Raw genomic sequence first — 117,947 nt, forward strand, 5'->3', positions numbered from 1 at the left:
GTATGGTAGGGAAAGAGGAAGGGGAGAGGAGGGTTAAGGGGAAGAGGAAGGGGGAGGAGGGTAAGGGGAAGAGGAAGGGAGAGGAGGGTGGGGAAGAGTGGTGAGAGGAGGGTAGGGGGAAGAGGAAGGTGAGAGGAGGGTAGGGGAAGAGGAAGGTGAGAGGATGTTAGGGGGAAGAGGAAGGTGACAAGAGGGTAGGGGAAGAGGAATGTGAGGGTAGGGTAGGGGGAAGAGGAAGGGGAGAGGAGAGGAGGGTAGAGGAAAGAGGAAGGGGAGAGGAAGAGGAAGGGGAGAGGAGGGTACGGTAGGGGAAAGAGGAAGGGGAGGGGAGGGTAGGGGGAGAGGAAGAGGGAGAGGAGAGGGAGGGTAACGGGAAAAGGAAGGGGAGAGGAGGGTAGGGTAGGGGAAAGAGGAAGGGAAGAAGAGGGGAAGGGGTAGAGGAAGGGGAGAAGAGGATGGGGGACGAGGAAGGTGAGAGGAGGGTAGGGAGAAGAGGAAGGTAAGAGGAGGTAGGGAGGGGAAAGAGGAAGGTGAGAGGAGGGTAGGGGAAAGAGGAAGGTAAGAGGAGGGTATGGGGAAGAGGAAGGTGAGAGGAGGGTAGGGAAAGAGGAAGGTGAGAGGGGGTAGGGGGAAGAGGAAGATAAGAGGAGGGTATGGGGAAGAGGAAGGAGAGGGTAGGGGAAGGGAAGAGGAAGGAAGAGAGGAGGTAGGGTAGGGGGAGAGGAAGGTAAGAGGAGGGTAGGGGGGAAGAGGAAGGGGAGAGGAGGGTAGGGGAAGAGGGATGTAGAGGAGGGTAGGGGAAGAGGAGGTGAGAGGATGGTAGGGGGAAGAGGAAGGTGAGGGTAAGGGAAGAGGAGAAGTGAGGGTAGGGTAGGGGAAGAGGAAGGGAGAAGAGGTAGAGGAAAGAGGAAGGGTAGAGGAAGGGGAGAGGAGGGGAAGGGGAAGAGGAAGGTAGGGGAAGAGGAAGGGGGAGGAGGGTAGGGAAGAGGAAGGGGAGAGGAGGGAAGGGGAGAGGAAGGGGAGAGGAAGGTAGGGGAAGATGAAGGGGAGAGGAGGATAAGGGGAAGAGGAAGGAGGGAGGGATGGTAGGGGGAAGAGGAAGGTGAGGGTAAGGGGAAGAGGAAGGTGAGGGTAGGGTAGGGGAAGAGGAAGGGGAGAAGAGGGTAGAGGAAAGAGGAAGGGTAGAGGAGGGGAGAGAGAGGGAAGGGAAGAGGAAGGTAGGGAAGAGGAAGGGGAGAGGAGGGTAGGGGAAGAGGAAGGGGAGAGGAGGGGAGGGGAAGAGGAAGGGGAGAGGAAGGTAGGGGAAGATGAAGGGGAGAGGAGGATAAGGGGAAGAGGAAGGGGAGAGGAGGGTACGGTAGGGGAAAGAGAAAGGGGAGGGAGAGGACGGTAAGGGGAGAGGATGGGGGACGAGGAAGGAGGGAGAGGGTAGGGGAAAGAGGAAGTGTGGAGGAGGTAGGGTGTGGGGAAGAGGAAGGGGAGAGGAGAGGAAGGAAGGGAGAAGAGGATGGGGGACGAGGAAGGGGAGAGGAGAGGAGGGTAGGGGAGAAGGGATGGGGGACGAGGAAGGGGAGAGGAGGGTAGGGGAAGAGGAAGGTGAGAGGACGGTAGAGGGAAGAGGAAGGTGAGAGGAGGGTAGGAGAAGAGGAAGGTGAGGGTAGGGAAGAGGAAGGGGAGAGGAGGGGAAGGGAGAGGAGGGTACGGTAGGGGAAAGAGGAAGGGGAGGGGAGGAGGAAGAGGAAGGGGAAGGAGTGGAGGGTAAGGGGAAGAGGAAGAGGAAGGGGAAGAGAAGGATAGAGGAGGGTAGCGGGAAGAGGAAGGGGAGAGGATGTAGGGGAAGAGGAAGGGGAGAGGAGAGGAGGGTAAGGGGAAGAGGAAGGGGAGAAGAGGATGGGAGACGAGGAAGGGGAGAGGAGGGTAGGGAAAGAGGAAGGTGAGAGGAGGGTAGGTTGTGGGAAGAGGAAGGGGAGAGGAGAGGAGGGAGAGGAAAGAGGAAGGGGAGAGGAAGGGAAGGGGAAGAGGAAGGGGAGAAGAGGATGGGGGACGAGGAAGGGGAGAGGGGGGTAGGGGAAGAGGAAGGGGAGAGAAAGGGGAGGAAGAGGAGGGTAGGGGAAAGAGGAGGTATGGTAGGGGAAAGAGGAAGGTGAGAGGAGGGTAGGGGGAAGAGGAAGGGGAGAGAAAGGGAGAGGAAGAGGAAGGGGAGAGGAGGGTATGGTAGGGGAGAAGAGGAAGGGGAGAGGAGGGTAAGGGGAAGAGGAAGGGGAGAGGAGGGTAAGGGGAAGAGGAAGGGAGAGGAGGGTAGGGGGAGAGGTAGGTGAGAGTAGGGTAGGGGGGAGAGGAAGGTGAGAGGAGGGTAGGGGGAAGAGGAAGGTGAGAGGTTAGGGGGAAGAGGAAGGTGAGAAGAGGGTAGGGGGAAGAGGAAGGTGAGGGTAGGGTAGGGGGAAGAGGAAGGGGAGAGGAGAGGGAGGGTAGAGGAAAGAGGAAGGGGAGGGAAGGGGAGAGGAGAGGAGGAAGGGGAGAGGAGGGTACGGTATGGGAAAGAGGAAGGGGAGGGGAGGGTAGGGGAAGAGGAAGGGGAGAGGAGAGAGGGTAACGGGAAAAGGAAGGTCGAGAGGAGGGTAGGGTAGGGGAAAGAGAAGGGAAGAAGAGGGGAAGGGTAGAGGAAGGGGAGAAGAGGATGGGGGCGAGGAAGGTGAGAGGAGGGTAAGGGAGAAGAGGAAGGTAAGAGGAGGTAGGGGAAAGAGGAAGGTGAGAGGAGGGTAGGGGAAAGAGGAAGGTAAGAGGAGGGTATGTGGGAAGGAGGAGGTGAGAGGAGGGTAGGGGAAAGAGAAGGTGAGGGAGGGTAGGGGGAAGAGGAAGATAAGAGGAGGGTATGGGGAAGAGGAAGGAGAGGGTAGGGGAAGGGGAAGAGGAAGGAAGAGGAGGGTAGGGTAGGGGGAAGAGGAAGGTTAGAGGAGGTTAGGGGAGAGGAAGGTGAGAGGATGGTAGGGGGAAGAGGAATGAGGGTAGGGAAGAGGAAGGTGAGGGTAGGGTAGGGGAAGAGGAAGGGGAGAGGAGGGTAGAGGAAGAGGAAGGTAGGGAAGGGAGAGGAGGGAAGGGGAAGAGGAGGTAGGGGAAGAGGAAGGGGAGAGGAGGGTAGGGGAAGAGGAAGGGGAGAGGAGGGGAAGGGGAAGAGGAAGGGGAGAGGAAGGTAGGGGAAGAAGAAGGGGAGAGGAGGATAAGGGAAGAGGAAGGGGAGAGGAGGTACGGTAGGAGGAAAGAGAAAGGGGAGGGGAAGGACAGTAAGGGGAAGAGGATGGGGGAGAGAAGGAGGGAGAGGGTAGGGGAAAGAGGAAGGTGGGAGGAGGGGTAGGGTGTGGGGAAGAGGAAGGGGAGAGGAGGGAAGGAAGGGGAGAAGAGGATGGGGGACGAGGAAGGGGAGAGGAGAGGAGGGTAGGGGAGAAGAGGATTGGGGATGAGGAAGGGGAGAGGAGGGTAGGGGAAGAGGAAGGTGAGAGGAGGATAGGGGGAAGAAGGTGAGAGGAGGGTAGGGAGAAGAGGAAGGTGAGGGTAGGGAAGAGGAAGGGGAGACGAGGGGAAGGGGAGAGGAGGTACGGTAGGGGAAAGAGGAAGGGGAGGGGAGGAGGAAGAGGAAGGGGAGAGGAGTGGAGGGTAAGGGGAGAGGAAGAGGAAGGGGAAGAGGAAGGATAGAGGAGGGTAGGGGAAGAGGAAGGGGAGAGGATGGTAGGGGGAAGAGGAAGGTGAGGGTAGGGGGAAGAGGAAGGTGGGGTAGGGTAGGGGGAAGAGGAGGGGAGAAGGAGGGAGGGTAGAGAAAGAGGAAGGGAGAGGAGGGAAGGGGAAGAGGAAGGGGGAGAGGAAGGTAGGGGAAGAGAAGGAGGGAGAGGAGGGGAAGGGAAGAGGAAGGGGAGAGGAAGGTAGGGGAGAGGAAGGGGAGAGAGGGGAGGGAAGAGGAAGGGGAGGGAGGGTAAGGTAGGGGAAAGAGGAAGGGGAGGGGAGGGTAGGAGAAAGAGGAAGGGGAGAGGAGAGGAGGGTAAGGGGAAGAGGTGGGGGAAGAGGAAGGGGGAGAGAGGAGGGTAGGAGAAAGAGGAAGTTGAGAGGAGGGCAGGGTATGGGAGAGGAAGGGGAGAGGGGGGGAGGAGGGGAGGAGGATGGGGGGGAGGGAGGTAGGGGAAGAGTAAGGGGAGAAGAGGATGGGGACGAGGAAGGGGAGAGGAGGGTAGGGGAAAGAAGAAGGTGAGAGGACGGTAGAGGGAAGAGGAAGGTGAGAGGAGGGTAGGGAGAAGAGGAAGCTGAGGGTAGGGTAGGGTAGGGGGAAGAGGAAGGGGAGAGGAAGGTAGTGGGAAGAGGAAGGGGAGAGGAGGGGAAGAGGAGAGGAGGGTACGGTAGGGGAAAGAGGAAGGGGAGGGGAGGAGGAAGAGGAAGGGGAGAGGATGTTAGGGGGAGAGGGAAGGTGAGAAGAGGGTAGGGGAAGAGGAAGGTGAGGGTAGGGTAGGGGGAAGAGGAAGGGGAGAGGAGAGGAGGGTAGAGGAAAGAGGAAGTGGAGAGGAAGGGGAGAGGAAGAGGAAGGGGAGAGGAGGGTACGGTAGGGGAAAGAGGAAGGGGAGGGGAGGGTAGGGGGAGGAGGGAGGGAAGGAGGGGAACGGGTAGAGGAAGGGGAGAGAGGATGGGGGACGAGGAAGGGGAGAGGAGGGTAGGGGAAAGAGGAAGTGAGAGGAGGTTAGGGGAAAGAGGAAGGTGAGAGGAGGGGTAGGGGGAAGAGGAAGGGGAGAGGAGGGGAAGGGGAAGAGGAAGGGAGAGGAGGTATGGTAGGGGAAAGAAGAAGGGGAGGGGAGGGTAGGGGGAAGAGGAAGGGGAGAGGAGAGGAGGGTAAGGGGAAGAGGAAGGGGAGAAGAGGATGGGGAACGAGGAGGAGGGAGAGGAGGGTAGGGGAAAGAGGAAGGTGAGAGGAGGGTAGGGTATGGGGAAGAGGAAGGGGAGGGGGGGTAGGGGGAAGAGGAAGGGGGAGGAGGGTAGAGGAAAGAGGAAGGGGAGAGGAAGGGAAGGGAAGAGGAAGGTGAGAGGAGGGTAGGGTAGTGGAAGAGGAAGGGGAGGAGAAAGGGAAGGGGAGAGGAAGGGAGAAGAGGATGGGGGACGAGGAAGGGGAGAGGAGGGAAGGGGAAAGAGGAAGGTGGAGAGGAGGGTAGGGAGAAGAGGAAGGTGAGGGTGGGTAGGGGAAGAGGAAGGGGAGAGAAAGGGGAGAGGAAGAGGAAGGGGAGAGGAGGGTATGGTAGGGGAAAGAGAAGGGGAGAGGAGGGTAAGGGAAGAGGAAGGGGAGAGGAGGGTAAGGGGACGAGGAAGGGGAGAGGAGGGTAGGGGGAAGAGGAAGGTGAGAGTAGGGTAGGGGGGGAGAGGAAGGTGAGAGAAGGGTAGGGGAAAGAGGAAGGTGAGAGGAGGGTAGAGGAAAGAGGAAGTGAGAGGAGGGTAGGGGGAAGAGGAAGGTGAGAGGAGGGGAAGGGGAAGAGAAGGGGAGAGGAGGGTACGGTAGGGGAAAGAAGAAGGGAGGGGGGGTAGGGGGAGGAAGGAAGGGGAGGAGGAGAGGAGGGTAAGGGGAAGAGGAAGGGAGAAGAGGATGGGGAACGAGGGAGGGGAGAGGAGGGTAGGGAAAGAGGAAGGTGAGAGGAGGGTAGGGTATGGGGAAGAGGAAGGGGGGGGAGGGTAGGGGGAAGAGGAAGGGGAGAGGAGGGTAGAGGGAAAGAGGAAGGGGAGAGGAAGGAGGAGGGGAAGAGGAAGATGAGAGGGGGTAGGGTTATGGGGAGGGAAGGGGAGAGGAAGGGAAGGTGGAAGAGGAAGGGGAGAAGAGGATGGGGGACGGGAAGGGGAGAGGAGGGTGGGAGAAAGGGGAAGGTGAGAGGGGGTAGGGAGAAGAGGAAGGTGAGGGTAGGGTAGGGGGAAGAGGGAAGGGGAGAGAAAGGGAGAGGAAGAGGAAGGGAGAGGAGGGTATGGTAGGGGAAAGAGGAAGGGAGAGGAGGGTAAGGGGAGAAGAAGAGGAAGGGGAGAAGAGGGTATGGGGAAGAGGAAGGGGAGAGGAGGGTAGGGGGAAGAGGAAGGTGGAGATAGGGTAGGGGGGAGAGGAAGGTGGAGGAGGGTAGGGGGTAGAGGAAGGTGAGAGGAGGTTGGGGGAAGAGGAAGGTGAGAGGAGGGTAGGGGGAAGAGGAAGGTGAGGGTAGGGTAGGGGGAAGAGGAAGGGGAGAGGAGAGGAGGGTAGAGGAAAGAGGAAGGGGAGAGGAAGGGGAGAGGAGAGGAGGGAGAGGAGGGTAGAGGAAAGAGGAAGGGGAGAGGACGGTAGGGGGAAGAGGAAGGGGAGAGGAGAGGAGGGGAGGGGGAAGAGGAAGGGGAGAGGAGAGTGGGTAGGGAAGAGGAAGGGAAGAAGAGGGAAGGGTAGAGGAAGGGGAGGAAGAGGATAGGGACGAGGAAGGGGGAGAGAAGAGGATGGGGGACGAGGAAGGGCGAGGAGGGTAGGGGAAAAGAGGAAGGTAAGAGGAGGGTAGGGGGAAGAGGAAAGTTAGAGGAGGGTAGGGGGAAGAGGAAGGTGAGAGGAGGGTAGGGGGAAGAGGAAGGTGAGGGTAGGGGGAAGAGGAAGGTGAGGGTAGGGGGAAGAGGAAGGGGAGAGGACGGTAGGGGTAAGAGGAAGGGGAGAGGAGAGGAGGGTAGAGGAAAGAGGAAGGGGAGAGGAAGGGGAGAGGAAGAGGAAGGAGAGAGGAGGTACGGTAGGGGAAAGAGGAAATGTCTACAACGTATTTCTGATGAATTTGATGTTATTTTAATGGACAAAAAATGTTTTCTTTCAAAAACAAGGAAATGTCTAAGTGACCCCAAACTTTTGAACGGTAGGGTATATTTTGACTTGGCTGACATTCCATTGACAGAATGTTGTTTAAGGTTGGTTTCAGGGGAGAATTTCGGGGGATTTGCTCTGTTATCTGTGTGTGTACATCACAGAGTCATGGAGTTACTGGGGCTATGTTCCAAATGGCACAATATTCCCTACATTGTGCACTATTTTTGACCAAAGCCCTATGGGCCCTTGTCACGGCCGTTGCTGGAAGAAGACCAAAGCGCAGCGTGGTGAGCGTACATATTCCTTAAGGTGATGACGGCGACAAAAACAATAAACAATACAAAACAACCGTGAAGCTTAAGGGCTATGTGCCACAAACAAAGTTAACTTCCCACAAAGAAAGGAGTGTAAAGGGCTACCTAAGTATGGTTCCCAATCAGAGACAACGATAGACAGCTGTCCCTGATTGAGAACCATACCCGGCCAAAACATAGAAATACAAAATCATAGAAAAACAAAACATAGAATGTTCACCCCAAATCACACCCTAACCAAACCAAATAGAGACATAAAAAGGCTCTCTAAGGTCAGGGCGTGACAGCCCTAGTCAAAAGTAGCACTACTTAGGGAATACAGTGCCATTTGGGATACAACATTGGAAACACCAGAGGCACCAGAGCTCTTTAACAAGTGTAATAGCTGAGTCTCACACAAGGCATGTTTATGAGATCATAACACAATCAGTCAGAGCTCTAGGTAGATTAAGCTGAAACCCCAAAATTACACAATTTCAACATTGAATATTTTGCAAGGTTTCAGTCTAAAATGGATTATGCACTGAAAGAAACTTGCTGTAATGAGTTAAAAAGTAGAGGAGAATCGCTCAACACATATCCAACTTCTTCTCATGAAATATTACCCATGTTCCTTGCAAAGGGAGGTATTTCAGTCTTAGAAACTCATTGGAAAGAACATGAAACATTTCCCTCCAACACAGAAACCCAGGCAGCCCGCGCACACAGGGTATTTCCACGTTTCCCTTCTTCTTTCAGGGTAATTAATTGTGTTCGGCATCAACATTCCCAACAAAGAACTCTTATCTTGCACCCTACATGTTTTCCCTCCATTGATTACCATGCGCTGTGGCCCCTACTGGCCCCTAGTAGTCTCAAGCTGATTAAGCTGGTAGTTCTGAGCTAGCCAACGAAGGCTAAAAGACAATGTAATCATTTGTAATCCCAGCTCAATTTCCTCCCTCATATAGAGTATGCTGCCTTACCCATACGTATGGGTGCATTGTACAGTATGGCGTAGACGATTAGTCTTGGAACTTGAAACTGAATATGATTACTTCTAGAGAGTTTTAAACTCTCTTAGAGCATTTCATTTCCCCATATTGAAATAATTAAGTCACAGCTTTAAGAGGGCCTCTCTCCTGTGAAAAAGTTAAGAAAATGAAGGACGGAAAGGAAGCAGAGGATTGTGGGACTGAACAAGATTAGCCCTTTTTTCTACCACCCCACCGCCCCTCTTCTCCCATCTCGTCATCCAAATCGATCGCCGCCCAGACACGGCTGAACCTGGGGAGGTTTTCTTAGCCAGGGGGGGAGGATAGGAGGGCTGTGTGGACACACTCTCACACACACGCACGCACACACACACACACACACACACACACACACACACACACACACACACACACACACACACACACACACACACACACACACACACACACACACACACACACACACACACACACACACACACTGCAAATTCCACTTTTAACAGGGGCCACCAGTTCCCAAAGCAGAGGCTACAGTCATATGGTCCCCTTCCATTGTTCCCCAGTTCCGCCCAGCAGTCATTCCCACTGTGGGAACTAGCTGTGCACACATGGGCAGACCAGCGGGCTGAACAGACGGGCGGTCAGGCTTTGCTCGGCCATGGAATGCTGCTAGTAGAGAAGCTAGCTTCCTCATCGCCACTGATTCCTATGCGGGAGGGAGGGGGGGGGGGGGGGGTCTTATGAAGTGCTTACGTTTAACGACACGTGAAAAGTCAAAGTGCCGTCCCTCACGGTGGTTTTGTGTGTTGACAGTTTGCAGAGGTGCGACTGTGACGCTCCCTGTCAGTAGACACCAATCAGAGGAGAGGGTGAAGAAAATGAAGACTTCATGGATGAGAGATGTGCCCATTGTGTTGGTTAGCTAAGAGCGGAACTTTTACCACGTGTGAGAAAATCAAGATGGACAATTAACAATGTCAACAAAGGGTTTTAAATTGGTAATGGCGGACACATCTACACACTGAGAGTTCCACATCTACATGCATTGACTTGTCGAAGTGGTAAATATGACGCTCAAACAACACAACAACACACTAAAAGAGTGGTTCACAGCAGGTTGTCTAAGTAATGAGTGGAAAGAGTAGCAGTCTACATTGTCAGAAGCAGGCAATTATTGCAAAACTAGACGACAAAGCCAGACGGAGCGAGAACATTGCTGGAGAGGACAGATTTGACTTTAAATACTTTAAACCGCTTTCGGCTTTAAATTGAGGTTGCTGCTCAGTTTAATCCATGTTGACATCTTTTTGTGTTGCTGTTCAGATATTCTGACAGGAAGTTGATCCGGTGCCACCTCTTTAAATGACACTGAGCTTAGAGGTCCGCCATTATAGGTCGGTGAGAATTTCCCAGCTCTCTATTCCTTCCAGCCTTCTAGACATTTAACCACAGAACTCTGCGACAGCGATGGGCACTACGATGGCCACCGCCATGGTTGACGTGGTGGATGTGATTGGCTATTTCAAAGAAAATAAACACACAGGCCCAAAACAGAAAGGAGATACCCAAAAAATTGAATAAAGACGCCTCCAGTTTATCAAAGTCCAAGAATGTTACCATGTTGCAATTTTCCATAAGGGATACGTCAAAATAAAAGGAAGTCACAAAAACACGATAAGTGCTAATGACTTCCTTTGAGTGACAACTCAAAACAGACTTCTGGTACCAAGCGACTTCTGGTCCTTTAGTATGCAGGAAGGTTACAGAGGGACAAATAGCGCAAATACTTTGACTTTGAGAGTCATACAGACAACCGTGAATCGGTAGGAACATACGCATGTATCTGACACCAACTTCTTCTAACTCTGAGGCTGTCCTAATATGGACACCATATTTATAGCACTTACTGATCAGGTATAAGAACAGTATAGCTGCGTGGTTGCCTGGTAACGTGCAATAACATACACAGCAGCAGTGATAACATTCAACAAAACTGATTGTGAAATAGTCTGGCATTGGATATGTTTGCGAATAGACTCCATATTGACAGCTATCCCAAAGGGGAAATCAACATGTGAAATACCATTTGCAAATAGACGCGGGTTTACTTTACATTACGTGCTACAAGTTATTGACACACACGAAAACGAGGCAAGATCCTATATCAGATTAACAATTAGTGGCCGAGTCAGTTTTGATTCCACTCCAGCTCATGGCAAAATCTTTTATGTACAATCGTTCAGCTTGTGGTAGTAATACAATTCAGGTTACCCGTGACCTGAGTCACTCCCAGCAATACCAGCGACCTCTGCAGTCATGGGCCATTCATAGCAGGCCTGAGGGTTTAGGACTCAAGGCGCAACGGTTCAGCCTACAGGGCTTGTGGAGAAAATCCCTTCATCCACCTCAGCATGGTTCAGCTGTTGGTAGATATGGCATATATATATACTCCTCATCCTAGTGTGGGGCATGTGGCATATCTACCAGCAGCTAAAGCACGCTGAGGTGTCAGTAGGTCATTGCCAACTGATTCAATGTCTGATGTCTATTATACAATAATGACTCAATTTCTACTTCAGAATGAACGTCACCCAACTCACCCAAGGTCTAGCAACCCAAGGGTTGCATGTTCGAATATCATCACGGACAACTTTAGCATTTGAGCTTATTAGCAACTTTGCAAATATTTACTACTTTGTAGCTACTTTGCAACTACATAGCATGTTAGCTAACCCTTCCCCCGACCCTAACCTTAACCCTTTAACTTAACCCTAACCTAACCCTAAACTTAAGCCTTTTAGCTAATTAGCTACTTTGCAACTACTTAACATGTTAGCTAGCTCTAACCTCAACCTTAACCCCTAACCCTAACTCCTAGCATAGCTAACGTTAGCATTAGCCACCTAGCTAACGTTAGCCACAACAAATCAGATGTTTAGCAAATCCTTATCCTTGGTGATCACGCACCAAAACAGCAACGTAAAACACAGTGAACATGAAAACACGACGCACATAAAAAGACGCCACCGTTGACATCCCATAAACCTTATAATATATCATCCTAAATTGATGTAGCTGGAACAAATTCTAACTAAGCGGCTTGCATAATACAATACAGTATAACAGTGTGTGTTTAACAAATCCATTAAAACTATTTGTGGTTCTCTAGCTAAGTGAAGAGGGGCCACTTACAAGACTGTAAAGGGGGTTGGAAATCCTTCAGTTTGGCTTACATTCCAAACTATTATAAGAGCCCTCAATGAATTTGAGGTTTAGCATGTAGAGAGACTGATCTCTCTCTCTCTCTCTCTCTCTCTCTCTCTCTCTCTCTCTCTCTCTCTCTCTCTCTCTCTCTCTCTGTCTCTCTCTCTCTCTCTCTAATTTCAATTCAAGTGGCTTTACTGGCATGGTAAACATATGTTTACATTGCCAAGGCAAGTGAAATTGATAAACAAAAGTGAAATAAACAATAAAAAGTGAACAGTAAATATTACACACCCAGGTTCTCACTCTGATGATGCTATACTCATGTTGGGCAGCGTTTCTGTAAATGATTTCGTTCTAAATTACCACACCGAACCCACACAAACCTGGTTAAATTAAGTATAAAGCATAAGACATATGGCAGTGCCCCGTGGCGTTGATTACATCAAATAACTCGTAAATCAAACCATATGAGAATATTGTAGTAAAGTAATCTATTATATACTTAATATGTCAGGCTTGAGATTATAAATCCCCACGTGCATGATGATATGGATTGTTATGGGTTAAATCAAATCTGTAAGTCATTAGTAGCGGCCACAGAATGCACCTTGCAAAAGTTTGTAATGATGGCAATACAGGGAAATTAATCTTATCCTTCGGGTTTGATAATTGGTAAAAGTGTTGACTCGTGGCGATATTATGCATAGTTCTGCTATATAAACATGTAGTAGTCAGTGTACAACCATTGAAATACAGCAGGGACATTTCACTCCGCATGTTGAGTCCATAAGGGATTCGTCTCCAACGTCTCCAAGAGAAGGTGCGCGTGTCCCAACTCATATTTCTAGTAGTAAATTGCAGCTATTCCGTGGAGAAACAGATTGAGCTGCTGGAAAGAAAAAACGCATGCAGGGGGAGGAGGAAAATCTAGTGACACCGTGAAATTGCATTGAACATGCCATTCTCTGCTCCGAGGACGTTCATGCTCCCCAACCTCTCATCTGCTCGCTGGGTGGATGCCGCGGCCGACAGAAGTTTGACGCAGAAAGCTCACACGTGAAAAGAGTTGCCTCCAGCAGCTTTCGTTTCACGGAGAAAATAACGGCCTTATTTTTGCCTGTCATCATCGCACCATCATTTTTATGACAGTGGTCTCACGAAAATTCGGATATCTGATGCGCTATTAATTTTCTTTGGAGGAAAAAGAACTTGACCAAAAGAGGTCAACAAATAAGGAGTACGTTTTTTTGCTCCGGATAAAGACTTCTAAAATGCACTTATTTGGAATATCTGTTCTCCTTGCCAATTCAGCGATTCTCTACGCAAATCTAGCCAGTGAAGCGAGTCATGAATTCAGTCATGATTATAATGATTATGATCAGGATCAAGGGGATGAACCGGTATGTATTTGGATACATGTTTTCTATTTAACGCATGCTATTTATATTACTTTACGCATTACTATTATGCATTGTGAATTATTCAATTGATATTCAAAAACATTTTAACATTATATTGGGGAATGTGGGATGGAGCAGAGGGTATACAAGTCATAATATTTGACTTTCCACAAATTTGGTGATGATGTAAGTTACTGAACTTTCACTACCGTACAGTATGTAGTGAATATAGACATCACTGAAGCAAGGGGCACATCAACAGGAGGTCAATTAATCTGAACTTTTAATGGGAAAATGGGAAAAAGGCTCGGGATACATGGCATTTTATTACAGGGATGATATTTATCTCACAGCTGGGGGGGGGGGGGGGCTATCATGGATGAGATGGAGCGAGAGAGCAGTGAGAATTCCTCACAATGAAAGGATGCAGAGGAGATTAGAGAAGAGCACTTTCAAATTAGCAGAAGAAAGGGGGGTGGAGGCAGGTGTCACTGTGTCAAAACCTGTGGGGGCTTCAGTGTGTGTGTGTGTGTGTGTGTGTGTGTGTGTGTGTGTGTGTGTGTGTGTGTGTGTGTGTGTGTGTGTGTGTGTGTGTGTGTGTGTGTGTGTGTGTGTGTGTGCCTTCGTCTGTGTGTGTGCCTCAGTGTGTGTTCCTCAGTGTGTGTGTGTGTGTGTGTTTGTTCCTCAGTAGCAGTAAGAGATAAGGAGACAGGGATAATCTTAAACACGTGGCTATTTGATCGTATAATATGACACTTAGTTGGTGGGATTAACACTGCTACTAGTTGACTTTTAGTGTCTCAAATAAGCCTGCAGCTGTAATGATGCACTGAAAACACAAGTTCTCATTCTTACACTCTCTTCCCCTTTCTCTCTCTCTCTCTGTGTGTGTGTGTGTGTGTGTGTGTGTGTGTGTGTGTGTGTGTGTGTGTGTGTGTGTGTGTGTGTGTGTGTGTGTGTGTGTGTGTAATCACAGTTATGTTAACCCCCTGGAGTCGTTATCAAATTAAAAGTAATTAAGACACATTTAAGCAGAATTCAAAGACTACATGTTCAACCATATACTGTATATATTTTTTCATCCAAGCGGGAGGTATTATGGTTACGTATTATGGTAACTATGGTTACGATACAGCGATGAATATTTGACCAATAACTGCACTGGAACCCTGACCATGTGTGATTTTATAGTAAGAAACACATCCTGTGCAGGTTCAGTGTGTTACTTCTTCAGTACTGTAACTACACTATAACACGCAAAATAAATTTCAATTATTAACCCACACTGCTCGCGTGCATCAACGAGCGTCTGTGTTGCCAAGGGCTAAAATAGAAGTCAGTTCTATTTGTGACGCAGATCGCGCTGCAATTCCTGCCTTTCCCATCTCCTCATTGGTTTATAGAAGCAGGTACCCACGTGCCATCTCCTCATCTATCACTCCAGTGTTAATTTGCTACATTGTAATTACTTCGCTACTATGGCCTATTGATTGGCAGGACTTGGCAGGACTTGCAGCGCGATCTGCGTCAGAAATAGAACTGACTTCTATTTTAGCCCTTGGCAACGCAGATGCTCGTTGGCGCGAGCAGTGTGGGGGCAATAATTGAATAACATGTATGTCTTCATTTATTTTGCCACGCTCGCCACGCGAGTGGTGTAGTCAGCCTGTAACTCACCTAGAACTAGAAGTCATCTGGCTGCATCACTCAGTGTTGGATTCACACACACACGTGTCGAAGTGAGACATCCACTTCGAAAGAGTACTAAGGATGAATGGCTGTTCTAATGAGGCTAGAGAGTAGAACGAGGCTGGGTTGAGAGGGTGAATGGGGGGTGAATGAGGGGTGAATGGGAGTAGGGGGTGCTGTTAGGGATAAAAGGGGCGGCTGTAATTTGTGGTCACCTTGAGGTTTGGATCTGACTTCAATCCAACCGTAGCGTAGAACTTTGTGCATGCCGGTGGGTCTGTCTCAATAGTCTGGTCTTGATAATTGGTCTGTAGCTATTTCATGTTGAAACATTGCTTGCTTTGTGACTGTTTGCTTTATTACACACACACACCTCTGTAAGGGGGGCTCTTGGTAGTGTAAGTACAGGAGGCCTGGGTGTTTGTGTTACAGTTGGTGAAGAATACAGGGTGAAAACCTCCTGAGGCGACGAAGCGCACAGACCTGGAGTGTTAGAGAGTGGCTGTGGGATAGGGTCCATTACCTACTGCTCCCTAAGACAATGGACCTGACCTGGACTTAGCACTTAGCCTAGCTTCACACTGTGTTGTTAAGGGGAATCCCTCTGGACATTGTAAGATAGGGCCCCTGTATAGAGACAACCCCTAGCTCCTAGACCAACCTTTACCCCCTAGGCTAGTGCACCCTGTATAGAGACAACCCCTAGCTCCTAGCCCAACCTTTACCCCCTAGCAGACAATTTTATCCACCATGCTCTACCAACTGAGCTACAAAGGACCACTAGCCAGTCCTCCCAGATATACTCAAGAGACTAGGTAGGGAGTGGGAGTTAAGGAGTGTTTCCTGTCTTCTCCATGACAGTCAGGGTAGTATGTGAAGAGACTAGGTAGGGAGTGGGAGTTAAGGAGTGTTTCCTGTCTTCTCCATGACAGTCAGGGTAGTATGTGAAGAGACTAGGTAGGGAGTGGGAGTTAAGGAGTGTTTCCTGTCTTCTCCATGACAGTCAGGGTAGTATGTGAAGAGACTAGGCAGGGAGTAGGGGTTAAAGGCTGTTTCCTGTCTTCTCCATGACAGTCAGGGTAGTATGTGAAGAGACTAGGTAGGGAGTAGGGGTTAAAGGCTGTTTCCTGTCTTCTCCATGACAGTCAGTGTAGTATGTGAAGAGACTAGGTAGGGAGTAGGGGTTAAAGGCTGTTTCCTGTCTTCTCCATGACAGTCAGGGTAGTATGTGAAGAGACTAGGTAGGGAGTAGGGGTTAAAAGCTGTTTCCTGTCTTCTCCATGACAGTCAGGGTAGTATGTGAAGAGACTAGGTAGGGAGTAGGGGTTAAAGGCTGTTTCCTGTCTTCTCCATGACAGTCAGGGTAGTATGTGAAGAGACTAGGTAGGGAGTAGGGGTTAAAGGCTGTTTCCTGTCTTCTCCATGACAGTCAGGGTAGTATGTGAAGAGACTAGGTAGGGAGTAGGGGTTAAAGGCTGTTTCCTGTCTTCTCCATGACAGTCAGGGTAGTATGTGAAGAGACTAGGTAGGGAGTAGGGGTTAAAGGCTGTTTCCTGTCTTCTCCATGACAGTCAGGGTACTATGTGAAGAGACTAGGTAGGGAGTAGGGGTTAATGGCTGTTTCCTGTCTTCTCCATGACAGTCAGGGTAGTATGTGAAGAGACTAGGTAGGGAGTGGGAGTTAAGGAGTGTTTCCTGTCTTCTCCATGACAGTCAGGGTAGTATGTGAAGAGACTAGGTAGGGAGTGGGAGTTAAGGAGTGTTTCCTGTCTTCTCCATGACAGTCAGGGTAGTATGTGAAGAGACTAGGCAGGGAGTAGGGGTTAAAGGCTGTTTCCTGTCTTCTCCATGACAGTCAGGGTAGTATGTGAAGAGACTAGGCAGGGAGTAGGGGTTAAAGGCTGTTTCCTGTCTTCTCCATGACAGCCAGTGTAGTATGTGAAGAGACTAGGTAGGGAGTAGGGGTTAATGGCTGTTTCCTGTCTTCTCCATGACAGTCAGGGTAGTATGTGAAGAGACTAGGTAGGGAGTAGGGGTTAAAGGCTGTTTCCTGTCTTCTCCATGACAGTCAGGGTAGTATGTGAAGAGACTAGGTAGGGAGTAGGGGTTAAAGGCTGTTTCCTGTCTTCTCCATGACAGTCAGGGTAGTATGTGAAGAGACTAGGTAGGGAGTAGGGGTTAATGGCTGTGTCCTGTCTTCTCCATGACAGTCAGGGTAGTATGTGAAGAGACTAGGTAGGGAGTAGGGGTTAAAGGCTGTTTCCTGTCTTCTCCATGACAGTCAGTGTAGTATGTGAAGAGACTAGGTAGGGAGTAGGGGTTAAAGGCTGTTTCCTGTCTTCTCCATGACAGTCAGGGTAGTATGTGAAGAGACTAGGTAGGGAGTAGGGGTTAAAGGCTGTTTCCTGTCTTCTCCATGACAGTCAGGGTAGTATGTGAAGAGACTAGGTAGGGAGTAGGGGTTAAAGGCTGTTTCCTGTCTTCTCCATGACAGTCAGGGTAGTATGTGAAGAGACTAGGTAGGGAGTAGGGGTTAAAGGCTGTTTCCTGTCTTCTCCATGACAGTCAGGGTAGTATGTGAAGAGACTAGGTAGGGAGTAGGGGTTAAAGGCTGTTTCCTGTCTTCTCCATGACAGTCAGGGTACTATGTGAAGAGACTAGGTAGGGAGTAGGGGTTAAAGGCTGTTTCCTGTCTACTCCATGACAGTCAGGGTAGTATGTGAAGAGACTAGGTAGGGAGTAGGGGTTAAAGGCTGTTTCCTGTCTACTCCATGACAGTCAGGGTAGTATGTGAAGAGACTAGGCAGGGAGTAGGGGTTAAAGGCTGTTTCCTGTCTTCTCCATGACAGTCAGGGTAGTATGTGAAGAGACTAGGTAGGGAGTAGGGGTTAATGGCTGTTTCCTGTCTACTCCATGACAGTCAGGGTAGTATGTGAAGAGACTAGGTAAGGAGTAGGGTTTAAATGGCTGTTTCATGTCTTCTCCATGACAGTCAGGGTAGTATGTGAAGAGACTAGGTAGGGAGTAGGGGTTAAAGGCTGTTTCCTGTCTTCTCCATGACAGTCAGTGTAGTATATGAAGAGACTAGGTAGGGAGTGGGAGTTAAGGAGTGTTTCCTGTCTTCTCCATGACAGTCAGGGTAGTATGTGAAGAGACTAGGTAGGGAGTAGGGGTTAAAGGCTGTTTCCTGTCTTCTCCATGACAGTCAGGGTACTATGTGAAGAGACTAGGCAGGGAGTAGGGTTTAAAGGCTGTTTCCTGTCTTCTCCATGACAGTCAGGGTACTATGTGAAGAGACTAGGCAGGGAGTAGGGGTTAAAGGCTGTTTCCTGTCTTCTCCATGACAGTCAGGGTACTATGTGAAGAGACTAGGCAGGGAGTAGGGTTTAAAGGCTGTTTCCTGTCTTCTCCATGACAGTCAGGGTACTATGTGAAGAGACTAGGTAGGGAGTAGGGTTTAAAGGCTGTTTCCTGTCTTCTCCATGACAGTCAGGGTACTATGTGAAGAGACTAGGCAGGGAGTAGGGTTTAAAGGCTGTTTCCTGTCTTCTCCATGACAGTCAGGGTACTATGTGAAGAGACTAGGCAGGGAGTAGGGTTTAAAGGCTGTTTCCTGTCTTCTCCATGACAGTCAGGGTACTATGTGAAGAGACTAGGCAGGGAGTAGGGTTTAAAGGCTGTTTCCTGTCTTCTCCATGACAGTCAGGGTACTATGTGAAGAGACTAGGCAGGGAGTAGGGGTTAAAGGCTGTTTCCTGTCTTCTCCATGACAGTCAGGGTACTATGTGAAGAGACTAGGTAGGGAGTAGGGGTTAAAGGCTGTTTCCTGTCTTCTCCATGACAGTCAGGGTACTATGTGAAGAGACTAGGCAGGGAGTAGGGGTTAAAGGCTGTTTCCTGTCTTCTCCATGACAGTCAGGGTACTATGTGAAGAGACTAGGTAGGGAGTAGGGGTTAAAGGCTGTTTCCTGTCTTCTCCATGACAGTCAGGGTAGTATGTGAAGAGACTAGGTAGGGAGTAGGGGTTAAAGGCTGTTTCCTGTCTTCTCCATGACAGTCAGTGTAGTATGTGAAGAGACTAGGTAGGGAGTAGGGTTTAAAGGCTGTTTCCTGTCTTCTCCATGACAGTCAGGGTAGTATGTGAAGAGACTAGGTAGGGAGTAGGGGTTAAAGGCTGTTTCCTGTCTTCTCCATGACAGTCAGGGTAGTATGTGAAGAGACTAGGCAGGGAGTAGGGGTTAAAGGCTGTTTCCTGTCTTCTCCATGACAGTCAGGGTACTATGTGAAGAGACTAGGCAGGGAGTAGGGTTTAAAGGCTGTTTCCTGTCTTCTCCATGACAGTCAGGGTACTATGTGAAGAGACTAGGCAGGGAGTAGGGGTTAAAGGCTGTTTCCTGTCTTCTCCATGACAGTCAGGGTAGTATGTGAAGAGACTAGGCAGGGAGTAGGGGTTAAAGGCTGTTTCCTGTCTTCTCCATGACAGTCAGGGTACTATGTAAAGAGACTAGGTAGGGAGTAGGGGTTAAAGGCTGTTTCCTGTCTTCTCCATGACAGTCAGTGTAGTGTGTGAAGTAATCCGTTGTTCTCGTAAGCCCAACAGTTAGAACCCAGGTGGAAGCGATGACCTCACAGCTGCTTTCCTCAGCTCGACTTTATCTCCAGGTCATCTCTGTTACACAACCCACCTGTCCCAACTCCTAGTCTTACGATGGTATATCACACCTCTTTTCAGCACTTTATCCGTTTTCACCAAGAAAGAACACCGAGACAGAGTATCAAACATGAGCTAGATGAGTTGTTGACATAAGGTTGTAGGGTTTGGATGTGTTATAGGCGAAGGGAGAGAGGGTCAAAGTTCAGCTGTCCTTCGAGTTAGGACACTGTTGCAATTACAGTCAGTATTACAAGAGTGCTGTCACGTTTATGGCCAACTAGCCATTTCAATGTGGTTATGAAATGTCTACAATGGCATGTATTTGAGTGCCTGCCAAAAAAAACTTGTCAGAGGTTCATTGGAGTATATGGGAGACTCAAGCACTGGATTACAATAAGAGGACAAAAATATTAACAATTATATACAAGGCATTTTTCTTTACATGATGTTGATGTTGTTTCAGACAATTGAGTTAATGCTTAGACGCCTTAATGTATACAAGCCTGTACCCACCCAGGAGTACAATGCTCTCACTCTCTACATCTCTCTCCCACACAAACATGTTATTCTCTCTCTCTCTCTCTCTCTCTCTCTCTCTCTCTCTCTCTCTCTCTCTCTCTCTTCTCTCTCTCTTTCTGCCTCATTTAGTCTGTGCTACTAAAGTGCTACTAATGACCCCCTCATAAACCCAGGCCGTGTAGTGAACCTTATGAACAACAAGCAGTCAAAGATCCTCAGTTGAATCCTCAGTGTGTCCATATGTCTGTGACAGTAGCACAGTGGGAAGCCTTTGACTACCAGTGCTGTCTGTCTGTCTGCTACTGAACCATCCAGCTCCCTCACACAGCAGCCAGCAGGTGGTAGCTCACAACAAAACTAGAGCTGACATACAGTAAGCTAGGATCAACATCACTGTCAGAAGTATGGCTGTGTGCTAACTCTGTCTGGTTAATGTAAAGCTGAGAACAGAGAGAAGAATGTATTCCCATGGTCCTTCAGGACAACTAATGGTGCCTCTCTGACACTCTCTTGCCCTCGCCTCACCAACTTCCTGGAAACAGTGCAGTCAAGAAGAGGCCAAATAAGTTCACGGTCCTCTGAAGAAGTTTTGGATGTTTTCAAAACACCTTTATCTGCAGTGGAGACCCTTTAGTTCAGCTCACGTGAGCTGGAAATGAACGGTAGCCGCAGTGCCAGGTGCTTAGGGTGTAATGTGACCAAACAACGCTTAAATCCTATTGTTAAGATGACGCAACCAGTATTTCATGATTTAATCAAGGCTGAACGCATTTTCTCGTGAGGTGCCAAAGCCCCCTAAAAATATTGTGCCTAATTGGTGCAAAAAAAACAGCAAATTGCTTTGTCTTTGCTGTTTGATGTTAGCACCAGCTAGCAGTGATGTTATGCAAGTCTCAACATCTGCCATGCTTTCATGGGGTTACTGACAAGGTCTGTCACTGCATACAGGTTTAATCCTATCAGTGCAAACAGTAATTCACTCATCTGCCTCTTTCCCCCACGTTTCCTGTACTGTGTTTGACAAAGAACAGAACATCCCATAATAATGGAGGAACTGAACTGTCAAGGACTGTTCCGTTCTTTTCACAACCTATTTGGATGAATGCTTTAACTAATAAACGCAAAATCTCTCAAAACACAAAAACAACAAACCCGGGCTAGAGAGTATCAGTATAAATATTGACCTTTTATCACCTGCTATGATACTGCACCGCGTGTCATTTAAAAGTTTCAGCATTTATTTGTCACGTGCACAGGAGACAGCAGGTGTAAAACAGTACAGTGAAATGTTTACTTGCAAGCTACTTCACAACAATTCAATATCAAGGTGAGAGAAGATAATGTTAAGTATATAATACAAGTAAGAATAAAAAGTAAGAAAACACATGAGAAATATGGAGAAAGTAACACAGCAATAGAAGCTATACTTGCCTAGTTAAATAAAGGTCAAATAAAATAAAATATAAAATATATATATACTGAGTGTACAAAACATTAAGAACACCTTCCTAATATTGAGTTGCATGGACTCTACAAGGTGTCGAAAGCGTTCCACAGGGATGCTGGCCCATGTTGACTCCAATGCTTCCCACAGTTGTGTCAAGTTGGCTGGATGTCCTTTGGGTGGTGGACCATTCTTGATTACACACGGGAAACAGATGAGAGTGAAAAACCCAGCAGCGTTGCAGTTCTTGACACAAACCGGTGCGCCTGGCACCTACTACTACACCCCGTTCAAAGGCACTTACATCTTTTGTCTTGCTCATTCACCCTCTGAATGGCACACATACACACTCCACGTCTCAATTGTCTCAATTGTCTATAATCTGTCTCCTCCCACTGATTGAAGTGGATTTAACAAGTGACATCAATAAGGGATTCACCTGGTCAGTCTATGTCATGGAAACAGCAGGTGTTCTTAATTTTCTATACACTCAGTGAATTGAGCCTGTAGCTTAAAAAGACAGATTTTGATGGGGATTTCTGTATTATGTTACTTAGATTGATGCAGGGGTGAGTCAATAGACTCTTTATTATTAATTAGACATGGCAAAATAGGAAATTAATCATAGTAAATTAAGCAAACACAGATTTTTACAATAATCACATATATTTATCACTAGCTTAACCATTTAGAGATTTTAAAAAATGCTCCTAAGCACAATTGAACCAGGCGCTGTAGACTGGAGCGTCCGTAGGGTCAGTGCAGCAGGCTGAACGCTTGACGGTCCTAGTATACGTACCGATCCTCGACGTCATTTACAAAATAGCCTCCAACACTCTACTCAACAAATTGGATGCAGTCTATCACAGTGCCATCCGTTTTGTCACCAAAGCCCCATATACTACCCACCACTGCGACCTGTACGCTCTCGTTGGCAGGCCCTCGCACTGGCTCCAGGTCATCTACAAGTCTTTGCTAGGTAAAGCCCCGCCTTATCTCAGTTCACTGGTCACCATAGCAGCACCCACCTGCAGAACGCGCTCCAGCAGGTATATTTCACTGGTCACCCCCAAAGCCAATTCCTTGTTTGGCCGCCTTTCCTTCCAGTTCTCTGCTGCCAATGACTGGAACGAACTGCAAAAATCGCTGAAGCTGGAGACTCTTATCTCCTTCACTAACGTCAAGCACCAGCTGTCAGAGCAGCTCACAGATCATTGCACCTGTACATAGTCCGTCTGTAAATAGCCCATCCAACTACCTCATCCCCATACTGTATTTATTTATTTATTTTGCTCCTTTGCACCCCAGTATCTCTACTTGCACATTCATCTTCTGCACATCTATCACTCCAGTGTTTAATTGCTATATCGTAATTACCTCGCCACTATGGCCTATTTTATTGCCTTACCTCCCTTATCTTACCTCATTTGCACACACTATATATATACTTTTTTTCTACTGTATTATTGATTGTATGTTTGTTTATTCTATGTGTAACTCTGTGTTGTTGTATGTGTCGAACTGCTTTGCTTTATCTTGGCCAGGTCGCAGTTGTAAATGAGAACTTGTTCTCAACTAGCCTACCTGGTTAAATAAAGGTGAAATAACATTAAAAAAATTACTTCACATCTTCAGACTGAAGAGTAAAGAGTTGGATTAGACTCACAAAGGATATACAAAACTCTCAACTCCCATTTTCTGCAGTGGGGAGATTGAATGAGGGTCAAGGAGGTTAGAATGCATCATGAATAGGCTCAGTTCAGGGTACTTGTTGGTAGCAGACATTGTGAAAAGCGGTGCTCCTGACCTCTTCAGGTGTTAACATTTAACCTGTTTCTCATTGTTATGCTGATCCTGGCTCTCCACAACAGGTCTTTTCTGTCTAGGAAAATGAAAGCAGATTAAATGGAAAGTGAAAGGTGCCCAGTTTGTTTTTCTGTGGTGATTAGATAATCAGATCCAACTCTCTGTAGTCAGAAATGTGTACTAGACACTGTCATGGTCCTTGAATTTAAGCAATTTTGCTATGATAACATCTTAGTGTTTCAGAATATCTTCAGGGACTAGATATTACATATTATGCAGCACTTCAAAGCTGGACAAATGGGACCAATTTCATATGGGAGACGAATTCTAACAGAATCACAACAGCTAAGATGATAGACCACGCTAGTTTGCAGAGACCACGTTAGTCTACAGAGACCCACCTAGTCTACAGAGACCACACTAGCCTACAGAGACCATGCTAGTCTACAGCGACCATGCTAGTCTACAGCAGAGACCGTGCTAGTCTACAGAGACCGCGCAAGTCTACAGAGACCGCGCAAGTCTACAGAGACTGCGATAGTCTACAGAGACCGCGCTAGTCTACAGAGACTGCGATAGTCTACAGAGACCACAATAGTCTACAGACACCACACTAGTCTACAGAGACCACGCTAGTCTACAGAGACCACAATAGTCTACAGAGACCACAATAGTCTACAGAGACCACTCTAGTCTACAGAGACCACAATAGTCTACAGAGACCACGCTAGTCTACAGAGACCATGCTAGTCTACAGAGACCACTATAGTCTACAGAGACCACTCTAGTCTACAGAGTCCACAATAGTCTACAGAGACCACTCTAGTCTACAGAGTCCACAATAGTCTACAGAGACCACAATAGTCTACAGAGTCCACAATAGTCTACAGAGACCACAATAGTCTACAGAGTCCACAATAGTCTACAGAGACCACTCTAGTCTACAGAGACCACTCTCGTCTACAGAGACCACAATAGTCTACAGAGTCCACAATAGTCTACAGAGACCACTCTAGTCTACAGAGTCCACAATAGTCTACAGAGACCACAATAGTCTACAGAGTCCACAATAGTCTACAGAGACCACGCTAGTCTACAGAGACCACAATAGTCTACATAGACCACTCTAGTCTACAGAGACCACTCTAGTCTACAGAGACCACTCTAGTCTACAGAGACCACAATAGTCTACAGAGACCACAATAGTCTACAGAGACCACTCTAGTCTACAGAGACCGCGCAAGTCAACAGAGACCGCGATAGTCTACAGAGACCACGCTAGTCTACAGAGACCACACTAGTCTACAGAGACCACAATGGTCTACAGAGACCGCGCAAGTCAACAGAGACCACGCTAGTCTACAGAGACCACGCTAGTCTACAGAGACTACAATAGTCTACAGAGACCACAATAGTCTACAGAGACCACAATAGTCTACAGAGACCACGCTAGTCTACAGAGACCACGCTAGTCTACAGAGACCACTCTAGTCTATAGAGACCACTCTAGTCTTCCACAGACCCTGCTAGTCTACAGAGACCACGCTAGTCTACAGAGACTACTCTAGTCTACAGAGACCACTCTAGTCTACAGAGTCCACAATAGTCTACAGAGTCCACTCTAGTCTACAGAGACCACGCTAGTCTACAGAGACCACAATAGTCTACAGAGACCACTCTAGTCTACAGAGTCCACAATAGTCTACAGAGACTACGCTAGTCTACAGAGACCACAATAGTCTACAGAGACCACGCTAGTCTACAGAGACCACTCTAGTCTACAGAGACCACAATAGTCTACATAGACCACAATAGTCTACAGAGACCGCGCTAGTCTACAGAGACTGCGATAGTCTACAGAGACCACAATAGTCTACAGACACCACACTAGTCTACAGAGACCACGCTAGTCTACAGAGACCACAATAGTCTACAGAGACCACAATAGTCTACAGAGACCACTCTAGTCTACAGAGACCACAATAGTCTACAGAGACCACGCTAGTCTACAGAGACCATGCTAGTCTACAGAGACCACTATAGTCTACAGAGACCACTCTAGTCTACAGAGTCCACAATAGTCTACAGAGACCACTCTAGTCTACAGAGTCCACAATAGTCTACAGAGACCACAATAGTCTACAGAGTCCACAATAGTCTACAGAGACCACAATAGTCTACAGAGTCCACAATAGTCTACAGAGACCACTCTAGTCTACAGAGACCACTCTCGTCTACAGAGACCACAATAGTCTACAGAGTCCACAATAGTCTACAGAGACCACTCTAGTCTACAGAGTCCACAATAGTCTACAGAGACCACAATAGTCTACAGAGTCCACAATAGTCTACAGAGACCACGCTAGTCTACAGAGACCACAATAGTCTACATAGACCACTCTAGTCTACAGAGACCACTCTAGTCTACAGAGACCACTCTAGTCTACAGAGACCACAATAGTCTACAGAGACCACAATAGTCTACAGAGACCACTCTAGTCTACAGAGACCGCGCAAGTCAACAGAGACCGCGATAGTCTACAGAGACCACGCTAGTCTACAGAGACCACACTAGTCTACAGAGACCACAATGGTCTACAGAGACCGCGCAAGTCAACAGAGACCACGCTAGTCTACAGAGACCACGCTAGTCTACAGAGACTACAATAGTCTACAGAGACCACAATAGTCTACAGAGACCACAATAGTCTACAGAGACCACGCTAGTCTACAGAGACCACGCTAGTCTACAGAGACCACTCTAGTCTATAGAGACCACTCTAGTCTTCCACAGACCCTGCTAGTCTACAGAGACCACGCTAGTCTACAGAGACTACTCTAGTCTACAGAGACCACTCTAGTCTACAGAGTCCACAATAGTCTACAGAGTCCACTCTAGTCTACAGAGACCACGCTAGTCTACAGAGACCACAATAGTCTACAGAGACCACTCTAGTCTACAGAGTCCACAATAGTCTACAGAGACTACGCTAGTCTACAGAGACCACAATAGTCTACAGAGACCACGCTAGTCTACAGAGACCACTCTAGTCTACAGAGACCACAATAGTCTACATAGACCACAATAGTCTACAGAGACCACGCTAGTCTACAGAGACCACGCTAGTCTACAGAGACCACAATAGTCTACAAAGACCACAATAGTCTACAGAGACCACTCTAGTCTACAGAGTCCACAATAGTCTACAGAGACCACTCTAGTCTACAGAGACCACTCTAGTCTACAGAGACCACTATAGTCTACAGAGACCACGCTAGTCTACAGAGACCACAATAGTCTACAGAGACCACTCTAGTCTACAGAGACCACGCTAGTCTACAGAGTCCACAATAGTCTACAGAGAACACAATAGTCTACAGAGACCACTCTAGTCTACAGAGTCCACAATAGTCTACAGAGACCACTCTAGTCTACAGAGACCACTCTAGTCTACAGAGACCACTATAGTCTACAGAGACCACTCTAGTCTACAGAGACCACGCTAGTCTACAGAGACCACAATAGTCTACAGAGACCACTCTAGTCTACAGAGACCACGCTAGTCTACAGAGTCCACAATAGTCTACAGAGAACACAATAGTCTACAGAGACCACGCTAGTCTACAGAGTCCACAATAGTCTACAGAGACCACAATAGTCTACAGAGACCACAATAGTCTACAGAGAACACAATAGTCTACAGAGACCACGCTAGTCTACAGAGACCACGCTAGTCTACAGAGACCACAATAGTCTACAGAGACCACAATAGTCTACAGAGACCACGCTAGTCTACAGAGACTACAATGGTCCTGAACGACATCAATAGCATGTGACAAGCTGCCTGTCATAACTGCACCAGTGTTCTGTCTGTCTCTTTTCTTCTCTTCCCTGTTCATCCTGTTCGCTTCACATATGGAAGTACATCTAATCCCCTACATGTGTTTTACCACTTCTAAAACAGTAGCGTAGAGGAGCATCCATCAGCTGAAGTTGAATTAGAAAAGAGAGAGCCTAGAGAGGGAAGAAGAATGAGATGTGGAGGAGAGGGACTTTAACCTCCCGGCCGCTCCTCCTTAACTCTTGGCCTCTCTGCGTTGACTTTGTGCACGCGCCTTTAAATGCAGCCCCACAGAACCGAGGTGATTGGCAGTTTTTTATTCATACCGCCAACATAAGGACTTGCCATTTGGAAGTGCACAAAGGTGGTAGAGGTGCAGAGAGAGTAAAAATCTCCCATTCATTCTTAGCCTGGTTTCCTTTAAGCTCTGCCGGTTTAAAGAAAGGAGTCATTTCAAATGTCCTGGACCTCAGACAGAGGCACGGAGCAGTCAGAGGGAAAAGCTTTACTGGTCGACTGGAGAAGACCCAGGGTCATATTAGATAGTATTTCTTGATTGTGGCAAAACTACTTTCGTAATGGAATTCAACCAATAATTCCTCTGTCTACTGCCTTATAACCTAAGCCTGTCATGGTACATGCTACATACAAAGTCCTCCATAGTGATAGTTTTAGTGGGTACGCCGATTTGATTGACTTTCGTTACAAGTTTCACAATTGACTGTTCTGTTGGACTAATCTCTATTGTTCTGTTTGTCATACCGCTCAGAAAGCAAAGGGTCCTCACAAGCTTCCCTGTTTGTCATGGGTACATGTTTTGGTGCCCCAGTAACTCTGAATGCACTGACACCATGACTAAACCAGAGGGCTATCTAGGTGGTCTCCTCATCAGGAGTAGCAGAGTGTGCATGTAGACTGTGTGGACACTTGTTTGGAGACAACGGGTTAGCTTAGCGGTCTTTGATTAATTGAGAACTCACTGAGGCAAGACGTTTGTTTAGAAGAGGAGTGTGAGCTGCATGACTGGTCTGAAGACGGGCCACAGTGACACACACACACACACACACAGACACACACAGACACAGACACACACACACACACACACACACACACACACACACACACACACACACACACACACACACACACACACAGCTCTGCGCTCCTAAGTCAGCTGACACCACGACTGCCAGCGTGCAACCGCAGCACTCCAGCGCTAAAACAACAAGTCGTGACGTAACGCCCTCGTGGCCAAACCCGCAGAAAGCGATGAGCTCTGGCTCCCTCTGTACTGTATCGGTTTAGCACTTCCAACTGCTCCGTGAAAACAATTGCAATTAGAGATTTGTGAGGGCAGTTCAAATGTTCACACACTTCTCTCTTGACAATACATGAAATTCTAGTTATTCAAGTGTTTCTCAAGGATTTGCACATGCAGGACCTGCCCTGTCAAGAGAAACCAACAGATTAACTCTCAGGCTCCAACCAAGACAATTAGCATAGGACAGCATGTAAGATACACGTTTTCTCATGTCCTATGCATTGAGGTTTTCCCTCATCCTTCAACCTGCTGCAGTATTTGTAGGTTGCCATTATGTTGGAAAGAATCAGCATGCATTGTTAGACCAGTGGAGGGGTCATGGCTTGAAGGGATCCAGTGTTTGTCAAATGTACATCAAAAGTTGTTTTATGTGCATGTTAGCTAACCCAGTGGAGGCTAGCTAACCCAGTGGAGGCTAGCTAACCCAGTGGAGGCTAGCTAACCCAGTGGAGGCTAGCTAACCCAGTGGAGGCTGGAGGCTGATGTGTGGGGATGAGAAGTCAGCCAGGCAGAACACCCTGGAAGGGGAGCTCAGAAGGTGGGCTATGCTACATCAGGCTCTAGTTCCCGGTGGTCCTATAGAGCCAGATAAATAGGCTGAGATGATTGCTTTATTGCACCACAGAAACCCGATAGCAAGCATCCATTCACAGATAAACATGTCTAATCCCACTAAAAACACATCCCACATGTCCTCCAAGCTGTCAGATATCTGCGAAACGAATCTGCAAATTCAAAGTGGAAGGGTGACAAAATGGAAGCCAGTTGAGGATTACAAGATCAGTGTTCGAAATCCCTTTTCCTCCAAGTTCTTCTGCAAAGCTGATTGTATCTGGGCAATTATTCAATAAAAAGTTTATTGGGGTTTTGAAAGCTAATCCTGTACTATGTACATTAACACGGATTATGATATTTTATTTGCTCAGACTTTGCACAGTGCCAGTTTTACATCTAATGGCTATAGCAGCTCTAGCGCTAAGAAGGGAAAAGCCATTCTCCCAAGGAAGAAGGCAAGTGGGGGAGAGAGTGTGGAAGAAGGAGGGTGGAATGATGCTGGCCTTTGGATGAGCTGTAGCGTGATGTACATCTCAATCACACCAGGGCTGCGTCCCAAATGGCACCCTGTCACCTATATAGTGATGATAGGGTGCCCATAAGGCTCTGGTCAAAAGTAGTGCAATAAAAAGGGAGTAGGTGACATTTGAGACGCAGCCCAGGAAATGGTTAGTGATGAATAGCATTATTCAAATGAAACCTGCGATTCTGAACCTTTGGGTTCTGGTCTGCTGAGCGGTCCCTACATGATGATTTGTATCTTCATTTCGGGTCCATATCAGTAGAATAGGACAGATATCCCTGATATTGGCTTACCCTGCACACCAGATGGATGGAGGATTGGCGGTCCATGTGCCCTCTCTTCCCTTACACCTCCTTCCTATCTATATTGTGGTGGGAGTCAGCTCAGCCATCCAGAGCTGGTGTTTGTGCTGTGTAGCTAGGTCAGTGGAGTCTGGTGTGTCCTGTCTTACTGTAGCTAGGTCAGTGAAGTCGGGTGTTTGTCCTGTCTTACTGTAGCTAGGTCAGTGGAGTCGGGTGTTTGTCCTGTCTTACTGTAGCTAGGTCAGTGGAGTCTGGTGTGTGTCCTGTCTTACTGTAGCTAGGTCAGTGAAGTCGGGTGTTTGTCCTGTCTTACTGTAGCTAGGTCAGTGGAGTCGGGTGTTTGTCCTGTCTTACTGTAGCTAGGTCAGTGAAGTCGGGTGTTTGTCCTGTCTTACTGTAGCTAGGTCAGTGGAGTCGGGTGTTTGTCCTGTCTTACTGTAGCTAGGTCAGTGGAGTCGGGTGTCTGTCCTGTCTTACTGTAGCTAGGTCAGTGGAGTCGGGTGTTTGTCCTGTCTTACTGTAGCTAGGTCAGTGGAGTCGGGTGTTTGTCCTGTCTTACTGTAGCTAGGTCAGTGGAGTCGGGTGTTTGTCCTGTCTTACTGTAGCTAGGTCAGTGAAGTCGGGTGTTTGTCCTGTCTTACTGTAGCTAGGTCAGTGGAGTCGGGTGTTTGTCCTGTCTTACTGTAGCTAGGTCAGTGAAGTCGGGTGTTTGTCCTGTCTTACTGTAGCTAGGTCAGTGGAGTCGGGTGTTTGTCCTGTCTTACTGTAGCTAGGTCAGTGGAGTCGGGTGTTTGTCCTGTCTTACTGTAGCTAGGTCAGTGGAGTCGGGTGTTTGTCCTGTCTTACTGTAGCTAGGTCAGTGAAGTCGGGTGTTTGTCCTGTCTTACTGTAGCTAGGTCAGTGGAGTCAGGTGTTTGTCCTGTCTTACTGTAGCTAGGTCAGTGGAGTCGGGTGTTTGTCCTGTCTTACTGTAGCTAGGTCAGTGGAGTCGGGTGTTTGTCCTGTCTTACTGTAGCTAGGTCAGTGGAGTCGGGTGTTTGTCCTGTCTTACTGTAGCTAGGTCAGTGGAGTCGGGTGTCTGTCCTGTCTTACTGTAGCTAGGTCAGTGGAGTCTGGTGTTTGTCCTGTCTTACTGTAGCTAGGTCAGTGGAGTCGGGTGTCTGTCCTGTCTTACTGTAGCTAGGTCAGTGGAGTCGGGTGTTTGTCCTGTCTTACTGTAGCTAGGTCAGTGGAGTCGGGTGTTTGTCCTGTCTTACTGTAGCTAGGTCAGTGGAGTCGGGTGTCTGTCCTGTCTTACTGTAGCTAGGTCAGTGGAGTCGGGTGTTTGTCCTGTCTTACTGTAGCTAGGTCAGTGGAGTCGGGTGTTTGTCCTGTCTTACTGTAGCTAGGTCAGTGGAGTCGGGTGTTTGTCCTGTCTTACTGTAGCTAGGTCAGTGGAGTCGGGTGTCTGTCCTGTCTTACTGTAACTAGGTCAGTGGAGTCGGGTGTCTGTCCTGTCTTACTGTAGCTAGGTCAGTGGAGTCGGGTGTTTGTCCTGTCTTACTGTAGCTAGGTCAGTGGAGTCGGGTGTTTGTCCTGTCTTACTGTAACTAGGTCAGTGGAGTCAGGTGTCTGTCCTGTCTTACTGTAACTAGGTCAGTGGAGTCGGGTGTCTGTCCTGTCTTACTGTAGCTAGGTCGGTGGAGTCGGGTGTCTGTCCTGTCTTACTGTAGCTAGGTCAGTGGAGTCGGGTGTTTGTCCTGTCTTACTGTAGCTAGGTCAGTGGAGTCGGGTGTTTGTCCTGTCTTACTGTAACTAGGTCAGTGGAGTCAGGTGTCTGTCCTGTCTTACTGTAACTAGGTCAGTGGAGTCGGGTGTCTGTCCTGTCTTACTGTAGCTAGGTCGGTGGAGTCGGGTGTTTGTCCTGTCTTACTGTAGCTAGGTCAGTGGAGTCGGGTGTTTGTCCTGTCTTACTGTAGCTAGGTCAGTGGAGTCGGGTGTTTGTCCTGTCTTACTGTAGCTAGGTCAGTGGAGTCGGGTGTTTGTCCTGTCTTACCGTAGCTAGGTCAGTGGAGTCGGGTGTTTGTCCTGTCTTACTGTAGCTAGGTCAGTGGAGTCTGGTGTTTGTCCTGTCTTACCGTAACTAGGTCAGTGGAGTCGGGTGTTTGTCCTGTCTTACTGTAGCTAGGTCAGTGGAGTCTGGTGTGTGTCCTGTCTTACTGTAGCTAGGTCAGTGGAGTCGGGTGTTTGTCCTGTCTTACTGTAGCTAGGTCAGTGGAGTCGGGTGTTTGTCCTGTCTTACTGTAGCTAGGTCAGTGGAGTCGGGTGTTTGTCCTGTCTTACTGTAGCTAGGTCAGTGGAGTCGGGTGTCTGTCCTGTCTTACTGTAGCTAGGTCAGTGGAGTCGGGTGTTTGTCCTGTCTTACTGTAGCTAGGTCAGTGGAGTCGGGTGTTTGTCCTGTCTTACTGTAGCTAGGTCAGTGGAGTCTGGAGAGTACTGCACTTACTGAAGCTAGGTCAGTAAAGTCTGGCTTTTGTCCTGTCTTACTGTAGCTATGTCAGTGGAGTCTGGTGTTTGTAGCTAGGTCAGCTCCCCCAGTGCAGTGCTCTCTAAACCTGCCCTGTCTTACTGTAGCTAGGTCAGCTCCCCCAGTGCAGTGCTCTCTAAACCTGTCCTGTCTTACTGTAGCTAGGTCAGCTCCCCCAGTGCAGTGCTCTCTAAACCTGTCCTGTCTTACTGTAGCTAGGTCATCTCCCCCAGTGCAGTGCTCTCTAAACCTGCCCTGTCTTACTGTAGCTAGGTCAGCTCCCCCAGTGCAGTGCTCTCTAAACCTGTCCTGTCTTACTGTAGCTAGGTCAGCTCCCCCAGTGCAGTGCTCTCTAAACCTTTCCTGTCTTACTGTAGCTAGGTCAGCTCCCCCAGTGCAGTGCTCTCTAAACCTGTCCTGTCTTACTGTAGCTAGGTCAGCTCCCCCAGTGCAGTGCTCTCTAAACCTGTCCTGTCTTACTGTAGCTAGGTCAGCTCCCCCAGTGCAGTGCTCTCTAAACCTTTCCTGTCTTACTGTAGCTAGGTCAGCTCCCCCAGTGCAGTGCTCTCTAAACCTGTCCTGTCTTACTGTAGCTAGGTCAGCTCCCCCAGTGCAGTGCTCTCTAAACCTTTCCTGTCTTACTGTAGCTAGGTCAGCTCCCCCAGTGCAGTGCTCTCTAAACCTGTCCTGTCTTACTGTAGCTAGGTCAGCTCCCCCAGTGCAGTACTCTCTGAACCTGTCCTGTCTTACTGTAGCTAGGTCAGCTCCCCCAGTGCAGTGCTCTCTAAACCTGTCCTGTCTTACTGTAGCTAGGTCAGCTCCCCCAGTGCAGTGCTCTCTAAACCTGTCCTGTCTTACTGTAGCTAGGTCAGCTCCCCCAGTGCAGTGCTCTCTAAACCTGTCCTGTCTTACTGTAGCTAGGTCAGCTCCCCCAGTGCAGTGCTCTCTAAACCTGTCCTGTCTTACTGTAGCTAGGTCATCTCCCCCAGTGCAGTGCTCTCTAAACCTGTCCTGTCTTACTGTAGCTAGGTCAGCTCCCCCAGTGCAGTGCTCTCTAAACCTGTCCTGTCTTACTGTAGCTAGGTCAGCTCCCCCAGTGCAGTGCTCTCTAAACCTGTCCTGTCTTACTGTAGCTAGGTCAGCTCCCCCAGTGCAGTGCTCTCTAAACCTGTCCTGTCTTACTCTAGCTGCGTCCGGAGTTGTATAAATGTAGATATATGAATATGGTTCTGGCAAGGTCTGTTTCCCCAGTACAGTGTTCTCTAAGCCTGTCCTGTCCTACACTAGCTAGGCCTGTTCTAGATCCATTACTTCCTGTTCTCTGTCTCTAAGCCTGTACTGTCCTACACTAGCTAGGCCTGTTCTAGTTCCATTACTTCCTGTTCTCTGTCTCTAAGCCTGTACTGTCCTACACTAGCTAGGTCTGTTCTAGGTCCATTACCCTCTGTTCTCTGTCTCTAAGCCTGTCCTGTCCTACACTAGCTAGGCCTGTTCTAGTTCCATTACTTCCTGTTCTCTGTCTCTAAGCCTGTCCTGTCCTACACTAGCTAGGCCTGTTCTAGTTCCATTACTTCCTGTTCTCTGTCTCTAAGCCTGTCCTGTCCTACACTAGCTAGGTCTGTTCTAGGTCCATTACCCTCTGTTCTCTGTCTCTAAACCTGTCCTGTCCTACACTAGCTAGGCCTGTTCTAGTTCCATTACTTCCTGTTCTCTGTCTCTAAGCCTGTCCTGTCCTACACTAGCTAGGCCTGTTCTGGTTCCATTACTTCCTGTTCTCTGTCTCTAAGCTTGTCCTGTCCTACACTAGCTAGGCCTGTTCTGGTTCCATTACTTCCTGTTCTCTGTCTCTAAGCCTGTCCTGTCCTACACTAGCTAGGCCTGTTCTAGGTCCAATACTTCCTGTTCTCTGTCTCTAAGCCTGTCCTGTCCTACACTAGCTAGGTCTGTTCTAGGTCCAATACTTCCTGTTCTCTGTCTCTAAGCCTGTACTGTCCTACACTAGCTAGGCCTGTTCTAGTTCCATTACTTCCTGTTCTCTGTCTCTAAGCCTGTCCTGTCCTACACTAGCTAGGCCTGTTCTAGTTCCATTACTTCCTGTTCTCTGTCTCTAAGCCTGTCCTGTCCTACCCTAGCTAGGCCTGTTTTAGTTCCATTACCCTCTGTTCTCTGTCTCTAAGCCTGTCCTGTCCTACACTAGCTAGGCCTGTTCTGGTTCCATTACTTCCTGTTCTCTGTCTCTAAGCCTGTCCTGTCCTACACTAGCTAGGCCTGTTCTAGTTCCATTACTTCCTGTTCTCTGTCTCTAAGCCTGTCCTGTCCTACACTAGCTAGGCCTGTTCTGGTTCCATTACTTCCTGTTCTCTGTCTCTAAGCCTGTCCTGTCCTACACTAGCTAGGCCTGTTCTAGTTCCATTACTTCCTGTTCTCTGTCTCTAAGCCTGTCCTGTCCTACACTAGCTAGGCCTGTTCTAGTTCCATTACTTCCTGTTCTCTGTCTCTAAGCCTGTCCTGTCCTACACTAGCTAGGCCTGTTCTAGTTCCATTACTTCCTGTTCTCTGTCTCTAAGCCTGTCCTGTCCTACACTAGCTAGGCCTGTTCTAGTTCCATTACTTCCTGTTCTCTGTCTCTAAGCCTGTCCTGTCCTACACTAGCTAGGCCTGTTCTGGTTCCATTACTTCCTGTTCTCTGTCTCTAAGCCTGTCCTGTCCTACACTAGCTAGGCCTGTTCTAGTTCCATTACTTCCTGTTCTCTGTCTCTAAGCCTGTCCTGTCCTACACTAGCTAGGCCTGTTCTAGTTCCATTACTTCCTGTTCTCTGTCTCTAAGCCTGGTCCTGAGGGTCTAATAAATATGGATGAAAGTAATGGCTGCAACAGATGCTACACGTGTAATTCCTGTGTTTGTGCATGTAGCTGGTAGTGGGATCAGGCTATGGAGAAAATCCTGCTTTAGCAGCCTTCTGTTCCACCTTGCCTTTGGCTACATGCCATTCCATAAACTCTTATCCCCATTTAGCGGTTATGGTTCCTCCTCATGTACAGAGCGTGGATGATATGCAGACATCAGAGATATTATGGTTCGTCATGGATCTGTTTTGGTTTGAATATTTAGTGGTTTCACATCTGTGGCTATTCCATAATGTCGTCAGATCAAACTTCAGATGACTGAATGTTGGATCTGACTTGACCCAAAGAGGATATGCCTTGGTTTTAAAGGATCTGTTTAGTGAGTTCTGTCCTGATGTACAACAGCGAATACAATTCTATGTTTGGTTTCAAATAAAAAATAATTTGATTTGGGAAGTGGAAGACTATTCAGTTTTAAATTGTTGGATGGAGTTAAGTTAGGGACAGGAATAGTTTGAGGTTTTCCTGTCATTCCGTTGACATCAAATACATAATTTGTTGAGTAACTATCAGACCTATTACCTATTGGCCACTGTTACAGCGTTTTTCCAAGCCGTGATGCTTGTTTGTTCTTAAGGGAACCATTTTCAATCGGTTATTTTGTTTTCAATATGACTCATCTCATTAGATTATGCTGTTTGGACATATTAGGAAATCTTTAATTCACTATTTATGCAATATCGATGAGTCACTGTCTGACTTTGGCAGGATTTTTGATTATGACATCACTTTTGGGAATGGAAAAATCTCGTCAGGCGGTTTGCTCACTAAATGTCACTCTAATGCAGAACATGACAAGGCTCCGTCTTTAGGCAGTGTAAAACAGATACAAACGGACCATACAGTATCATATACTCCCCATGGCAATACATGCATGGTAATATATTTGAAGAGGTAGATTCTAGTTGAATCCTGGCAACACGGATTAAATCCCTGGCCCTGCAGGAGAACGGAAGAGAGGAATTCCAGGCTCAGATTGGGAAGATCGTTTTGGGCTGCTGGATCCTAGAGCATCCGGGATGCCGGTGAACCAGAGGACGAGGGGGAGGGAGGGGGGGGAGGGAGGGAGGGAGGACGGGGGCTTGCCCGGTACCCATAAACCTGCTCTGCTCTGCTTAGTCAGAGGAAGCACGGACACTGCTGCTTCACCGTCCAGCCCAGGCTCGGGCTGTGGTTTATACCTGTCATCATAGGAAATACCTGGAGCCATACTGTACAGTATAGGATGTAGCAGCCTTCCAGTAACTCAGTACTAAGGCCATCACTTCGGCCACAGGTTTCTCCTGTTCGTTACAGAAAGTAACTCCCACACATATGATTCCATCTTGACATTGTGTATTGTCCGTTTTCCCTGACAAGGGGAATCTCACAGCCCTGGTTGTAATCTATACAACCAGGGACTGGAGTTTTTCCTGGTCAGATCACATGGTCAGGGAAACCTCCTGGCCCTAGCCACTCCCTCCTAATGGTGTCAAGTGAACAATTGAAAGTCAGCTCAGTTTACAATACTATTTTAAGGCAAGGGTGAGCATGTTTGCTTGGTAATTGGAACCACACACGCCGATGATTAAACCACACTGGCATGTTATTACTGTCATAGTGGTCAGGCAGATTTCCTGTGCCTACTTGTAGTGTGGCAATAATGTTCCATTACCAACACTCAGTCATACATTCACCTTCCTGTGCCTGTGGCAGTGCATTCCACTAACAGCAGAGATTCGTCCAAAATGGCACCCTATTCCCTATACAGTGCACTACTTCCGTGCACTATGAAGGGAATACTGTGTCATTTTGGATGAAGACCAGGACTGACAAAAAATGAACTTTGGCTGAGGTTTTATGTGTTACATTTTGAACATTCTTTTATCCGGACTGTATGTCTGTCCGCGCGGTCATTCATATCCTGTGACTTCAAATCTTTCACCGCATGAACCCTTGTCAAAAGTAGTCAATGTAAGTGTCATCAGTGGGATTGCTTGGCAGAGTTCTAAACTGCATGGAACAAATGAAAGGGGTGTGTTTTGTGGTGGACGTGATTCATTTGAAGCTTTTTACTGCAGTGGGCTAAATCGGGGTCACACAGAGTGTTTCTTGGTAGTCTTAAACAAATCTACTTTGAAACAAAGTATACACCTCACACACATGGTTATGGGCTTAAAAAAAAGAAGACACCTGTACCATGTCAGATATAGAGTTGAAATGTACAACATTTGTAGTTTGCATCCCAATATTACATTACATTGCATCCCAATATCATTTGACTGCAGGAAAGGACCTATCGAATGTTCTGCCTTTCTACTGTACTATACTGTCAAGTGTCTACTGCCTGCTGGATGCATTCCACTGTGTGTTTTTCCTTACTGTGTGTTTCCATATTGGTCTTCTGTACTCTGTGCTCCCAAGTCAATAGTAAAACAACAACAGGTTCTATTTCTAGTTAAACGGAATGTTTAGTCGGAGATACGTTTGTTCACTGTTTTGCCTTTGTCTCTTAAAATGGATTTAAGACGTCAGACATTTCTTTTCCCTAGTGAACGAACGTGAGGGTGGACCAAGGTGCGAATAAGCTTACACACACACACACACACACACACACACACACACACACACACACACACACACACACACACACACACACACACACACACACACACACACACACACACACACACACACACACACACACACACACACACACACACACACACACACACACACACAGTCTCTAGTGTTTCTGGTAAGAAACCACGTTACGTTGTTATCTATAGAACCATTGTAAACTAACACATGAAAGGAGTCTAATACAATAGTCTTGTTCAGGGTTTCTCTGGTGTTTGACTTTCCTGAATAAATAAAGGGCAAAATGCCCGCTTACTACAAGGAATTGAATTCTACCTCTTCACCTGATACTTTGACGAGGAAGCAGTGCTCGGGAGAGAGATGTTGCATGTCTAGAGGACCAGAGTTGAATACCACCGCTGTACAGGCAGTACGCTGTAGATTCCAATATAGAAATGACTCTAAGGTTCCTCTGTAACCTGACAGAAAGGTCAAGCGCTTTCTCTTTGTTTCTGGATGATGTCAACCAGAGTGGAGCTGAGGTCGTATTGTCAATGAACTATTGGCGATACGGGAGTAAAAGATGGACCTGCTGTTCCATCCCGTTGTTTGCTTTGCCTTGTTTATTAAGTCATGACATCTGATGTCAAAGCAAAGGCTTGAACCTGATTCCTTGGAGGGTATCGGAGTCCAACAAGCATTCCCTGAATTGAATAATACAATCAGTATGTTTCCAATCTGTCAATTGTCTGCGAACTGCAAAGCACGTCCCCTTTCAGTTCAATCCTCTTATCATTTGGGTGAAATGTTTGCAAACAGCTCATGGCTCATCTTTGAAGACAAGATGAACTAGACAAATCAAGATATTATTAAATAACCTTCTCTGGAAACAACTCAACTCGGGAAAACATAATGGTTCATGTCTTTGTTGAATTTGCCAATCCTGTCAACATGTTTTAAAACACTAAACATCCCACAAGCTTTAAGGCAAACATATGATTCATGTTCTCCAAGACAAGCAGTTAAGAGATGTGTTCTCTGTAAATTAGAGTCAAGAACCTTACATACCAGTCTGTAAACATGGTGGTCAGCACAGAATAAGATGTCATGTCTATTGAATAATCCCAGCCCGGTCTTGGATAATAAACTATTATGAATTACCCAGATAGAGTCTGTCCGAAAAAAGAAAAAAAAAACATTTATTGGCCATTTTTTTCTTACTTTCGCTTTTTGACACCTTGAAGGGAGACGAATGTGAGGGAGGGAGGTTTTCTCTTTCTTTCTCTCTCTTTTTTGGTTATCATCGGGGTCATGACTCATGAGGGCATGTTTTCTGGAATGTTCCAGACAACAGTATCACTTTTCATCGGCGACTCCTGTACACTGTCAGGCAGTGCTCATGTTTTCACACTTCGCAAACTCGTATCCCCCAAGGAGTGGCGGTGTGTAGGGAGGGAAGCAGCCTGTCAATGTCTGGTCGGTGAGGGACGACCGGGTGCTGAAAGTGTACTAGACGATTCGGATACGGATGTCTTCCAGGGGTTGGTTGTACTGTTGAAGGAGAACAGGTCATTAGCTATAGTAGCTACCCTCACACCAAGTGTTCTGTTTTATTCACGTCTCCCTACCCGTTCAGACAATATTGGTCTGCCTCTCCACTGTGTAGACACCCTGAAGGTGTAAAGGTTACGTGTTGGTGTATTTTAATTATGTCTTAGCCCATACGTTAAAGGCTTTTTATCTTTCACTCCGCACTTATTTGTAGTTATAATTCTATATATACATATATATATATATATATTTTCTCATTTCAATACTGGTCTGTGGTTGAAGGTTGAAGGTGGCGCAATATAAATGGATTCTCAGCATTGAATGAGAATTATGTTTTGGAATAAATAGCAAAACTAACACAACTCATATCACCTGATTCCACTGATTCTTTTAATATTGTTGGCTGTCAGGACAGGAAATGCTTTACCAATGCAATTGAAATGGTTTCGACCAATGAAAAGGCTCAATATGGCTAAACAAGCATTTATTACACTTACTAGGGGGTTAGTGACATGTCTATGTCCGTGAGTCAAAACCATCACCATGAGATTCCTTTCTAAACACTCTTCCTCCTCCTAACAAATAACAATACGATCTAAGTCAATTAATCAGATCATGGTATTGTCTCCGACTGAGTTGACTCTGGTAACACACTTCCTCGTGAACTCTGTCTGTATCATTCACCACACTACTGTGGGAGGTCTCCTCAAACCAAATACCTTCATGTCTTCTCCCCAGTTCTTAATGTGTGATAACGGTACCAGTACATCAGTCCTTATATGGTCTCTCTGTTCTTTCCATCCAGGAGCCGTCGGAGCCAGACCTTGAGCAGCAGCTGCGCTCCGTGGCCAGTGTTGACGAACTGATGAGGATAGTGTACCCTAACTACTACAGCGTGCTCAGTTGCCGGTCAAAGCGGGGCGCACGCTTCACCCTGAGAGGGGAACACACAGCCACGGAAACGCGGTCGAGCGACGAACTGCCGGCGTTCGCTTCCTTCAACCCTGACACACTGAAAAGTAAGTGTCTGTTTTCAGGAGATGCTTTTTCTGTCACTGTTGGCCTGTCTAGATTTGTTGGGTGTTGACCAACTGACCCTGTAGGATAGTAGCATTTGACTATAACAAACAATTAGATCAGTGCTTAGTTTAGCAAACAAATTGATATCACCTAAAAAAGAAAATACATTTGATTGCCCAGTTTTCTTGACTGACGTCAATACAGGAAGTGCAATACAATACATGTTTTGTCGAATGATGATGTAATTTTAATGCTCTGGTCTTCCTGTCTGATTCTCTCAACGTGCATCCAACAGGTATTGTGTCAGAGTGGAAAAAGACCCAGTGCATGCCACGAGAAGTTTGTTTAGATGTGGGGAAAGAGTTTGGGGCGGCTACAAACACCTTCTATAAACCACCCTGCGTGTCTGTCTACAGATGTGGGGGCTGCTGCAACAGCGAGGCGCTGCAGTGTATGAACATCAGCACCTCCTACATCAGCAAGACGGTGAGTTACACACAACCTGGGGGACCGCAAAGGGGGGGGGGGCTGTGGTGTGTGTGTGCATGTGTGTGTGTGTGCATGTGTGTGTGTGTGTGTGTGTGTGTGTGTGTGTGTGTGTGCGTGCGTGCGTGCGTGCGTGCGTGCGTGCGTGCGTGCGTGCGTGCGTGCGTGTGCGTGTGTGTGTGTGTGTGTGCGTGCATGTGTGTGTGTGCGCGAGTGTGTGTTGGCTATGTTGTAGTGGGGTTCTTAATTAAACAGCGGCGGTACTCAACTGCAGTCCTCACAGGCCGCAGTATCTTGATTGACCACAGATCACTTACAGATCATAATTTTACTAGTTGAACGGCAAGACCTGACAACCGTTAGACACACAGGCCCCTGAGGACTGGAGTTGGGTTAAAGCCTTGCTTCATATGATTTAGAAATGGTTTAGTTGATTTGCATGAAAATGCCAAAACAATGCATTTTTTTACAGAGTGTGATCTGTGGAAATCCAAATGACGTATTGGATGTACTCTGATGTGCTTATAGCTTCTTTAAAGCCTACGCATAGTTTTTCTCTACTAGACTGATGTGAGTGAGGGGTTCATTCTCAGTGTCCCACCTTGATTCAGGGGGTAAACGGCAGGCAGGGGGTCTTATGCGAGGTTGTGTGCGTGTTGGAGTTATTAGCGGCTAGGCCTCTTTTAATTGTCCACTTATTTTGGGTGGGCTGACCCCAGCCGGGCTATTCTGAGTCTGTGTGATTTAAAGCATGACACGCTCACAGTCAGGGGTTTTAGTCTGAGTCCTCCTGGTCAAGGCCTTAGCATTGCAACTGTTGTTAGACTGCTAATGTTTCTATGGAGACCTACCACAGCCTCTGTAAGTGTAACTCAATGACCTACTTGACTTAATCCTGGTCACCCCTGGGAACCTAAGAGTTTTTCCTATAATCTTTACTGCCCTAACACATTTTTTTGGACCATCAAGAAATTAGATTCTCTATTTTAGGGGATCAGAAAAAAGACCTAATAGTTGTGCAATTGTTTTCGTGCAATTCAACAGTGCAATGTTTTTCATGACCAGTGAACTAGACTCATAGGGCTCTGAGATGTGATATGCTGTGGGGGAGGGAGGGGCGTCTGTGTGGTACAGTAAATGTGTTTGCGTCAGAGAATAAGCATGCATCAACATTCAAGGAGACACTGGGGGAGCATAGATGTTAGATTAGGACTCGTCTGTACAATTCAGTTGAGCGCTGGCGTGCCCTGATCTATGCAGATAAAACATATGTTCTCCATCCAAAGGGGTCAGATTTAAGTGAAGGGTTCTATAGTTCTATATAGCTCTCATTAGCAAGACGCAGGGCACCAAGAATGAAATTGAAACCTGCAGTTCAATAACACAGCTAAGTAATATAGCCTACATGTGTTTGGTAACGTAACTACTCGTTAAACATTGGCGGTTGGATACAAACCAAGCGTGATTGGATTCAGATTGAAAATTGAAGCATGCATTTTCCATGCTATTTTGTCATTGATTTCAAGCCCAACTACAGCTCCCATGACTCTTTGATTGGCTTACTTGAGACTCATAGCTAAACCACTGACTCATGGTACTACTGGGTATCCTCAGAGAAAGACTAGCTTGTTGTGTCTACTCCCCCTGACATCACCCACAACCTTTGGATTACTTGTCAGTCTGTAGCCAGGCAGGCTGGTCTGTGGCCAGGCAGGTTGGTCTGTGGCCAGGCAGATTGGTCTGTAGCCAGGCAGGTTGGTCTGTAGCCAGGCAGGCTGGTCTGTGGCCAGGCAGGTTGGTCTGTGGCCAGGCAGATTGGTCTGTAGCCAGGCAGGTTGGTCTGTGGCCAGGCAGGTTGGTCTGTGGCCAGGCAGGTTGGTCTGTGGCCAGGCAGGTTGGTCTGTAGCCAGGCAGGTTGGTCTGTGGCCAGGCAGGTTGGTCTGTAGCCAGGCAGGTTGGTCTGTGGCCAGGCAGGTTGGTCTGTGGCCAGGCAGATTGGTCTGTGGCCAGGCAGGTTGGTCTGTAGGCCTACTGTTTGGTTTCCACTACAGAACTAATGGCCAATCAAAAGTCTCTCCAGTTACCTCTTATCTGGCTTTATGCCCACCTGATCCCAGACAATGTGCAGGCTCAGTGGATTGTAAATGAGTCAACGAACTCATGTGTTTGACAGGGCCGGCAGTCAGACAGATTGACTCGCTGAATAGTTAGGATGAACTTAATTAATAAACAGTTTACCTAACTTTTACTTTACGTGACCTGCAGTATCATGGCGCCGACAGAGTTGGTCGCCTCGCTTCAGGTCCTTAGGAAACTATGCAGTAATTCGGGTTTTTTCTGTATTATTTCTTACATTGTTAGCCCAGAAAATCTCAAGCGTTATTACATACAGCCGGGAAGAACTATTGGATATAAAAGTGATGTTAACTTAGCAACATTACGACCAGGAATATGTCTTTCCCAAAGCGGATCCTTTGTTCGGACCTCCACCCTGGACGTGGGATCATATCCCAGAGGCCGACACAAACAACACGGTCGCTGCAGGAGAGGCAGACGGAGTGGCCTACTGGTCAGACTTAGAAGGCGAGCACACCATACACCGCTTCCGAGCATATTACTCGCCAATGTCCAATCTCTGGACAACAAGGTGGACGAAATTAGGGCACGAGTTGCCTTCCAGAAAGACATCAGAGATTGTAACATTCTCTGTTTCACGGAAACATGGCTCACTCGGGATATGTTGTCAGAGTTGGTACAGCTGTCCGGTTTCTTCACGCATCACGCCGACAGAAACAAACAACTCTCTGGTAAGAAGAAGGGTGGGGGTGTATGCCTTATGATGAATGACTCATGTTGCGATCATAACAACATACAGGAACTTAAGTCATTTTGTTCACTTGACCTAGAATTCCTTACAATCTAATGCCAGCCTCATTATCTACCAAGAGAATTATCTTCGATTATAGTCACAGCCGTGTATATCCCCCCAGGCAGATACCCCGACGGCCCTGAAAGAACTTCACTGGACTCTATGTAAACTGGAAACCATACATCCTGAGGCTGCATTTATTGTAGCTGGGGATTTTAACAAAGCTAATATGAGAACAAGGCTTCCTAAATTCTATCAGCATATTAAATGTGCGACACAGGCTGGTAGCATTCTCGACCATTGCTAATCTAACTTCCGCGATGCATACAGAGCCCCCCCGCCCTCCCTTCGGTAACTCTGACCATGACTCCATTTTGTTGATCCCAGCCTACAGACAGAAACTAAAACAGGAAACGCCCGTGCTCAGGTCTATCCAATTATTGTCTGACATATCGGATTCCATGCTTCAATATTGCTTCGATCATGTGGACTGGGGATATGTTCCGGGTAGCCTTAGACAATAAAATTGATGTATACGCTGACTCAGTGAGCGAGTTAATTAGCAAATGCATCGGTGATGTTGTACCCACTTTGACTATTAAAACCTTCCCTAACCAGCAACCGTGGATTGATGGCAGCATTCGCGCAAAACTGAAAGGGTGAACTATCCAATTTAATCATGGCAAGGCGACTGGAAACATGACAGAATACAAACAGTGTAGCTATTCCCTCTGCAAGGCAATCAAACAAGCAAAGCGTCAGTATAGAGACAAAGTAGAGTCGCAATTCAACGTCTCAGACACTAGACGTATGTGGCAGGGTCTACAGTCAATCACGGATTACAAAAGAAAACCAGCCTTGTCGCGGACATCGACGTCTTGCTCCCAGACAAATTAAACAACTTCTTTGCTAGCTTTGAGGACAATACAGTGCCACTGACACAGCCTGCTACCAAAGCCTGTGGGCTCTCCTTCACCGTGGCCAACGTGAGTAAAACATTTAAATGTGTTAACCCTCGCAAGCTGCCGGCCCAGACGGTATCCCTAGCCGCGTCCTCAGAGCACGCGCAGACCAGCTGGCTGGTGTGTTTACGGACATATTCAATCAATCCCTATCCCAGTCTGCTGTGACCACATGCTTCAAGATGGCCACCATTGTTCCTGTTCCCAAGAAAGCTAAGGTAACTGAACTAAATTACTATCATACTATCATACTAGCATACACTTCTGTCATCATGAAGTGCTTTGAGAGACGAGTCAAGGATCATATCACCTCCACCCTACCTGATACCCTAGATCCACTCCAATTTGCTTACCGCCTCAATGGGTCCACAGACGACTCAATCGCCATCACACTGCACACTGCCCTATTCCATCTGGACAAGAGGAATACCTATGTAAGAATGCTGTTCATTGACTACATCTCAGCATTTCAAATCAAATCAAATGTATTTATTTATCCCTTCGTACATCAGCTGGATTTTAACACCATAGTACCCTCCAAACTCGTCATTAAGCTCGAGACCCTGGGTCTCGACCCCGCCCTGTGCAACTGGGTCCTGGACTTTCTGACGGGCCACCCCCAGGTGGTGAGGGTAGGAAACAACATCTCCAGCCTGCTGATCCTCAACCAAGGAGCCCCACAAGGGTGCATTCTCAGCCCTCTCCTGTAATCCCTGTTCACCCATGACTGCGTGGCCATGCACTCCTCCAACTCAATCATCAAGTTTGCAGACGACACTACAGTGGTAGGCTTAATTACCAACATTGGCGAGACGGCCTACAGGGAGGAGGTGAGGGCCCTCAGAGTGTGGTGTCAGGAAAATAACCTCTAACTCAACGTCAACAAAACAAAGGAGATGATCGTGGACTTCAGGAAAGAGCAAAGGAAGCACTCCCCCATCCACATCGACGGGACAGTAGTGGAGAAGGTGGAAAGTTTCAAGTTCCTCGGCGTACACATCACAGACAAATTGAAATGGTCCACCCACACAACAGCGAAAACACAACACAAACTTTTACAGATGCACAATCGAGAGCATCCTGTCGGGGTGTATCACCACCTGGTACAGGAACTGCTCCGCCCACAACCGCAGGGCTCTCCAGAGGGTGGTGCGGTTTGCACAATGCTTCACCGGGGGCAAACTACCTGCCCTCCAGGACACCTACAGCACCCGATGTCACAGGAAGGCAAAAAAGATCATCAAGGATAACAACCACCCGAGCCACTGCCTGTTCACCCCGTTATCATCCAGAAGGTGAGGTCAGTACAGGTGCATCAAAGTTGGGACCGAGAGACTGAAAAACAGCTTCTATCTCAAGGCCATCAGACTGTTAAACAGCCATCACTAACATAGAGTGGCTGCTGCCAACATACATACTCAAATCTCTTGCCACTTAAATAAATGTAATAAATGGATTTAATAAAGGTATCACTAGTCACTTTAAACAACACCATTTTAATAATGTCTACATATCCTACATTACTAATCTCATATGTATATACTGTATTCTATACCATCTACTGCATCTTGCCTATGCCGCACGGCCATCACTCATCCATATATTTATATGTACAGTTGAAGTTGGAAGTTTACATTTACATCATTTTTCAACCACTCCACAAATTTCTTGTCAACAAACTATAGTTTTGGCAAGTAGGTAAGTAATTTTTCCAACAATTGTTTACAGACAGATTATTTCACTTATAATTCACTGTCTCACAATTCCAGTGGATCAGAAGTTTACATACACTAAGTTGACTGTGCCTTTAAACAGCTTGGAAAATTCCAGAAAATGATGTCATGGCTTTAGAAGCTCAATTGAAGGTGTACCTGTGGATGTAATTCAAGGCCTACCTTCAAACTCTGTGCCTCTTTGGTTCATCCTTGGACGCAATTTCCAAACGCATGAAGGTACCATGTTCATCTGTACAAACAATAGTACGCAAATATAAACACCATGGGACCACACAGCCGTCATACCGCTCAGGAAGGAGATGCGTTCTGTAGAGATGAACGTACTTTGGTGCGAAAAGTGCAAATCAATCCCAGAACAACAGCAATGGACCTTGTGAAGATGCTGGAGGAAACAGGTACAGAGGTATCTATATCCACAGTAAAACGAGTTCTATATTGACATAACCTGAAAGGCCGCTCAGCAAGGAAGAACCACTGCTCCAAAACTGCCATAAAAAAGCCAGACTATGGTTTGCAACTGCACATGGGGACAAAGATCATACTTTTTGCAGAAATGTCCTCTGGTCTGATGAAACAAAAATAGAACTGTTTAGCCATAATGACCATCGTTATGTTTGGAGGAAAAGCTTGCAAGCCGAAGAACACAATCCCAACCGTGAAGCAAGGGGGTGGCAGCATCATGCTGTGGGGGTGCTTGCTGCAGGAGGGACTGGTGCACTTCACAAAATAGATGACATCATGAGGAGGAAAATGATGTGGATATATTGAAGCAACATTTTAAGACATCATTCAGGAAGTTAAAGCTTGGTCGCAAATGGGTCTTCCAAATGGACAATGACCCCAAGCATACTTCCAAAGTTGTGGCAAAATGGCTTAAGGACAACAAAGTCAAGGTATTGTAGTGGCCATCACAAAGCCTGACCTTAATCTTATAGAAAATGTGTGGGCAGAACTGAAAGCATGTGCGAGCAAGGAGGCCTACAAACCTGAGTCAGTTACACCAGCTCTGTCAGGAGGAATGGGCCAAAATTCACCCAACTTATTGTGGGAAGCTTGTGGAAGGCTACCCGAAACATTTGACCGAAGTGAAACAATTTAAAGGCAATGCTACCAAATACTAATTGAGTGTATGTAAACTTCTGACCCACAGGGAATGTGATGAAAGAAATAAAAGCTGAAATAAATCATTCTCTCTACTATTATTCTGACATACATTTCACATTCTTAAAATAAAGTGGTGATCCTGTCTGACCTAAGACAGGGAATTTTTACGAGGATTAATTGTCTAGAATTGTGAAAAACTGAGTTTAAATGTATTTGGCTAAGGTGTGTGTAAACTTCCGACTTCAACTGTGCATATTCTTATTCATCCCTTTCCATATTTGTGTGTAAGTTAGTCATTGTAAAATGTGTTAGATTACTTGTTAGATATTATTGCACGGTCAGTACTAGAAGCACAAGCATTTCGCTACACTCGCATTAACATCTGCTAACCATGTGTATGTGACCAATAACATTTTATTTGAGCATCGCTACTTGATTTTACGGATCTTTTAAGCATTTCTTTCCTCTGCCCTCAATGAACTATTCTGTAGGTACAGTGGGAGTGTTCTTTAAGACAGCTCTTTGGTAGTGCTCACTTCCTTTCCCCAGATGCGAGTAGAGTCCATTGTCAGGTACAGTACATCAAGATGCCTTAAGGAATCTCTCTCATGTACGTTGCCAGCCTAACGAGGGGTTAGTGTGTTGTCTTTAGAGCGGTGGGGGGATGTGTGATGCAGTGTAAGTGCGTAAGCGCGGCTGTAAGGAGCCGGGTGTGGATGGGAAGGGGCGGGTAGGGGAAGGTAGGGAAGTACCCCTCCCTTTCACCGGGGAGGACGTTCTGAGGCGACGTTAGGGCATAGGGGTCAGATCATCCCGCTATTACAGTATTTTTGGTATTCCCGGATATTCCCCTCACTTATAAACCATTCCCAATCTCATCAATGTATTGGGATAAGGGTTGCAGTATTTATTGCGGGGGCATTTGTCAGGTTTTACCGGTTTCTTAAAAGGAAGCTGGAAAGGCCTCCGCCAAAGCCCATGCCAAGGTGCTGAGACTAATCAGACTGGGCTACCTTGGTAACATGTTTGCCAGGAGGAGGACCGGGTTGATTGCTTAGGTCAGTTTTAATCATCCTAAAGGACTATAGTCCTCATTGAGTGGTCTGTTATTTTTTTGAGTGAATGTGGACTGACCTGTTTCATTGAAGGGAAGAAAAGTCTGGATTCAAGTCACAGAGACTTTTGTTTGCTATTCATGCTTTGGGGGCCAATGGCCATTCACAGACTCACTCTCAATCACTGCTTGAGTCTACTCCATTCCTCCCTATGCGGCCTTAGAACAGAGTAACCACAATGAATAGTTTTTAATTGATCAAGGCGTGATACAGAAAGCTCCTGCCAACACTAATAACAACAAGCTCCCTTGCCTCATTCCCTCTTTCATGGCTGCTATCCCGTCCACTTCAATGTTGTCTGTAGTTGTGGTTAGAGAGTTTATACACAGTGTGGTTGTGTGTCAGTGGTCTGTGAATTTAGAGTTGCACAACATGCCCCATTCTTAGCCCCACTTATCTGGCTGTTTTTAGATTTAATCTTCAACCCTCAAATGGTCCTGACTAGAATGCTGCAAAGAAACTGTTGCAAAAGGTTGATCATCATTTTGGTTGCGCCGTGACATCAACTAGACAAATACAGGTCCTACAAAGTACTATTATCTCTGTCAGTTGCTTGATAATAGTTTTTTTTCTCTCATAACTGTCTGAAAACCACTATTCATTGTAGGTTTCACCATTATGTTGACTAAAGAAAACTGTCTAAAAGTCCTACTATCTGTTACTTGACTAATTTTCTCTCTCTGTTTCTTCTAGCTGTTTGAAATCACAGTTTCCAGCAGAACAATTAACAACCTAGTGACTATCAGCTTTGCCAACCACACCGTGTGCAATTGTCTGTCCAAACTGGACGCCTACAGACAAGTACACTCCATCATACGACGATCTCTACCAGAGTAAGTCTTCCTTTTCTTAATCCAGTCCTCTAATTTAGCTATGTTGATCTGCTGTAGGAGTTAGGGGTAGTAGTACTAGTTAACTTTGCTATGTTGATCTGCTTAGAGGTAGTAGTACTAGTTAACTTAGCTATGTTGATCTGCTTAGGGGTAGTAGTAATAGTTAAGTTAACTATGTTGATCTGCTCCTACCCCTGTAGGAGTTAGGGGTAGTAGTAATAGTTATTAAGTTAACTATGTTGATCTGCTCCTACCCCTGTAGGAGTTAGGGGTAGTAGTAATAGTTAAGTTAGCTATGTTGATCTGCTCCTACCCCTGTAGGAGTTAGGGGTAGTAGTAATAGTTAAGTTAACTAAGTTGATCTGCTCCTACCCCTGTAGGAGTTAGGGGTAGTAGTACTAGTTAAGTTAGCTATGTTGATCTGCTCCTACCCCTGTAGGAGTTAGGGGTAGTAGTAATAGTTAAGTTAACTATGTTGATCTGCTCCTACCCCTGTAGGAGTTAGGGGTAGTAGTAATAGTTATTAAGTTAACTATGTTGATCTGCTCCTACCCCTGTAGGAGTTAGGGGTAGTAGTAATAGTTAAGTTAACTATGTTGATCTGCTCCTACCCCTGTAGGAGTTAGGGGTAGTAGTAATAGTTAAGTTAACTATGTTGATCTGCTCCTACCCCTGTAGGAGTTAGGGGTAGTAGTAATAGTTAAGTTAACTATGTTGATCTGCTCCTACTCCTGTAGGAGTTAGGGGTAGTAGTAATAGTTAAGTTAACTATGTTGATCTGCTCCTACTCCTGTAGGAGTTAGGGGTAGTAGTAATAGTTAACCTAGCTATGTTGATCTGCTCCTACCCCTGTAGGAGTTAGGGGTAGTAGTAATAGTTATTAAGTTAACTATGTTGATCTGCTCCTACCCCTGTAGGAGTTAGGGGTAGTAGTAATAGTTATTAAGTTAACTATGTTGATCTGCTCCTACCCCTGTAGGAGTTAGGGGTAGTAGTAATAGTTAAGTTAGCTATGTTGATCTGCTCCTACCCCTGTAGGAGTTAGGGGTAGTAGTAATAGTTAAGTTAACTATGTTGATCTGCTCCTACCCCTGTAGGAGTTAGGGGTAGTAGTAATAGTTAAGTTAACTAAGTTGATCTGCTCCTACCCCTGTAGGAGTTAGGGGTAGTAGTAATAGTTAAGTTAGCTATGTTGATCTGCTCCTACCCCTGTAGGAGTTAGGGGTAGTAGTAATAGTTATTAAGTTAACTATGTTGATCTGCTCCTACCCCTGTAGGAGTTAGGGGGTAGTAGTAATAGTTAAGTTAGCTATGTTGATCTGCTCCTACCCCTGTAGGAGTTAGGGGTAGTAGTAATAGTTATTAAGTTAACTATGTTGATCTGCTCCTACCCCTGTAGGAGTTAGGGGGTAGTAGTAATAGTTAAGTTAGCTATGTTGATCTGCTCCTACCCCTGTAGGAGTTAGGGGGTAGTAGTAATAGTTAAGTTAACTATGTTGATCTGCTCCTACCCCTGTAGGAGTTAGGGGTAGTAGTAATAGTTAAGTTAGCTATGTTGATCTGCTCCTACCCCTGTAGGAGTTAGGGGTAGTAGTAATAGTTATTAAGTTAACTATGTTGATCTGCTCCTACCCCTGTAGGAGTTAGGGGTAGTAGTACTAGTTAAGTTAACTATGTTGATCTGCTCCTACCCCTGTAGGAGTTAGGGGTAGTAGTAATAGTTATTAAGTTAACTATGTTGACCTGCTCCTACCCCTGTAGGAGTTAGGGGTAGTAGTAATAGTTAAGTTAACTATGTTGATCTGCTCCTACCCCTGTAGGAGTTAGGGGTAGTAGTAATAGTTATTAAGTTAACTATGTTGATCTGCTCCTACCCCTGTAGGAGTTAGGGGGTAGTAGTAATAGTTAAGTTAACTATGTTGATCTGCTCCTACCCCTGTAGGAGTTAGGGGTAGTAGTAATAGTTATTAAGTTAACTATGTTGATCTGCTCCTACCCCTGTAGGAGTTAGGGGTAGTAGTAATAGTTAAGTTAACTATGTTGATCTGCTCCTACCCCTGTAGGAGTTAGGGGTAGTAGTAATAGTTAAGTTAACTATGTTGATCTGCTCCTACCCCTGTAGGAGTTAGGGGTAGTAGTAATAGTTATTAAGTTAACTATGTTGATCTGCTCCTACCCCTGTAGGAGTTAGGGGGTAGTAGTAATAGTTAAGTTAGCTATGTTGATCTGCTCCTACCCCTGTAGGAGTTAGGGGTAGTAGTAATAGTTATTAAGTTAACTATGTTGATCTGCTCCTACCCCTGTAGGAGTTAGGGGTAGTAGTAATAGTTAAGTTAACTATGTTGATCTGCTCCTACCCCTGTAGGAGTTAGGGGTAGTAGTAATAGTTAACCTAGCTATGTTGATCTGCTCCTACCCCTGTAGGAGTTAGGGGTAGTAGTAATAGTTAAGTTAGCTATGTTGATCTGCTCCTACCCCTGTAGGAGTTAGGGGTAGTAGTACTAGTTAACTTAGCTATGTTGATCTGCTTAGGGGTAGTAGTAATAGTAGGAGTAGTTCTGTAAAGTATCTTCTCTGCATTATATAGGCCTCTTCTAGTGCCTTTTTCTGGATTCTTAATCCAGTCTATGCCTTGTGTTTTCAGATCCAATACGTTGGATCCGTTGAATGAACTGCTAAAAGCATTCTAACAGATATCTGTCACAGGGACTTTTCCAAATGCCCAGAAAGTGAGAAGGAAGCATTGTCCACCACAGGACAGGAAATACACTTCAAGAACAGTTTGCAAGATGTTGCGGATGTATTTAAGCCTGCAAAGAGCTCGTTCTCGCACCAAGAAACTTAGGATAGCGTCTCTGCTGTCAGCATGCTAACCAAAAGTCCCCAGTTCCAACAAACTCGCTCAGTTTTTCCAGTCAGTTCCTGGATTCTGGTTCTCTTTATTGGGAGTATATGTGGCGAAAGGGTTGTGTGTGTTTTGGATACAGTGGGAGGTTGCCTTGTGTTGTACAGCATCAGTATTTTCCCTTGAACGGATATAGAGGTTCATATTGGCCAATTTAGTGTGGACACCTATTGTTCCTGTGCTGTGAAGGCTTCCTGTCAGTGTGTTGATAGAAGAGGTGCTACTACAGGAAATCCCAGCAGTGAACCTTGATTAACTTTCCATCTAGGCAGGGCGGTGCACTGTGGAGCATTATGGACTGAGTCCATAGTCACTACGTGGAGTGAGGACAGTTAAATGGATGGTGTTTCTGTCACCAGACCTGAAATCACTTTTACATAATTAGAGTTAGTGTCATTTCCTCCATCATACACACACCTGTGCAGCACCCACTTGGGTGATGTAAAGATCAGATGTTGCTACTCCTGCAGTAAACGTCCAGAAGCATAACTTAACATGCCTCAACTTATGAAAACTGCAGTATATCGTGAGCAAGAGGTTACATGGGAGATGTATCTACAGACAGCTCCTCGTTCTGTCTGTCTGCTGTGTTTACGTCAGAGGAGCAGAGGAGTGTAGACTTGGTCCCGGACCCGAACACCTAGCCCGGCCCCCATTCTCATTCACCCACATGTACTGTACATTAAGTCGTGTTTACATACAGTAGTTTTCTGGGAGCGGTAGGAGAGTTAGCTGGGGTGTTAACTGTTTAGCTTAATCAGAACAAGTCGGGGGACAATATTGTTTCCAGAGCCTCCACCAGACTTAGAGCAGTCGTTCTTCTACAGTAGGGTACATGTATCTAGAGGTTTTCCACCAAGCAGTAGCAATAGCAGTAGTAGTAGTAGTAGTAGTAGTAGTAGTAGCATTAGTAGCAGTAGTAGCAGTAGTAGTAGTAGTAGTAGTAGTAGTAGCAGTAGTAGTAGCAGTAGTAGTAGCAGTAGTAGCAATAGCAGTAGCAGCAGTAGCAATAGTAGTAGCACTAGTAGTAGCAGTAGCAGTAGTAGAAGCAGTAGCAGTAGTAGAAGCAGTAGCAGTAACAGTAGCAGTAGTACTAGTAGTATCCGTAGTAATAGCAGTAGCAGTAGTAGAAGCAGTAGTAGTAGCAGTAGTACTAGCAGTAGCAGTAGCACTAGTAGTATCAGTAGTAATAGCAGTAGCAGTAGTAGTAGTAGTAGCAGTAGTATCAGTAGTAATAGCAGTAGCAGTAGTAGTATCACTAGTAATAGCAGTAGCAGTAGTAGTAGTAGTAGTAGTAGCAGTAGCACTAGTAGTAGTAGTAGAATTAGTAATAGCAGTAGCAGTAGTAGTAGTAGTAGCAGTAGCACTAGTAGTAGAAGTAGTAATAGCAGTAGCAGTAGCACTAGTAGTAGAGGTAGCACTAGTAGTAGCAGTAGTAATAGCAGTAGTAGTAGTAGTAGCAGTAGTAATAGCAGTAGTAGTAGTAGTAGCAGTAGCAGTAGTAGAAGCAGTAGTAGAACCAGTAGCAGTATTAGTAGCAGTAGCAGTAGCCCTAGCAGTAGCACTAGTAGTAGCAGTAGCGCTAGTAGAATCAGTAGTAATAGCAGTAGCAGTAGTAGTAGTAGTAGTAGAAGCAGTAGCAGTAGTAGTAGCAGTAGTACTAGTAGTAGTAGCAGTAGCACTAACAGTAGCAGTAACAGTGGTGATATATGGAGCAGCAGGGTGGGGACGGCATGTCAACACCCCAGGGAGAGGAGAGCAAGACCAGGGCTGCACAAGGCAAGCAAACAGGATTAAGAGCAACACTCCATAAACACTTAGAATTTACTATAGACAATGAGCTCATAGCTAAAAACTCGGGCCCTATGTATAACTCTGGAGCCTAGGTATAATCAACAAGGGCCCAGAGTTTGACCTGTTTCAGTTGACGTGTTCAGGAAAAAGTCCTCGCCCCAAAATTGAATGGCTCATTTCAAACCGAAATAAGAAACGCTACGCCAACCGACTGGCCTTGTCATGTCATGTACTGTCAATTCATAGTCTCTAATGTGACACAATGTTTAGATCAATAGTAAGTCTCTGTAAGTCTCATACATGCTCTTAGTATACTAACAAGGGATCTTGCTCTCTATTTCTGCTCAGCATTGCGCTGTTTCAGCGCAACTAGTGTAAATGTTTATTGCCCTTGTGTCAACCCCACAGACTGAAGGATTAGCCCGTTCTTGACACGCGCCGGCATGCCGAGAAATGACTAATGCCCAAGGTGAAAATCTCTCCTCTAGCAATGCAATGGCAATTGGAACACCATTGATCTGTAAGCCCTAATGTTCTCCATGTCCTAAAGCTGTGGTGTTGTTGTGACCGACCAGGGAGGACAGTATTGCCAAGAGAGAGCTGCAGATCGATCCCAGATGGGAGGCCTGCTACAGTCAAATCCAGGGCTGCGTTCCAAATGGTACCCTATTCATTTTATAGTGCTCTACTTTTGACCAGGGCCCATAGGGAACAGGGCGCAATTGGGGATGGAGACCAGAGGTCCAGGTCATGACTACCTGGCTGAAAGATCTATGGCAGGATATGAGCCTGCTATAAGGCTGTTTTGCACTAGCTGTATCATAGGGGCCAATCAATAGGATAGGTTGAAGCACGATGAATTACAATGTAGGTGACTGAGTGTTTTTGGTACGGAAAAGTTTATTCATGGTATAATGCTTGAGTTCAGTAGTAAAGTTTAACAATGTGTGATTAATGGATACAATCTTACCTGACGTGACTAATTGAAATGCCTGGTCCTCTTTATGTCGTTGCTGTAAATGAGAATGTGTTCTCAGTCAATTTACCTGGTAAAATAAGGATTAAGTAAAATTAAATAAATATGTTAGAGGCTGAGAGTCCATGTTCAGGATGTTTATGATGCTATGACTTATCTGGGTGTGACATCATCACATATCAAATGATGGAATAAAGGTCTTAATTCAGAGGGAATGAAGTTGACAAATGATCAGCGTTCATCCCCTAAGACCCTGAGTTGGTCCTGGAGTTGTCAGAACTATCCTTCCAGAGAGAGTCAGCAGACCAGTTTATTTATTATGGGATATTTTACAACAGTATTTTTCTACCTGCTCCTCTGTCAGAGTGATTTTCAATGTCAGGAAAACGCATCATCCCTCGGCGAGTGAGCTGCTCTCGCTCTCATACATCGCCAGGCTTCGCTCAGCTCCTCGCGTAAGAAAAAGCAGATGTGTTCCTATGGCGAGCAGAACTTAGTTCTGCTAGCATGCATCCCAAATTGCACCCTTTTCCTTTATAGTGCACTACTTTTGACCAGGGCACATTTGGCTCTAATCAAAAGTAGTGCACTATATAGAGAATATGGTGCCATTTGGGACGCATCCCTTGTGTTTTTCTTCTTTGCCTTGACACTAAGGGGTGTCTCTTTCCACCATTCTTTTCTGCCTGTAGCTCCAGTGGGGGTATGGTTACATAGCAGCAACAGTTTATGTTCTGATTGCGGATACAGATGCATTAAAGCTGAATACAACATCTAAAAGTGACCTAATGGAGACTAGTCTAGACCAATCCATCCCCAGAATTATTCCGGATTGCAGAAATAGGACCAAATTAAGCTGTGAGGGCTAATAATAATTGATTAGTTTGGGCTGTGGATTCAGCTAGCTGCTAAAGACTGAAACAGACCCGTGGGTCCAGTAGTAGAGCTTTGATCTTTCTCTGGTCTGTTTCTCTGCGGTTCTTTTCCATGGACCTTTACTCTTAACTGTTGTGAATGCTCAGGACACACAGACCATTGCAAGCACAGGTCTCTCAACATGTGTAAGGATCTCACCTATAATGAGGAGATGCTACGGAATGGTAGTCTAATACATGTTGGCCGGTTCAGCCGTCATATAAATAGACACGTATCAAAACCTACGGAGAATGCTGTTGTCTGAATGGCAACATCTCGTGATCATATAGTAGTCTGGAGGCTGCCAGAGTTGACACAATGTGGTCTAACGTTACTTATCAAGACCCAGGGCTAAGAAGTGCCAAAGAAGGAGCTCTCTGCCCTCACACATACTGGACATAATAAACCATTAGAGAGATGAGCTACTCTTCAGAGTGAAGAGAAATGCTTTCAACTTGAGAGTGTAATTCCTCAAATGTCAAATATTAGAGTGTGTTGTCCTTATCTGTTCTCGGGCAGCTACCGCGGTGAGGTGAAAAGACTGGTAATAATTACAAAATTGGCTAAGAGTTTCACGCGCGCTTGCTTTTTCTATGGGATGGAGGTTCTGTGAGTTACTCACAGGCGTAATGAAAATAAAATCTCTCTCTGGGATACCACAGGACAAACAGTTAGCCGTTACCCGAGCGAGAGGAGCGAGGAGGAGCTCAAAGGGCATCCCATCCGTTATCTAAGATGACGTTTATCCTGGCGTGTGGCTGTAAGTCAGTCGGGGGAAAAAACCCTCAGTGCCAGTAAAACGCTTGATGTCAAGAGACGCAACACAGATGTGCTGCTAAAGCTTTGTTTCTCCAATTTTAAAGTATATACATATATTTGCTTGAGCTTGTAGAGTATGTGTGGGTAAAATGTTGAGTGAGGCTAGTCTTTCTACTCTGAGAGATGACGTTTTTTTTTGCAACAGATACGTATCTAGTTTTACAGATGAACATTTAATGGGGGACCTATACAAGAAGAGGACGTTTGGCATATGGAATGCTGACGTGCGTACTCTGTAGACCTGTGCCATAAATTGGAGCAGGAAAGGACATTACAGCAGGTACCGCCAAGACTGCAGAGCTATAATATATAACATTATGTACAGTAATGCTCTATATCACCAGATCAATTTAACATTAGAAAAGCTACTAAATCAGGTGGATAGCCCGCTAACACATAGTCTACCTTCTATTGTATGCACACAGTTATTATTCATTTCAATCCATCACATTCCAGAGGAGACCTTGTACGTACCAATCCATTCCTCATAGGAAATATAGACAGTAGTTGATTTCCTATATGAATCAAAACAACACATGCCAGAGGTCTGCACATACCACATACAAATCCCCTCCTGAGATGAATTGTAGACAGTAGTTGTACTATATTAATCAAATCCCATGCAGCAAAGATTCCCGGCTGAAGTGGAACTAACATGTTCCTGGGATTACCCCAGCCTATGTACAGTAATATCAAGGGGGTGACACCTTGGCTGTCTAAACGGACACGTCTGTTGTGTGTTATGAAAGGTGCACGGTGCACGTGTTGTTAATCAGATTACGTGTCTTCCTACGAAGCCACAAACATGCCAGGAGGGTGATTTTCGTTACTTTTTTCAGCCCTTTGGAATGTGTTGTCTGTTTAAGCCACTGCATGTATGGTAATTGAAAGCACATTGACCATCCCTCAGACGTGTAGAGCGGCCACTGAGCCGTTTCATGGCAACTTTTATTTCAAATAAATAGTCGAAAGGGTATGTTTTTGTTTTACATAGATAATCAACACAAAATGTTAATTAAGCCAACATCTGTTTGCATTGTTGCATTTGAAACGAATGCTTTGTGAATTCAAAACAGTAGATTTTTTCTGAAGTGCTCTAACCACTAACTGTAATTTGTTATCAGGTCGACTAAGCTCACTCTTCACTTTCAATCAGGGGCACAACTTTCACTGGGGACGGGGGACGGGGGGGGGACATGTTCTGAAATTGCATTTTTGTCCCCCACAGTTTTCTCATTGGAATGTGATACAAAACGAGGCAACATTGTGCTTTAGGACCATGTGGATGCCTCCGAGCGGTCGGGTAGGCTGTTTGGAGTGTTTGTCTGACTGGATACATTTTTTTAATGAATTATGTCCCCCCCCCCCACTTCTTAAACGAAAGTAGCACCCCTGCTTTCAAGCATACGGATGCTTACTGTGATTAGCACACCAATTGTGGAATGTCTCGGATATGTTTTCGGAGGCTCAGAGGTTCTGACCTCAAAGAGGCCTGACTAATTTTGTTGTTGACGGGACTTCCATAATAAAAGCGCCTGCCCATCCCCCTTACTCACCCCGACGCCCTCCGATGACAGAATGTTGTACCAGGGTCATATATCAGACAGGACCACCATTTGAAGACAGGATGATCTTAGACCTGGGGAGAAGAAGGCAGAGGAAAGGGAAGAGGTGAGAGGGCACGGATGTGAGATGGGGGAGGGGAAGGAGGCTTCATGCCTCCCTACCTGAGTCACAGGCCTCCCTGAACGTCTGTGTCTGATAAACCCCTGACCGTGCCACTCGTCTCACTCGTCTCACCCCTCTCACCCCATCACCCCCCGACAAAGGGGGCTCAATCAATCGCAGAGAGGGGGTAACCTTAGCTGTTACATCCGTCCACTTTCTCAGTGGGGCTCGGTGCAAAGATGAGGGGGTACTCCTCGAGGCATGGATTGGAGTCGTGGAGAGGGGCATGGGTCCTCCTGTCCCTTATAGTGGACAGTCAGCTTGAGGCTGAACCCCTGCACCCCTGCCTGCTGGGGCTGATATTGGGGTGATATATTAGAGATCATGTCTGATATTGAGGTGATACATTAGAGATCAGGTCTGATGTTGGGGTGATACATTAGAGATCAGGTCTGATATTGGGGTGATATATTAGAGATCAGGTCTGATATTGAGGTGATATATTAGAGATCAGGTCTGATATTGGGGTGATATATTAGAGATCAGGTCTGATATTGAGGTGATATATTAGAGATCAGGTCTGATATTGGGGTGATATATTAGAGATCAGGTCTGATATTGGGGTGATGTATTAGAGATCAGGTCTGATATTGGGGTGATATATTAGAGATCAGGTCTGATATTGGGGTGATATATTAGAGATCAGGTCTGATATTAGGGTGATATATTAGAGATCAGGTCTGATATTGGGGTGATATATTAGAGATCAGGTCTGATATTGGGGTGATATATTAGAGATCAGGTCTGATATTGGGGTGATATATTAGAGATCAGGTCTGATGTTGGGGTGATACATTAGAGATCAGGTCTGATATTGGGGTGATATATTAGAGATCAGGTCTGATATTGGGGTGATATATTAGAGATCAGGTCTGATGTTGGGGTGATACATTAGAGATCAGGTCTGATATTGGGGTGATATATTAGAGATCAGGTCTGATATTGGGGTGATATATTAGAGATCAGGTCTGATATTGGGGTGATGTATTAGAGATCAGGTCTGCTATTGGGGTGATATATTAGAGATCAGGTCTGATATTGGTGTGACACATTAGAGATCAGGTCTGATATTGGGGTGATATATTAGAGATCAGGTCTGATATTGGGGTGATGTATTAGAGATCAGGTTTGATATTGGGGTGATATATTAGAGATCAGGTCTGATATTGGTGTGACACATTAGAGATCAGGTCTGATATTGGGGTGATATATTAGAGATCAGGTCTGATGTTGGGGTGATATATTAGAGATCAGGTCTGATATTGGGGTGATATATTAGAGATCAGGTCTGATATTGGTGTGACACATTAGAGATCAGGTCTGCTATTGGGGTGATATATTAGAGATCAGGTCTGATTTTGGGGTGATATATTAGAGATCAGGTCTGATGTTGGGGTGATATATTAGAGATCAGGTCTGATATTGGGGTGATGTATTAGAGATCAGGTCTGATATTGGGGTGATGTATTAGAGATCAGGTCTGATATTGGGGTGATATATTAGAGATCAGGTCTGATATTGGTGTGACACATTAGAGATCAGGTCTGATATTGGGGTGATATATTAGAGATCAGGTCTGATGTTGGGGTGATATATTAGAGATCAGGTCTGATATTGGGGTGATATATTAGAGATCAGATCTGATATTGGTGTGACACATTAGAGATCAGGTCTGCTATTGGGGTGATATATTAGAGATCAGGTCTGATATTGGGGTGATATATTAGAGATCAGGTCTGATGTTGGGGTGATATATTAGAGATCAGGTCTGATATTGGGGTGATGTATTAGAGATCAGGTCTGATATTGGGGTGATATATTAGAGATCAGGTCTGATGTTGGGGTGATATATTAGAGATCAGGTCTGATATTGGGGTGATGTATTAGAGATCAGGTCTGATATTGAGGTGATAAATTAGAGATCAGGTCTGATATTGGGGTGATATATTAGAGATCAGGTCTGATATTGGGGTGATATATTAGAGATCAGGTCTGATATTGGGGTGATACAGTATATTAGAGATTAGGTCTGATATTGGGGTGATATATTAAGGATCAGGTCTGATATTGGGGTGATACAGTATATTAGAGATCAGGTCTGATTTTGGGTGATATATTAGAGATCAGATCTGATATCGGGGTGATTATTAGAGATCAGGTCTGATATTGGGGTGATAAATTAGAGATCAGGTCTGATATTGGGGTGATATATTAGAGATCAGGTCTGATATTGGGGTGATATATTAGAGATCAGGTCTGATATTGGGGTGATATTGGGGGTGGTCGTTCGTGGAGCTGCCTGCCATGACTGGACCATTTAAATCATCCTGCCAGAGCAGACGGGGAGACAGAGTGGGAAACGGATGTAGAGACTGAGGGGGAGACGGAGGTTGAGTTGGAGGGGGAGAGTCATAAATCCCTACCAGAGAGGGTAAGACCTGCTTTTTCACTACCATGAGGAAACAAACGGTCTACGTTTTCAAGAAAAACATTTTTAAGCTCCCCTGTCAACCTGTTAGTTTGTCTCTCGCAGAGCTCGTGTATGGTTGGCATTTCCTCATTACTGAACCAGAGGCCCGTTTTTTGACAGTGGGTTTGCCCTTTTCAACTGCACTGACCAGCTGAATGCACTGTAACACTTTAGTAATACAGTTGTAGTGCATGTCGACTGAAGCCTTAGATCTGCATGCACTCACAGTACGGTGGCTAGTTACGCAAGTGTGCGTTGAACACAGCCTTATCAAACTGTTTAGGAATGTTCCATGCCGGGGGTAGTAGAGTTTGTTAGCATTTTTGCACCTAAACACATGAAGCTTCGAGTGTGAGTTCCAGGAGCTACAGCGGAAGCCTTAGCTCTTGCACAGCACCTACCCTCGTGTGTAGCACAACGGAAAGTCAACGCGGTATTTCATTTCGTACACCTGTTTTCTTTACCATAAACTTCCCACCTGCCCCATTCCTATTCTCCCCCCTCTTGAAAGGAATACAACAACGGACCTCCATAGAGGCGCTAAGTGCTATTTGTTGGCCCTCTCTTCAGAGGCAGTATGGAGCTAGTGTCGTTCTCTTTTCAGTGCATTTTCCTTAGTGGTGATAAACTCAGTCTGGCAGGAACTACTGACTAGAGTATACAGGTTATGTAATATCTCTGGTTCTGCTGAAATGCAGTTTATTGTCTTGGGAGGTAGGGTTGCTTTGTTCAGGGGGTTCATTGAAAGAAGAAACTGCAGTGTGATTACAAAGAACCTGATAAATTGGACTATACTGAAATATTTTACTGAGTTACAATTCCTATAAGGAAATCAGTCAATTAGAAATAAATGCATTAGGCCATAATCTATGGATTTCACATGACTGGGCAGGCCATGGATGGGCCTGGGAGGGCATAGGCCCACCCACTGGGGAGCCAGGCCCATCCATGGCCGCACCCCTGTCTAGTCATGTGAAATCCATAGATTATGGCCTAATGCATTTATTTCTAATTGACTGATTTCCTTATAGGAATTGTAATTCAGTAAAATATTTCAGTATAATCCAATTGATCAGGTTCTTTGTAAACACACTGCAGCCAATCAGAATTAGTTTTTCCCCACAAAAGGGCTGTAAAACAGACAGAAATACTCCTCAGTATGTTCAGTGTAAATACCAATTCACTTCAATACATTTTAATTGGATGTATTGCCATTTTATTTTTGTGTCAAAGCTCTTGCAGTTCTACTGCTGTTACATTCACGTGGATCAGATGTTGCTTAACAACAGTCCTTCTCCATATGACGTTTATATAGAGTTGACGTGTTTCAAATGCACTCCACTACATCTTTGATATTACACACATCTCACTCCACAACTCCACCCTGCTGAGAGCTATATCCCTTTTCCTCCACAGCAGTTAAAGCAGCCAGAATCAAGTTTAGCTTGGAATGCGACCGTGCTTCCGCTGGCCAGCGGTTGCACTGTAGCACGGGCCGTGCATTCGTCTCAGAGCAAAAAGACAGATGGATGCAGCTGACACTGGCTCTGATAAAGTCAGTGTGGGTCAGTTGGCAGTACGTGATCTCAACTGGATTCTCAGCAGTGGTCTAGCCTAATGTGTATGAGTATGAGAAAAAGCAAAGCACTGGGCTCCGAAATGGATGATATCAGAAATGTCAAAATCTAAATAGACCCATATTGGTCTGGCAAGTGTCAGATGTGCGTGTCCAAGATGGTCAGTCATTTGTCTAATGTGTTTTGTCAATGGACAGCCAATGGAAAGTGTGTGAGTAGGATATTATGGTGGAGGACAGAGATGATGATGATCAGAGAGAGAGAGAGAGAGAGAGAGAGAGAGAGAGAGAGAGAGAGAGAGAGAGAGAGAGAGAGAGAGAGAGAGAGAGAGAGAGAGAGAGAGAGAGAGAGAGAGAGAGAGAGAGAGAGAGAGAGAGAGAGAGAGAGAGAGAGAGCGCCGAGTGTCTCCGGTTTTTATCCTTTTCACTTTCATCCCCCTAAATGATCATCCCCGTTGACACATCCAGTGGCGATAGAAGTGCCACGTTCTGAAGTATTACTTCTGTCTGGGAACTATGCAGTGATTCATAATCAAAGTGTTCTATACTAGGACGTGTAATGTGGAACGGAAAGGAAGCGCATGAGGTGAATACTAAGCTAAAGTGAAGGGTCTTACCAATGCTAACCAATGTTTACTAGACTACAAAATATATCCTTCTTACTTCTTTTCCATTGCTGTCCATTGATGTCTTCCCAAGAGTCCTCTCTCTTTGATGGTTGTTTGTCTAAACTCAGCCAATCAGCATCCCTCTTATCTATAAGGGGACAGAAATGTTTCATGTCATCAGAGCCAATTGGCTTATTCGCTCTCACTCTGCGATTAGATGTGCTGCTAACCCAACTTTGATGTGCTGGGTGGGAGTTGTCAAAATAACCCTTAAAATAGCCAGTCCAGCCCTGTCACATTTCATCCAACAACCAAAACAACATCAAATGCTACACAGCTTAGTGGTTAATGAATGTCAATGAAGTGAGGAATTTCCTCTCCAGCTACTGCCACCCAAATGGCGTTCCTTATATAGTGCACTACTTTTGACCAGGACCCATATGGCTCTGGTCAGCAGCCTCTGTCTGTCGGTTTCCTCCTCTTCTAATGCTAATAACTGTTTTCCCCTTACAGATGCCTGGTAGCCAATAAAACCTGCCCAAAGAACCACAGCTGGAGCAACCGCTTGTGCAGATGTATGGCGGTGCAACGCGACACCCCTCCCTCGCCCCAGACACAACACTCGGGTGAGTAGGCCCTAGTACTGATGCTGATTCTGCACCTGTTGCACAACTTATTAGACTGAATTACCGCTTATTAGACTGAATTAGCTACCGCTTATTAGACTGAATTACCGCTTATTAGACTGAATTAGCTACCGCTTATTAGACTGAATGACCACTTATTAGATTGAATTAACACTTATTAGACTGAATTACAGCTTATTAGACTGAATTGCCGCTTATTACACTGAAAGAGCTACCGCTTATTAGACTGAATTACAGCTTATTAGACTGAATTGCCGCTTATTACACTGAATGAGCTACCGCTTATTAGACTGAATTACAGCTTATTAGACTGAATTACATCGTATTACACTGAATTACTGCTTATTAGACTGAATTACCACTTATTAGACTGAATTACCACTTATTAGACTGAATTACCGCTTATTAGACTGAATTTCCGCTGATTAGACTGAATTGCCACTTATTAGACTGATTTACAGTTTATTAGACTGAATTACAGTTTGTTAGACTGAATTACCGCTTATTAGTCTTAATTAACGCTGATTAGTCTTAATTACCACTTAATGTGGTGAATTATGTTTCTCTTTGAGTTCAATATTAGTAAGACAGGCTTATGCTGTTCTGAGGGTGTCCTAGTTGTGGTATGGATTGAAATGTGGAGTCAAGAGAATGTGTTGAGCACGATTAACGGTATTTTAATGGCCTCTTACAAGACTGTGACATAGTGAAGCAACAGACACAGAGAAGGACAATGTGCTCTTGGTTTTTTACAACAGCCCTCAAAATCCTCACAGAAACACAGACCAGCACTTGAGTCTCTTCAACAGCTCACCAACAAGAGAACAACTCATTCCACTCCACGCGAGAACGCACCCGTGATCCCCATACACTATTTACAACCCGAGTCCACTTTTTTTCTAAGACAGATGTTGAAATCTCCCAGGGCATGTCTCGGTGAGTTGTCACTATGAAAACACAACATGGCAGTTGTTTTTCAGCAGATGTGTCTATGCAGTAGAGAGAACTCTGAGTGAACAAACGAGAGACAGAAGAATTCAGAAAGAATCCCAGAGCTCTGGATTCCATGGCTTCGTCCCAAATGGCACCCTATTCCCTTTATAGTGCACTACTTTTGACCAGGACCTATAGGGGACTATGTAGGGAATAGGGTGCCCTTTGGGACGAAGCCCATGGCTCACGCCACTCTACCCCAGCCACACAATGTTTATGAAGCACTGAAAGCAGGAAGCCAATCAAACAACTCTGTTGTCGCATGAAAGTTAATCTCTCTTAACAGACTTGGCTTCAAAGTTTACTCACTCATATTAAAAAGCATCTGGGTGAATTGAGGACATCGAGCCATCAACATTTAGTTTAATGGGGATCACCCCTTTTCATCAGCTGATATTGACTTCATGATCGAAGCATAGCTTTCTCATGCAGTTACCAGATTGAAGAAGATGTTGGTTATCTGTAGGTTTATTGTCCAGTCATACGATGACATTTACTGGCTGATGGTTCATTGAATTTCTCATTGATTATCATTCAACCCCATTGCCATGTTCTACCATTTGATGGAACCCAAAGAAACATTTAGCTAGGCCTATATCCTCCACATTACAGATGAATACATCAACGAGAGGACTTGATAGCAATAGCCATGCGAGAGCGGCAGAGCTGATTTGGGTTTCCTCTTCACACTAACCAGCTTCGACAGGCCCAATCAGAGGTAGATCTAGAAGCTTGGAGATGCGTGCTCTACTCTGCTCACAGGGACAGTGTATCCCAAATGGCCACCCTATTCCCTAGATGGTGCACTACTTTTGACCAGAGCCCTATGGGCCCTGTTGAAAATAAGCACACTAAAGGGAATGTAGGGTGCCATTTGGGATGCAACCATGGAATAGAATGTCTCTGCTATGCAGTCCCAGGCTCCCCAGGTTAGTATGAAACACCAACTGAAGTCTTCAGAGGAGCAGACACCAAAACCCTAGAGCTGGACAGTTATTGCGCCTGTGTAATATACAGTTGGGGTCATTACTCCTATAGGGCATTAGGACTTTGATTTAGGGAGACGGATACGTCATTGTGCCGTGGTTAATGTCCGTCCGTCTTTAACCATCATCTAGAGTGCGGTATCATTCACAAAGGGAGGTGAGGTAGCTAGACCTGGGATTTGTTTTTCATTGGTTTCGACTGCATCAGGGTTGTCACTAATGACTAATAGAGGGCTCTTTCTCCTATTTCTCTGCGATCACATCCTCTTGCATAAAGTGAGAGAGAGAGAGAGAGAGAGAGAGAGAGAGAGACATTAGCGCGAGAGTGAGGGAGAGAGTGAGCGTGTGTGTAGAGGTAATTAACGTTTAAAAAAATGTCTCTCTCTCTTCAGATAAGCAGAACATTGGCTTATAATGATCTCTACACAAGACAGAGGAGCTGGAGATCCGTGAGAGACCTTTCTAGCTCCATTAACTACAGTACACTACCTCCCTGATGATGACCAAAATCACAGAGACACCGTCGACACCGTTAATTATGGCCGACGTCATCGGGCACAGTGTCAATCTTCTGTATAAAACTGTAAAAAACAAAAAAGTTGACTTGGATGCCACTGAAAATGCGTGATTTCTTTCAGATTGCGAAGTTGTTGGACAGTTCCAAATCAAGCCAAACTTGATTTATGATTTACTGTAAATTCAACTCAATAATTGACAACTGACATTGATTCATGATAAACCACAGTGCAACATTATGCATATTCAAGCATACCCCATCAGGGATACTTGACCAATTATCGGTTGTGTTATTGAATAGCATCAATCACTAAAGACTCATGAATTATGAATTGATAGTTTGTTCAAAGTGGAAATTTATTTTCTCTTTGTCTGAAACACCACAACAGCCCCGTATACAAGCAAACAGTCCATTAATGTGTTAGGGTTAGAAAACCTCACTGTGGTAAACATCACCACGCGTTGCCATCGCAATCTGGGTCTGTTAATCAGCAAACACATAAACACAGTAACGACAGGAATTTAGTTCCTGACTGCAGCCAAATCTCTCTCTCTCTCTCTCGAAGATATCCCATTCGTTTATTTGCCTGTGTTGTAAAGAAAACATCTGTTCGCTCCACTGGGGGGGAAATATATTGTGAGGAATTTAGGGCAGGAATCTATTCAATCTATCTCCAATAGTTTGCTGCTGTGATGTCAAACAACAACTCTAGCTAACTTTCAAGTCTGTAGGATATTGGTTTGTTCTTCTTATGTACAGATATAGGATCTTCATTTGATCAGTTTCTCACAGCAGGAAAAGAATCCTGCAGCAATAGCAAATATAGAGGTTGATACATTTTTCAGCTCTGTCCACCAGAGCTTTTGCCAGAGAATTTAATGCTAATTTCTCTACCATTATCCACCTCCAATGTCGTTTTAGAGAATTTGGCAGTACGTTCAACCGGCCTCACAACCGCAGACCACGTGTATGGTATCGTGTGGGCGAGCGGTTTGCTCAACCTTGTGAACAGAATGCCCCATGGTGGCGGTGGGGTTATGGTATGGACAGGCATAAGCTACGGACAATGAACACAATTGCATTTTATCAATGGCAATTTGAATGCACAGAGATACCGTGATGAGATTCTGTCATGCCATTCATCCATTGCCATCACCTCATGTTTCAGCATGATCTGTACACAATTCCTGGAAGCTGTGTCCCAGTTCTTCCATGGCCTGCCTACTCACCAGACACATTGAGCATGTTTGGGATACTGTGGATTGACGTGTACGACAGCGTGTTCCAGTTCCCGCCAATATCCAGCAACTTCTCACAGCCATGGAAGAGGAATGGGACAACATTCCACAGGCCACAATCAACAGCCTGATCAAGTCTATGCGAAGGAGATATGTCTCGCTGTATGAGGCAAATGGTGGTCACACCAGATACTGACTGGTTTTCTGATCCACACCCATACCTTTTTTTTTAAAGTTCTGTGACCAACAGATGCATATCTGTATTCCCAGTCATGTGAAATCCATAGATTAGGACCTAATGAATTTATTTCAATTGACTAATTTCCTATGAACAGTAACTCAGTAAAATCTTTGAAATGGTTGCATGTTGCGTTTATATTTTTGTTCAGTATAATTCAAATCTAATCTCCTCCCCTGTATCTCTCTAGACTCGTTTGAAGCAGATGTCTGCGGGTCAGATAAGGAGTTGGACGAGGAGACGTGCCAGTGTGTTTGCAGACGACAGCTTCGGGCCTCGGGCGCATGCGGACCCCAACGCTACCTGGATAAGAACACGTGCCAGTGTGTGTGTAAGACGCTCCCATCGTCCTGTGGGCCGCACCAGCTTTTCAATAAAGACACGTGCCAGTGCTCCTGCGCCAGGACGTGCCCCAAGCACCAGCCGCTCAACCGCACCAAGTGTGCCTGCGAGTGCAACGAGTCACCCAACAGGTGCTTCCTGAAAGGCAAAAGGTTCCACCAGGCCACCTGCAGGTAAATACAGCTTGATGATGATGATGATGAAGGATGAGAAGGATTGTTGAAAAGGAGGAGGAGGACGACATGGAGAAAGGTAAAGAATGGAGGATAGGGATAAGTCTGATGATGACATTCCAAATTGCTATCGTGACGACCTTTTCAGATCTTTTCAAACGCATATTTCCATAGCAGACCATATACATTAGCATAGTCATTGGTAATTCAAGTAGCCAGTCAAGACGAAGGACTGAAAGGGGGGATGAAAATCTCCCTCCATTGATCAATGTGGAAAGAAGAGACTAAGTTACTTAGAGGAGAGTGTGGTTTGGAGCGTTCCTGACTTATTTATAGTATTCCAGTTCCAGTTGAACCCAGTACTCTACTGGAGACGAGACCAGGGCATAGGGCTCTTGGTCAAAGTAGTGCACTAAATTGGGAATAGGGTGCCATTTGGGACGCAGCCTAGGTATAAGTCCTGTTAGATCCACGCCGCTAAGCCCCAAGGCTGTACCACAGCTGTGTTTGCCAAACCCTAAAATGGCATGGCCTGTGTAAGACGAACCCTCTCCAGCTGGTGTCTATTAGAACCATGCTAAATGTACTTGATTCAGGACATCCAGCGTCCAGACTCTGGGTAACGGAGAGAATGTATGCGGCCGCACATCCAGAGCTGTAATGTGTTCTATCATTGAGAACTCCAACAAAGCTAGAATGACGGGCTCAAATAGAACGTGAAGAGTTATTATGTCAGCGAACCAATAGAATATATGAATTATATTAACTGATGACTACAATTGAGGACTCAAAAACATGTCTATTTGCACACAGAGAAACTCATATGACCTGCTATACTATATACACTACATGGCCAAATGTATGTGGATACCCCTTAAAATTTCTGGATTCGGCTATTTCAGCTACACCCGTTGCTGACAGGTGTATAAAAATGAGCACACAGCTATGCAATCTCCAAAGACAAACATTGGCAGTAGAATGGGAAGTACTTAAGAGCTTAGTGACTTTCAACGTGGCACCGTCAAAGGATGCCACCTTTCCAACAAGTCAGTTCCTCAAATTTCTGCCCCGGTCAACAGTAAGTGCTGTTATTGTGAAGTGGAAACATCTAGAAGCAAAGTGGTAGGCCACATAAGCTCACAGAACAGGACCGCCAAGTGGTGAAGCGCGTACCGAGTATAAATCGTCTGTCCCTGGTTGCAACCCTCACTACCGAGTTCCAAACTGCCTCTGGAAGCAGTGTCAGAACAACTGTTCACCGGGAGCTTCATGAAATGTGCTTCCATGGCCGAGCAGCCACACACAAGCCTAAGATCACCATGCGCAGTGGTGTTAACCTCGCCGCCATTGGACTCTCTGGAGTGATGAATCACACTTCACCATCTGGCAGTTCAACGGATGAATCTGGGTTTGGCGGATGCCAGGAAATGCAACCTGCATGAATTGATAGTGCCAACTGTAAAGTTTGGTGGAGGTCTGTGGCTGTTTTTCATAGTTCGGGCTAGGCCTCTTAGTTCCAGTGAAGGGAAATCTTAACGCTACAACATACAATGACTTTCTAGATGATTCTGTGCTTCCAACTTTATGGCAACAGTTTGGGGAAGGCACTTTCCTGTTTCAGCATGACAATGCCCCCGTGCAGATAGCGAGGTCCGTACAGAAATGGTTTGTCGAGATCGGTGTGGAATAACTTGACTGGCCTGCACATAGCCCTGACCTCAACCCCATCGAAGACCTTTTGGATTAATTGGAAAGCCGACTGCAAATCAGGCCTAACCAGGCCCAACATCAGTACCCGACCTCACTAATGCTCTTGTGGCTGAACGGAAGCAAGTCCACACAACAATGTTCCAACATCTAGTAGAAAGCCTTACCAGAAGAGTGGGGGCTGTTATAGCAGCAAAGGGAGGACCAACTCCATATTAATGCCCATGACTTTGGAATGACATGTTCGACGAGCAAGTGTCCACATACTTTTGTCCATTTAGTGTATAAATGTCTGTGACATGACATTGCATGACTGTTAGTCATACATGTTCATTTTCCAGATGCCCTCACACACAAATTAGACATAAATCATTTTCATTTCAAAGCTGACAGCCCCTTTATTTTTTAGAAGTCTGCAAGGAGAGAAGTCCTGTGAATACCAATCCGCCCAGAGTTGTAAATGAACTTGCAGTCTTGCACTTCACACTGCGATAAAAACACTGAAATAAGGGCTGCCCATTTACCAGTGATCTCACTCTTCAGGTGATGTTGCCAGTTCTGCTCCTGTGGTCTTAAACCAGTGCCAGGATGATAAACTATACCCAGTTAATCAATATGAGCCCTCTTTAAGGGCTTGGTGTTCATTGGTCATAGTACAACATATTTCACTTGCAAATAAAAGGTTTCACTGCCTTACTGCTGTCAGTTAACTGCTAGTTCCCCCTGCCTGAAGGAACAACCTACAACCCAGTACGGTGACCCCTTGTAGCCCCACGTTAATATGATTTATGACTATCCATCTGCAGTAAGGATCCAATGTCGGGAACACGGCCGATAGAATAGAATCAGCTTTCGTTTCTTCCTGTTTTTATTTGATACCAAACTTACTAGAAAAGGTTAATATCCTGAAGAAGCCTGATGGACTTCCTTATATCGATGCCATAAAATTGACATATACTGAGTAAGAGGTTGTACCTCGTAGGACAAATATTAAAAGAAAGAGTATACCAGAATGGACTAATAAACCTGTGGTTATATATATGGTTTAAACTCCTGCACATTACATGATTTAAAGGGAAATTTACAAAAAATGCTACTTCCTATTCATCACCTTCAGCCCAACCCAACATCAACATCTGTGAAAATGGCACGTTTCTGTGTTTTGTAGTAAAAAATAGAGAGGAAAATAAGTGTTCCCGATGACATCATCGGTGTGCATCGTCATTTTAACCAACTATGAGCATTGCCTACTATTTGCCTACTATTTGTCTACTAATGTCACGACTTCCACCGAAGTCGGTTCCTCTCCTTGTTCGGGCGGCGTTCGGCGGTCGGCGTCACTGGTCTTCTAGCCATCGTCGATCCACTTTTCATTTTCCATTTGTTTTGTCTTGTTTTCCTACACACCTGGTTATCATTTCCCTCATTAAGTGTTGTGTATTTAACCCTCTGTTCCCCCCATGTCTTTGTGTGGTATTGGTTGTTGTAAGTGCTTGTGCACATGGTTACTGGTGCGCGTCGGGTTTTGTACCCAAGTTGGTTATTTCTTGATGCCGTTGATTTTGTAATTAAACTGCTCCGGCTATTACCGAGTTCTGCTCTCCTGCGTCTGACTTCCCTGCCACCAGTTACGCACCCCTTACAACTAATTAGTTGAGGATGTCATTGGAAACACATCTTCCTCAATTTTTTTTACTACAAAACATAGAAACGCGCCATTTTCCCACATGTTGATGTTGGGGTGGTGCTGGAGATGATGAATATCAAGTTAAACATGTTTGAAATGTACCTTCAACATGAATCGTCTTTGTCTTCCCCTAGTTGCCACAGACCACCGTGTGACGTACGGAGGAATCGACGCTGTGCATCAGGTTTTTACTTCAGTGAGGAGGTCTGCCGTTGCGTACCAACATACTGGAGAGGACAGGATTAACTTTGAGTTCACATTAGGCAGCTGACCTTCTACCCGGTTATAATGATTAGAATCTATTATGCTAGCCGCAGTCGTGTGGAGAAGTACCTAGACCGGACCTAGATCGAGAAATGGTTGAAAGGACACATAGTTTGTGGGCTACTTTGGAATTATAAAGTGACACTTGGGAAATATTATGGACATATTGATATGAACCCCAAATATCATGAGAGGATCTAATGAAAAGACTGAAGGATGGGGAGCAATTGAAGGCGAAGCCTTATTTTTGTTGTTGTGTATTTGTCTGTTATTCGTACGTCAGATATTGATTATATAATTTATTGACACTAAATGTTTGCAACCTCTTTGTTTATTGCAATTTCAATCTTTCCGAGAAAATACACTGTGATCGATACGTTTGCATCATGTGATGCCACTTTAAAATAAAAGTTGAATATTGTTAACGTATTTCTAATCTAGTTTATCATATTGAATTGTAGTTACTGATTGTAAATAACTAATGTACACACTTATCTTACAATTATGATCTTATGGCAGGCTATATTTACACAACAAAAATGTCATTTCAATTTCCATATGAATTAACACAAAATAGCATGTCATTTCTGAACTGCCATCCACAGCATACACATTTATGTTAGATACTTGAAAATATACTATATATCACTTTTATCTTTGGTCAACCACTTCACCAGCAATACTAACATTGGACTCTCAGTTCTAGGATCAGGGCCATAAGTTTTTCCAGGTTTGGCCCATTTTATGACATGATGAGGATATCCTATGAATGTAAGTCACAGGAAGGAAATCTCCAAGGAAGGGATACCGTGAACTAATGCATGAATCCTGCCTTGTCAATGAATGAATATTACTACTATGGAGAACCCTAATCAGCAAAATGGATAAGGATATCCAATCTACAGTACAGCAGTATGCAGACCATTATGAGAATGCTCCTAATTCTCTGACCAAAACTCATTGGACAAGTGAATGGATGTTTCAAAGTCTACCATGAATGACCCATCGGGATAAATGGTTACACAGATGTTTCTAAGGTGCTCACTCCGTATGGGTTTAAACAAGAGCAGGTTGAGTTGTTGTTATAGTGTTGAAGTATGTCATGGTCATTTTCTACGTCGACTGTATTTGTATTGTTCCTATGTCTTTCTACTGGAAAATAAATCACCAATTTCGCAAGACACACAGATATTCTGAGTCAGTGATTGGACTGATGTAACTGACTGTTGAAAGATTATGTGGAAGCAAATAGTTCCTTTTTACTTGTCCTGTCTTTTGTCTTGTGTGCAGAGAAACTAGAAATGGATGCAGCAAAGCGTTTGGGCGGAAGGGCAATGAAAGAAGGCATGATAGATGGACTGTGGGTTTTGGCTTATTTCAACTGGAGAGTTGGAACGCTTTAATCTTGACATGGATATGCAAGCTAGCCACCGGGTTGGTACGTGAAAGACCACAGATGGCACTTAATAAGTGCATTTATGAGCTTTAGAACTGGCCTGGGTCCACCTGATATTCACACACACTTTTCGTCTGAGCACTGTAAATATAATAAATCATTTGCTGCTCTTGTCCCACGCCACTGCATCAGTGTTAGTGTGGTGTGTGTGTGTGTGTGTGTGTGTGTGTGTGTGTGTGTGTGTGTGTGTGTGTGTGTGTGTGTGTGTGTGTGTGTGTGTGTGTGTGTGTGTGTGTGTGTGTGTGTGTGTGTGTGTGTGTGTGTGTGTGCGCACGCCTGCCATATTCCTGGACAGGACATTCCCGTTTTGGGCCTGCCTCAACTACTAGAGGGACCGCTCATTACGTTATAAAGTATTTCAAAGTGCATAGCCCCCCAATAATGCCGTAAATTCATAGTTCCATTGAGAGGGGAGGGGTGAGAGGTATAAAGGGGGTTAAACAGAGCTCCACCTCTTTCTTATTTACACACCAGGTGGGCCTGGTCCTCCTGAACCCCCAACCCTCACCCCTTAACCATTGTTCACTTCACCAGTGTAATGCATCTGGAACACATTACCTCCACCTATTCACAATCTGTTACACTTCATCCAGACTCTTTATCTTTATCCAGACTCTTTATCTTCCATCCAGACTCTTTATCTTCCACACAGACTCTTTATCTTTATCCAGACTCTTTATCTTTATCCAGACTCTTTATCTTTATCCAGACTCTTTATCTTCCACACAGACTCTTTATCTTTATCCAGACTCTTTATCTTTATCCAGACTCTTTATCTTTATCCAGACTCTTTATCTTTATCCAGACTCTTTATCTTTATCCAGACTCTTTATCTTTATCCAGACTCTTTATCTTCCACACATACTCTTTATCTTTATCCAGACTCTTTATCTTCCACACAGACTCTTTATCTTTATCCAGACTCTTTATCTTTATCCAGACTCTTTATCTTCCACACAGACTCTTTATCTTTATCCAGACTCTTTATCTTCCACCCAGACTCTTTATCTTTATCCAGACTCTTTATCTTCCACCCGGACTCTTTATTTTCCACCCAGACTCTTTATTTTCCACCCAGACTCTTTATCTTTATCCAGACTCTTTATCTTCCACACAGACTCTTTATCTTCCATCCAGACTCTTTATCTTTATCCAGACTCTTTATCTTTATCCAGACTCTTTATCTTCCACCCAGACTCTTTATCTTCCATCCAGACTCGTTATCTTTATCCAGACCTTCTATCTTTATCCAGACTCTTTATCTTCCACCCGGACTCTTTATTTTCCACCCAGACTCTTTATTTTCCACCCAGACTCTTTATCTTCCACACAGACTCTTTATTTTCCATCCAGACTCTTTATCTTTATCCAGACTCTTTATCTTTATCCAGACTCTTTATCTTCCATCCAGACTCTTTATCTTAATCCAGACTCTTTATCTTCCATCCAGACTCTTTATCTTCCACCCAGACTCTTTATCTTCCAACCAGACTCTTTATCTTTATCCAGACTCTTTATCTTCCACCCAGACTCTTTATCTTCCACCCAGACTCTTTATCTTCCATCCAGACTCTTTATCTTCCACACATACTCTTTATCTTTATCCAGACTCTTTATCTTCCACACAGACTCTTTATCTTTATCCAGACTCTTTATCTTTATCCAGACTCTTTATCTTTATCCAGACTCTTTATCTTCCACACAGACTCTTTATCTTTATCCAGACTCTTTATCTTCCACCCAGACTCTTTATCTTTATCCAGACTCTTTATCTTCCACCCGGACTCTTTATTTTCCACCCAGACTCTTTATTTTCCACCCAGACTCTTTATCTTTATCCAGACTCTTTATCTTCCACACAGACTCGTTATCTTCCATCCAGACTCTTTATCTTTATCCAGACTCTTTATCTTTATCCAGACTCTTTATCTTCCACCCAGACTCTTTATCTTCCATCCAGACTCGTTATCTTTATCCAGACCTTCTATCTTTATCCAGACTCTTTATCTTCCACCCGGACTCTTTATTTTCCACCCAGACTCTTTATTTTCCACCCAGACTCTTTATCTTCCATCCAGACTCTTTATCTTTATCCAGACTCTTTATCTTTATCCAGACTCTTTATCTTCCATCCAGACTCTTTATCTTCCATCCAGACTCTTTATCTTAATCCAGACTCTTTATCTTCCATCCAGACTCTTTATCTTCCACCCAGACTCTTTATCTTCCAACCAGACTCTTTATCTTTATCCAGACTCTTTATCTTCCACCCAGACTCTTTATCTTCCAACCAGACTCTTTATCTTCCAACCAGACTCTTTATCTTCCACCCAGACTCTTTATCTTCCATCCAGACTCTTTATCTTTATCCAGACTCTTTATCTTCCAACCAGACTCTTTATCTTCCACCCAGACTCTTTATCTTTATCCAGACTCTTTATCTTCCATCCAGACTCTTTATCTTCCAACCAAACTCTTTATCTTTATCCAGACTCTTTATCTTCCACCCAGACTCTTTATCTTCCACCCAGACTCTTTATCTTCCAACCAGACTCTTTATCTTCCACCCAGACTCTTTATCGTCCATCCAGACACTTTATCTTCCACCCAGACTCTTTATCTTTATCCAGACCTTCTATCTTTATCCAGACTCTTTATCTTTATCCAGACTCTTTATCTTTATCCAGACTCTTTATCTTTATCCAGACTCTTTATCTTTAGCCAGACTCTTTATCTTCCACCCAGACTCTTTATCTTCCAACCAGACTCTTTATCTTTATCCAGACTCTTTATCTTCCACCCAGACTCTTTATCTTCCACCCAGACTCTTTATCTTCCAACCAGACTCTTTATCTTCCACCCAGACTCTTTATCTTCCATCCAGACTCTTTATCTTCCACCCAGACTCTTTATCTTTATCCAGACCTTCTATCTTTATCCAGACTCTTTATCTTTATCCAGACTCTTTATCTTTATCCAGACTCTTTATCTTTATCCAGACTCTTTATCTTTATCCAGACTCTTTATCTTCCACACAGACTCTTTATCTTTATCCAGACTCTTTATCTTTATCCAGACTCTTTATCTTTATCCAGACTCTTTATCTTTATCCAGACTCTTTATCTTCATCCAGACCCTTTATCTTTATCCAGACTCTTTATCTTTATCCAGACTCTTTATCTTTATCCAGACTCTTTATCTTTATCCAGACCTTCTATCTTTATCCAGACTCTGTATCTTTATCCAGACTCTTTATCTTTATCCAGACTCTTTATCTTTATCCAGACCTTCTATCTTTATCCAGACTCTTTATCTTTATCCAGACTCTTTATCTTTATCCAGACTCTTTATCTTCCACCCAGACTCTTTATCTTCCAACCAGACTCTTTATCTTTATCCAGACTCTTTATCTTCCACCCAGACTCTTTATCTTCCACCCAGACTCTTTATCTTCCAACCAGACTCTTTATCTTCCACCCAGACTCTTTATCTTCCATCCATACTCTTTATCTTCCATCCAGACTCTTTATCTTCCAACCAGACTCGTTATCTTCCACCCAGACTCTTTATCTTTATCCAGACTCTTTATCTTCCACCCAGACTCTTTATCTTCCAACCAGACTCTTTATCTTTATCCAGACTCTTTATCTTCCACCCAGACTCTTTATCTTCCACCCAGACTCTTTATCTTCCAACCAGACTCTTTATCTTCCACCCAGACTCGTTATCTTCCATCCAGACTCTTTATCTTCCACCCAGACTCTTTATCTTTATCCAGACCTTCTATCTTTATCCAGACTCTTTATCTTTATCCAGACTCTTTATCTTTATCCAGACTCTTTATCTTCCACACAGACTCTTTATCTTTATCCAGACTCGTTATCTTTATCCAGACTCTTTATCTTTATCCAGACTCTTTATCTTTATCCAGACTCTTTATCTTCATCCAGACTCTTTATCTTTATCCAGACTCTTTATCTTCCACCCAGACTCTTTATCTTTATCCAGACTCTTTATCTTTATCCAGACCTTCTATCTTTATCCAGACTCTTTATCTTCATCCAGACTCTTTATCTTTATCCAGACTCTTTATCTTTATCCAGACTCTTTATCTTTATCCAGACTCTTTATCTTTATCCAGACCTTCTATCTTTATCGAGACTCTTTATCTTTATCCAGACTCTTTATCTTCCATCCAGACTCTTTATCTTTATCCAGACTCTTTATCTTTATCCAGACTCTTTATCTTTATCCAGACTCTTTATCTTTATCCAGACTCTTTATCTTCATCCAGACTCTTTATCTTTATCCAGACTCTTTATCTTCCACCCAGACTCTTTATCTTTATCCAGACTCTTTATCTTTATCCAGACTCTTTATCTTCCATCCAGACTCTTTATCTTCCACCCAGACTCTTTATCTTTATCCAGACTCTTTATCTTCATCCAGACTCTTTATCTTTATCCAGACTCTTTATCTTCCACCCAGACTCTTTATCTTCCACCCAGACTCTTTATCTTCCACCCAGACTCTTTATCTTCCACCCAGACTCTTTATCTTTATCCAGACTCTTTATCTTCCATCCAGACTCTTTCTCTTCCACACAGACTCTTTATCTTAATCCATACTCTTTATCTTTATCCAGACTCTTTATCTTTATCCAGACCTTCTATCTTTATCCAGACTCTTTATCATTATCCAGACTCTTTATCTTCATCCAGACTCGTTATCTTTATCCAGACTCTTTATCTTCCACCCAGACTCTTTATCTTTATCCAGACTCTTTATCTTTATCCAGACCTTCTATCTTTATCCAGACTCTTTATCTTAATCCAGACTCTTTATCTTAATCCAGACTCTTTATCTTCCACCCAGACTCTTTATCTTCCACCCAGACTCTTTATCTTCCACCCAGACTCTTTATTTTCCACCCAGACTCTTTATCTTTATCCAGACTCTTTATCTTCCATCCAGACTCTTTCTCTTCCACACAGACTCTTTATCTTAATCCAGACTCTTTATCTTTATCCAGACTCTTTATCTTTATCCAGACCTTCTATCTTTATCCAGACTCTTTATCATTATCCAGACTCTTTATCTTCATCCAGACTCTTTATCTTTATCCAGACTCTTTATCTTCCACCCAGACTCTTTATCTTTATCCAGACTCTTTATCTTTATCCAGACCTTCTATCTTTATCCAGACTCTTTATCTTAATCCAGACTCTTTATCTTAATCCAGACTCTGTATTTTCCACCCAGGCTCTTTATCTTTATCCAGACTCTTTATCTTCCACCCAGACTCCTTATCATTATCCAGACTCTTTATCTTCATCCAGACTCTTTATCTTTATCCAGACTCTTTATCTTCCACCCAGACTCTGTATCTTTATCCAGACTCTTTATCTACCACCAAGACGCTTCATCTTAATCCATACTCTTTATCTTTATCCGGACTTGTTATCTTAATCCAGACGCTGGTTGAGAGAATGCCAAGAATGTGCAAAGCTGTGATCAAGGCAAAGGGTGGCTACTTTGAAGAAGATAACATCTAAAATATATTTTGATTTGTTTAACACTTTTTTGTTTACTATATGATTCCATATGTGTTATTTCATAGTTTTGATGTCTTCACTATTATTCTACATTGTAGAAAATTGTCAAAATAAAGAAAAACCCTGGAATGAGGTGTGTCCAAACTTTTGACTACTACTGTAAATATGTCTGTTCAAAGTATATCTATATGTTCAAAGTTGGTTCCTTCCTTTCCAGAAACAGGGCTTTACAATGACATGGTAGAACACACTCTGTCTCTGAATACTGTCCAAATGGTTTTCCCATTGGTTCACCTCAGAAGGAGTCGGACAGAACATGTGTGGCTGTGGACCGTGAAGCAGACAGAAAACCAGAAACAGCCATCGCATCAACAGAGGAAAGAAAGAAAGCTGAAAGAGAAAAAACATTGTCTCACTGATTTAACCCTTCTTTGACTTTTGCGGTCAACGATTAAAGTTTACGTTCCACTGTATTAAAGTCGCCACGGGAACAGGATCAGGCCTTTGTTTGGTATTGGTGTGTTCCGCCGAGCGGGAAACAAAAACACTTTGCAGGATGGAACAGACAGCCGTCTAAACCAACCAGGGTCTTGTTTCGTCGGTTTGTTCTACAGTTCCAGACATTGAACACGGTTTGTTTAGGTAGAAAAATTACTAAAACTGTGGTAAAAAAAAAATAGATATTTATTTTTTATTTTTATAATTGTATATTAAAAAATGTGATTACATTCAGAACAAAACATCTTGGGGTAGTCTAAAAAACTAAGAACATTTATACAAGCATGTGAAATGTGACACCGTCTACATCGAGGTCTCTCTCTTGGGTGGTCTGTGTGAAGTGCAGTGCTCATGGCCTAAAATCATTATGAAACCGTTCCAGTCTCATTGTCAGGCTGTGTAGTAGTTCTAACACACCTGAGTGACCTGGCTACATCTGGGCTGAGTTATGTGTTCTGTGTCTGTCTGCTGTTAGCGTCAGGGCCAGGTCTCCTGTGGTGAACAAGGCCTGCGTTAGTCATGTTATTTATTGTTGCTCTATTTAGCCCCTCTCACTAATCCAGTGTAATGTATGGTACATGGCTGTCAGGTGTGGGGCACTGTGGTGTACTACTATATATAAACTGTGTGGTTCCAGCCCTGAATGCTGATTGGCTGACAGCCATAGTATATCAGACCGTACACAACAGGTATGACAAAACATACATTTTTTACTGCTCTAATTACGTTAGTAACCAGTTTAAAATAGCAATAAGACACCTCGGGGTTCGTGATATATGGCCAATATACCGTGGCTAAGGGCTGTTCTTTCGCACGACGCAACACAGAGTACCTGGACACAGCCCTTAGCCTTGTTATATTGGCCATATACCACAAACCCCTGAGGTGCCTTATTGCTATTATAAACTGGTTACCAACATAATTAGAGCAGTAAAAATACATGTTTCGTCATACCCGTGGTAATCGGGTCTGATATACCACGGCTGTAAGCCAATCAGCATTCAGGGCTCAAACCACCCAGTTTTTCATAATATATACTGTCTTTCAGGTGTGGTGTAATACTACACACATGTCTGTCAAGTTGCCAGTATGTTATATAGCAATAGAACCTTGTAGAAGGTTTTAACTAGAGGGGCTACTGGAATAATGGTTCCAGAGGAACTGCTGAGCTTTAGGCAAGGTCTGGTCTACCTTATGGGTCTTCCACCTTGTACTTCTTCTGTTCCCCTAAACTTCTATCAATCGCCGGCAGATCTTCCACCTGACTAAGGTTTCAGGCTGTAATGTTAGCCCGCCAATAGTTTCAGGCTGTAATGTTAGCCCGCCAATAGTTTCAGGCTGTAATGTTAGCCTGCCAATAGTTTCAGGCTGTAATGTTAGCCTGCCAATAGTTTCAGGCTGTAATGTTAGCCCGCCAATCGTTTCAGGCTGTAATGTTAGCCTGCCAATAGTTTCAGGCTGTAATGTTAGCCCGCCAATCATTTCAGGCTGTAATGTTAGCCTGCCAATAGTTTCAGGCTGTAATGTTAGCCCGCCAATAGTTTCAGGCTGTAATGTTAGCCTGCCAATAGTTTCAGGCTGTAATGTTAGCCCGCCAATAGTTTCAGGCTGTAATGTTAGCCCGCCAAAAGTTTCAGGCTGTAATGTTAGCCTGCCAATAGTTTCAGGCTGTAATGTTAGCCTGCCAATAGTTTCAGGCTGTAATGTTAGCCTGCCAATAGTTTCAGGCTGTAATGTTAGCCCACCAATAGTTTCAGGCTGTAATGTTAGCCTGCCAATAGTTTCAGGCTGTAATGTTAGACCACCAATAGTTTCAGGCTGTAATGTTAGCCCGCCAATAGTTTCAGGCTGTAATGTTAGCCCGCCAATAGTTTCAGGCTGTAATGTTAGCCCACCAATAGTTTCAGGCTGTAATGTTAGCCCACCAATAGTTTCAGGCTGTAATGTTAGCCCACCAATAGTTTCAGGCTGTAATGTTAGCCCACCAATAGTTTCAGGCTGTAATGTTAGCCTGCCAATAGTTTCAGGCTACATCGTTAGCCAGCAAATAGTTCAACCAAAAAGCCTTTTGGTCGTAAGGGGATATGTTCCTCAAAATTCATTTTAATTCGACAATCAACTAGAAATGATCCTAAAAATGATTATTCATCTTTGTAACGCACTGATAACTAACCTCTGGTGCATTACTGAGGCCAAATGGAACACTGTCAAAGCTGTACGGCCCGTAGCCAGTAACATACTGTACGAGAGTTGATGTCCACACATATACCCATTTACTTCTCAAGTAACATTCTCAGATTACCGTAAAACAAACTGGATTATGGTTATGGAGTTATTATGGCGTCTAAGGGGTCTGTTGTCTGTACTGTTTGCCTTTAAAACAGCTGTTGAGTTTAAGCTTATTTTCACAGCTGATTAGGGTAAACACCTCCGGCTCAGCCCACCAGAGAGGTCTGGTTATCACCTAAATCCAAACTCTGTGGTCTATCCTTATATTGTGTGTGTGCACACGCACACATGCACACACACACACACACACACACACACACACACACACACACACACACACACACACACACACACACACACACACACACACACACACACACACACACACACACACACACACACACACACACACACACACACACACACACACATTGGCTGCATTCCAGTTCCAACAACAATCCTGCCATTTGGTATCGTCCACTACAATGCGCTGATGTGAATGCGCTGATGTGAACGTGTATCCCAGTGACATATACTTGGAATCAGATAAAGATTGAGTGACAGGTATGGGAAACAGACTCTGTGTCTTTCTGTCTTCTCAGAACCTATAAATCATGTCAGTGTTTGGCTGTTATGTGACGTGTCGGAAAATACCATTGTTCTCTATCTGTGCATACCAAACGGCACCCTATTTCCTATATAGTGCACTACTTTTGACCAGGGCGCATAGAGCTTTAGTGCACTACCTAGGGAATAGAATTCCCTTTGGGACGCATCCTCTGTCTCTCCGTAGGTTTATGGATCTGGCTGTGTAGTTCTGCTATTGTTTTATGGTTCACGTTCTTCCTTTAGAAAATGAGTGACATAAACGACTCATAAGGTTGCTCTAATGTTGATCTCTCTTAAGCTGATAGCTGTCGAAATTTGGATCAAAATGGGACTTTTGTGTTATTATTGTATGAAACGGTACATTTCATGTGGAACTGGGCCGTTCACAATTCGTCAGCAATATCCACAGGGGTCTTATAGAAAGAGTTTGGAATTCAAATGAATCGCACGTTATGAGGAACAATGCCCGGCCCTCACTTCTCCTCTTTCTCTCCTCTGTTGAATAGTCCTGGGCCTGTATTCTAATAGCGTAGGAGTGCTGATTTAGGATCAGGTCCCCGCTTTCCATATAATCTTATTTATTATGATCTAAAAGGCTAAACTGATCCTAGATCAGGCCAAAGCTTCCTCCACTCTCCAGCGGTCTGACTACTCCTGCCTCTGGACCTCACCCTCTTCCTGCCTTAGTACTCTGACCACAGTCCTTTTCTTCTACACCCACTCAACAATCAACAAGAGAAATGTACCAGTCTATACTAGCTACAATCGCCTACCAAGAGGTTCCCAGGCAAAAGAACCCTATGACCGCATTACATTCTACTGTAGAACTAAAACCACCATCATACTTTCTCACACACACCTCATAACAAAAACAATATATTTTCCCATCCCCTGCCTTTTTACAATCCCATATATCTGACAGAGTCATGAAATAACTTGGATTGGAATCAATTGAAAGAAAGATAGATGTTGAACACTAACGGGTACAAGTCACATCAAATGAAGAGAGAACCTTGTGGGAGAGTTCCAACGCCCTGAGAGTCAGAGTACCTTGAGCCCTATCAGAGGGTGTGTGTGTGTGTGTGTGTGTGTGTGTGTGTGTGTGTGTGTGTGTGTGTTGAGGCCAGCCAGGGTGAGCATAAGGTTTTCCTAATGGTTGGTGTTTATTTAGGCTGTGGGAAAGGGAAACCATTAAGTAGTAATGAAAAATGGATCTAAAGGCAAGAAAGGGAGGATGTGGAAATTGCCAAGTGGGAGACTGGGTGTGTTTTTCTCTCTGCAATGAAAACATTCATACGTCCACCTGTACAGAAAATAAGTCAATAATTGCAATACACTCCCTCCCACCAGCACACATTCTCTGATTACTGGACCTCAGAAAGCCTACTGATCGGGGTCCATTCCTACAGGGTGTGCCTGGTGATGTTGTATGTGTCGTGTGCAGAATTCTCAAGGTGCTTGACATATTCTTTATCTTCACGTCAACACGGCTTGGTTGTTAACATCTCAAAGAGGCACAGTTTTCTTTGGTAACTCGGTCATGTTGTGATTATGACATTTAAAACCTGCAGTAAATTATGACCCACAGTTTCACTGTAAAAAGACAGCATCCTAACAGAAACTGCACAAATCGCCCTGACAATTTAGACCCTTGACCAACACTTGGTGCTCTGTTTTTTGCTCCATATATCTGTTATGTTCGTCGTTGGAAGGAGTAGACCAAGGTGCAGCGTGGTAGGTGTACATCTTTCTTTTATTGATGACACCGGAAAAAACAAACAAATACAAAACGAAACGAACAGTTCTGTAGGGCTGGAAAGCAACCGTACAAAAACAAGATCCCACAAACTAAGTTGGAAAAAAGGCTGCCTAAGTATGATCTCAATCAGAGACAACGATAGACAGCTGCCTCTGATTGGGTATCATACCCGGCCAACAAAGAAATAGAAAACATAGATTGCCCACCCTAGTCACACCTTGACCTAACCAAATAGAGAATTAAAAGGATCTCTACAGTCAGGGCGTGACAATATCTCTAAAATCCGCTGTCTAAAATGTAATAATTATTGTTAATTTAGTGTTATTATAGACCAATGACAGTGACTGATGTCAGATGTGGGTCCCTCAGAAACAGTTGAATAGGTAGAGAGTCTAGACAGAGAAACCAAATCAGAGATGGCTAGTGAAACCGACAGAGGGGTATTCAAGGACTTTGATTTGGGACACTGTTACGGTGACTGGTTGACTGAGTAATGGATTAGGCATGCTAGTCTCTCTAAAACCCACGGGGATGTGTTGTAATGCTGAGAAGGAAAGGTCCAGCATGTGAGGAATGGACAGAGAGAGATGCTTGGTGGTCCACACCAAGCATGAGCCAATAATCGGGTTACAGAGCAAACAAAAACACTAGTCACTTCAAGACGAAGAGGGGCAGCACCAAATTCAACCCCACCACACGGTACACAGAACACTGTTGAAACAAGTAAAAGAAAAGTAAACTGAAGATTAATCTAATTTTGTGTAACAGAAGTTATTTTGCTCTGTCTTGACATATTTTTCCCAACTGTTGGATTGTTTGATTTGGTTGCAATTGGTTGTTTCATCTTATACATTTTTCCTTTACAAACTTGGAGCATTCATGATAACGATATAATATATTTGGACATTTTTCAAATTAGTCTTTCTTTATCTTCTTAGAATACCCTTCACTTAAATACATCACATCTTGCTATGCTGTGTAAACTGAAAAACAGACATTTTTCATTGGAAATCATAAGTGGAATCAAAAAGTTGTCTTGTCATTGCTTAGCAATTAGTAGCGGGGTAAAGGATGAGTATTGAAACGCATCATTACTGATCCAATATTCACTGTGTGCACTGTTACGTTTCCACTACAGAAACAATACAATACATCTGTTTAGTATTTTCCACCATGGATAGCTTTTTAAACGAGACGTCCGGTGAGAGGCGGCAGAATCCCGGTTGCACACAAGTAAACCGTTTTCTCAGAGTTTCTGTCCATTTAAATGATGTGGTGATGTTGCTTATCATTGTAAATGGCTCCATGAGACAACTGAGGAAAACCACTGATTGTTTAGACTAACTAGAAGAGAATAGAGACAGAGACGTTATTCTGTTCCAACCTTATTACTCAGACAGTTTCTCACAGGCACTAAAGTCACTGGAGTCCAATTTCGGTATACTGTAAGTAACACAAGTTAAGCAAACAAAGTTGGAACTGAACATGTTTTTATTTTCACTTACAATTCTCATTCGTGTCAGTGTAAAACAATTGTAGTTATGAATTTAATCAACCAATGTTTTCATAGGGGAGAAAAACAGCACAGAGCACTTAAAACGGATTACTAGAAAGTGTATTTGTGGCACGGCTAGACAATCACAGCAAACATTCCGTTTTCTTCCCAAACATACATCTTTCATCAAATCCCTAAATCTTCTGTCCACTCAGCTATGATTCAGTCTTACTTCCTCTCAAGGTGTAAAGCCATCTGACCATATTCTCAAGTGGTCCATAGATCACGCAGACGGAGTCATACCCAATAGACTCCGCTGTGTTTATGGGTGGTTTGTAGCTCTATGTTCTCATAGGCTACGAGACTGGTTTGTAGCTCTATGTTCTCATAGGCCACACACTGGTGATGCTAACTGAGATGACCTTCTCAGCAATGGATCCCTGACTCCTGACCTCTAGGTCAACTCCAGCAGTGTGCCTGCCTGACTACAGTGAGGATCTAGTGAGGATCCAGCTTTTTACAATACTACGAGACTGGAAAAAAACTCTGATATAGCAACAATTCATCCAAAGAATGGGCACCAATTAGAATACATGAATCCTAATCCTATCCATAAAGTAAGCCTACACAGTAGTAGGTTCTATTGTATAGTTCTTCCATTATATCAGTAACGTCACTCACTAAAGCAAGAGGGTATGAACATGAGTTTAGAGATTGAGGCTTAGCTCCGAGTATCAGTTGCACCTGATTTTAACAGTAATTGACACCCACAGTCCCAGATAAACGTGTCCTCCAATCATTTTATTTCAACCACATGCATACAAAATTCACTGGCACCCCTTTTAGGATGAAAAAGAAAAGTGATCCAAAAAGTGAATATTTTCTCTCTGTTTTCCCCTCGTTCCATAACTCAAGCGCTTGTAGACGTTGGGGTGCATCGTAGTCCTCTCTAGCTGAGTTATGACCCAGCGTTTCCACATCAATCTGAGAGCTTCCATCTGTCCACAACACTCCTTTTCTGGCCCACTCTGCACCCCATAAATTATTATCTTTTTTACACTTGGAAAGAAATTCAAACAGAATCAATGGCATGCGCCCCATTTACTAGTAAGCCCTATTTAAGCCATAAACACGGAACGCTACTTAGAAAGGAAAGGCTTTTGTGTCTCTGCCTAAAGATTGCTTTTCTCACGTTTTGGAATTGTCACAGACACTTTTTGGTATGCAGTTTTTGAAAAGGGAAAAATGCTTTAACTTGCTTTTTTAAACAAACATGAGTTTTACTATGTCTCCCCTTCTAAAGTTCATGGTAAGCTTAAGCAATAGTGATTTTAGGTTCTTATAAGAGGTTTATGAGCACCCTATTAAGTTACAGGCAGGATGTATAAATGTATTTTTGTTGGGAATTGTGGAGAGTTCCACTATGTTGAAGACTGATTCGCTACAGAGTGTAAAATCTAATTCTCACACTCCTTCTGCAAACGATGAAAGCCTGAGTAGGCCTCAGTGTCCCAATATCGCCACAGGGAGACACAAGCGCATTTATATTCATCACGACCACAAACCTCAACACCAAAAAAAATACTGCTGGGCTGTGTGAGAATTTGAACTTCCAGCTCAAGAGAGGAAGACAGGAAGCTTGCACAAGCTTGGCACAGCTAACTGGCTCCAACTATCAAACTGAGTTACCTTTGACGACTTTGTGTATGCCACAGGCTAGGTCGGATTTCCATTCCTAGTCTAAATCCTAACACACACCTTAGTCTAAGCTTCCATACAGATGTAGGACCTTAATTTGCTACAGCAGGGAAATTATCCTGCAGCAACAGGAAATGTGAATTATTTATGTGGAGAAATATTCATGGACATTTTTTGGTAGGGGTTGATACATTTTTTGTAAAAGCCTATTTAAACCTCAAATACACTACACGTTTTACATTTCCTGCATTGCAGGAAAGTTCTCCTGCAAAAGGGTGATCTAATTAAGATCTTACATCTGTACTTCCTAACTTCATATTTTTCTCCCTTTGCTCCTTTCCACACTGCAGAAGAGGGCCATCCATTCTAATCAACGGGAACACACCGCCCACCGACAAGAAGCTTTGTCAGCGTTTTGGAGGAAATTGTGACAGGTTTGTTCTACAAATCATCCATGTTCCTTTATGTTTCACATGTCTCTCTCTCTCCAGCCAATAGACAGTTGTCATACTTTCTCTATGGGACATCATTTCTATAGCACCGTTTAGAACTTCCTCAGAAGACATCAAAATGTGATCGTTTGTATGAGCCAGGAGCTCTTCCTGACTACATGACTTGACCAGGAAAGACATGTTAACAAGGGGTTGTCACTAGTAACCACAGCCACTAAGTAAAAATTGGCTATAACCTTAATTTAAGGTTTTGGTTAGGCATAAGGTTAGCGGTGTGGTTAAGGTTAGGGTTAAGGTTAAGGTTTAAAATCTGATTTTAAGAAGAGAAATAGGTAACGACCTTAACTAGGGCCTGAGTTTTCCCTGGTGAGGTCACATGGTCACAATACTCCTGAATCCTGAGCCCATTAGGGTTGTGGCATTGAGAACAGAGACACAAATACGAAGCCCATGAGACAATTTGTTTATGGTGTGCCAGGTGGTCTACAGTGCATTGCAAAAGTATTACCCCCTTGGAATTTTTCCTATTTTGTTGTACTTGTAATTTAAATAGATTTTTATTTGGATTTCATGTAATGGACATACACAAAATAGTCTAAATTGGTGAAGTGAAATGAAAAAAATACTCAAAAAAATGTTTACGGAAAAGTGGTGTGTGCATATGTATTCACCCCCTTTGCTATGAAGCCCCTGAATAAGATCTGGTGCAATCAATTACCTTCAGAAGTCACATAATTAGTTAAATAAAGTTCACCTGTGTGCAATCTAAGTGTCACATGATCTATCACATGATCTCAGTATATATACACATGTTCTGAAAGGCCCCAGAGTCTGCAACACCACTAAGCAAGGGGCACCACCAAGCAAGTGGCACCATGAAGACCAAGGAGCTCTCCCCAGGCAAGGAGGGCATTAATCAGAGAGGCAACAAAGAGACCAAAGATAACCCTGAAGGAGCCGCAAAGCTCCACAGCGGAGATTGGAGTATCTGTCCATAGGACCACTTTAAGCCATACACTCCATAGAGCTGGGCTTTACAGAAGAGTGGCCAGAAAAAAATAAGCAAACATGTTTGGTGTTCGCCAAAAGGCATGTGGGAAAATCCCCAAACATGTGGAAGAAGGTACTCTGGTCAGATGAAACTAAAATTGCGCTTTTTGGCCATCAAGGAAAACGCTATGTCTGGTGCAAACTCAACACCTCTCATCACCTCGAGAACAACATTCCCACAGCATGATGCTGCCACCACCATGCTCCACTGTGGGGATTCTTTTCATCGGCAGGGACTAGGAAACTGGTCAGAATTGAAGGAATGATGGAATGGCGCTAAATACAGGGAAATTCTTGAGGGAAACCTGTTTCAGTCTTCCAGAGATTTGAGACTGGGACGGAGGTTCACCTTCCAGCAGGACAATGACCCTAAGCATAATGCTAAAGCAACACTCAAGTGGTTTAAGAGGAAACATTTAAATGTCTTGGAATGGCCTAGTCAAAGCCCAGACCTCAATCCAATTGAGAATCTGTGGTATGACTTTGATGTACACCAGCGGAACTCATCCAACTTGAAGGAGCTGGAGCAGTTTTGCCTTGAAGAATGGACAAAAATCCCAGTGGCTAGATGTGCCAAGCTTATAGAGACATACTCCAAGAGACTTGCAGCTGTAATTGCTGCAAAAGGTGGCTCTACAAAGTATTGACTTGGGGGGGATGAATAGTTATGCACGCTCAAGTTTTCATTTTTTTGGTCTTATTTCTTGTTTGTTTTTCGCAATAAAAAATATTTTGCATCTTCAAAGTGGTAGGCATGTTGTGTAAATCAAATGACACAAACCCCCCAAAAATCCACCTTAATTCCAGGTTGTAAGGCAACAAAATAGGAAAAATGCCAAGGGGGTGAATACTTTCGCAAGCCACTGTAAGTCTCTAAGTCCTCTTAGTTACCAATTAAGCCTGCAGTTTGTTTTTCAGTGCTATTCAATCTTTTGGCGCATCATTGAATTTCAAACGAGAATGGGCAGTACAGCATCTAATCTTACAGTCCATAATTGAAAAACCAACATTCTTAGTTTCGTTGTTTGACAGTAGACCTTTGCCACAGAAGAGCTGCAAAATTAGGCTGCATCGACAAAAATAATATATTTGATGACTTGTATAATTGGCTGAAAATTAAGTTTGGCCAATCCAGATGTTTTGCTTTTAATTTCAATTCTCAACTTCTATATTTTGCAAGAACCTTGTAGGTTACACAGAGGTCCTGAAGAAAAATACACCCGTCTCAAATTAAAATTATAATATATAAAAAAGGAGCAAAACTTTTCAAATGTGAGATAACCACCATTACAACTAACCAACCCACATCCTAACACCAATGAACACATCTAACTTCACAGGATGTCTTTGGAACATAGTTTGTTGTCTGGGTTGTCCCCTTGGATACGGTTTGACAATAACAAACGCCTTAGCCACCCGAAAAAGGTTCTTAAAAGGATGATCAATATCCTCTGCCAAGGGAAGGAAACCATGTCAATTGCCTTGGTCTGGCTGATTGTCAGATTAGCGTTTGTGGCACAGTCGAAGGGTTCACACCGTATATTACATAATTGTGCCCATTATTTACTATGATGCGCTCTTCCTGCTATTGAAATTATGGAAGACTTATGACCTCTGTGAAGGGGTGGAGGTGTAGGGGTGTGGGGGGTGTAGATTCCCATTATAGGAACGGGGTGTGTCCTTGACTCAGTGGACAACAATGGAGAGGGTGGGTGTAAGGGTGGAGGGGTATAAATTCACAGCCCTCACAAAGCCTTTGCATTCAGAAGCCAGTAGTTGCCCTGTATGTGGCTGTTTAGTGTGTTATACAAGCACATGTTGACTAGTTTTTATGTTATTTCAGTTAGTTGTAGCTCCAAAAAGTACTGAGTGACATCTGGTAGACTGAGGAACACAAACTCAAACCTGTCAATTCAAAACTAGAACTATTGGCCACCTATCCAAAACAAACTGCGGTTTGTTACCCGTGTCCACAGCAGAAATGCCAAGAAAATAATCAAAAGCTGAATGAGATATAATACAAAGTAAATATGGTTGTGTTTGAGAAACATTGTTTTATATCAAAAACACTTAAAGATAGAGGTTTCAGTTATGTTCACGTCATAATCTGATAATTTGTGTAAATATCACAGTCATAATGGTACAAATTCATTTAATACTGGATATTTATAGTGCTTTTAGAAGCCCTTAAGAGGAAGAGATTAAAACTGGACAAGAGAACCCTCCCAAATGGAACCCTTTTTCCCTACATAGTTCCCTACGTTTGACCAGAAGCCCTTTGAGACCTGTTCAAACGTAGTGCATTATACAGGGAATAGGGTGCAATTTGGAATGTAGCCCAGGTTTGTGAATGTAGCTGAAGTCTGGCACGAAAGACTGTTCTTTTGGCACCGTCTGTCCAATGGACTGGCGGTGAGGAAAACACAATCCATGAAAAAACGATGTAGTATGAGCTTGAAATGGAAAACCATGTATTTCAATTTTTCTAAATTAAATTCTGATTTAATAATGATTTTAAAACGTTCCTCTGTGCCATTGTTAATAAACATCACACAGGTTCCAGACAGAGGCCTCGTGCAGGTAGTCTACTAACTAAGGAAAAGGGTCAGCAATATAAGCCTTGCTAATACAAAGATGGCATGTGGGTCTACTGCTCTCTACTCAACCTATCTCCATCAGGACTTTACAATGTGAGCACCAGCCCATCATACCACTTTATACATCGGGCCTAATTTCCTGTAGACCCTTGTGGCGGTTTAATAACACGCAAGGGGTCTACTTCACTTTACTGAGTACAGTTGGCTGTAAAACTCAAGCCAAGGAGTCCCTCCTTACATCACTACCCCGACTATGGTGGGTGTCTTCAGGTGAGTGGAAGGGGAAACACTCTCAGTGCTGCCTGCCTTTGATGCTGGCTGGCTGGCTGGCTGATTGACTGACTGACTGAATTTGACACTGGCTAGCTAGTTGACAGACTGACTGGCTGGTTGACTGACTGATTGACTGACTGACTGATTGAATGACTGACTGACAGGCTGGCTGATTGAATGACTGACTGACAGGCTGGCTGGTTGACTGACTGACTGGCTGGCAGACTGGTTGACTGGCTGGTTGACTGGCTGGCTGGCTGGCTGGCTGGTTGACTGATTGACTGGCTGAAAGACTGGCTGGCTGGTTGATTGACAGACTGGCTAAAGAACTGACTGCCTGACTGACTGACTGGCTGAATGGCTGACAGACTGACTGACTTGCTGGAAATGAACTTGGTCCATTGTTGTACTAGATTATTAACATATCCATGTAACAGAACAGAATCACTGCCAGGACAAAAATGAATCCCAATGCCTACATCTGGGTCGCTGGGTTCCTGGTCTACTTCACTTTACTGAGTAAAGTTGGCTGTAAAACTCAAGCCAAGGAGTCCCTCCTTACATCACTACCCTGACTATGGTGGGTGTCTTCAGGTGAGTGGAAGGGGAAACACTCTCAGTGCTGCCTGCCTTTGATGCTGGCTGGCTGGTTGACTGACTGACTGACTGACTGACTGACTGACTGACTGACTGACTGACTGACTGACTGACTGACTGACTGACTGACTGACTGACTGACTGGCTGGCTGAATGGCTGGCTGGCTGGTTGAATGAATGACTGACTGAGTGGCTGGCTGGTTGACTGACTGACTGGCTGACTGACTGACTGACTGGCTGGCTGGCTGGTTGAATGAATGACTGACTGACTGACTGACTGACTGGCTGGCTGGTTGACTGACTGGCTGGTTGACTGGCTGGCTGGTTGACTGGCTGACTGGCTGGCTGGCTGGCTGGCTGGTTGACTGGCTGGCTGGCTGGTTGACTGACTGACTGGTTGACTGGCTGGCTGGTTGACTGGCTGGCTGGCTGGCTGGTTGACTGGCTGGCTGGCTGGTTGACTGACTGGCTGGTTGACTGGCTGGCTGGTTGACTGGCTGGCTGGTTGACTGACTGGCTGGTTGACTGGCTGGCTGGTTGACTGGCTGGCTGGCTGGCTGGCTGGTTGACTGGCTGGCTGGCTGGTTGACTGGCTGGCTGGCTGGCTGGTTGACTGGCTGGCTGGTTGACTGGCTGGCTGGTTGACTGGCTGACTGACTGGCTGGTTGACTGGCTGGCTGGCTGGCTGGTTGACTGGCTGGCTGGTTGACTGGCTGGCTGGTTGACTGGCTGGCTGGCTGGCTGGTTGACTGGCTGGCTGGCTGGCTGGTTGACTGGCTGGCTGGTTGACTGGCTGGCTGGTTGACTGGCTGGCTGGTTGACTGACTGGCTGGTTGACTGGCTGGCTGGTTGACTGGCTGGCTGGCTGGCTGGCTGGTTGACTGGCTGGCTGGCTGGTTGACTGACTGGCTGGTTGACTGGCTGGCTGGCTGGCTGGTTGACTGACTGGCTGGTTGACTGGCTGGCTGGCTGGCTGGTTGACTGGCTGGCTGGTTGACTGGCTGGCTGGTTGACTGGCTGGCTGGCTGGCTGGTTGACTGGCTGGCTGGCTGGCTGGTTGACTGGCTGGCTGGTTGACTGACTGGCTGGTTGACTGGCTGGCTGGTTGACTGGCTGGCTGGCTGGCTGGCTGGTTGACTGGCTGGCTGGCTGGTTGACTGACTGACTTTCTGGAAATGAACTCGGCCCATTGTTGTGCTAGATTATTAACATCTCCATGTAACAGAACACAAACACGGGGCGGCTGCCAGGACGGAAATGAATCCCAACGCCTATAACTGGGTCGCTGGGTTCCTGATACCACACAACAGAGATCAACTGATATGGAAAAACACTGGTAACAAAACAAGGAGTGGAGGAGAGAGAAGTAGACATACATGACAGACAGTATGTGGACTGGGGAGAACGTGTGCACTTACATGTGTTTGATTTGAGGTGAACAAATGGAAAGCTCATTCAATCACTCATATTGAAGAGATAATACAACTCACATTGTGTGGATAGGCCTACATGTATGGCTTTAATGTTAACGTGTGGTGCAGTATGAAATGTGTGGCTACGCAAGGAATGCAGAAAACTAATTTGAAAATGCCATGTAACAAATGGTTTTCCTCTGGTATTCCTACTCTAAGTGCTTTGATGTCCACAGACATTTAGGTCTATGTCAGTGGAGGCTGCTGAGGGAAGGACGGCTCAGAATAATGGGTGGAACAGAGCAAATGGAATGGCATTAAACTCATGGAAACCATGTGTTTGATGTATTTGCTACCGTTCCACCTATTCTGCATCAGCCATTACCACGAGCCCGTCCTCCCCAATTAAGGAGCCACCAATCTCCTGTGGTCTACGTCAACCACCTATGCCTCCATTGAGTCCACGGAACAGACCTACGTGCTACATTTCGGCGACAGGGAAGACAGAATGAGGAAATACCTGAAAGAGTGAAAAAAAATAGATGAATTCTAGAAATGACTCTGGAATGACGTCATCCAACGAAGAGTCACACATGACACAATGACACAATGAGTGACATTGGGGTTATTTTCAGGAGAATGCACAGGGACTGGTGGTCAGAGCAAAACAACAGCAACAACTCCTGTGTGTAACGGTAGTCTAGCTCTTCCTCCTCCTCAGTCGAGGAGAGGCGAGAAGGATCGGAGGACCAATGTACAGCGTGGTAAGTTTCCATGATTTAATAACAAGAAAACTAGACAAAATACAAAACAACAAACGTACTAACCGTCACAGTCCCGTGTGGCACAAACACTGACACAAATGTGAGACAGGGAAGACAGAATGAGGAAATACCTGAAAGAGTGAAAAAAAATAGATGAATTCTAGAAATGACTCTGGAATGACGTCATCCAACGAAGAGTCACACATGACACAATGACACAATGAGTGACATTGGGGTTATTTTCAGGAGAATGCACAGGGACTGGTGGTCAGAGCAAAACAACAGCAACAACTCCTGTGTGTAACGGCAGTCTAGCTCTTCCTCTGCCCACCCAGCTCACGTCCTGATCAACACTAAAACAAGCACAACACATAAGAACTCTGGTCAGGACGTTACAGTACCCCCCTCCTGAGGTGCGGACTCCGAACGCACCCCTAAAACTCAAGAGGAGGGTCTGGGTGGGCATCTGTCCGCGGTGGCGGCTCCGGCGCAGGACGAGGACACCACTCCACTATTGTCTTTGTCCCCCTCCTTAGCGTCCTTTGAGTGGCAACCCTCGCCCGCGACCTTGACCTAGGAATCCTCACCAAGGTCCCCACATGATTTAGGAGACAGCTCAGGACAGAGAGGTAGCTCAGGACAGAGAGGTAGCTCAGGACAGAGAGGTAGCTCAGGACAGAGAGGTAGCTCAGGACAGAGAGGTAGCTCAGGACAGAGAGGTAGCTCAGGACAGAGAGGCAGCTCAGGACAGAGGGGCAACTCCGGACCGAAGGGCAGCTCCGGACAGAGGGGCAGCTCCGGACTGAGGGGCAGCTCCGGACTGAGGGGCGGCTCATGACTGGAGGGCGGCTCATGACTGGAGGGCGGCTCATGACTGGAGGGCGGCTCATGACTGGAAGGTGGCTCATGACTGGAAGGCGGCTCATGACTGGAAGGCGGCTCATGACTGGAGGGCGGCTCATGACAGGAGGGCGGCTCATGACTGGAGGGCAGCTCATGACTGGCTGGCGGCTCTGGCGGCTCCTGACTGGCTGGCGGCTCTGGCGGCTCCGGGCAGACGAGCAGTGCAGGCGGCGTTGAGCAGACGAGCAGTGCAGGCGGCGTTGGGCAGACGGCCGACTCTGACCTGCTGAGGCGCACAGTAGGCCTGGTGCGTGGTGCCGGAACTGGAGGTACTGGGCTGGAGACACGCACCACAGGGAGAGTGCGTGGAGGAGGAACAGGGCTCTGGAGACGCACTGGAAGCCTGGTGCGTGGTGTAGGCACTGATGGTACTGGGCTGGGGCGGGAAGGTGGCGCCGGATATACCGAACCGTGCAGGCGTACTGGCTCCCTTGAGCACCGAGCCTGCCCAACCTTACCTGGTTGAATGCTCCCCGTAGCCCGACCAGTGCGGGGAGGTGGAATAACCCGCACTGGGCTGTGTTGGCGAACCGGGGACACCATACGTAAGGCTGGTGCCATGTACACCGGCCCGAGGAGACGTACTGGAGGCCAGATATGTTGAGCCGGCTTCATGGCACTTGGCTCAATGCTCAATCTAGCCCGGCCAGTGCGGGGAGGTGGAATAACCCGCACCGGGCTATGCACACGTACAGGAGACACCGTGCGCTCTTCCGCATAACACGGTGTCTGCCCGTACTCCCGCTCTCCACGGTAAGCATGGGAAGTGGGCGCAGGTTTCCTACCTGCCTTCGCCACACTACCCTTTAGCCCCCCCCAATAAATTTTTGGGATTTCTTCTCGGGTTTCCGTGCTAGCCGCGTACCTTCATAACGCCGGTTCCTCTCTCCGGTTGCCTCTGCTCTCCTAGCTGCCTCCAGCTGTTCCCATGGGAGGCGATCCTTTCCAGCCAGGATCTCCTCCCATGTGTAGCAACCCTTGCCGTCCAAAACGTCTTCCCATGTCCATTCCTCCTTTCTCTGCTCCTGCTGCCGCTGCTGTCGCTGCCCGTAGCCACGCTGCTTGGTCCGAGTTTGTTGGGTGGTTCTGTAACGGCAGTCTAGCTCTTCCTCCTCCTCAGACGAGGAGAGGCGAGAAGGATCGGAGGACCAATGTACAGCGTGGTAAGTTTCCATGATTTAATAACAAGAAAACTAGACAAAATACAAAACAACAAACGTACTAACCGTCACAGTCCCGTGTGGCACAAACACTGACACAGAAAACAACCACCCACAATCCCCAACACAAAACAAGCCACCTATATATGATTCTCAATCAGGGACAACGATTGACAGCTGCCTCTGATTGAGAACCATATTAGGCTGAACACAGAAACAGACAAACTAGACACACAACATAGAATGCCCACCCAGCTCACGTCCTGACCAACACTAAAACAAGCACAACACATAAGAACTCTGGTCAGGACGTTACACTGTGGCTTTGTGTTCCAGCAGTTATTACTTCAATACTAGGGGATTTACAGTAGGTACAATAGCATGGGCCTCACAGCCTATTTGGCTATTTATCGCCAGGGTTATTCTTTGTGTTTGGACTTTGGGGATCGGATCATACAATGCTGTAGCATTCTAGAGGTACTGGTCAATGCCAACCATTGACAAAATATGTCTTGGCTTTGTGCTTGGAATGCCTACTGTGCCACTCTGGACTCTGAGTGGCATTGGATCAGGACAAGAACAATGGAGCATTATGACTAACACACACAGACCTAACATCAACAACATGATAGTCTGTGATATCTGGGCTCCTGAGTGGCGCAGCGGTCTGAGGCACTGCATCTCAGTGCAAGAGGGGTGACTGCAGTCCCTGGTTCAAATCCAGACTGCATCACATCTGGCCATGATTGGGAGTCCAATAGACAATTGGCTCTGTGTTGAAAATGCCTAACCACTTGTATAATCTTTTTGCATACACTTCAAACAGACATACATACCCCACTAGACACGCCACTATGGGTTTCTTCACGTTACCCAAACCAAAAACAGACAATGCGTTGCATGTCATTGTGGAATGCTCTGCCACCAGAGGTTACTCAGACAAAAAGCAAGTAAAACATTTTTGGGGATAAAAAACATCTCGTATCACTGTGCCTCTCCTCTTTCCAAATATCTAATTTTACTGTGTTTTATATAGGAATATGAATATGTATATATAAATAGTATTTTTGTTGTCTCTTGGAGTAAAAATGTGTTTATTTGGAATTGAATGTAATATCTTATGTTGTTCTAGTCTATTATTGTTCTGTACATTATCATGTATTTGTACATTTTAGGAGGACCCCAGGAAGAGTAGCTGCTGCATGTACAATAGCTAATGGGGATCCTAATGAACTAAACTAAACTAAAATCTCTTGGTTTCTATATTAATACACACATTACAATGTTCCTCTCTCACTGTAACTCATTCTGTTAGATACACGGGCCGGGGTGACAGCATTCTTACCAGGATCCAGGGCGAGCTCTGTCTTGCCTCGGTAGTCAGCCAACCCAAGCAGATCATTAATGTTGAGGCTAATGACACAAACTAACAATGGAAAGACATGAAAAATGCACACTATTGGAAAAAAAATTGCAAACAACCGCGGGAAGGCTACTTAATCCACTTCTCCACTATGATTACCTGTGAGCAATCACTTGCTTATCACTCTCAGTACCTGGCCCAGTTGCTGCTGCCTTCCAGGGTTGTGATGCATGTAGTGGAAGTGTAGAGTGGACGACTACCTATGCCCTAAACAACTTCCATAACAATACTATGTTTCTACGGGTTGGGGCAGATAAGTCAGGGTTGCGGTCAATTCCATTTCAGTTCCAGTCAATTCAGAAAGTAAACCAAATTCCAATTCTAAATGTTCATCTTTGAATTGCATAAAAGAGAATTGGACGTATGCTTCCGTATGCTTCCTGAATTGACTGGAATTGAAATGGGATTTACCCCAACCCTGACAGGAGTAATACTCCACTGAGGAGGGTGAGTCTATGAGGGCTGTGCCTCCCAGGCACTGGGAGAAGAGCCAGAATGGCATCATAACTAGGGCCAAAGATACAGAGGGTGCCACAGAGGAGCAGCGCTTGCCACGGGTGATTGAGGGGGTAGCTAGGAGAATCTGTCTGCCTCGGAATTACCCCCTGCATTCTTCAAACCTGACTGAAAAGTAAGGCATCACATGATATCAGGTATGACAAAGGGGAATTACAGTAAGATTTTTTCCCCCAGTATGATCAGCATTTTCCACGTAAAGTTTTTTTTTAAGGGGATTTAATTTCCAATGAACATCTGAATGCTTTCACAAGCATATTTTATATAACAGGAGAGCAAATTCAATTCGATTCTGGTCATGTGGCGGTTACAATGGGTATAAATTCACTTTGCTTGTTGGCTCATTAGCTCACTGCACACTAAGGGAATTATAGTCTCCTGTTAGTCACTGGCACACCAAACCATCGTCCCACCTGAGTCATTTTGAACTCCCACACATGGCTCCGAAGGCCTATTTCCTTTCCAAATCTTGAATATTCCGATGTAGCAGCTCTTTTAACCTTCCCCTACCTCGACTCTGCATAATCGCATTGGGCTATCGTGCAGCGACTGGGAGTCGCGCCTCACACAAAGCATTAGCGACACTACACTTGAAAGGTACAATAATGGCAGCAGGCAGGCTGAACATTGACCTCCCATGTCTCCTGTGCATTGTGATATGGATACCATGAAGGTGCCATGTAATTGTGAACATCTGCCTAATGACCTAGTGGGGTTCTCTCTCCCTCTCTCTCTCCCTTTCTCTCTTTCCCTCTCTCTCTCCCTTTCTCTCTCTCTCTCTCTCTCTTTCCCTCTCTCTCTCCCTTTCTCTCTCTCTCTCTTTGAGACTGGAGAGGCTTGAGGCTTGGGAATAAGACGAATGTTGTTTTTCTTCCTGGAAGTTTGCAAGGGGGAGGGGGAATTTATCGTGAGGCTCTGCTGTCAAAACTTTCCAGAAACTTAGACTAAAACACAAACTCGCCCGTAATCAATCTCTTTGTCATTTTCAATTTCTCAAAAAAGTCTGTTCAAACAATGTCTCTCTAACCCTTATTCGACCTGTCACATTAAGATTCGACAGTGTTGTTAACGTGTGGATCCAGGGCAAGAGTCTAGAAGACTATACATGCATTCCCTGTTCTTCTTTCATACAACTATGCATGACTGAGCTCTACTATTTGGCTATGCCCTGTCAGCAACATCACAGTCCTATGATCCAAGCTCTCTTTGTAATTTTGGAATAGGACAACCCTGAACTGTCTGCCTATTTTCTTTGTTTACTGATGTGTAACCAGAAGGGTGTCCCACTACTGCTGAAACATGCATATTTTGGATAAAACATGGATGATTTGGATGTATTGCGACCCCTGGCCTTCTCTGGCCTTCTCTACTTGGTGGGGTGTGACTGTGACTTCAAGGGTATCCTTCAGCTCCAGGGTATCTCTCAGCCCTTAGCTTACACACACACACGACACACTATCACACACACTCTTGACACAGTCACACACTCCTGACACACACATGTATATTTGAGTCATTTAGCAGATGCTCTTATCCAGAGTGACTTACAGTTAGTGGATTCATCTTAAGATAACTAGGTGAGACAACCACATGTCACAGTCAAAGTAAATTTTTCCTCAATAAAGAAGTTATCAGCAAAGTCAGTGCTGGTAGAAAATGTAATTTTTTGGGGGGGGGGGATAAAGGCGTCCACATAATTGATTCAGTTTGCTTCGAGCAGAACTCGGCTAGGGACGAAGTGAACGTCTGTGCTCGCATACGCCCTTAAAATACCGTTGCTTGGAAAACGAGAAAATTTTGGCAAAATTACGGTTTGTCCCTTCTTGAGATGCCGTAGCAAAAGTACACTTCCGCAAAATAGTAAAGAAATCTGTAATTCATTTTGACGGTTTTGCAGTGCAATTTTACATCTAAATAACATGTTTGGTGCAGTATTTCTCAAGTGAAAAAATGTGCATGAAAACTAGTCGTCTGTCTTTGAATGACAACAAACACTTAATTGAAGAAGCCCTACTGTTGACCTGTCACGTTCCTGACCTGTTTTCTGTTGTTTGGTATGTGTTTATTGGTCAGGGCGTGAGTTTTGGGTGGGCAGTCTATGTTTTCTGTTTCTATGTTGGTTTTGGGGTTGCCTGGTATGGCTCTCAATTAGAGGCAGGTGTTTGACGTTTCCTCTGATTGAGAGTCATATTAAGGTAGGTTGTTCTCACTGTTTGTTTGTGGGTGATTGTCGTCCGTGTCTGTGTCTGCGCACCACACGGGACTGTAGCGTTTGTTCGTTCGTTTGTTATAGTCTGTACCTGTTCCTACGTGCTTCGTGTTATATGTAAGTTTTCATGGTTTAGGTCAGTCTACATTCGTTTTTGTTATTTTGTAATACTTCCAAGTGTTTGTTTTCGTGTTTCGTCGTTTGCTGTAATAAATCATTATGTATTCACAACCCGCTGCACTTTGGTCGAATCACTACTCCTCCTCTTCGTATGAAGAGGAGGAGGAATGCCGTTACAGAATCACCCACCAAACCCAGATCAAGCAGCGGGTTAACGGACAGCAACGACAGCAGCAGTGGGTCAAGGAGGATTGGACATGGGAAGAGATTCTGGACGGAGAGGGACCCTGGGCAGAGCCAGAGGAGTGTCGCCGTCCCAAGGCGGAGCTGGAGGCATCTAAAGCGGAGAGGCGACGATATGAGGAGGCAGCACGGAAGCAAGGCTGGAAGCCCGCAAGTACAACCCAAAAATTTCTTGGGGGGGGGCTAAAGGGTAGTGTGGCGAAGTCAGGTAGGAGACCTGCGCCAACTTCCCGGGCTTACCGTGGAGAGCGAGAGTACGGGCAGACACCGTGTTACGCAGTAGAGCGCATGGTGTCTCCTGTACGTGTTCATAGCCCGGTGCGGGTTATTCCACCTCCCCGTACTAGCCGGGCTAGAGTGAGCATTGAGCCAAGTGCCATGAAGCCGGCTCAACATATCTGGCCTCCAGTACGTCTCCTCGGGCCGGTGTACATGGCACCAGCCTTACGCATGGTGTCCCCGGTTCGCCAACACAGCCCAGTGCGGGTTATTCCACCTCCCCGCACTGGACGGGCTACGGGGAGCATGCAACCAGGTAAGGTTGGGCAGGCTCAGTGCTCAAAGGAGCCAGTACGCTTGCACGGTCCGGTATATCCGGCGCCACCTTCCCGCCCCAGCTCAGTACCACCAGTGCCTACACCACGCACCAGGCTTCCAGTGCGTCTCCAGAGCCCTGTTCCTCCTTCACGCACTCTCCCTATGGTGCGTGTCTCCAGCCCAGTGCCTCCAGTTCCGGCACCACGCACCAGGCCTACTGTGCGCCTCAGCGGGTCAGAGTCGGCCGTCTGCCCAACGCCTTCTGCACTGCCTGTCTGCCCAGCTCCGTCTGAGCCATCCGTCTGCCCAGTGCCATCTGAGCCATCTGTCTGCCCAGCGCCGTCTGAGCCATCTGTCTGCCCAGCGCCTTCTGAGCCATCTGTCTGCCCAGCGCCTTCTGAGCCATCTGTCTGCCCAGCGCCTTCTGAGCCATCTGTCTGCCCAGCGCCTTCTGAGCCATCCATCTGCCCAGCGCCTTCTGAGCCATCCGTCTGCCACGAGCCATTAGAGCCGCCCGTCTGTCCCGAGCCATTAGAGCCGTCCGTCAGTCAGGAGCCGCTAGAGCCGTCCGTCAGTCAGGAGCTGCCAGAGCCGCCAGCCAGTCAGGAGCTGCCAGAGCCGCCAGCCAGTCAGGAGCTGCCAGAGCCGCCAGCCAGTCAGGAGCTGCCAGAGCTGCCCTACAGTCATGAGCTGCCCTACAGTCATGAGCTGCCCTACAGTCATGAGCTGCCCTCCAGTCATGAGCTGCCCTCCAGTCATGAGCTGCCCTCCAGTCATGAGCTGCCCTCCAGTCATGAGCTGCCACTCAGTCCGGAGCTGCCACTCAGTCCGGAGCTGCCACTCAGTCCGGAGCTGCCACTCAGTCCGGAGCTGCCACCCAGTCCGGAGCTGCCACTCAGTCCGGAGCTGCCATTAGTACAGAGTTGTCCCTCTGTCCTAAGCTACCTCTCTGTCCGGAGCTACCTCTCTGTCCGGAGCTACCTCTCTGTCCTGAGCTACCTCTCGGTCCTGAGCTACCTCTCTGTCCTGAGCTGTCTCCTCTATGTAGGAGGGGCCTTAGTGAAGGTTCCTGGACCATGGTCGGGGGCGAGGGTCGCCACTCAAAGGACGCTAAGGAGGGGGACAAAGACAGTGGTGGAGTGGTGTCCTCGTCCACCGCCGGAGCCGCCACCGCGGACAGATGCCCACCCAGACCCTCCCCTTGAGTTGTAGGGGTGCGCCCGGAGTTCGCACCTTGAGGGGGGGGTTCTGTCACGTTCCTGACCTGTTTTCTGTTGTTTGGTATGTGTTTATTGGTCAGGGCGTGAGTTTTGGGTGGGCAGTCTATGTTTTCTGTTTCTATGTTGGTTTTGGGGTTGCCTGGTATGGCTCTCAATTAGAGGCAGGTGTTTGACGTTTCCTCTGATTGAGAGTCATATTAAGGTAGGTTGTTCTCACTGTTTGTTTGTGGGTGATTGTCGTCCGTGTCTGTGTCTGCGCACCACACGGGACTGTAGCGTTTGTTCGTTCGTTTGTTATAGTCTGTACCTGTTCCTACGTGCTTCGTGTTATATGTAAGTTTTCATGGTTTAGGTCAGTCTACATTCGTTTTTGTTATTTTGTAATACTTCCAAGTGTTTGTTTTCGTGTTTCGTCGTTTGCTGTAATAAATCATTATGTATTCACAACCCGCTGCACTTTGGTCGAATCACTACTCCTCCTCTTCGTATGAAGAGCCATCCGTATACCACCTACTGCATCTTGCCATCTTTATGTAAACATGTATCACTAGCCACTTTAATAAACAATGCCACTAAATATAATGTTTACATACCCTACATAGCTCATCTCATGTGTATATACTGTACTCGATACCATCTACTGCATCTTGCCTAAGCTGTTCTGTATCATCACTCATTCATATATCTTTATGTACATATTCTTCATCCCTTTACACTTGTGTGTATAAGTTAGCTGTTGTGAAATTGTTAGGTTAGATTACTCGTTGGTTATTACTGCATTGTCGGAACTAGAAGCACAAGCATTTTGCTACACTCGCATTAACATCTGCTAACCATGTGTGTGTGACAAATAAAATTTGATTTGATATGATTTGGGATTTGATTTGATTTGATTCACACATTCCGGATACACGGACACACACTCCTGATACACACAGACAAACATCTTTCTCCCTCTAAAACAGGTTCCCTCCCTGTTCGCCAGACAGGTGGATAACGTCGCCCTCCCGCGCTCTGTGTTTCTGACAGGAGGAGTTCCCAGGGCTGCTTAATACATGCTGATCATGCCTTAGGTTTGCCCTTGAGTGATTACAGAAGCCTCTGTGCGGTGCTTCTGAAGAAGAGGTTGTGTGAAGTGGATCCACTCTGATACTTCTGCTCTGTGTCACAACATGACAGAGAGACCTTTTATGTACCCTTCTCACACTACTGAGTTGTACTGGTAAAGAATCCACTATAGCTGCTAGATAGGATCATGTATAATGAAAAATCTGAGTCAGCACAGTCCGGTTCGGCAAAATGGTGTGAAAAGGGTATCAGTGACTTCCCAGAGGAATGAAAAGCTGCTGAATGGTTTTCTCATCACACACAGTAAAGACGCATTATGCTAATGCAGAGTTATCGCCTAAATTATTTTACCTATTCGTGCTTCTACTTCTGTGCGAAAAAACACATGGGGTTCTATTCAATCAGATCTGCTTTAGCCGACATCTGCATAGAGGTTGTTTTGGCGATTTTGGAGGTGAAACTTCATTAGGGAGAGTTAGACATTTACTGGGGGGGTAACAGCATCCCTGTTACAGCATGCAGGGATATGAGCCAGATGGTTGAGCTCATTCTCCCTGCTTGTTACTATGATGGCGCCAGAGGGAATGGCTGCCGTCTTATTGGCTCTTAACCAACCATGCCATTTTGTTAGTTTTTTCCACGTTGTTTGTAACTTGTTTTGTACATAATGTTTCTGCTACCTTCGCTTATGACTGAAAAGAGCTTCTGGACATCAGAACTGCGATTACTCACCTCAGATTAGATGAAGATGTCACGCCCTGACCTTAGAAAGCCTTTTTATGTCTCTATTTGGTTTGGTCAGGGTGTGATTTGGGTGGGCATTCTATGTTTTGTTCTATGTTGTCCTGATTGGGAACCATACTTAGGTAGCCCTTTTTCCCTCCTTTCAGTGTGGGTAGTTAACTTTGTTTGTGGCACTAATGCCCTGTAAGCTTCACAGTTGTTTCTTTCGTTTGTTGTTTTGTTGGCGACATTTTAAATAAAAAGGAAAATGTACGCTCACCACGCTGCACCTTGGTCTTCTTCCAGCATCGGCCGTGACAGAACTACCCACCACCAAAGGACCAAGCAGCGTGGCCAGGAGGAGCAGGGATCCTGGGCCCGGGAGAAGAGAGAATGGAGGACATCTTGGACATGGGAGGAGGTTATGGCAGGAGACAAGACCCTGCCATGGAAACAGGCTGAAGTAGCGAGGGAGGGAGGAACGACTTTGCTACCAGGAGTCACGGCAACGGAGCAGGCACGAGAGGCAGACCCCCCCACAAAAAAATTGGGGCGCACACGGGGAGATTGGCTGAGTCAGGTTGGAGACCTGAGCCAACTCCCCGTGGTTACCGGAGGGAGCGTCGTACTGGTCAGGCACCGTTTTATGCGGTGGAGCGCACGGTGTCTCCAGTCCGTGTTCATAGCCCGGTGCGCTACATTCCAGCTTTCCGCATTGGACGGGCTAGAGTGAGCATCCAGCCAGGACGGAAGGTGCCGGTTCAGCGCATCTGGCCTCCAGTGCGTCTCCACGGCCCAGGATATCCTGCGCCGGCTCTGCGCACTGCGTCTCCGGTGCGTCTGCACAGCCCAGTGCATCCTGTGCCAGCGCCTCGCATCTGCAGGGCAAAAATAACCATCCAGCCAGGACGGGTTGTGCAGGCTCTATGCTCAAGACCTCCAGTGTGCCTCCACGGCCCAGTGTATCCTGTGCCTGTCCCCAGAACCAGGCCTCCTGTATGTCTCCCCAGCCTGGTGAGTCCTGTGCCTGCTGCCAGAACCAGGCCTCCTTTATGTCTCCCCAGCCTGGTGAGCCCTGTGGCAGCTCCACGTACCAGACTGCCCATACGTCTCCTCACTCCAGTGATGATCCATGGCAAGAATCCTCCAGTAATGATCCATGGCAAGAAGCCTCCAGTGATGATCCATGGCAAGAAGCCTCCAGTGATGATCCATGGCAAGAAACCTCCAGTGATGATCCATGGCACGAAGCCTCCAGTGATGATCCATGGCACGAAGCCTCCAGTGATGATCCATGGCACAAAGCCTCCAGTGATGATCCATGGCACAAAGCCTCCAGTGATGATCCACGGCAAGAAGCCTCCAGTGATGATCCAAGGCAAGAAGCGTCCAGTGATGATCCATGGCACGAAGCCTCCAGTGATGATCCATGGCACGAAGCCTCCAGTGAGGAGTCACGGCACGAAGCCCGCAACGAGGGTCCCCAGTCCGGAGTCTCCAGCGACGGTCTCCAGTCCGGAGCCTCCAGCGACGTTCTCCAGTCCGGAGCCTCCAGCGACGGTCTCCAGTCCGGAGCCTCCAGCGACGGTCTCCAGTCCGGAGCTTCCAGCGACGGTCCCCAGTCCAGGGCCCGCAACGAGGGTGACCAGTCCGGGAACCGCAACGAGGGTGCCCAGTCCGGGGCCCGCAACGAGGGTGCCCAGTCCGGGGCCCGCAGCGAGGGTGCCCAGTCCGGTGCCCGCAACGAGGGTGCCCAGTCCGGGGCCCGCAACGAGGGTGCCCAGTCCGGGGCCCGCAACGAGGGTGCCCAGTCCGGGGCCCGCAACGAGGGTGCCCAGTCCGGGGCCCGCGACGAGGGTCCCAGCACCAGAGGTGCCACCAAAGTGGGGTGAGCCAGAGGTGGAGCGGGGTCTGCGTCCCACACCGCAGATAGATGCTCACCCAGACCCTCGCCTATTGGTTCAGGTTTTGTGGCCGGAGTCCGCACCTTTGGGGGGGGGGGGGGGGGTTCTGTCACGCCCTGACCTTAGAGAGCCCTTTTATGTCTCTATTTGGTTTGGTCAGGGTGTGATTTGGGGTGGGCATTCTATGTTTTGTTTTCTATGTTTCTTTATTTCTATGTTTTGGCCGGGTATGGTTCTCAATCAGGGACAGCTGTCTATCGCTGTCTCTGATTAGGAACCATACTTAGGTAGCCCTTTTTCCCTCCTTTCAGTGTTGGTAGTTAACTTTGTTTGTGGCACTAATGCCCTGTAAGCTTCACGGTTGTTTCTTTCGTTTGTTGTTTTGTTGGCGACATTTTAAATAAAAAGGAAAATGTACGCTCGCCACGCTGCACCTTGGTCTTCTTCCAGCATCGGCCGTAACAGAAGAGTTTTTCTTCAATGAGTCGGATGAGAGGGATATACTACAGACACCCGACCAGGCCCAGATCCCCATCATTCGCTGGAGAAGGAAACTGAGATTTCGCTGAAAAAGATCAGGGTGCCTTGTGAGGATCAGGCGACGAGTGGCTAATCTGCCTTTGCCTTCCGTCCTGCTAGCTAACGTTCAATCGCTGGAAAATAAATGGGACGAACTGAAAGCACGTATATCCTACCAACGGGACGTTAAAAACGGTAATATCTTATGTTTCACCGAGTCGTGGCTGAACGACGACATTAAGAACATACAGCTGGCGGGTTATACACTCTATCGGCAGGATAGAACAGCAGCCTCTGGTAAGACAGCTGGTGCACGATATCTAAGGAAGTCTCGAGGTTTTGATCACCTGAGGTAGAGTATCTCATGATAAGCTGTAGACCACACTACCTGCCTAGAGAGTTTTCATCTGTATTTTTCGTAGCTGTCTACATACCACCACAGACCGATGCTGGCACTAAAACCGCACTCAATGAGCTGTATACCGCCATAAGCAAAAAGGAAAACGTTCATCCAGAGCCGGCGCTCCTAGTGGCCGGGGACTTTAATGCAGGGAAACTTAAATCAGTTTTAACAAGTTTCTATCAGCATGTTTAATGTGCAATCACAGGGGGGAAAAATTGTAGACCATCTTTACTCCACACACAGAGACGCACGCATACAAAGCTCTCCCTCGCCCTCCATTTGGAAAATGTGAGCATAATTCTATCCTCCTGATTCATGCTTACAAGCAAAAATTAAAGCAGGAAGCACCAGTGACTCGGTCTATAAAAAAGTGGTCAGATGAAGCAGATGCTAAACTACTATGACTGGAGGTCAGAGACCTGACCTTGTGGTGCAAGGACAACAAACACGCCCCCATTCTCATTGACGGGGATGTAGTGGAGCAGGCTGAGAGCTTCAAGTTCCTTGGCGTCCACATCACCAACAAATTAACATGGTCCAAGCACACCAAGACAGTCATGAAGAGGGCAGAACAAAACCTATTCCCCCTCAGGAGACTGAAAAGATTTGGCATGGGTCCTCAGATCCTCAAAAGGTTCTACAGCTGCACCCTCGAGAGCATCCTGACTGGTTGCATCACTGCCTGGTATGGCAACTGCTCGGCCCCCGACTGCAAGGCACTATAGAGGGTAGTGCGTACGGCCGAGTACATCACTGGTGCCAAGCTTCCTGCCATCCAGGACCTCTATACCAGGCGGTACGCAAATTGGAGTGGGTATAGGGTTTCTGGGATAATGGTGTTGATTTGAGCCATGACCAGCCTTTAAAAGCACTTCATGGCTACAGACGTGAGTGCTACGGGTCGGTAGTCATTTCGTCAGGTTACCTTAGTGTTCTTGGGCACAGGCATGGTCTCCTTTAAACATGTTGGTATTACAGACTCGGACAGGGAGAGGTTGAAAATGTCAATGAAGGTACTTTCCAGTTGGTCAGCGCATGCTCGCAGTACACATCCTGGTAATCCGTCTGGCTCTGCGGCCTTGTCAAAGTTGACCTGTTTAAAGGTCTTACTCACATCAGCTGTGGAGAGCGTAATCACACAGTCTTCCGGAACAGCTGGTGCTCTCATGCGTGTTTCAGTGTTATTTGCCTCGAAGCGAGCATAGAAGTAGTTTAGCTCGTCTGGTAGGCTCGTGTCACTGGGCAACTCTCGGCTGTGCTTCCCTTTGTAGTCTGTAATGGTTTGCAAGCCCTGCCACATCTGACGAGCGTCAGAGCCTGTATAGTACGATTTGATCTTAGTCCTGTATTGACGCTTTGCCTGTTTGATGGTTCGTAGGAGGGCATAGCGGGATTTCTTATAAGCTTCCGGGTTAGAGTCCCGCTCCTTGAAAGCATCAGCTCTACCCTTTAGCTCAGTGCGGATGTTGCCTGTAGTCCATGGCTTCTGGTTGGGGTATGTACGTATTTTCACTGTGGGGATGATGTCATCGATGCACTTAATGATGAAGCCAGTGACTGATGTGGTGCACTCCTCAATGCCATTGGAAGAATCCCGGAACATATTCCAGTCTGTGCTAGTAAAACAGTCCTGTAGCTTAGCATCTGCTTCATCTGACCACTTTTGTATTGATCTAGTCACTGCTGCTTCCTGCTTTAATTTATGCTTGTAAGCATGAATCAGGAGGATAGAATTATGGTCAGATTTGCCAAATGGGGGGCGAGGGAGACCTTTGAATGCGTCTCTGTGTGTGGAGTAAAGGTGGTCCAGAGTTGTTTTCCTCTGGTTGCACATTAAACATGCTGATAGAAATGTGGGAAATGGATTTAAATTTCCCTGCATTAAAGTCCCCGGCAACTAGGAGCGCCGCATCTGGTTGAGCGTTTTCTTGTTTGCTTATGCTGGAATACAGCTCTTTCAATGCTGTCTTTGTGCCAGCCTCTGACAGTGGTAGTATGTAAACAGCTACGAAAAATACAGATGAAAACTTTCTAGGCAGATATTGTGGTCTACAGCTTATCATGAGATACTCTACCTCAGGCGAGCAATAGCTCGAGACTTCCTTAGATATCGTGCACCAGCTGTTATTTACAAAAATACATAGTCCGCCGCCCCTTGTCTTACCAGACGCCGCTGTTCTATCCAGCGTATAACCAGCCAGCTGTATGTTGATAGTGTCGTCGTTCAGCCACGCCTCCGTGAAGCATAAGATATTACAGTTTTTAATGTCTAGTTGGTAGTTTAATCTTCCGCGTAGGTCATCTATTTTATTGTCCAAAGACTGCACGTTTGCCAGCAGAATGGAAGGAAGTGGGGGTACTGTTCGCTCATTAGCTAGCATTTTTCCATTATTTTTAAAAGCTGTTATGGTTGTTAAGGCTTTGAGTTGTTGTGGTAGTTTGTTCCACTCAACAGCTCAGGTATATAGAAATGTATTCTTATCAGATAGACTCTTATATTTAAAACACTGAATATTAGAGTCTCTGGCTCTGGTATTATGCTGGTGGACATCTCTAACAAATTAAATATAGTTGGATAGGTACCTAGTGGCTGAGTCCATGATAATTGTGTGGATTCTGTTTGGGACTGTTGATGAACCATGATGTGGAGGCATAATAAAAGTGACACTGGACTAGCACACTAGCCAGAGTCTTTAGGGTATCTATAAATAAGTTTCCATCCAATTGGCGACAGATTTCCATGTGAATATACTAAAATCTGTATAAAAACAATATGTACATTTTCCTACCGGAATTGTGTTTCCATCAATGACGACAGACAGTGCATCTCAATATCAAAAGTTGAATTTTGTGGTTACTTGAAAACAATGCAATTATTCATTGTGGTGTTGTAGGTTAGTCTATGTAGGATTAATTGTATATTGTCCCTAAACAAGATCCATAGGGGAGCTTTTTGAGCTGCGTGTCTCATGTCTCACTGTTCTTTCAAGAGCATTGATGCACCTGGCCTCTCCGCTGCCTATCAGCTATTCCTATTTGTTATTGTGGATTCATATTGAAAATTGATGCAGCTTTGAATGGTTTTATGTGTGGTATGATTGCTACTTAGCCTATTGCAGATCTGTACAAACGATCCACCTATCACTATGAATGGTGGATAGAGAGTAGGATAGACAGTCAGACTGGTAGACTTTAGTGGTATAGTAAAAGTTAGCTTGTGGAAAAGCATAGTGCATAAGGGAAGTACCAAAACACCTTGATATAGTGGAGGAGCATGCAAGCAGATGAGGAAATGTGGCTAGGATGGATGAAATTATATAGAAAAACCTGCAAAAGAGCCAATGTAAACCAAGAAAAGAAACACACAACCCTCCTCTGTGGCCATTTTTTTTTTAAACACAACCCTCCCCTATTTTGGAAGTTTGAACTGTTCCTTAGAGCTGTCAAATCCACAAGCAGCTCGTGGAATTATACCTAAAGCAGACATATCCATTGGCTGCACAGTCGCATTAACATAAATCCCATACAGCCTTGATTACAAATTCAAACACTGCAATGTAACCAACACCTCGATTAGAATTATATAAATCCTCATTTCGTTTAATGATTTTTCATTTTGAGCGTAATTATTTCTATACAGCCTACACTTTCTCGTTCTGAACTTCTAACTGGTGCGGGTGTGGCTTCGTGACAGTGCGCAAGAGGCTGCTCACCAATTTGACAGCTCCAACCCAGTTCCACCTCCACCACTGCCTAAACATCAGCTATAATGCAGGTGTCAACTATCGCTAGTTAACGCATGATCTGATTTAATCTAGGCCTTAGTTGAGGAGATACCCTGCTACCCCGGTGAGCTTCCCCCTTGTCTTTTAAAGTGTAAGTCACTTTGGGTTTAATAACCTGTACAACTCTTCACTAAACACCCTTCGTCTAAATAGCAGGGCGCTCTGCTATACGCAGCTGAATTTCCACAACTCTTGTTTGGTTCCCCTGCATATCACATATGGTCTAAGAACAACTCATATGAATTTGTTCTTTTCCAAGATTAAAATCAGTCTCTTGAATACAAATATCTGGCAAGCTATAATTACATTTCCCCTTCAACTGTGTCAACAACCTTGGGCTTTTCTGTTCCTATTGTCATACAATGGATGTTTTTCCACTCGCTACCTCTGCAAACCCACTCAAACGTGAGGCCTTCAATTAAATGTTGAAATCGCCAATCTGTCTAGTCTACTACCTATGTACATTCTTTAGAGGTACAGTGACTATGTTCAGTTATTTGGAGGCCATTTCAAACGATGACGTTGTAGCCATTATATTCATATACCATCATTTCAAAACATTATGAATAGAACAGATATTGTTTTATGGAACTCAATTATAATACATCGAAAATTATTCTATGGACCTATGTCCATCATTCTAAATGTGGCAACTACTCTGAATGCTTCGGGTAAGTGGTAGGTTGTGTTTGTGGTCATATGGCGCCATCTGTCAGTAAAATGTTAACATTAAATGTTTTTTATTTAACTAGGCATGTCAGTTAAGAACAAATTCTTATTTACAATGACAGCCTACCCAGACCAAACCTAGACGACGCTGGGCCAATTGTGCGCCGCCCTATGGGACTCCCAATCACGGCCAGATGTGATACAGCCTGGATTCGAACCAGGGACTGTAGTGATGCCTCTTACACTAAGATGCAGGGACTTAGATCGTTGTGCCACTCAGGAGCCCTTTTTAACCAATCCTCTTCCGCTCCTCTACTAATAACCAATCATACAGAATTATCTTTCAGATGTTTTTTTATAAAAAAGAAAGCAACACCTACAGTGAACAAACAAAAACTTAATTTATCCAACGATTTCACATTGCCATTCATTATACAGGTACTGAGTACTACTGTAGAGTTATATGAAGCATGAGGAGTCCTGACTTTCTAGTTACTAAGTCCATCTCAGCAATGATTTAAACCAAGGATTACTAGCAGTCAAATCCTTGCTTCCTCACCTCTCTCAAAGTGCATTGAAGTAGAGGATCCAAGGTCTCTCCTCTAATGAGCTTTGAGAGGAATTTAGGAAAAAAAGACAACGATTTCACTGCTAGCAACATTTAGACAGTCTTTTTCTGTGGCAGCATCAATGCAAAGGCATACAATTGAACCGTTCCCAAATGTACACTTTTATTAAAAGTCATAAAAGATGACACAACAAATACAAATGGTGGAACTGTTTAGTAGCTCTTGGTGGTCTCGTATGATTCGGGGAAGGGGACAGACATGTGGCCAGAGCCCATGACCAGGGGCAGGATCCCAGCGTTGGGCACCACGTTCCAGGACAGAGTCAGGGTGATGTTTTTGTTCGCCCTGGTGGAGAGATCACACAAAGGCCTTAAACATCGTAGAGCATTCCTACAGTATTTCCATTCAAAAGACTGGAGAGGAGCGGGAGAGGTGCCAAAAGTGGTCTTATACTGCCCTCTGCTGCATACAAAGGGTGTTCCATAACTATTCAACATAATGTAGGACTAACGGGAAAAAAATATTTGTTTCTCTATGTGAAATTAGATTAAATTGTATTTGTCAGATCTTTTAAACCTGCTGTAAACTGTGTAGCAAAATGATTGTGTCGATGTGCCTTTTATACCTGCTGCAAACTGTATGTGACAAACTATTTGATTTGATTAAATAAAATGGCATCAAGACAGATTCCACACCGATGCTATATCAAAAACATGAATTGTTATCGTTAGGTTACTGGCGCCAGAATAAAAGTGAGAGGGTCAACAGAGGATGCTTACCGAAGGCCGTTTCCGTCATCGAAGAAGAAGTACTTGGACTTCATGTCTCGGAGGTTGAGCTTGGTGCTCTCTCCCCTTAGCACGATCTTATCCCACAGAACCACCTGGTTCAGGGCCTGGAAGAAAGCACAACACGTCGCAGTTAAATATCACTAGTTGGCAGCCATTTTACCATTCACCTTCCTAGGTGGCCTGATCCCAGATCTGTATCAAATCTAATTTTATTTGTCACATGAGCAGAATACAACAGGTGTAGACTTTCCTGTGAAATGCTTACTTACGGGGCCCTTTCCCAACAATGCAGCGTTAAAAAGCAAGAAACATTTACTCTAAAAATAAATACGGAAATAGTAACAATTAAATAACAACGAGACAATATACAAGGAGTACCGGTACGGAGTCAATGTGCAGGGATACGAGGTAGTTGAGGTAATATGTACATGTCGGTAGGGGTAAAAGTGACAAGGCAATCAGGATAGAAAATAAACAGAGTAGCAGCAGTGTGTGTGAACGTGTGTCTATGTGTGTGTGGCATCAATATGCATGTGTGTGTTTTGTGTGTGAGCATATGTAGTGTGTGTGTGTGTGTGTGTGTGTGTGTGTGTGTGTGTGTGTGTGTGTGTGTGTGTGTGTGTGTGTGTGTGTGTGTGTGTGTGTGTGTGTGTGTGTGTGTGTGTGTGTGTGTGTGTGTAATGGAGTGTCAGTAGTATGTGTGTGTGGGTAGAGTCCAGTAAGTGTCCATAGAGCTGGTGCAAGAGTCAGTGCAAAAAAGAAGAAAAAAAAAAAGAAGAAAAAAAAGTGTGAATGCAAATAGTCCAGCAGTCTTATGGCCCACTTGCCGTGCGGTAGCAGAGAGAACAGTCTATGACTAGGGTGGCTGGAGTCTTTGACAATTTTTGGGGCCTTTTTTTCCCCACTGACACCTCCTGGTATAAAGGTCCTTGATGGCAGGGAGCTTGGCCCCAGTGATATACTGGGCCGTACGCACTACCCTCTGTAGCGCCTTACGGTGGGTTGTCAAGCAGTTGCCATACCAAGCGGTGATGCAGCCAGTCGAGATGCTCTCAATGGTGCAGCTGTAGAACTTTTTGAGGATCTGAGGAACCATGCCAAATCTTCTCAGCCTCCTGAGGGGGAAGAGGCATTGTGGTGCTCTCTTCACGACTGTGTATAAATTTCCTATAGTCATAGTTTACATTGGACTATACAACACAAACAGACCTGAGACCAACCCAGGCTACTTCTTAGGATACACTATTTATAAAATGTAACCCTTCAAACCATATTGCCTTCTACCAATTAATTGTGTGTGATCTGTAGAAGAACCAATGTGTCAACAGTGTGTGGCAACCAGCCTACCCGTGCCAAGAGGGGGAACGTGTGATAATGACCATTGATACACCATAAAGGAAAGAGGTCAGTTCTTACATTGCTCCTGGTGGTGTAGAAGTATGACTATTCTGCTGCAATTCTATATATAGGGTAATCTACCTATAGAAGGTCATCCCTTCAGATTGGCTTTCATCAAGTATAATTTGTGTGATCTGTTGTTGTGGCAACTAGCAAAGCAAGCCAAGAGGATCGTATGATAATGATCATTGATAGATCAACAGGAAAGAGAACAGGTCTGGGTTGTATTCATCACACCGATTTTGCAACAGAAACTGTTTAGTCGAAGCGGAAAACATTTTGCAACGAAAATTAGAGTTTGAAGAGTGCCTTGGTCCTCCTTTCTATTGGATCATTTCAGGTAGGTACCTCCCCGTTTGGTTCTTAAATGGTAAACCGTTTCCGTTGCAAGACGTAATGTATACACCCGTTGTAACACTTACGTTGCTCTTGGTGGCGTACTCGGCAGACAAGTAGAGGAAGAGCTGCTTGACGTTCCAGTCAAATATGGGCTTTATGTCAGCAGAGAGATCAAAGGTGATGAACCCCAGGTCACTTCTCTCCCTGGGTCCTGTGAAGTCATCCACGTTTTTCCTGTCAAATGGTAAAGGCCGAGTTAGTTGTGTGCAGTGCATTGCATCCTAGAATTATGCCAAGATATTTATTTCACCACGTGGAACAATAACCGGTCAAAATATCTGTTTTTTTGTCTTGGCTACACCATAGATAGTAGTAGGCTACATTTACTTTATGGTTTCTGGCTGTACATTTAGGCAATGTTCTCTACCTACACTTTGCACTGTAGGGCTTGGTACAGCTACTAGAATGGCATACCACAGTTCAGTGAGCCCCCCGCAAGGTCTGAGCAAGGGGGGACAACAGCTAACTGCCTACAATTCTACACATTTTGCCATGTGGTAAAAAGAAACGTGCAGTTTTCTAGTTAATCTCATGCTATTTTACATATTTTGCCATGAGCCTGAGAGAAAATGTTGCTGTTTAAAAGTAATTTCCTGCAAATCTACACATATAACCAGGACAGAGAGAAAACATTGCAGTTTTATAGCTAATCTCATGGTATTCTACACATTTTGCCATGATACTGAGAGAACATGTTGCAGTTTTACAGCTAATTTCCTGAAATTCAAAACAAAAACTGTGCCATGGCTCATGATCTGTTCATATGCTAATGGGGGGAGTGGTGTAACCTTTATTTAACTCGGCAAGTCAGTTAATGACAATTCTTATTTACAGTAAGGTCGGAAACATTTGATCTGCTGGCAGCTAGGTTACGGTTTGACAAAATATACCGCGCTGACGTGCTGTTCAACTATTGGATACAATTTTGCAAGTAGCAGCAGCTGGCATCCGGTCTGGCTGGCAGGCTACGTTGTAGCCAAAGACAAAAACAACTGTTGTTCATTGCTCAGGCAGTTTAATACACTGGTGTCTGTTAGATTGATTGGCGTCAATATTGCCATATGGACTCAATGATCTCCTCGAGCTAGCATTAGTTAGCACCATTGCAAAGACTCATACACCGAGCTAGCTATGTAGCCAATTGAGACCAATAACTGTTTATACGAATACAAATGTGATAGATCACGGAGTGAAATATATCTAAACCAAAGCAATGCATGTTCACTGTTGTTTAATAATAATAACTAGTCATCACTCACAGCATTACTCTCGAGACGTGGATATCCACCGGTACCCTCCGGTCTTTGAACGCCGTCGTGATAAAACAGCCAAACGTCAAAGCTGCCATCACGCTGAGCGAGAAAGCGAAGAGGGAATTTGCCCTCGACAACACTGTATTCATTTTGAAATACAATTATATTACGGTTTCATACACAACGATGCGGAACACTTCTAGCTGCAAAAGCAGGAAGTGTAGTTTGACACAACGAAATACGGAACAGGATGGTTTTTCCGTAATCGATGGAACATTAAAGTGAAACATTGCCCCCATGTGTTATGGAGGTGAACTACAGTTCACACTACCAGTAACGGCTTGGAATTTCATGACAGTAGACAATTGACTGGATAATATAATTTTGAAGTAAAAGTACATGAGTCAAGATAATGTTAAACCTCAAGAGAAGAAATGCTCAACACATATTTTTGAACCTTTCTGAAGCATCACAACAAAATGGAACAAACCACAGGTCAACTAAGATTAAGGCCTGGGCTAGCTTTTTGTAACCACAGGTCACAGTCACAAAACCCCTGGCTATAGCTGTACTGTATTCCCTGCCCGAGGGCTGCTGGCAGAGTCTAAATGGCCCTAGGCCTGTATCCACAAAGCGTCTGAGAGTAGGAGTGCTGATAGTGCTGATCTAGGTTCAGTGTTGCATTTTAGATCATAATGAATAAGAATACATGGATAGGAGGGGCCTAAGCCTAGATCTGCACTCCTACTCTGAGACACTGTATGACTATGGGCCCCAGTTGTCCCACAGGCAGGCGGGCAGCGCTATAATACAGCTGCTCTCTCCAACTTATCCTATCTGGTCTCGACCCAGCTGCTGAGGGGAATTTCTGTGTCATTCTGGGCTGGCATATGACCCAGTACCAGAGTCAACACAACACAGATAGCCAGGCCCCCATTTAAATTTCCAAAACATTAGCAGCCAGCCACCGACAGCCAGGCAAGACATAAGCAAGGCTAGACAAGCAAGGAAGCAATGACTCCAAATGTGGATAGCCAGTCTTTTGGCACAGTACACTACTCCAATGTCTACCTCTCCATATTCGCTCTGTTTTGCGTCAAGCTCTTTGTCAAGATCAGCCTGAATATTCTCACCCACTTCTACGTGGTGAAGGGGAATCGGAAGGAGGCTGCGCGCATTGCAGAAGAGTTTTATGATTTTGGACAAGGGCACAGTAAGTATCTGTTTCTGTGAAAGGCAACAGACTATTATTCTATAGTAGAGGGTCATACACACATTTTCTACAGTAAAGTGTGTGTATTAGGGTATTCCAGCTTTCTAAAAGCTCTGTGTCTGTAACATGCCAGGCAACTGTATCCAGTCTGCCCAGGAACTACTCAGCCTATCGTTGTGGCCGGGGACATTAGAAACACTTAGATACATTGTGTATTAGATATACTTTCTTCTTGATGTCTTTCAATGTTCTTTTCTTGATGAGGTACTGGGGGAAAGCACTGCATTGTAACAACCGCACATGGGATGAGTGTAAAAGAGTTCTGGGAAAAGACCCAGAACCTTTGGCATCATGATGACACGTTGGGTTGGCATGACAGAAGTCTCTGATTCAACATTGCTTCCGCCCTTAGCGTATTCCATGCACTGCAATCATCAAGTGATCTGATGAGATGACACAGGGAATGCACATTTTTATATTCAAACCATAGGTTTGCAGCTGTACGTGTTTGTATAATTGTGCATGCCCTTGGATGGGTGTCCTATCTAGGAGCTGTGCCCTTATTATAATGCCACACAATTCATAGACAGTTTCTATCACAGCTGAGACTTGGCAGTTAGAGGCTGCAGCCTGTAGTCATACTCCACGTAGGTTACGCACAGCGACTGTCAGCCAGGAATGTTTTGAGCTGAACAGAAGCATGTTAGAGAGAGGTTAGAGAGGCTCTAGCTTTCCATCCCCAAGTACAACTAGTTTAACTAGTCTATTTGATTTGAAAACCTATAGTAGGGCTATTCAATTATGGCTCTGGAGAGACAAAATACCTATTAACTAGTTATTCAAATTCCCTTATAATCAAAGACTATTTCAGACCAGGGAC

At 45.3% G+C, this 117,947-nt stretch overlaps 2 protein-coding genes across 2 annotated transcripts; one reads left to right on the top strand and one right to left on the bottom strand.

The window, feature by feature from the left end:
* The first annotated feature begins 12,292 nt into the window (after positions 1-12,292).
* Positions 12,293-72,771, top strand: LOC120035094 (vascular endothelial growth factor C-like). The gene is made up of 7 exons (XM_038981869.1): positions 12,293-12,712; positions 39,696-39,909; positions 40,206-40,396; positions 48,876-49,015; positions 63,320-63,432; positions 67,616-67,940; positions 71,469-72,771. Exons 1-7 carry the CDS (start codon positions 12,584-12,586, stop codon positions 71,578-71,580), a joined length of 1,224 nt encoding a protein of 407 aa, XP_038837797.1. The 5' UTR covers positions 12,293-12,583; the 3' UTR covers positions 71,581-72,771.
* Positions 72,772-111,780: 39,009 nt separating this feature from the next.
* LOC120034949 (signal peptidase complex subunit 3) lies at positions 111,781-116,092 on the bottom strand. The gene is made up of 4 exons (XM_038981664.1): positions 115,861-116,092; positions 114,625-114,775; positions 112,793-112,908; positions 111,781-112,358 (listed from the first exon to the last, which is right to left on the bottom strand). The coding sequence occupies exons 1-4, from the start codon at positions 116,001-116,003 to the stop codon at positions 112,226-112,228; spliced, it is 543 nt and encodes a 180-aa protein (XP_038837592.1). The 5' UTR covers positions 116,004-116,092; the 3' UTR covers positions 111,781-112,225.
* Between the last annotated feature and the right edge of the window lie 1,855 nt (positions 116,093-117,947).

This window comes from Salvelinus namaycush, chromosome 42 (assembly GCF_016432855.1).
Source record: "Salvelinus namaycush isolate Seneca chromosome 42, SaNama_1.0, whole genome shotgun sequence".
Classification (NCBI taxonomy): Eukaryota; Metazoa; Chordata; class Actinopteri; order Salmoniformes; family Salmonidae; genus Salvelinus; species Salvelinus namaycush.

What these genes read in the sequence shown, in the direction of transcription:
- LOC120034949 (XM_038981664.1), bottom strand. Translation starts at nt 116,003, where the DNA reads ATGAATACAGTGTTGTCGAGGGCAAATTCCCTCTTCGCTTTCTCGCTC. An exon ending in CACGTCTCGAGAGTAATGCT is followed by an intron (nt 114,776 to 115,860) that starts GTGAGTGATGAC and finishes ACCATTTGACAG; the next exon opens with GAAAAACGTGGATGACTTCA. An exon ending in GATGACGGAAACGGCCTTCG is followed by an intron (nt 112,359 to 112,792) that starts GTAAGCATCCTC and finishes TCTCTCCACCAG; the next exon opens with GGCGAACAAAAACATCACCC.
- LOC120035094 (XM_038981869.1), top strand. Translation starts at nt 12,584, where the DNA reads ATGCACTTATTTGGAATATCTGTTCTCCTTGCCAATTCAGCGATTCTC. An exon ending in CAACCCTGACACACTGAAAA is followed by an intron (nt 39,910 to 40,205) that starts GTAAGTGTCTGT and finishes TGCATCCAACAG; the next exon opens with GTATTGTGTCAGAGTGGAAA. An exon ending in ATACGACGATCTCTACCAGA is followed by an intron (nt 49,016 to 63,319) that starts GTAAGTCTTCCT and finishes TTCCCCTTACAG; the next exon opens with ATGCCTGGTAGCCAATAAAA.